Source organism: Molothrus ater, chromosome Z (assembly GCF_012460135.2).
Source record: "Molothrus ater isolate BHLD 08-10-18 breed brown headed cowbird chromosome Z, BPBGC_Mater_1.1, whole genome shotgun sequence".
NCBI lineage: Eukaryota > Metazoa > Chordata > Aves > Passeriformes > Icteridae > Molothrus > Molothrus ater.
In genome coordinates this window covers 34,382,778-34,526,956 of record NC_050511.2, presented here as the reverse complement: position 1 = coordinate 34,526,956, position 144,179 = coordinate 34,382,778, and the positions used below count along the sequence as shown (strand labels likewise).

Genomic DNA, 144,179 nt, shown 5'->3' with positions numbered 1-144,179 from the left:
TCCTGGCAAAAATTTTGACAGGTACACAGAATCAGCAACTGTAACTCAGACTCAAAGGAAAGACTCTATGTTCTGAGTTCTGTGCTCTTCTGACATAGCCTGTTTTTTTGTCCATTACACATGAATTCCTCTCACTCACACCTTCAGATCACTATCAGTTTTGTAATTCTACTGTTGCATTTATGTGTCATTAAAAGAACTGAATTCAATTTAAATTAAAAACCCCCCAAAAGTTAGAGGTAATATCTATAAATATCCTTTATTACATTTATTAATCATATAGAATACTTTTACTTTTACTTAAGACCTCCATAGTATCAAAAAATGGTCTGTATCGGAAGGGGCCTTAAAGATCCTTTATCCTGTTGTGGGCAGGATAAAGAAACTGACCACTCACAAGCCTTACTTTTCTTATCAGTATATCTGCTAAACAGTCGGCATTGTCTGCAAAGCAAAGGTCCTATGAATTTGCTGAGTATGTATGAATTTCAAAGGTCAAGGTAAGAACTGTATTCACTCTAAAAACATGGTATTCTTTTTAATAATGTAACTCTAGTTAGCTATGTTACTTTTCTGTGGAATGAGAAGACCTGTCTGAAAGTAATAACATGATATTCTACTAATTAAGTAATTTCTGCCTTAAAAATTACTTCTAGCTGGTCCATGATAAGCAGTTGCATATTCTGGTCAACTTGCAAAATGAGAAGTTCTTACATTACCTTTTGCTTTCCAAATAGTACCAACTATATTATTCAGTGTAATGTATTTCACAATTATTACCACAGAGCCAAGATTCTCTTTATGTTATTTTCTATAATTTGAAATGTGAGGGTCACTCTTATTCCCTTTTTATCTGTATTCAAAATAATAGTTGTAAGTATGCTCCTTTGTGAACGTCTAAACATCTCCAAATGCAAAAATAATACACATACTGTATGCAGTTGATCTATGGCAATGTATATGGCAAAAGTTTTATGTACTGTTTACTCTAATTTTCTTATAGTTAACTGGAAAATGCCTTATGCTCACTGCAGCCTAAAACTTCTGAGGACTTTGACCCATGTACATGGGAAGCAAACGGTGTTAATGATTTAAGTCAAGTATATTAAGCCCTTACCCCCTACTTTGACAGGGATTACCCTTGGAAACCTGCTTTCTGCCTAGTTTAAATACTACTAGTATAAGGCAGCATAATAGGAATAAATTTCCTTCCATTAACTTCCAAGAGATAAGTGAACAGGAGATTTGTTAATAGCTTAAACTGAGCCCATCTACCAGAATTACTTATTTGACCTGGGACTAGCTTCACACAAGTAGCCTGCACTGAGGCTGTGCACATGACATAACATAATCTGTCATTTAGTAGACTGATCATTCGTACAGTTGGGGATGTATGCACATGACACATGGAATTTGCCTAAATTATCAGCATACATGGTGTAAGAAAGAGGTAGCAGCACAGAAGGTTAACTTCTATAATAACCTGGGTTAGAATACAGCTGTGTTGAAATTTGATGAACAACCTGGGAACTTGGGTTTCCATGGACATAGTCCTGATGGGAAATGAATCTGGATTCTGGCTTCTCACACTTAATTTCATGCTTATTTGCTACAAACTGTAGTTTGGGAGTGGACTAAACAGGCAGTTCTATTGTCCACTTTCAGCCAGTACTTTCCCACACAGAAAGACATTCAATCATTCATTGTTTGGGGTAACTCCAAGTACATTTGATATTGATTCAATATTGTTTTTTGGCTTTGAATTAGTAGCTAGCCTTGGCTCAAAAATGCACACTCTGGTATGTTATTCAGTTTTGCAAGGAGGAACAGAACAGACAATTATTGTAACACAGGAATTATGTGCTATTCACAATTAAAATATGGTTAATGCATTTGGTCTTTGAAAACCTCAACTGATATCTGTATCAGACTTTTAGAAGTCACCTCCTAGGCAGGCATGGCTTCTTTCTCTTCCTTTGTTCCTCAAGAAAAGCAGTGGCAATTTCATTTTTCCACAACTAATATTCCACAAAAGAAATAGGGCATGTTATAAAGTTTTACCTTGAAATTTACCTTGAAATTTATTTTACCTTGAAATTTATTTTCATAAATGAAATAATTGAATAAAAGTAATCCCTTGGAGAACAAAATTTCTTAATACTACTTTGTTTACATTGGGCAAACCAGAAGTGCAAAAGGGACAGTGAGTTCATTGCCTTCAATTCATGCTTACTTTCACTAAAGAAAGAAAGGAGGCATTCACAGCATAGAGGTTTTATGCATTTTTGATGGATAGTCTTTATGTTTGGAGAAGGGTCTTCTGATATTTGAAATGGTCTCTTTTTGTCTGTCTTTATAGGGTGACTGGCAAGCAGTAACAAGTAGTATTCCCCAGGGCTCAGTAGTGGGTCCAGTTCCATTTAATATCTTTGTCAATGATCTGGGTGAGGGGTTGACTGAGTGGCCCCTCAGACAGTTTGCAGATGACACCAAGCTGGGTGGGAGTGATTTCTGCTGAAGGCAGGAAGGCTCTGCAGAGGGATCTGGGCAGACTGGATCGATGGGTCAAGGCCAGTGGTATAAGGCTTGAAAAGGCAAAGTGACAGATCCTGTCCTTGGGTCACCAGCACACCATGCAAGAGTGCTACAGGCTGGGGGCAGAGAGCCTGGAAAGCTGCCCAGCAGAAAAGGACCAGAGGCTGTTGGTTGACAGCAGCTGAACATGACCCAGCTGTGCCCAGGTAACCAAGAAGGCCAATGACATCCTGGCCGATATCAGCAACAGTGTGGCCAGCAGGACTAGCAAAGGGAGCAAAGGATAGATAGCTCCTGTACTCGTGTGAGGTCTCACCCCAAATTCTGTATCCAGTGTTGGGCCTCCCACTCACTACAGGACAGACACTGAGAGGCTGGAGAGCATCCAGAGAAGGTGAAAGGTCTTGTGGAGTGCAAGCCCTGTGAGGAGTGGCTGAGGGAGCTGGGGTTGTTTAATCTGGAGAAAAGACTTGTTGATGTGGCATTTAGGGACACATTTAGTGGCGCACACTAGTGCTGGATTAATGGGTGGACTTGATGATGTAAATGAAACAATTCTGTGATCCTGGGACCTATGAAAAACTGTGGAAATACTAAACACAGGAAGTGAAGACACTTGATACCAAAGACTGGATAACTGGGGATTCTAAGGATGGGACATATTGGTAAAACTGTTCAAGAAAAAGCCAGTAGTTTCATAGGTGTACCTGGAAATCATAGTGACTCTGAAAGTAAAATGGCTTGAGTGCCAGGGCAAATGACTGTCAGCCTACTGCTGCTCTGCACAGATTTGTCCTTTTTTGTTTCTTTGGGTGGCTGTCTGCAGAACTAGTCTGTCAGTAATTTGGGAAATCACCTTTTTCCTTTCAAACTTTTAAATAATATCCTCTTACAAGAGCTGAGGGCTGTGAACTTCTTTTGTGCTATTATTAAAATGATTATGTTACATTCTCAGTCCATGGGCAGGAACTATTTATTCTTACTGTGGCAGTATAAAAAGTCTTGCAATGGGAACTTCAGCCTTATTTAACATGAAAATGATTGTTAATAATTATTTAAGTGTTTATCACACAAATACATTTTTATAGAAATACTAGATCACTAGATTGCTGTATCATGACAGCTCTTCTATTTCCTTGGTAAACTTAAAACTGCTAAACTGAGTTACAGAGTTTAGTTCTGAGTTGCTCTGAGACATGTGTAATCACTGGTTTTACTTCTCCATTATATAGAATAGAATGATTTGAACTGTATGCCTGGAGAATAAATAAAATGGATAGGAACCACAGAAACTATAAAATATCACAAAAGTCTGTATTGTTTTTGGTAGCACACAATAAGTATGAGGATATAAGGTTTTACTAGGATAGTTTGTGTATCATACCAATTACTTTTCCCTGGATGACCATAGTGAAAATGGAAGGAGTTTTAGAAGAACATGAAGTGTAAGATGTTGTTCATCATTACTAGAGTTACAGGGGTTTTTAGGATGCAGTAAAAAGGCATAGCAAAGTAATCATGTATTTACACATACTTGAATAATGGTTGAAATTAAAAAATGAACTTTGCCATGTGATCAGAGAAGCATTCACTTCCAAACCATACTGTCTGAAGAAGTATGACATTATTTGTATCTCCATTTTCAAAACAACAAAGACACACAAAGCCGAACTCTCAATTTACAGCCTAAGTCCCTTCAGTGTGACAAGATGTACTGCAAATGTACTTATGAACAAGTCAAACCCCAGTATTGCTCAGCAAGTCTATTTTTCAATAACTTGATTCTATGAATATGTCCCAAATTCTCACTTTGGGACACATACATGATTCCCACAGATGTAGTAAGGAGATGAGTTACACAAGTCAAATGAAGAACACACCTTAGGAAGAGCCTCTGGATGATTGTGAAGGGTTTTAGCTACTTTAGGAATGAGGATAAAAAAATAATCTGGGTCCTGATTCACCTCTAATTTACCCTTCAGTAAAGTGGAAGTAAATTAGTGGCTAGAAGTGGGGTAGAAAAGAGGAGAATAAGGCTTAGGAATTTCTATTAAATATTAAACAGATACAAAGATTGGCACTCTGTCCATGGTTTTGCACAATAGGATATGAATAATTAATTATTCAATATGTAACTCATACAATAATTATGGGGGCAAAAAAGTAACTCAAAACGCAGTTACAAAAGCTATCTAGTCCTAATGTTTTCAGGGAGCTCAGGTGCACTCTCCTTTGTTGTCAGTGCAGCTGTACTGAGGCCATCTCTGGAAATCCAACATGGGGATCAAGAAGTATCCGCACGGTTCTTCTAGATTCAGTGAAGGACCACTTGGATACTACAATGTAGAGGTATATTTACATACACAGATCTGTTCAGTGGATGTACAGAGAAGCAATTAATCAACACATTTTATTTACAGCGTATAAGAGTGAGTGTGCTTTTTGGTACGAGGCATAAGAACACAACTTTCCTGCCTGTTTAGCAAATTCTGCTTTTTCATTCAACTATTTGCTGTTCTGGTGCTTTTTAAAAATTATTTTTAATACATATACACCAAAAATGACTTTTTAAGCATCAGTTTCCCAAACTTCAGTTTAGGTCATGTTGCAAGGTGGATTTTTTAATTTTGTTTCGGAGACTTAACTGAAGTGAGAGATATACTTTACTGCTTTTCTTTGTGCAGGACATACTGTCTTCTTACTTGGCAATACATTCCAAGTCAATCTCCTCTTTGCATCCTAAGTTACACAGCAATTTCTGTATTGTAATACTTCAAGTTACATGTATGACAGTATGTTGTGCAAATCCTGTAATTTTTCAGGAGACCTACTTTTCTACAGAACAACCAGAAAACCAAATTTAGATAGAGTTCTGAAATAAATTAAGGGGCAAACAGACAAATGCATTGCAGAAGAAGAAATATTCCAGTAAATGAAACAGAAATTATCTTTTTCCTGTAGAACACTATCATTTAGAGCACTTTGCTTCACATAATTTGTCTACTCAAATATTTTAATGAAGATTTACCTTCCAGTTTTAGACAGTTATGATACAGATGCAGGTTTATTTTTTCTGTTCCCCAGAACAATTTCCAATTGGAACATATGACTAGGCAGTGCAGATTGATTATGACAGGAAACACAGTAACAGGATCTGCAAGATATCATGAAAGAATTAACAAATCAAATGAGAGTAAATGACAATTATAAGAAAAAGTTTGTTAATAACGAAGCAAGAGCTTTTAGCTCTTACAGTAATATCTTCCATGAGCTGCAAAAAATACACAAGAGAGAAAAATCCCAGATCTCATAGCTCTGAACTTATTAACAATTAGTTATCACTCACTCCTCAGTGAGGCACAACTTGATTGGAATAATAAAACTGCACTATTCAGGTTAGTTATTTAGAGTGGGAAAAACCCCCACACTGTGGGGAATACTAGTGGTGTGAGAGCACTGGAGACGCTGCAAACCCTACAGCTCATTTTCTGGTCTACTTTGCACTCATTGCATGACCTCCCATTGACTTCTATAGTACTGGATTCCAGCTCTTCAACGTTTCTCTTTATTTCTCTATGAAGTGGATTCTAGCCTAGAAGGCTCCTTTGTGAGCTGTGCAATTGAATATATATACATGGTATGTGACTGTGGGCACAATATTTAGAAATGATCCTAGGTTTGAGGTACAGGGCATGGTTCACTGAGGCTTGACTGTTAAAGACAGAATCATAGAATGATTTGAGTTGGAAGGAACCTTAAAGGACATCTAGTTCCAACTCCCCTGCAATGGACAGGGACAACTCACACTAAACCAGGTTTAGAAGGAACGTTTCCACTAAACCAGAGCTCCATCCAAACTGCTCTTGAGCTCCTCCAGTGATCGGGCATCCACAAGTCCCTGGGCGGTGCCTCACAAACCTCAGGAGAGGTTTTTCCCTAACATCTAATCTAACCTGCTCTTTTGCAATTTGAACCCATTGCTTGGTTCCCTCCAGACATTTGCCACCATGGGAAGGGGACCCCGGAGCGGTCACTGCCTCTGACCCCAGTGCCTTCCAGCCTTCCACTGAAGAGTCTTACTAGGGGTGAAGTGGGAACTGAGAGACCGCCGCCCAAGCAAACGGCAGCAGCCACCGGCTGGTGCCTGTTGCTTGGAGCCCCTGCGTCGGGCGGGTTTCGGCGCGCCCTGTCCTTGGGTCAGGAATCCTTGTCAGAGGGCGAGCCGCCGCTTCCCAGGGCCTGGCGCGGCGCAGGGCGCCCGCCCGGGTCCCGGCGCGGGGTGCGCGCTCCACGGGGCTCCGCGCGGCCCTTGCGGCACGGGCTGACGTCAGCGCCCGCGGCGGGCAGGGCGGGGCGGGGCGGGCGCTCCGCAGCGCGGGGGGCGCGGGGCAGCCGGGGCGCCGAGCGGGCAGCGCTGAGCGGGCAGCCCGGCCGCGCTCCTGCCTGCCCTGCGCCCGGCCGGCGCCATGGAGGAGTTCCTGCAGCGCGCCCAGTCCCGGCTGGTGAGTCACGGCGGGGGCCAGCGGGCGCGGGACTTCGCCCGACTTGCCGGTGACTGCGGCCATCGGCCTCGCCCCCGCAGCCCCGGGTGCGGCGCCCGCGGGTGCGCTCCGAAACTTCTCGGGGCAGTGTTATGGTCCTCCCGGGCGGGCGGCGGGCAGAGGATGGGGCTGGTGACCTTCGCAGCGGCTTGGGGCTGCGGCGTGTTTTGGGGGTGCGTTTTCCTCTCACACCTTGCTGCCCTCTAATTCCTGCTGAATAACGCTGTGCTTTACGAACCCACGAGCCCGTATCTGACAGGCATTGAGGGAGGTGTCAACGTGCCGTTTCGGGATTATTTGCACATTTCTTGGGACTTTCAGATGCATCAAGTTGCATAGTTGAAGGGAGGGGAATAATACGCGAAGTCGCTGAGGAAGTATTATTTCTGTGGTCTAAACGGCACTAGCAGTAGGGGATAAGTTTGGGTGAGCAAGATATTAAATAACTGTGCAATATGCAAAGATTACCAAGGTTCAGCATCATAATTGTGTCTCAGTTGTCATCGGTCATTAATGCCGTAGTAGGAATCACAGGTAAATAGATCCTGTTCTCAAACAGCTTGTTGGTAGGGCTGTGCTGAAACTGCCGAGTATTTATTTTGTTTACAGGGACTGTTAATCTACCCCAGACAGGGTGTGCTCTTTCCCCCCTTATGTGGACTGCAAAAGTAGGATGTTTTTAAGACTGGCATGGTCTTAGGCCAACTCGTTTTCCATTTTGATTTTCTCTGCAAAACTCCGTGTTACTGACTTCTTAACTTTCATGTGTAGCTTGCATGCCCACTAGCTATCCAGCTCTAAGAAATGTTCATTTGTAAGAGTAGGACTGGGTTTATCCTACGGCTGCTTGTTTTATCCTGTGTCTTTGGGTGTTTGGTACTTGTAGGGCCTTCCCAGTTTCATAGATCTGTTAAGAATCTCTAGAGAGGGAGCAATCATAAGCCCAAGATGCTCTTTCTTTGTCAGATGTGGTTCTGTATCTAAAATGACTTGTAAAAGATGATTTGTTATGCTATACATTCTTGGCATGCATTGTTGGAAATCAGTGAATCAACTAATTTTTTTAGAGGAGTGGAGAAAGAGATGAGAAAATGAATCCCTTGGTGGCTTCCTTAATATTTAACTGTGTTGGCAAATATTGATGGTAAGTAAACATGAAGTGTGTAATTCTGGTCACATGCCAATAGAAGTTGTTTTAGAATGTACTTTTAGGAATTTTTAAAATATTTCCCTTATGTTTTCATATAAGTAGTTGTAGTTTTGGTAGCCCTCCTAAAAGATACTGCACAGTGCAGTTACAAATTCTTAATACCTTTTTCACTTTAGAATTTCATGTATTACAAAATTTGAGATGGAGATGGTAGTTTTGACAAACTTTCTGCTCAAGAACATCATAGGTGGTCTTACTTGATAGATGCTAATTGTGCAGCAATAATGCTTCCCATTAGTAAGTGGCAGCAGTAAAAATGATTTCCTTACCTCTAAAAGCAAATATTGCAGTAATCTTTCTGAATATCTTTTGATACTCAAAAGGGACTTGTCTAGAAAACCAGAAGTTGAAAGAGGCCCATGGAGAATAGATAAAATTATTTCTTTTGTTTAGATCAGGGGAGAAGCACAGCAACTGAACACCGCAGGAGCACCTTTAAAATTCCTGTAATGTGTGTTTTCAAAAGAAATGCAGAATCCTCTTTGTGCCTTCTAAGTCGTGGGAGGAAAAGACATGTTTTGGAGGCCTCCTCTACAGGAATAGTATTGTGGCAGGACTTTCTGACTCCATGTATGGGCACGTCAGCTGGTAATGGCTGGGGGTGAAGCATCTGAGCTCCGGTGTGTTCAGTTCAGAACAGATCCATAAATTTTATTGGTTGTTTTCAATTTGGCAGTTTACTGTAGCACAGTGGCCTGAAGAGAGTAACCCAGAGAAATTAAAGATTTGCATTCTGCAACATAAGAGGCTGATGTTGTGTTTTCTTTTCAGCTTGGTCAGGCCTTTTGTGGGGAATTGTTCTCAGCTGGTAGCCAAAGGCTGAGTTGAAGCCAAGCAGTGAGCAGTCTTTGTTTTAACACTGATGTAAGGTAAAACTGTGCAGGGGAATGGGTGAATGACTAAGGAGGAAGGAGCTGCTGTGTGTTGTGCTACTGCAGCCATATCTGTGGAAGATGCTAAAAGGCCCACAGTTGTATCGGAGAGGCCTGGTGATGCCAGTGTCACAGTGCTGGCATTTCACACCACAGGTATTCCTGTTAGATTAAACAGATTACAATGCACAGACTATGTGGTTGTTACGCAGCATGAGTAAAGGAAAATTTTCTCCAGAAAAGCAGTTGCTCCAGACCATGCAGGGGAACCTATTACAGGAAGTGCTTTGTCATTCATTTGGGTCTGGATCCAGCCACAACATTAATCAAGGCTATTTATCGGCACAGAGGAAATTATAGCCTCGGACTGTGCTGCACAAAGGGCATGCTTGTTTTTTGTTTTCTAAGCCTTTGTATTGTGTACCTTCATTGATTGTTGGAGAGGAAAATTCTCTGTGAATTATCTATTAATAATAAAGCCTCAACTAGACTATTCCTTCTTAAAAAAACAATGGATTTTGCTTTCATAGCTTGTAAAACACCCTCAGAAATTTCCAGTACCAGTCTTTGAAGTTGTTGTGTATAATCTATGTACAACCAAGGAGGCAAAAGTTTTGAAGGCAATACATAATGGTGTATAAGAAATGCCATACTGAGATTTTTTCACATTTCTGGTTCAGTTCTGCAGGTTTTTCTCCAGTTTTTGGGTAAGTCTAGTAATAAAGATAATAGGTGAGACTAGATGAGGTCAAAGATCCTTCTAAACCATTCTATCTTGTCTAGAGGGAGGTTATAAACAATAGAATACACAGGCTGATCAGGCACTGAAAGCTTAGATCAAAATGTATAGCTGAACTAACATGTTAGCCACAGTTAGAACCATCTTCCATACATTTGGCTATGTCATGTGCTTGGGTTTTTTTTATGCTTTGGCTTCAACAAAATCCCTGAGACAGTGAGTTTTACAGTTTTATCCTGTGCTTTGTTTGACAGCGACAATATCCCTCTTTGTTTGCTTTAAATTGCCTGACAATTTCAATGTGTCTTCTATGATGCTTCTACCTGAGTGAATATTTTTATTTCACTTTCTCTCTGGCCTTTAATCAAGCAGTACCATATCCTCCCTGTCTTCTTTCAGACATTTTTAAGCTAAAGTTCATACATGAGCATAAGTCTATCACTCTGCTCATCCTTGTGCCCTTTCTCTGAAGATTGTATTTAACTGTTTGAAAGCTGGGGAGCCCAGAACCAGCTGTCAGGTTTAAGTCATAACACCATAAAAGACTGACAGTTGTACAATTGTCTTCTCTTTTTTTTTTTTTTTTTCGTTTTCTTAAGAGTTCTTGCTATCCTACTTAGTCTGTTTTACTGTCAGAAGGCATTTTTCTCATGCTTTCAGAGTATCATGTAACATGAATTCATGATGTTTTTGCTGCTTAGTAATGCCTTTTTTAAAGCTCATCTGACAGTGTACAGCACCTCAGTGCGGTTAAAAATGAAGACAAGTTGTTTTCTCACCTTTTCCCTAGTCTGCACTTCTTGGCTCTCAATTCCATTTACTGTTTTATTCCCTAGTCCCTCAGTGTCATGAGTCCTTTCTGCAATTCTTGTAGCCAGTTACAGAGTTAACTCTCCTAAATCATCTGGTATTGTCTGCAGCTTTTTCCACCTCATTATTTGCCTGCATTTCCTACTAGAAGTAATATTATTTATTATTTATGGATATGAGAAACAGCACATATCTCAGCACATATTCTTTTGGAGAATCTTTTGTGGTTATTCTTCACTGAAAAACTGACCATTTGTTCCTGTCCTTTTTTTCCTGAACTTCGAGTTCTGTAGTGTGACATGAAAGGATGACACCCCTTTTTTCTTGGGTTATTTTGTTTCTTTATTGGCCGGTAGGAAATTTTTCAGTAGTATTTTGGAAGATCCAAATAAAATACTTGCTTGTCCTTCTCTGCATCTTATTGAGTTATTTAAGAGCTTTACTTAACTTAAAACAATTTTGTACAAAAAATGTCATGCTTTGCAAGCATTGTTTTTTCCCCACTGTATTATGTTATTAGTCTCTTGGAATTAGACTCTTTCAGGTACAGGCAAACCATCGAGATGGAGAAGAGTTACTGATCAGTCAGTATAAAATTTTGTATTTATTCAAGAAAACAAAAGTTTTCAAAAGTTTAAGGTTTCAGTGGTGTAGCTTCAGACTGATTATCAGAGCAGTTATCAAGATGTTAAAGTCAATTAAATAGAGAACTAAACATTCAGAAAGTACTTCCTCAGTAATTCCCTGATGTGAAATACTATGTACTGAGGAAGTTACTTAAATTAGGTATTTTTCAAGTAGTCTGACATGCTTCAGACTGTTACAGTGAAGTGGAATGACTGTGAGAAGCTAAATCAAGGGAGTATGTCAAGAAAGAAGCTGTAAAAATTTTAAAAACAAATTTACAGAATTTCCTCTGAGAGATGCTGAAACAAGGACTGCCAGAGAGTGCTTTTTCCCTGCTTTAGGTCTGTGCCTAATGGAGAACCTAATGCTTTGTATGCTGGCTTCAGGGAAGTCAAGAACAGAATGGGCCCCAGAAATGCTTAATGTGCTGATGATACTGAGATAACCACACACTGCAGCAAAGTGCTTCAAACTAGTAATTGAAAGATGGTCCTCCTCCTGCAGAGAATAGCAAATTAGCTGGGGAAATTATCCTTCTAAATGCTATGTCATCTTCAGCAGTTGACAGTATTTGGGAAAAAACCCCAAACCCTCTAAAAATTGAAGTTATTTTATTCCCTTGCTGATACAAGAAAAGAGACCAGAATGCTGTACCTATGTTACACCTGGCAGGGTACACACTGGACAAATGGGGTATTATGACCCCAGACAGGTGTGCCCAAATAAATACTGGACTGTTTTACTGGACATTTTCCAGTCTGAGGAAAAGATAACTGAGGGCCAGGCCCTTGACCAGGGAGATGCCCTTGAGAATAGCAAAAAGGCTTTTAAGGCACTGCTTTGATAGATATGAAAAATGAATGTTGTGTTTGTTTCTGAGGCACAGAAGTTCAAAGAACAGTTAGTGATGATGGCATGACTTGAGTAGATTTATGCGACCACAGTTTAAAAACAAGCTGAGTCACTTACATGCTTATTCATAGTGCCTCTTATTTTCCTATCTGGAGGTCTTTTATCAATGATAGGCAGTGGTTACTTTGAAAATAGTATTTGATTTAGTTGGAATAGTTTTGGCTTTACAGGAGGTGAGAAACACTACAGAAGTGAAGCAGAAGTTATTTTCAGAAACTGCTGAACATCTCCAAACTGAGGAGTAAAAAAGCTTTTAAACATTAAGACAGGGAGGCAAGTCTTACCGTCTCATGTGTCTTCTGTGCATTCATCCAGCAGCACACAAGGGACTTGACTACACTTAGCAAGGCACTTATGCTATGTAAGACTTAAAGAGTATGAGTAATGATATTGACTCGAGTTGGAAAACTCAGATATAGAAGTTGTACATACACCAAAAATGGTTGCAGAATCAGAGTATTATGGCTGATTAACATTTTATTACTTAAATCTGTCAGAAGAAATCATGCAGCAGAAGCTATGGAGTCAGTATTTATTAGTAATAAGGAAAAAAGAGTAAACATTGCACCAGCATTATTCTGAGGTAAATTTTTAAACAAAGCAATGTTATGAGCAGTTACAGTAATATTGAAAGTCTGTTTTTTGTTATCATGCTACAGTTTCAAGTGGATTACTCCCTTCTTTTATGGGTACCACATAATCAGAAATATTTCTTAACTGGTAAAGAATTCAGGGAATCATAAGAAAATTATTTAAAGAATTCATGTCCAAGAAAAAAAAATGAACTAAACATAAAACTTGATTAAATTACTGCTGCACTGAGACATGAGAGCTGGATCTATGAGGTTGCTAGAAGCAATGCAAAGAAAGGAAGGAATCGTTCGTTCACGTACATGGGTATAAATATGTAATTGCAAAACAGTCAGCAGAAGCTTAATAAAGAGTATATTTCCAGAAATTAAGTCTGTTAGCACGGAAGACAGTTTCCCAGAGGAGTGAGAGAAGGCTTCTGCATACAAGCAAACCAAAATAAAATCTGAATTGGAGGAACATATGTAAAACTGCTTTAAAAAGCAACATGTAATTGTAAGGAAAATATATTGGGTAATTTAATAGCCTTTTCCTGTTCCTACTAAAGTCAGACAGACTACAAACGTGGCAGAAATTGAGAATTAAAGATGCTTCCCCCCCATGGATTTTCATGCTTTGGGATGATAGAAACAGCATTTTTAAACAATTACCTACATACCTTGTTTTTCTTCTGTCTCTGGTGCAGTGATAGGTGAAGCATGCCATTTTGGTAATGATTAGGTCAAATTCTGTCCTGGTTAGCTTTTGCAATGTTGAATCATTGCATTTGTAGCTGACAGACTTTATATTTTGTTCTACACCCAAATAAATTCCAAAGGCATTTCAGTGCAGTGTGGTATGGTATTTCCTAGGGTATCACACAACTATTAAAGTGTGGCCATGATTCTGCTGTGCTAGATTACATGCAAATACTTAATTAAAAAATCGGTTCAGTTTCTATCTTAGGGGTCTGTTGGATGTACTAGATTGAGGAGATAAATCCAAAGTAGTTGTATGGTAGTAATAGTTGGTTTTATGTTTCCTAACCTATTAGTTAGCATTTCAGCAAATGGCAGTTTTGCATAGGAGTCAGAAAAAACCAGAGAGTTGCTGATGTTTGGGAACATATTTTTAAGCATAAGGACAACATCACAGAAAAAGGAAATCTGACTACTCTTTCCGTTCCTCTGCTATAGACCGCTTGAAGATAAAACTTAGTGTTTCATTATTGAATAGGAAACGATAGATGAAGCAGAGAAGGATTTGAAAAGGCTTCAAGATGTTGTTGAGGCATTTTCTTGAACGTGTTGGAGCAAGGAGGGTGGGAAGAGGGAGGTCTGTATAGGCAGGGTCAGACTCAGGATAGGAGGGGAAGGCTTTCCACAGCATGACTGTGGAAGCTGGTAGGTTACTTCTGCTGAAACTAAATAATGTTTATGTGATTAAACCATCAGGTCATGATAGTCAGAGTGTTAGCTCTGAGGGTAGGTAGGAAAGGCAGGAAAGGTTAATGAGCTAAACAGGCCTGCAGGACTTTGCAGTAGATAAGTAGTGTCTAAACTGGATATGATGCCAGGATTACAGGCTGGAGTTATAGGTAGGATACTTTCATGAGTTCCTTATATATCTGTGATTTATGCTCCTCTGAGAGAGAGGTATAGTAAAAGGAGAGGAGTAAAACCTCAGCTTTAATCATGCTCGGGTGGACTGTATGATTGTGTTTATGCTGGGAAGGTGTGAATAGGTGTGGGATTTTAGTTTGGAAAGGGCAGGACTGGAGCAGCATGGGAGTCCTATTTGCCAGCCTGGAGTCCTGAGGGAGATCAGCCTTAGGATTTAAATGACTTCATAACATTCCTATTATATTCTTTTTCTTGAAAGAAGAAAAAAACAGTTAGACAGGTCCTTAACAAACAGTTACGATATCACTTGTTCTAACAAGGTCCAAATAGATGGTGGCACAGTAAGGACAGAGGATGGACAGTGAAAAGACAAGGAAGATTTCAGAAAATGATGACATCTGGAGGACGTCAGATAGTTCTCCTTCCTTGTTTACTGAATCATTTGACTGTAACTGAATAATGTGTAATAGGCCTAATAGACCTAATGCACTGGCCCAGTTCCATCTTGCACAGTCATAACCTGCTTCTGTACATTTCCTTCTAGCTGTAATGTATTAATCTTAAGCCTCCTTATAACAAATTCTGTCTAGAGCACAGTTTGACTTTGCAGTGTACCTGTTTTGTACTACTTTATGATTTACCTTTATGATATTTAGTTCTAATTTTGATCTTGCTATATTTTGATTGCAATAATTGTGTTCACGTCTGTTTGTAACTGGCACAGTTTTGGTTTTTGGTTTAGTCTTGTGTGTGGAAGTGACGCCGTGTGCAGCCCCTGATGCTAAGTAACCAAGTTAGCTGCTAAACCAGCCCTTGCCTGTGAGACACCATCCTGCTGTAGCAACCTTTTCCGTAATGGTTAATCTCATTGTGCTACATTGTGCTACACAGCATAAAAAAATGATAATTCTCAATAAATACTTCCTTGCACTTGTACGGTAGTGATTGCAAAATCCTTATCAAAGAGGAGTTGGTAGGGAAGAAGAGAATTCTGAATTGTTTTTTCCGCTACTATCATGCTCTTATAAATCCTGGATATATGTGGAGACTTAGAATCTGGAGGGCTACAGAGACAGGCATATTCTGCTTGGTGAACCTCGTATGCTTATCTGGAGTCAGTGGGATGGGAAAGAGGAAAAATTCCCTTTGATGAGAAGCAGATTTCCTCTGGAATTCTGCTTGGAATATATTTGTCATTTTCTGAAGCAGTGATAAATGGTAAACTTTTGAACACTTGCAGGGACAGTCCTAAATATAGACAGTTGGCAAATAACCAGTTGATTAAGCAGCCTTTCTTTGACTTAGAAAATGTTTCAGCATTCAGTCAAAGTCATTTGCAGGCCTGGCTGTGTTGCAGATGAGTCATATGGAGTACTGTGATGGTTTAACCTGCTGGAAAAGTAAGCTACTGGGTTTGATGATGCCTATATGCAGTCCACATAAGTTTTGTATATGTTTAGTTAGTTTTCTTACAGATAAATCTCTTTGAGACTTTATCCTTAGCAGTCACATTACTTAGAGGAACAAATGGTTTTTTGTGATATCTTGAGTATTGTGTCTGTAAGAGGGTGTTTAGGACTATATGAAATCTTGGAAAGGTTAGTCTGAGGGTTCCTGCATGTCTCTTTTACGTGTTTAATTAAGTAAATAGCCATATAAAGTTAAAAGACCGGATACTGTTTAACCACCCATTTCACTTCCAGTCTCTTTCTAGTTTTGGATTTGGTTCTGTGCTTCTTTGATTTTTTGAATTTAAAAAAAAAATTAACTAACATAAAAATGGCAATAACCCATGCAATTTAAATAATTGTAGCTCAGAAAACAAACAAAATTTTCTATTTTTGCAAAGATGGACTTGACTGTTCTTTCTCTTGATTTAGTTGAAATAGGATGGATGTGCGGTAGTTTTTTGACTAGCAAAAGTACTGTAATTCAAGTTTACCTGAATTACAAACTTTTTTAAAATTCAAAATGAATTAATCAGGCTGTGAGGGGTTTGGAGACTGAATGGTATCACTAGGGCATTCATTGTGATAAAGAGATGATACACTACTTCTCTACCACCCTAAAGGAAATCTGTGCATTTGTGTCTGTGACAAGATGGGATTGTAGAGGCTGATGATAGATAAACTGTCAGCTGCAAACAGTTTTAAAATTTCGTAACTTGCTACTTTTTAACATAAAATTTATTTTTTTGTATGGAAGGAAGAGGTATGGGATGTTTTTGTATGATTCTTTGCTTTCTGCATATTCTGAAAGGCAAACTGCATAAACTTACATAAAGGCAGTTCCATGCTACTGTGAGGATGCCTTCCCTTCCTTGAAAATTTGATGCATACTAGAACTTCAGCACTGACAGTCCTAGGACAAGAATAAAATGGTTTCATTGATTGAAGTGGTGTAGCTATGCACTAAAGCCTTCATTCCAGGCGTAAGTGAGTGGTGTAGACTGGAATTCTAGTCCTTGAATTCCAGAGACATTTGCTTATATCCAGTTTAAATCACATGTGAAAATGAATGAAATTCTAATGTTAGCTATTTGTTAACATCTTGAAGATCATTGTGCAGTTTTTAACTGTCACCTTTTGTGCAGTGGAAGAGGAGTTTCTGAGGCTGGGTCAGAGGTATTTTGCTTGTTCTGTCTTGCCAAGTTTGTAGAATAGTTGTGGTATGGTATGACCCTGTCTCAATGTGAAGGTGTTGAACCTTCATTGGAAAAACCAATTAAAGTAGCCACCAGCTTCCCACCCTTTCCCCATATGTATATATGTTATAATCTCATGGCCTGAAAAGATCATATGTTTACATATTCTAAGTAAAACAAAAGTTACAGTTGATACAGAAAATGAACTGATCTAAAGAAATATTTTTCTTTAAATTTAGGTAAGTGTGAAGACTGAACTCTGCTTGACTAAAAATGCTGGGATCTTGTTTACGTTTATACTGGGTAAAACCGAAGAGAGTGGCCTCGTTATGCAAAAATAGAACACTAAATACAAAAATGCTCTCTTGTAATGTCGACAGCAATAAGCAGGTGAACTTAGGTTCTTGTGTCCTTTTCTCCTCAACTTTGTAGTTTCCAAAGGGGCTGAAGTAATGAGACACTTATATTTTTATTTTATTTTTCCTTTGCCCTATTTTTTTCTTTCTCCTCATTGTCCTTTCCAAGCACTACAATACTCAACAGGCAGAACTATGATACTGCCATGTTGCTATTAAGAGTAGAGGAGTGTACAGTGTGTGTGACATTAGTATAGACTCTCAGTAAATTTCAATGATTTCAGAACTCTGCACTATAAGTACCTTGTGGTTCTTCATCAGTGCTGGTGATAGTGTAGTCTGTCTTTTCCTTCTGTGCCAACAAATGAGCTACAGATGCATTTTGTTGTACATCTTATGTTTTAGGATAAATTAACCTTTTGGGATGTGATTGTTTCTGAACTGCAACTTTAAGTTCTACCTTACAACATGCTGTCTTTTGCTAAAAACCCAGATCATCCTACCTGCTTCTGCATTTTGCTGCACTGAAAAATAAACAAAGATGCTAAACAAGATGTGAAATGACATTCTGCATAGTTCTAGCTCTGTTTGCATGTGTCCTCCATTGTTAACTGAGTGCTTCATTACTTACCTTCTAAACTAGTTAGAATTTGTTTAAGTCTTTGCATATTTCAAATTTTTAGACCCCAAATCAGTGCTACTTGATGGTGTTGTGGCAAAAGCAACCTAGTTACTTGCCCTATTAGGTAGTGATTAGAATTTAGCTGCTTTTCTTCCAACCAGATAATAATTAGTGATACTGAATTAATAGCAGTCTGTAGGAGCAGAATCTGCTCTCTGCTTCCATAAATCAGAAGTGGTTATACATTTATATTTCATATAATTGTTTGAACCACAGTAAAATATCAGAAGCTACAGCTGGAGTAGTAATCTGATGTGTTCTGTCCAATTTAAAAACTCAGAGGATGATTGAATTCCAGGCATTGTAAGGTGTAAGCATCTCTCTGAGATACATGAAAATCTCTGTTACAGATCTATTGCATTGTGAGAATGTGGTGCTCACTTTAAAGCATGGGTTTGGATTTTAATGTTTCCAAAGTGGCTACATAGATTCTTTAGGAAGAGACTGTATATGATAGTCGAAAAAGGTAAGACTGAGAAAGATGGAAAGGGGCTGCAAACACTGAGTGTAGTTGTCCAACCTGGCATCTCAGCCCTAGCGGTTTTCACTTAGTCCACACTATTAAATTACCACTTTCATGTAGGTCACTTGTGCACTCACATTCTCTGTCACTTGGACACACAGAGAGAAGCACAAACCCTAGGGAGTCTGTTTCTAGACATTGTTGATACACAAGAAAATTCCTGAGGCCAGAGAGCAATGTAAACCAAGGGAATTAAATGTCAGTTGAAAATAGGGTGTTTCCAGTCACAGAGAGATGAGTTTTCCCCTTTCTCTCATCTCTGGTGCTCATAGCTTCCCCTGCTGAATGATCTGTGGGAAGAAAAGTTTTTTCTATTGTTTATGAGGAAGACCGTGCTGAGCCATAACATTATTTCTGTTTTTGACTGGGTGGTCTGTCATGCAGCACCTAATATTTTTTCTCCCCTTTCCCTTTCTCCCCTTTTCCTCCTTGAGTTCCAGAATGTTTATACAGAGACTCTGCTGGTTTAATTTTTGGGTACTGGTCATTCTCTTAGTATCGTCCATCACCAGATGGATGAAGGAATTACTTAGAGGTGGTATCTGTCTTTTGTATCCTACTGTTTGCAAAATATTCCAACGTATCCAAAACTGACAGCAGTTTTTTTCTGAGGTGTTATATATTTATTAAAAATTCTTGTAATTGAAATATTTTGTACTGCATTCTCTAAATGTTGTTTCCGTGCTGAAGCATTAAAATTCAGCATTTCATGGTGAAAAGAGAATTCCCTTATGAGGACCCGTCAGGTGTAGGTTTCATTTAAGTATGTTACGAACTTTCCTAGTGGTGTACATTTTTAAATAGCATTTGGAGTTTCATCTTATTGTTAAGTATTGCTTTGTATCACATTGACTTCACAGACTGATTGCCAGCAGAGTAAGAATTGCAGATTTTTTTGCTGATGTTATGTTAAGCATATTACACAGCCCAAATGCTTCACAGCATACCTTTCATAACAAAACAGGTAATTTAAGTCATGCTTTTATTAAAACATGTATATATGTTGATTTTGGTAAACCATACAGGCTGGTTTGAACTAAAAAATAAATAAAATTTAAACTTTATTTTGGTGCTAATTGTGATACTAACTGCCGTAATTGTTAACATCCTAGTTCCTCAAATTAATGGACATCATTACAATGTATTTGTAAGGCTGGCCTTTAAATCATAGGAATGTAAAATTCATGTGGTTTCAGTGAGTGTGGATCTCCTCAGACAGGCATAGTAGTCTATTTTTATAAGTAGGCCTCATTCTCGATATTTACTTCTCATATATTGCTATGTGTAATAGATGACTCAAATCACCAACCCTCTGAGGGTTTCTATAAATTTAAACAGCTTACTAATGTCTTGTATTCTTGTAGTAGAATATCTCAAATCTCCTAAGTCAGAATGGTTTCTTATGATATTACATGCTTTTTTTATTCAGAAGCGGCAATATATATGTTCATGTTTGTATATATGAACTCTGTCTACAGCTAGGGATTAGCTGTTCAAATATGACTGAATGTAATTACATTGCCATTGTACCATATCCTCTTTGGCTGATGCTAAGAAAAATTATTGTTCTACTTAGCTGGTGAAAGAAAGGAAAGAATTACGCTTTGTTTATTTTTAACAGACTTTCCTAATTCCATTAATGGTGAACAGATACCCTTTCAACAGCATTACATGGCCAGCATATGCTTCCCAAATAAGGGAAAGGAAGCTACATGTAGTTACTCCATTTGTTCTTTCAGTGAAAAATACTTACATTACACAAAATACTGTGTAATTGTCCTCTGATATGCTGAGTAGTATGCAGTTAACTAGGTAGAAATAATAAGCTAAAAAAATACAGACTGGGAGTAGAGAGTGACCTTACACCGCAAAGCTGTGAAATCATCACCAGTCTCTAATGTTACCACTGCTCCTGTCCTGACAAGTGTTTATCTGGATGCTTGTCAGTATCTCCAAGGGCAGTGAATCCCTTCAACATCTTGAACTCATTGATACAGAACACAGGATACAGAGAAATTTTAGTTCACACGTTGTAGCATACTTATGACTGGAAATACTGGAATTGTCTTACTGACATAGGATGCATGTCTGTGAGTTGGAGTAAGTTTTGTTGCTAGTTGCTGAGATGAGGTTACAACTTTAAGTCCCCTACCAGTGTCCTCAGAGTTTACCAAGTAGGAAAATCTGAGCCTGGATGCTGTGAGCAGCCATGTGCATAGGTATTCAGCTTGTATATGTCCCTTTTATGGATATAGGGGTTTTGGTTTTGTTTGTGGGTTTTTTGGTTAATTGTTTTGTTTTGGTTCTTGTTTGTGGTGTATGTTTTTGTTCGTTTGGGTTCGGTTTTTGGGGTTTGGTATGTTCGTTTGGGTATTTTGTGTGGGTTTTTTGTTTGTTTTGGGTTTTTGTTTGTTTGTTAGTTGGTTGAAGGATTTTTTACCCCCGCTCCCAAAGACTTAAGACATGGGAAGGATGTTGTACCTTGGATATTTTTACATTTGGAATCAGAGTTTAAGCAATTTTGAGCTCTGTGGTTTATTGGAAGTAAGCCAAGCCTGAGAAGAAGATTGTTCTTTGCTAGCTTACATACCTCTCCTTTGGATCATTTATTCTTAACTACAGTAGGCATAGAAATCCGTGGAGATTTCTTTTCCTAACAGTGTCCTCTTTGATTGAAAACTAAAACCTTGACTGTTGAAGAAAATCTAGCAAGTCCCTCTGTGGGAGAGGACACAGATATCAGTGATTTTCATAGATTACGAATACATGATAGTGTCTTCAGTGCAGAACTAGGAGATATTGAAAGGTGAAAGTTGAGATATTAATGTAATTTACTTTGTTTGTTGTAACCATATATTTTTTAAAATATTTCTTGTCTTCTGAATTAGCTAGGGCAGCAGATTTGCCAGGGATGATGAATTACCCATTTTGGTGTTAAGTAAGAGGATTCAGCAAAAATCATTGAGAACAATGTCTTAATCAGTCATTAATGTCCCCTCATATGTGAATTTGTCAATTTATATCTCCTGTTTCCTTCTGCTTAATAAAATTTTAATTAATACATTGTCAAAATCTTAATGCAAATTAATGAAACTGAGCCAAATCTTAAATTAAAAAACTTTCAATTTGTGTTTGTAGTTCTTATATTCTGTTCATTATCAATTTTTATTAACTGAAATAGTGTGATAGCCTTAAAAAAGTTTTATAGCTTTATAGTACAAACAGGGCTTTAGTTTTCTTTGTAATTATACTTCAAATGTTTTTTTTCTAAGATTTTCCATACTTCTAAAGCAGTAATTGATATGCTTACCATAAAGATAATTTCTAATTCTGTATGCTCTCTAATTCTATAGTTCAGCTCTCTATACCATATCTCCTAGGAGATGAAATTGAACTACTGTGATAGATAAGAGTTCTTGCAATCAATATCCTGTTTACCATTACTACAGTTTTCCTTCCATTCAAGGTGGGGATTTTTTGTAGTTAGTGACAATCTGCCAATAATTCTATATGAGGAAGATTTGTTTATTGTATTGTGGCTCTTGACAGATCTTGGCTGTGCTGGAACATTACTTGATGACTGCAGAATTAACTTAATTCCTTTATTTCCCTCCTTTCTACTGCTTGTTCTTGTGCATTAAATTAAAAACATGGCTCAGTGATGCATATATTCTATGTCAGACAAAGTACTGTGAAATGGAGGTGTGTTTCAGAGGGAAAATAATAATCTTCATAAATACTGTTTGCACTATCATCATATGTATGTCAGTTCAAGGTGTCGTTGGCACAATACAAGAGTAGTAAGACAGGAGTCTTACCCAGAATATGTGACCTCAAGGTTCTTAATTTCTTTTTGTAATCTTTCTAATGAGCACTGTGGTGCCTTGTGAAACTTTATCTACTGCAGTGCTGAACTCTGAAGTGGAAGAAGGAATGGGAAATGCAAGTTTGAGCATATTTCCTCCAATCTTTCCCAACTTGCCTTGGGAATGAAGTAATCATGATTCTACCTCCCGATTGCTTTTTGCCTTAAAGTGATTGTTATTTCTTCTAGTTATTGTACTATTTTTACATTGTCAATTGTGATAGGCAATTACAAGGGTTAGATTCACTGTTTCCCCTGATGCACAAAGTTTTCAGAGAAAAACTTATAAGTCCATGCCTAAACTTATTTTTTCCCTGAAAAATCATATATCCTTGGCAGTATTTTAAATGTTTTTCCTGAAACCCAAACATTCCATTTCAGTTTCCTACCTTTTTCTTCTTGAATATTAAAAGAGGAAGTTTTTTAATGGAATTGGGACTAGTGTTGCATTACTTCAAATAGGAATATTTGTGGTTTTTTTTTTTTTCAGGAGTGTATTTTACCTGCTTTATCTAATTAGAAGGAAAACTAACATCAGCACAGCAAAAACTAATGTTTTAAATTGCTATTGTATATTGCCTTTCAGCATACTTTAATTAAAGTGACATTTGTTTGTCCTATAATATCACCATTCCCTAATCGATGTACTGAGCAAGCATCATGGTGACAAGATAAGTTGCTTTGTTTTGTTCCATATGTCTGTGTTCCAAATTTTCTATAGTTTTAATTGGTTCCCTGCAGAATAACATTTACAAGCATATGGTATGGAAAATGCTGACTGCATTTATCATATATTTTACTGTATTGGTGGCACTATATCACTAAGCCTTTAAATGTGATTATGAGGTTATTTAATGCAGTCAATAGTGTGCTTAAAACACAGCAAAAATCTGCAGTGAGCCAAGTGGTATCAAGGACATATGTTTAAATGTCTTCTTAATGCTTCAGGGATAGATGAGGAAGTCTGTTTCAGAAAAGGTTTTGATAATGTTTATGCTGAAACATACTTTGTCACCTGAGAGCAAGTCTGAAAGCTCTGTGGAGTCTACTTGGCATCACAAGAGGAATGTCTGTAGGACCGTCTGTAGGAACTGTAGAGGCAAAATACCTGGTATGTCTAGGCTTATTGACTTCTGAAGAAATGCAGTGGTATAAGATGGTGAAATGAAATGGAGGATCAGCTCCTTACTCTCGTATGTCTGGCATTGAAGACATCAGTAGCACATTTTTGCATGATTCTGCTCTGGAGAAAGATGGCCAGTGCAAAAGGAAGGGACCATGAGTGACTGAGAAGACCCTATGTGAGGATCTTAGTTCAATAGTATTGACATAGATTATTCCTCCTTGGTTATGTTGAAGGGGAGGTGTGTCATGGTGGAGAACATCTGATCTGGATTCTTTGCTGAAGCAAATTGATCAAGGTGGTTTCAGACTGCTCCAAGAGGTGTTCTGTGGGTCATTGCATTAATGACCTCTTTGGATTTCATGAGTGGACTGGACACTTGGACACAGCCCAAATGGTCACAGAAAGAGGTTCACTCCATATGTGGATATTTATGATGTATGTATTACATCCTTTGCATTTGTGTTCAAGAGGTAACATACAGTCTCTTTCCCTAGCGTGAACCCAGATGAACTCACTAAATAAACTACTTAAAAATTTCTATCGCTGTTGTGTCATCTGTGTAAAAGGGAGCATTAGGCATTAAAGCAACATAACTTTATTAGTGACTAGCCCTACACTGAAATCATATGCATGTTAAAAGTAATACAGGAATGTAATTGTGCATTTTCTCATTTGTGGTATGTCTGTGGCTCTGATGTTAGTGTTGTAGTGAGGACAATTCAGAGATCTAAACAATATAGACCTAACTAATTACTGTATAAAAATTGCATTCTCATAATGAAACATGTTTCTTTTCTCATAACATTGAAAATAAAAAAATAGATCTTTTTAAAGTTGGGTTTTATTTTGAGTGCACTGTCATTTTCTAACAAGCACAGTATTACAGTTTTTATTCTGTGCTCAGAATACAAAAAATCAACCAAACATCAAATCAACCAAATATTTATCCTTCAGAAGGACAACAGGAGTAAAACATATTACAATCACAGAATTACCTCATGGAGAAAGAAGCTGCCAATGATAATAAAGGAGTTTTTGTGGAATGATGTATAGAGCAGGCAGAGCAGAGCAGTACTGGCTGCTGTGGAGGAATAGGTGTCTGGTTTTCAGTGTGGAATAAGAAGAGCAACTGAAATGATGCTGAAGTTAAAAACTGAAACAAAACAAAAGCCAAAACAAAAACTAGCAACTTTTCAGCATCACTCTTTCCAGAGAACGGGTAAAAGACCAAAGACATTTTAGAATTATGGTATGATGAACCTGTTGAACTAAAAAGGCAAAAGTGGAAGTGACTTTGGTCTGATCATCTCTTCCAGCTGTGATTTTCTTGCTCACTAATGATACTTCTACTGAGTTGTTGGCTTACTTCAGGCTATGGTTTCATGTTCAGCCTGGTGCCCATCACTTAAGGATTACGCTTACTTAAGAAAGATGAAGCTTGACTCCAGAGGCTTCTATAAAATGCAGTGTTAAAGTGCTGCCTGACTCTTGGTAAATTCATTCTCAGTTGCAGAGTTGCTTCCTTCATTTTAAAGAAGCAGCTAAACTTAAAACAATCCAAGGTCAGATGTTAAGTTTGTGAGAGGCAGGTAAATTAACTGCATTGTTTGGATTGCTTGACCCTGCCTTCATCAAAACAAACCTTTTTTTCTTGAATACACTTTCTTTGCTCTATATTATTTATTTAGCCTCTACACTGTATGAGGTAGAGGTTTATTGCTACCTGTCACCTCCTGATGCACCACAGAGCTGATATATTTACCCGAGGGGCACTCTGCTCCTCGGGTAAGTGTACTCCTACTTTTAAGTGATTTGTGCCTAATAGCTCAAAGAACTGTTTGGTCCTATAGTAAGCCAAACAATTCCTAAGGGAGATAAATACAATCAAGTCCTGTAAACTAGATTAGGCATCCCAGTCTCACTTCTGCATGCTAAGTGGCAAGTGGGGAGGGAGTGGGAAGAGGAGTCAGGTAGCTTGAGATGGAAATTCAAAGATTTGCTGTGACTGACTGTAAGCACCAAGATGTCCTGGAATAGAATATAACTTGCTCTTTTGCTGAATTTCTGTGTGCTGTATACTCAGTTATTAGGTGAAAGCACTAATCCTGTGTAAGACAGTTAATTTAAACAAATGAATTAATACAGCCTAAATGAAAGGAGACTTTGATTTTTATTTTAGTAATTTCTATCATAGAGAATTCCATTGACAGATGGTTGAAGTACTGCTAAGTCAAGCTTAAGTAATCATTGTGCTGGGAACATTTTCCTTTTTCAGCCATAGGAGACCATCTCCTGTTTTGTCTTTGCAGGAGGAGTAATGTGATATTGTGATTGAGCCTAAGACCATTAAAATAAGACTTTGCTTTATCATTTTGTTTATATTATATCATAAAAACTTAGGTTTCTCTAATTCTCTAAGAAAAAACATATTTAATGACTTTTAAAGCATTTTTTAATCTTGATATAGCAGCGAAGATGGGATCAAAACATAAGATATCAAAGTCACGCTTCCAAATGTGTGTGCAAATGGGCACATATATGTACCCCATGTATGATTCAGTTTGTAAACCATATAATATTGGATATTCCAAATTCATATACTCCATGATCTAGTAGAGGTGCTGTCTCAAATGTTGAACCTGAAGGCAAAATTTTGTAGAAGCGGGAGAGTGTGAACATGTAAAGCTTACAAAACATGGTGAAAAATCAATGCCAAACCAATTGATGCAATAAATCTAATTTTAAAAAGAGCCAACAAGATTTTGATTGATGTTCTGAGTTCTGTAGTTCTTCTTTTTTATATTTTAATACAATTTATGCATTATTTGATTACTCCACCTATTTTTTTTAAGTGAAAACTTGATGTAGAAATCATTGTTCATTTCTGGATTTTTGCAATATGAATGAATGTATGTAATAAGCTTGAGAGGAGGTATTTCAAAAACAAGCGGAGCAGACTTGCCTACAGTTACAGGCTGTAAAATTAACTAAAAATGGAAAAGGAATAAATGTTTGTGGTTCTTCAGAATTCTGTCTTGAATAGCGTTGAGTTTGTCTGCCTGCAGAATTCTTAGAGCCTATTGGTAATGCAGAAATACTGAACTGCATTCTCATCAGTAATAGCTGACCATGCCAGTGATTAGAAATGACTGGAAAAGAGAGTTCCTGTCCTGTGGAAATTCCAGGAACAATCTAAAGATAAGACTTCCTTGCCTGGTTGGCATGTCAGATAGCTACCCTGCCTCTTTTCCATTATTAATTTTGAAGGAACGTCACAGTTCTATGGAACATTGTGAATTTGGGAAGCACTATTTTAAAATAAAAAAATTAATAAAATTCCTCCTTTTATTAAGAGGTTGACTCTTAAATGTAGCTTTTAAAATACTAATTTCAGAAGAGCAGATGTAATCATAAGGCTGTGTTCAACGTGCTGTGGGAAGTGCACTCATCATCAGAGTGCAGGTATGATTGGGTAAATCATGTGTACAAGTGCTATATGTACAACAGCTAAGGTGTGAAGAAGTTGTCCTACTCTTTGTTATGGACTAATCATAGTCTTATTTTACCGTATCACATTCAAAGCAAAATATCAGATAAAGTTTTATGCCTATTCAGCCATCTCTGAGGATGGTGTTAAGTTTTTGATCCTTCCGCCTTTGTTTATCTTACTGGTAAGGCTGTGTCTTTGACAAAAAAACAGATGGTGTGGAATTAGAAAATTCCCCTTATGTTTTATATTTTGTTCTGCTAGTGGTATTGGTGTTTGCTATAATTTTTTTTTATATTTGTAAGTAAAGCAAGACTGTACAATGGATATTCAATAAGTAATGATTAAAACATGTCACACCTGAAATTTTTGTGACTACACTTCTGTTCCTTGGGGAAGAATCCTTATGTACCAGGTATTTAACAGCTAGTACTTTAGATAACTATGTGTCATATACTCTACATGATAAATGGGATACGATAGGGGCAGAGAAACGCAGTAATTTTTTGACTGACCTCAAATATGGGAGAAAACAAGGATTCTTTCTTATATCTCTTTTTAGAATAAGAGAGAATCTATTTTTTTCCAGACCAAAGCTTTCTTGTGAAAAGACTTATGAAGTATTTAACTAACTGGAACTTTGCATGAAATGTTAAATTAACTTTGCTTTGGCTTAAAACCATTTCTTTGACAGTAGAGATGTATAATCATGTTAAAAGCCCTCAGGCTGCTGGAAGCATAATGCTGCCATTTACTATAAGGTAAATGCAAGTTGCACTCCAAAATGGCTACTGAATAAATTGTACCTCTGGTTTGAAGGTACAATTTCAGGTACAGAAATCCTCTTCCATATGATTTGATTACTTTAAATACTGAAAAACAGATTTTTTGCTATCTTGGCCTTTGTCCAGACAGTTAGGATTTTTCCCTGTGCACCTCCAGGAAAGCTGTGTCTGTGAAGCTTGTACTCCCTGACTGGTGCTTCAACCACAAGACTGGAAAAGTTTTCAGTGTTGTATCTGATACTGTATATTGCTGTGTGGATCTGCAGCTTCTTCATTTTTAATTTGCTTGTGTTAAGAGGTATTGTTTCTTCTTCAAAGAATTGCTATGTTTGACAAGTGCTATCCCATTCCACCCAAGGACAGAACTAGTGAAATTTGAGGCAAAAAGCAAATAATGACTCAGAAAGCAAGGCTATGTGTGGCTGTTGAGTCTGTATTTGTGCAGTGTGTATGTGGGGTGGGGGACGGGGGTGTGATTGTGTATGGAGGAAATGGAAAAGGTTTTTTTGGCTACAAAATGCTACATTGAGCATTTTGTAGGCATTCCTGTTTATACTAGGATGAATCTTCAGTGTTTATTACCTTGCAAGATCACTTCAGTTTCTCTATTAACAGAAGGAAAAAAGTAGAGAGAATGTAATTTTTGACTGGAATATTGTAGTTTGATCAATCACTGCAGTTAACATGTCCTGATCAAAATATTTACAAACCCAATTGGCAGTATTGCAGTATGTTTGAATATATCAGCTGTTTGATGCAGATGGGAACCAGTAAATGCTATTTTTACTGCAGTTACGTAAGGATGCAGTTGTCATACTAATGCTTTTATGTATTAATAGACAACAAAACTGGACAGATATGAGAGCTTCTTCATAGTAAATATCTGAGAATCAGATCTCTTTAAGAAGTAGCCTAATGTTTATAAATCTCTTTCCTGAGCACAGTAAATGAATGTTAATCTATGCAGGTCTGATCTAAATTGAGTTATCCTGACTGATGCCATCTGAAAATGACACATAATTTCTTTAATTCATTTTATTCCAGTCATCCAGTGTTTGTGTGCATTTTACAATTTACCTTTAGTTTTGCTAAACAAAAACTCATCATCATGAAGAGAAATCACTGATCTCAAATGTAGTTTGATTTAAGAGTTCTAGCTTCATCATTAACCTCCAAATTTTTTGTAATTCTTAGAGAAATTGGCAGTTCATGTTTCCTCTCAGGTTTAGTTGTGATAACTGCAGGAGGTAATCAGATTTTAGTCCTATCGTGGCTAAGCCTTACTGGGCTTATGGATCTTTGTCTTCTGGATTGTGATCTTCTCTGCCCAGGTTTTTGCATGGAAAGATCTGTGAGAGGAAGCTTTACATACGTGTGCCTGCTTTTCCTGAAGATGGCTGATGAGCATGTAGTAGACTAAGCAAACTAGTTGTATCTGAGATAGTGGAAGAGGTTGGATGGCATACTTGCATTATGCACAATGTATAATGGAGAGTATTTGGAGGTTTATTATTAGTAAATAATAATAAGATGCTAAAAAGCCATTCATTTAGCTGCACATAGGGAAATGAAATATTGGTGAAATCATGTATCTGGGATCTGCAAGAAGGGAAGAAGAGAAACAAATTCATCTCACTGAAGAGAAAAGCAGGAAAGGTGGGGAGAAAGGTATTGCTAGTTGCTGTCACTATCACAGAGGGACCTTGACAGGCTTGAGAGATGGGCCTGGGTGAACCTCATGAACCATAAGGCCGGATGCAAGGTGCTGCACCTGGGCCAGGACAATGCTGAGCACAAACACAAACTGAGTGGAGAGGGACTGAGAGCAGCCCTCAGGAGAAAGACTTGTGGTTGTTTGTGGAGAAAAAGCTTGTTATAACCTGGCAATGTGTGCCTACATGCCAGAAAGCCAGTTGTGTCCTGGGCTGCACCCAAAGCAATGTGGGCAGCAGGGCCAGGGAGGGGATTCTGCCCCTCTGCTCTGCTGAGATCCCACCTGCAGGGCTGCATCAGCTCTGGGGTCCCAGGTCAGGAAGGACATGGAACTGATGGAGGCCACGGGAGATCTGTTAAGTCAATCTCAGGGCTGGAACAGCTCTCCTGGGAAGACAGGCTCAGAGAGCTGGGAATGTTCAGCCTGGAGATGAATGCAGTAGGACCTTAGAACCGCATTCCACTACCTAAAGGGGAAATACAGGAAAGCTGGAGAGGGCTTTCTGACAAGGATGCGTAGTGATAGGACATGGCCTTAAACTGGAAAAGGGCAGGTTTAGATTAGGTATTGTGAAGAAATTCTTTACTGAGAGGATACTAAAAAAAGGATGAGCTCATGAGCTTTATTTTTGTTCTTTGTCATAGCAAATCAAGCAGAAATGCATGCCGCAGAAGAAAATGTTAGAAAAATTATATTGAAAGGAGTTAATGGAGACTGTTTATTGCCAGTGAAGAGTTAGAGCATAAATGAACATATCTGTTCTAGTCATTGTATTCTTCAGTAAGCTGTCTTTCCTGGGAATGGAGGGAATATAGGGAATGGAGACTGTCCCCTGGATTTATTACCCAAATCTATTTTGATGGCTGTGTTCCATTAAAGGAAAGAACCTAAGTTTATTCCATATGTTCAGGTAGACCTAAGATTAGACATAGAAAAAAAAGGTTAGCTTAAGAAGAATTGCACATTTATAATCATTAAGGGTAATGTAATAATTACATGCTTCTGTTGAAAGATTAAAATTTTGATATCCAGAATTCAGTGGATTAAAAATAGCAGAAAGTACATCAGCCTGTACATGCCCACAACAAAAATGTTTACTTTCACATGTTTGTTTCTGAAACGTCTCTTAGCATCAGTCACATATGTTTCACCAATTAAGAAGCACTGAAAGTAAATAAACTGTAATGTTTCCATGCAGCTGGCTTGACAGTAATGATGTGCACAAGAGAAGAACTTAGTCTTATATTTTATGTGTGTGATTGTGAAGAAGGTAGATCCTTCCCTTCAATACTTTCTTTCATACAGTAGGTTTGTCTTCTCTTTTCCTCTTGTTTAGAAGGCTCTTAATTTTACTAAGTGAGAACAATTCAAAACTCATAGTACTTCAACTGTGTTCAGCTTCTGAAGATTCAGGGTGAAAGGTTACTTTGTCTATTTACTGATTCCAGCTAAGTGAAGAAAAAAGGGCAAAATTAAAATTACAACTTGCTGCATATTATTTGCTGTGTATTTTGTTTTGTATATTTTCTACACTCTCTTGGACTGTTTTTCTAAATGGATTTGTGAGATGTTTTGAAATGCTTTTCCATGTGTACATGAAGTTGATGCTTATCTGTTACTTATCTGTGAGAGGGACTTATGTCAGATTCAGACCTCATTGGTTTCTAAACTATGGTGTCTTGTGAAATTTAGTTTTTGGCTTTCTTGGGAGGTCTGAAGCCAAGGAATGTCCTTCCTCTGAACAGGAAGTCCATTCCTTCAGTCAGCAGTGAAAAATGCTGCAACTGAGTACAAGGCCTAATATTTAACTTGCCCTTTTAACTTTTCTCATTTGACTTTTTCTCATCATTTCCACTTATGGCAATTGTCTTCTAATATGTTACAGAACAGGAGCAAACGTGTGGAAAAAGTCCATGTTGTTCTTGCGAGTAAGCCCTGTGATTTGGATTCACTTATTTCTACCCTGGCCTACGCCTACTTTCTAGACAAGGTAATGGAAAAATTGGACTGAGTGGTCTTAATTCACTTTTTCCAGGTTGTTACAGACATCTTATTGTTAAGTCAATTGTAAAAGTATTTTTCCTGGACAATGATTTTGTTATTATCAAAAGTGAGTTTTTAAAAGATAAATAATCAACATTTCTTTCCATACAAAAATGAATGAATGGTTATTAGGTGGTTTATTGAATAACATGAGAAAAATCAGTCCTGTGCTTCATTCCTTATCCTTTTCCTCTCCTGGTTTCCCAGGTACTCTCTAAGAGGCAAACAGTGACCTGTGAAGGGAAAAAAGTGTGAAATACCTCTTTTTTTTTTTTTTTTTCTTTTAACTAAGTGATGGGGAGAAAACCTGAAACAGAAAATCTAGGCTATACCAAATTGTTTACTCTGTTAAAATACCATCCTGATAAAAGACAGGTCCAATTCTCACAAATGCACACGTATGTTACAGGTCAGCCCTCCTGATGTTCTCTGCTTACCTGTGTTGAACATACCAAGAAAAGACTTCAGCTACTTCACTGAGACAAGATTTATTTTGAACGAGCTGAAAATCCCAGAGTCATTCCATATCTTCCGAGATGAAATCAATTTGCATCAGCTGAATGCTGAAGGGAAATTGTCTTTAACGCTTGTAAACAGCAGCATGCTGACAAGGTATTGCGTTTTAAGTAAACTAAGGTGGCTTATGTGAGTTTGAGCTGTTTCAAAAATTACGTTTTTTCTGTATTAACATTGATATAGCTATGTTAACACAGACCCAAAAAAAGGAGCCTAAAATGTATTTTGTCTCTCTTTATGTTGAGTAACTGTAACAAGGTGAACAGTCATCTTTGCATCACTTTTAATGGAACTTCCAATTTTAAAAACCTTATGTTTTCACACCTCTTAGATTAGATATATTAATTTAGTTAAATAGTCTGGAGGTTTCCTGTGGCCAGTAGATAGGAGATCAGAATTTTTTTCCTGCTTCTTAGTTAGCTTTCCTTTGAGAATCTTATATTGATTTGCAGGTGCCCACACACTAGGATGTGCCGTTAAGATGGCTGATGGATTATAGTGGTCTTTACCAACTACAGCCTTTCAAAAGGCTCAGAGTTGATGTCGGGAAGATCATGGTCCGGATACCCATCCTTAAAAGGGATCATTTACAAGGCCATTGTGAATCTTTTATGAAGAGCCTCTTTATAATGGTCTGCCTATCTTCCCCAGAGTGAAGGATGCTGTTTACTTCCAGCTGTCCTTAGAATTTCATTTATGACAAGTAGCATCCTATAGCTCCATGGTACTCTGAGAAGTTTATAGATTAGACTAAAAGTAGGGAAAACCTGAAGAAAAAAATATGTGTGGATGTCATATCTGTTGATGTGTTAAGTGCCGTCAGCTCAGTGCATCATTCACTCCTCAGAGCAAAAATTATCTGTAAGATCTGCTTTTTGTTTATTACTGTCACTACCTCTGTTTCTTCCTTCTGAAGAATTACAATTAGTATTTTACTATTAAAATTAGTTTGGCTTGGTTACTACTATTGTAAACAGAAACATAAAGTATCTTAATGAAAAAAAAAAAAAGAAAAGGTTTTTTGTAAGTTTTCAGAATATTAAATTGGGAAGATCCTAAATCTCCTCCATATAAAGACAGCTGTTTTCAGCACATGTAGAAATACTTTTTTTCAATAGTTTTTAATAGGTGTTGTACTTAGTGATGTATCAAACAGTTAAAGAACTCTGAACACTTAATTTAAGAATCATGGATTTAGGACCTCTGTGACATCCTTTGGTTTTATAGCAGATTTCAGGTAGCTATAACAATGCTGTCGTAGTCCAGAATTTAAAAAAAAATATGTTGCACTTTCTTACTAAGTTGTCTATGTAGCTATAAAGATAAATATATGTATAACTTCTGAATTTGCTTTATAGTGAGGATAAAAGTTTGGAATCAGCTGTTGTCAAAGTCATCAATCCAGATGAGCAATGTGACAAGACCCTGGAGTTACAAGCATGTTCTTCCTCTTTAGTCGTAAAAGAGATTCTTCAGAAGGCACCAGAGTTAATCACTCAGCAACTGGCTTATCTCCTCAGAGGTGAGAGATTACTCTTTATATTAAATACTGAAAGGTTTAATGGAGTGTTTCTGAATTTGCTCATGCAGAAAGAGTGTGATCCATTCTTTGGTTAACAATCCCTTTAAAGACCACAGGAAGCTTCATAAAAGAAGCAGGGAGTAAAGAGTTTGTTAAAGAGTAACATTATATTGGATATTAAAAATGTGCATTTAAAAATAGGCATGAGAGGTCTTTGCTGTATCACTAGACAAGAATATTAAATGAAACTGTCGACATACCAGCTGGGTAGCTGGAAAAGCTGTGCAGTTCGTTGATTCCAGGGGCATTGTGGACAACAATATGGATTGGAATCTAATATTTACAAGTTAAAGCTTCTCCCTCCCAATGGTTGTACTTTTTTTTATGGAATGATATTTTAATGGCATGATGCAAAACTTTTGCTGTTTAAAAACAGTGTTACCAAATCTGCATTGTGTTCTCCTTTTCTTTTGTAGTGTATGCCCAGCAGAGTACAAAATGGGGGTGGGCTTCAACAATCAGACGTATTTTCTTCTCTGTCTTGGAAGTTCATAATTTATATTAATTTTCTTGGTTTATTTGCTGCATAGAACTTTCCAGTTGGAAATAAAACAGGTGTTGAACAGTCAGTGCTTTTAGGTTACTTACTATGTTTTAATAATTTTCAGCAAATTTTATAGGTTTTAAGTTTTAATGATGTGAAACTGCTAAATGTCCTTTTAAGAAATTAATGTGGGCATGTTTAAGGAGGATTATAAAAACTTGTCTACATTTAGACTTCAGAAGCAATGAGAATCTTGGCAAATCATTGTACTCATCACTATGATAACTAATAAACATGTTATAAAAAAATCAAAAAGTTTAATTTTTAAAGTATTCCACAGAATAAGCATTAACAGTAGCACAGCATTTAGCCTGCCCTTACAGTATCTTTCCATGCTAACAAGCTTTAGTTAACTTGCCATGAAGCATTTTTGTAAGCTCCAAATTTCTGTTGAGTAGCTCTCCAGGAATCTAAGTAAATGACCAAGCATAATAATTGGTTTTGGAGGCAGAACAAAAAAAGGGTTTTTAGGGAATATCAGGATACTTGTTTGTTAGTGCAGAGTCAGAGGGAGAGGTCTGAATAATGTTCAAGAACATGTTCGAGTACTGTATGTGGCTGTGTCAGCATGTTTTGTGCCTCTAATATGTATCCAGATAAAAATTAAGTGCTTTTTTTAGTGTTTGCATTAGAGATAGCACTTACAGTTTTGGGAAATATAGTAGCTAATTCTAATTTTTTTAAATCAACGTGTAATTACATTTTGATTATTACATTTGGTAGAGCAAATTTGAGGAACTTAGTGGATAAAAAGTCCCTGCATGCTTCTTTTGCATGGTATGAAGTGACTGGCAAAGCCTAGGGAACAAAACACAGCTGCACTTGAGACTTGGTGCTTTTCTACTTTTCCCAGCAGCTCAGGGACTGGTACAGAGGTTGCAAGAAAAAGGTTCTATTGTGTTTTTCACATTTTGCTATGTTACTTCCCGTGTAAATGTGTATATGGTTAATTTGTCTAAACTTCAGGTGAAGTTCAGAACAGAAGGCCAAATTAAAAGTTAGAGTGCTAAGAATTAGGATTTTATTTTCATAAAACTGCTGTTGTCTGAGTCTCTGAGTTGGGAGGCCTTCTTTAATTTTCTGACTTTCCAGTGAGTATTTTGCTAGGAGACTTTTAAGATAAAATCTCATGTTTTAATAATTATCATGTGGCAACCAAGACAGCTTAATTTGTTGACTGTTTTTGAAACTTCTTTTTTCTTTAAGTCTGTTAGCAGTTTTTAAATTCCAATAAAAAGGCAGATGTTTATGTATATAAATGTCACCTTTGAGCAAACTTTACATGCTTGTCTATGTTTAAAAAAAAACAAGTCAAGATAAAAGACATTTCCTGTGAAACTGAGCATTACTGATTTAGGTATTTTTATATTTAAAGATAATTTTTTTTTAGGTGAATGCTTTTATGGTATCTTTATCTCCTTATCAGACATTATACAAGCTAATTCTACCCTTGGGCTTTTGAGGAGAGCCTGCTTGGACAATCAGTGTTGTACAGCCATATTTGCCTCAAGTTAGAGTTGTGCTGTCTGTGGATTTGTGCCAGAAGCAAACAATTACAGAACCTGCCAGAGTCCTGGGCCTGTATTATTTTATTTCCCAAGAGATGTTTATGAGGGGACTGTTGCCAAACTCAAGATCCATTAAACTGCTGAATCATTACATTCTCTGTTGCAGCCAGCTGGCAAGGATTTTATTCTAAGCACTCGCTGTCAGGTATCTTGGGTCAATGCACTCTCAAAAATGCCTCCTTATGTTTATTTGTATAAGGCCTTGAAGGATGCCACAAGGTGCAAACCACAACATGTAAATATAGACAGATTTCCAGCAAGAGCATCAGCAATTTTTTTAATGTGAATCTTTTGCTAGTGAGGAGCTGCATAGTTCAGGTCTTTTCAAGCCCTGTTGGGGCAGTCTGACTTTCAGTAGAGAAGATTAGTTTGTTATTCTAGCCACCCAGACAAATGTTAAGAAATGCCCTTTTAAGGACTTTGGGAATTAGGCCAGTATTTTTTTTTGTTCTGTCTTGTACATTGATCAGATGGTTCACATGCTCCTGCACTGATCCATCCTTAATATATGTACCCAGAAGAAAGGATCATTTTGGCACTTACTTGGACTGATGCTTCTTTTTAATATATGGAAGCAGGTTTTTTTGGAGGCAGTGCTTTTCCTCTCTTTTCGCCATTGACATTTTATTTTGATTTCATTGCATTTCCTGTTAATTACAGTAAAGATTGCTTAATAGGATATATTTACAATTTTGATTTGCAGGTTTGTCGATTTTTTTTGCGGGGTGGAGGGAGGGGTGGTGTGTGCGGAGTATTGAAGTATACTTTCCATAAGGGACTCTTGGTTTTTCCCTTTTTCCTATCCTTTATTTTTACAGGTTATGGGACAAAACCTTGACAGGAGAAATGCCTATATTTTCATTGTACTGTTTCTCTCAGCAGTAAACTTATAATTCAGGAGATGCTTGTGCTGTTCTTAATGTTTTCCCGAAATGACTTCTGCCTTCATTAGATCATGTTTAATATTAATGCACAGCAATTGCTTTTGGCAAAACTAATGCTTCGCTTCCAAACTGCTTTGCAAAAAAATAATAAAATGCACATTTTTAAGAGCCTTAGCCTATTTTCTAGTGACCTCTTCAGAAAAAAAAATGTAGTGAAGTGTGATGTACACAAGAAATAATATTGAATCTTGTATTGCCTATTATATTTTTTTTCTCTGCCTGTAAGCAGACAGCAGCCACCATTATGCTTTCAGAAACCGTAGGGGAGTTGCTCCAACACTCAGTAAAATCTGCAGGAGATTTCTGAGACTGTGTATTGCTTTTACAGCAGGTATTATAAGATAGCACATGACTAAATGGACTACGACCTCTGGTCAAGCAAAAGTAACTTAAGTGACCACTTTTACTAAACTACCTGGAATCTTAACACTCACAGGAAGGCTGAGGCTCCCTGAGGGAGGTGTGCCATTCTCCCCTGGTGATCAGGAGAGTATTGAAGACTGATCATAGCATTAAAGGACAAGTAAATGTTGATCTTGGGGCTTGCTGACACCCTAGTAATTTGAGAATGATCCTTTTCTGGCTTTCATCCTAGTAGAAAAGTTGTTAGTTGCAAGAAGCTACAATTTTGGTGTGACTAGTGACAAAACCAGAGCCTTTTAGAAACCTTTCTAAGGTGTCTGCCTATTGTGAATGAAGGTTACATCATGTTGACTTCCAAACGGGTGAGCTTGGGTGGATACACAACTCATACCTCTTGTTCTTCTGCATTTTCCTGTATGTTTGTATTGGTTTTACCAAAATATTCATTCCCTGAAGCACACTGAGCTGTAGTAAAAGTTTCATACGTTGTATATCTGAGGAGGTTCTGTGCAGATGGACAGACTGCCTAAGTCATTCTTATACTACAGGGGGGCTTAACAGGATATTCTGCAGCCTTGCTCCACTAGGTGATGAATTTGAGCACATGTTGTAGATACAGCACTATTTCTGGAGTCTCCATTTCCTTTGTGTGTGCATGAGCAATTTCCCTCACTGTGTCTAGAGGTAGAAAAAAAAGCAGAAAATTGCTGTTGCTAAAATACTTTATGCAGCCTGGTCCCTGAGCTGCAATTTACCCAGATTTATCTCTGTGCTGATTTAAAGCGTGTTGTGGGGTGTCTCAATCATTCTGGTCACCACTCTTTCCTAGAAAAGTGGAAAGTTTGGAATGTATCTCAAGAGTATATATGTAGCACAAGCACTATTATCTGCTATGGAGTTGAACAACAAAGGGATAGTTTTACATGAATTGTTGTGGATGCTGCTGGTTGAGAAACTTTTTTCCTGTTAGAGGGACTGAAAACCAGGCCTTGATAATGGGTATAGATATCTGGATACTTTATATATCAGTTATTTACCTGTAGAAGTCTGAAATCTGCTTGTTATGTTGTGTACCTAGATTTAGAAATATCAATCGGGATCAGTATACATGATTTTCATGCAGTCTGTATTTATTTTTTAATACTATCTAACAGTGCAGGAGCATTGTCTTAAGGTGATTGAAAGACTGACATAAAGAGCTCCTGTGAATTAAAGGAATATTGACAGTTACAATATCTGTTATAGAGACACAGAATGGAACTTCATGTATTTGTATTTAACTCCAGAGATTAGTATGGGAAGCAGCTTTTGGCTTGTCAAGCATTATTTATTGTTTAATCCACACAGGATTTGTTTAATAAGGACGTGTTTACCTAGCATGGCACAATTATTTTTTGTTGCAAGTGGTTTGTGAATTTTGAAGAAATGCTACTTGTTATTTTATATGATGTTGTAGGAGAAAAGGAAAATGAATATATGTAGTAGGTGTTTGGATCCTAGCTCATCTGGTGAGATTGAGAGTGGCAGTATCAAGGTTTCTCATTTACACTTTTTTGCTCTGTGCTGAAGCCTACAGACTTTGTTTCTCAGTAACTGTCTTACGCACTTACTGTACTTTGTTGCTCATTGACCCAGCATGATGCAATGAAATCGTACACTTGTTTGAAATTCTTGTGCACAGTAAAGTAGTAGATTATTTCAAGGCTGAACTATAAGATTTTATTATCCTGAATTTACTGTAAGTGATTGGAAGCAAACACTGTCTTTAGATATTTTGATAAATGGAATCTCAGTCTCCAGGGAATGAAAGGGATGACTTAGTTTTGTGTGCAGCACACAGTTGTCTGAAAATACATGACTCACTTCTGTATTGTAGGACAGTTCCAATCACTCTGAAGTTATTTACTGGATGATGTTTCTCTTAAATTTTAAAATTTTGGTTGTCTGAATTGGTGTTTTTTTGGTGTGTTCGTTGACAAGAATTATCCAGAGTTAGTTGCATCACAATGACAAATGACTTTAAGATCATTCAGTTTAAACACCACTGCCATGAATGGGAATACCTTTCTCTAGGTATGCTCTGAGCAGCCTGGTCCAACCCGGCCTGGAACACTTCCAGGGATGGGGCATCCCCATATTCTCTGGGCAGCCTGTTCTGGTGACTCACCATCCTCACAGTATAATATTTCTTCCTTTTGTCCTCCTTATGAACTCCATTGTAGGAGTTCAATAACACATCTGTAGAAGGATGGTTGACAATGTGTATTTATGTTTCAAAACACAGCAGCACTAATGCCTGGAGAGAGGAGGATACAGGCTGGTGTGCCATTGGCTGCTGCTGGCTGTGCCGCACAGCTCTGTTCGTGTACAAGCATGCTGCACACCATGGCTACACTGGCACCAGCCAGTTACCTGTAGCAGAGGCACTGGAGAGGCAGCCAGTTCTGATTTAGGGGTTTCATGTTAGGAAGATGTTTCCATGTGAAACTCTCAGTGAACTCTCAGTGGAAACAACCGCCAAGAAAGAACCTCCAAGAAGCAATACAGTAAAACTTCTTGTTTCTGTTGTACCTCTTTGATATCTACAGGAGACATTGATTTTTTGTCTATCAATGTTTCAGGGAGTATTCTCTTCAAGTGCATGTCTTTGGAAGCTGACAGAATGACAGAGCATAAGGAGAAGTTACTGTCAGTTTTGGAGGAAAGGTTTCCAGATCTTCCCCCACGAGAGGAAATTATCTCTGCTCTCCGGGAGACTCAGTTTAACACCCAAGGTAGTGCAACTTCCTTCCATTTTTCAGACCTGTTATGAATTTATTTGTGTAATTGTATCAGAATACTGTTTTATTGTGTGTGGTGAAAATAGGTGCAGCATGCTATCTTCATTGACAGTTAAATGTTGTATATTAATTTTAAATTAAGCTCCTTACATTCTAAATCATGGAATTGTGATTTCTTTTGAGGAACTACTTTGCTCATAAATAATCTTGTATTGTTTTTACAGATAAAGTTAACAATTTATTTTACATATTGCTTTTACAAGTGTATGTTCATCAAGAATTTGTGTTGATTCACATGGTCATAAAAAATGTGTCAGCCCATGGGAAGAAATTGTATTGCAATTGCCCGTGTTGTGTAGAAGTAGATTTTGTGTTATGACCCAGATTTACTAAGGGCTGTGTACATATGAAGTCAATTTGGCATCAGACTCAGATTAAGGAAGCAGTGGAAAAGTTGCAATTCTTTTCCTTTCTTCTGATTGAAGTACTGAGTAGAAATATTCAGTGATCTAAAGTGGCAATGTTTGAACCCAAAATTTAGTAGCAGGCTTTTGAAGAGATGCTGTGAAAGCTTGAAGAAAATGGTTGCAATAACTCGTAAAATTTTTACTGGCATTGGCTGCCAAGCTCATACCAAAGAGTGAGTATTAAATTCCTAGGGCTGTTTTCTGTTGGATGTATCAGATAAGCACAGGGTCCATGCAGACTCAGGCTCTTTATTTGTTCTCTGTCTGCCCATATGCAGAAAGTAGTCATTGAAATTCAGACCATCAGCCTGAGACAGCTGCCCTGTCTGGTAGATAAGGGCAGAATTTGAGGTGCTGCTTCCTTTGCCTTTTCTTACAGTGAGATTACAGGGTAATTTAGTTCAGGTGTATAAAGTTTCACATGAATTCTCTTAAGTTCCTCTACTCAAGTAATCAGTAGAGATCAGGAATGAACTGTATGCAGTCTGGATTGGAAAGTGGCGGTCAAAGTGGCTTTTATGGAAGTCAGTTCTTAGTTCTGCCAGTTGCCAGGGAAAACAGTTTAGTACTGTTTGTCATTATGTTTTCTGTCATATCAAATGCAAAACTTGGACAAGTATATGTAGTGGGTGTAGTCTGCATGGTCCTGGTTGCCAGTAATTTATGTATGTCACATGAGGCATGGGGAAGGCACTGTCATGCACTCTTCCTTTTTTTTTTTTGGCTTATAACTCCTGTTTTCTGTGTATTACAAGGCACATATTTACTGTATATTCATATACATATATTGCATGTGGCATTTCTTTTAGTAGGATGCTGTTGAGTTTCAGGAGCCCCTTGAAAGATGTAAATTCTACTAAGTATTCTACCTAATATACTCATTATTTGAAGCAATATTAGGACAATGCAGCCAAAATATTTCGCAGTTTCTGGCAGAAATCATGATTTATTGACCTGAATTAATTTAAGGCACAATAGGTTGCAGCCCCCCAGAAAGTTTATAGGTTATATAAAATTTTTTTTTAATGACAGATGTGTAAATGTTCATCTTGTCATTAGATTGACTGCAGTATCTGGACTCTATACAGGAACAGTAATGAAAGGATTAATTTCTTTGACTCAGATTGGTATTTGTTTCCCTCTTGAAAATAATTTGTACAAACATGTGGTGGATGTTAAACTGCTATGCCTTGAAGGTTGGTAGATGTTTTAGTTGTTGCCATGCCCTGAGATAGGTGGCTTGCAGCATTCTTTACATAGACATTTGGCTGTCGTGTCTGTGTTGCAATAATGTGATGTAGTTATGTTCCTCTACATAATATGTATTTTTTTGAGAATCTTTGCAGCATTTTAGGCAAACACATCTAATGAGGGAAACTTAGTCACTTGGATTTTCAATACGTTGGGCTTAAACAAACCAATATGTCTGGTTGCAATTCCTGTTTTACACCATTGTTTCTGATTATAATGTTTCTGTGGTACATATACTTAGTTCATGAATGATTTGAAGGAAATCAGGAAAACCCATTGGTGTTATCAATTCTTGAAGAAGGTCAGAAAGGTTGAATGTCTGTGTTTACAGAATATCTTAAGTTCCTTGCTTTTGAATATTTCATAAACACCATAGTAGTCCACAGGTGCTTTTCAATATATTAATTATTTCAGAAGTAATTTTATATTTGTGATTTCATATTAAGCCATAGAAATAGCTATATATTTATCATCAGCTGGAATTAGGTTCACTTAAAAACTTCAGTGTTCACACAAGAACACAGGAGTTGCAGTAGACTTAATTCTTCATACTTGTTGTTAGTGTGTATCCTCCATTAAATCTCATCCTTTCTTAAAAAAAATCCCTCTAGAAACATTAAGCATTGAAATATTAATGTTATCTTTAATTTTCTCATATGACATCCTGAAATACAGAAAGAAGATTCAGGATTAAGGTCTAAGCTATGTTTTTAATTTATGCTTGTGCATCTGTCAGGTGTAGATAATTGTATATATGGAAATTTGTTTATTTTCTTAAACAGGTGTGAGCATTGAGGAGGTTATGCTCAAGGATCTCAAGGAGATTTCAGATGGAGAAATCAAAGTAGCAATTAGCACTGTGTACATGACACTGGAGGTAAGAGGAACTTAAAATATGTTTAACAGCCTTATTGCACATGGAGATAGTTCTTTTAAACAGAATGTGAACAAGTTATTTTCCCAATATTTTTTCCAGTATGAGCAGAGTTTTCAGTGATTTGGTTAACTTTGAGAGAACTATTAGCTATTTGTTATCTGACTTCCATTATTATGATATTATAATTTTTCCCTCCCTTTAGATTGTACTATGGTGTGTTAAAAACAACGGCATAAACAAATTGGAACCTTTGGGTGAATTGAAGTGTGAGCTTTCTACCTTGATCTGAGGAGAGTTACATGTTGCTGGATATTATTTTAAAACATTATTTTAAGAATAATAATGCTTAGATCACTAAACAATGACATGACATGATTCTGTTACGACATAGTACCGTTATTTTTGATTGAAGTTTGCATACTGGCATATTGATTAGTAATAAAACCTAAGTGATCTGAAAAAAATATCAATAGCAAAATCATCTTTATATGTTATATGTTTGTAATTTTCAGTCTCTTCATTTTCATGAAAGTCACGTATACAGAAGTATTTGAAATGTACAAGAAATTTTCATCTACTTTTGCACTAAATCAAAACTTTTTAAAATATCAAATGCTGCTAAAAAAAAGAAAATCTCTTGAATAGTTCTTGCCTTGTATGTCCTAAGAGATTTCTTATAATATATGTCTGTGATGCATTTTACAAAAAATAAGATGCTTCTGTGGTTGAACAAGTTTTGGTTACAATCCAGCTAATAATTACCCATACATTTCTGCTTGCATACTAAAATATAGAAAGCAAATTAGGTAGCAAAGCTTCAAGAAATGAAGTAGAATCTTTTAGTTTTCAATTAGTTGTTCCAATATTGAGCAATCTTTGCCGCCAAAACAACACTGCTTATGAACCATAATTTGATCCTAAAAATTAGGCTGAGGCTGGGTGGAAAGGGGATGGGGAAAGAGTGTTGTAAGATAAATCCCCAAAAGAGAAAATGGGATTTTATAAAGTTCTTAATAAAATCCTCATCTTTTGTTTTACATCTTTCTCTTTTACTCAGTCAGTTTCAGTTAATGGTGGACAGAGCTAGGAGCTAGCTTTAGCATTACATTTTCTTTCTGTTTATTTTACATTAAATCATGTTGGATAACTATGTAGAATACAGACCTTGTGCTCCACAGGTTTAAGCTCCAGGTAAATCTGATCGGACCTCTTCTTTGCAACTCTGTATGCTCAAATTAACAGTAACTCAGATCTTGTCTTCCTTTTGTCTGGATCTCACAATTCGACTTTGTCAAGAGTAGGTGTTTCTAGTTCTTAAAGTAGGCAAATTTTCAGCCTTTTTTCAGTGAAGTGTAACATTTGATGCTGACTAACCTGGGTAAAGAAGTGTTAAGATCTGGTGGTCAAGCAGTAAATATTTCATAGTTGTTTTTCTTACATAGCTAGAAGGGCAGAGGAGATTCATTTGCCTGTAAGAACAAACGGAACAGATTTTACTGATAGATGATTTTTTGTCTCAGTCTGTGAAGTAATTTTATTACTAGTATTTCTGATGGGATTTCTTTCTGGAAGTCACAGGTACCTTCCTTTGCTTTTTGCTCTATTGTTGTTCTGGGAATAGTTTGTGCCATAGAGGACTAAGTTTTCAGGAGCGTAACTTTTTTCTTCCTAGGTATAATGTTTGTAAAGTTATTGGGATGGAGATGCCTTTTGCATTTGTTACATTACTGCTCTTTTTTGAAATGAAAACACCCTAATTTTTGGTGCTTGGCCAGTAAAAGATGGTTTTTTACTCAGTTTTATTATCAATAGGGCTCACATGTAGTTACTTCATCCAGTGTCAGAAGCACAATATATACAAGAAAATGAATGACAAAACCATCCAGATCTTTCTTTCCAGTTCAGAATTCTGTTGTGAGCTCAGAATACACAGACTTTAATGAATTCACAGTTTTCTCAGCAATGATAGTGGTAGTTTGTTATTCATCCTTAAAGTGCTCCACAGACGTTACCTGATTAAATATTAAGGAAACATGAAGAACAGGCTTGGCAACAGGTGTTGAATCTCTGGTGTGTTTGTGTTTTTGCTTTTTCAGAAGTATCACAAGTCACTTTTTTTCCTTAATAATCAACAAATATGCAAGAGTATCTATTAAAATGCTTTCTGTAGGGCAGCCATTTTGTGTAAATGTGTTTAGGTTTCTCTGAGACTCCATATACTGCTTTGCATTTATTGAAATAATCACCTTTGGATCTGGCCCTCCTGGATTCAGGTGGTATTGAAGCTGTAAGTTGAAATCAGACCTTTCTCAACAGTGGCTAGCTCTCAGAGTGTATGCTGCTTGAATTTTACATATGTAACCAATTTATTTTTGAAGAGAAGGATGAAATAAAAGTGGCACTGCCCAGATCACTGTTATTTTTGCAGCCTTTGCTGGAAAGTCATAATCACGATTACTCATAAGATATTGTAGCAAAATTCAATGCATGTGTTACAGTTAATTTCTGTTACATTTTGTTATACCCTTAGAGTATCTTTTGCTCCTTCTCTGCTGAATTCTCTTGGAAATGAGAAATGTCTTCTCAATGTGGCTTTCTGGGAAAGTAATGTTATTCCTGGGAAATAAATATTTCTGTTGTAAAGCGAACTCTGTTCTCTGCATTTTTAAGTGTAGTGCACTGGGAGAACAATCCAGGTTTCATGAATGTTCAGTTCAGTTGAAATGGCTCATTATAACATAGATTAATAATATGCTTGTTGGACCAAGTCTTTATCTGTTCTTGCAATTATAGAAAATGAATTACCACCTGAGGAAGCAGGTCACTCAGTTGAAAACAAGTTCTCTGATTGTCTGCTACTGACTGTGGCAGACAAGGGGATGTTCTGAAGGTCTGTTGAGGTTCATGCCTCTGGCCATGGCATCCACATACTTCATAAAGACAGTTTCCAGGTAGTAGGGGTTGTATGCCACTTGTAAAAGCTTAGAGAACATGTCAGAGCTGCACTGGAGGCTGCTCTCACCAATGTTGTTACCTCAAGAAAATGACCTGCACATTCATGCTGCTGCGGGAAGCTTGACTGTCCTTAAGTAGCCTCCATAGTCCAAATGAGTTTGGGATAGTACCAATATGAAGTTCTATCTCTTGTAACAACTTCCCCCTTTGTGGCTTTATGCCTCAGAGGAACTTAAAGTAGCAGTTCCAGCCACAGAAATTTAAGAAATGTAGAAGTGTTTGGGTGCACGGTGTATCATCTTCCATGAAAAAATAGTCGCATCGTGGAGATAGATGTTAATTTTAAAGCTATTTTGTAGTATTAGTAAGAAATGCCACTGTTTCATAATTTGGACAGTTTTATTTCTGCATTTTGAAAAGTGATGTTTTTAATACTTCTGTAAAGCAAATCAAGGACGTCTGTCTTAGCTGAAGCATGTCAAACAAGTCCTAGGTAGACCATTACACCCAAATAAGTGAGATTACAACATATGTCTTTGAAGATTTGAACTTCTGTTATCTGTCTATAATGATTATCTATATGTATTGTGTATTTGGGAACTTTTTTCCTCTTGGTATAAATATAAACGTATTTTAAATGGCAGATTGGTCCATGAATTTGTTTTTAATGCAAAAGACAAAACAAGAAGCAAACCCCAAGTAAACATGTTAACATTTAATCTTCCAGTAATGGAATTGGAAACAAAATTCTCAGCAACTTACAATAGCAATGCGGTTCAAAAGTATTTTTCTGATGCCTGTTGTGAGAAGTTAGGGTATGTAAAATAAATGATGTATAGAGCTGTAGGAATGCGACTTTTGCAGACTACCTTATGTCTAAGGAACATTAAACATAGGGTTCTCGTTTAGCAAATAAATAACCATTCATTTCAATGGCTGCATAGTCTGGACTTTTGTGCATATTTTTGTAAAGATGAGAAGAGGCCATTAGGGATTTAATATAAAATAAATCGCCACGGGGTCTTCTTGTAGTCCTAGTCTTTCTGCCACATGGTGTGTCACTAATGTGCATAAATGGGCTTAAATGAATTTGTTATCTGTATTACATTTGCAGTATGTATATATTTATATATTATTTTTTAATTGTGTTTAAAAATAAAACATTAAATACATCATTTCTGAGAGTTGAAAACATACCATTTGTAAATAAATCAACCTTAATTAAGGTCTTAAAATGTCAGTGTGTGATATCTGCCTTAGGAAAATTTATAACATATATAGTACATAAAGCTTAAACATACTTTCACTTGCTTTTTCAGAAATATTAAGAGGCTAAAGTCATAACCTCATATAACTGAGTAATGCAGCCACACGTGCATTAATGTAAATACCACACTCAAACATCAGACTGCCGTCTTCTGGAGGACAATGGCTGTCCAGTTGATGCCTCAGGTCATCCAAAGTACCCCAGTTGTAACGAGTACAATCCAAGGTGTGGAGAGGTTAGGCAAGCTGAATTCTCTATAGTGACTTTTCTCTAAAGATATGAAAGGAGTCTGGTGGGGAGAACCGTTTAAGTGGTAGTTTTGAGTGGTTGCTGTTGCAGCCACCTGGGAAATAAGGCAGGCCAGTCTGAGCAGTGACAACTGTTCCTTAGCTGCCTCCCAAGATAAGAACGAGACCTGGCACTTCATGTGCGTTTATACAAATATGCAGAGGCAGGAGAATAAACACTAGGAACTCGACACCCTTTCTGAAAGTTAGGGTGTCACAGGAGTAACTGAATCATGATGGGACAACTCTCATGACTGGAGGAATATGACGGATGGCTATAGGCTGTTTTGTAAAGAGAGTCAGGGAAGAAGAGGAGGGGGACTGGCACTTTAAGTTAAGGAGAACCTCAGATGTACAGAAATCAGCTACAGTGCCCGTAGAAACCCTATCAAATGCTTCTGGGTCAAGGTTAAAAGGGTCATCTCCAAGCAATATTGTGGAGTTTGGGGTCTGGTTGTGCACTCTGAAGGTTAGCACTAAGGCAGAAGTTTTAGATTTTACAAGAGCAAGCTTCAGCTTGATCAGATCCCAATTGAAAGGGAAGCTTCCATGGAGAATAAAGGTGCTAGCAACTGCTGTGAGTTTTTGGAGATAGCTCTCATGAAAACACAAAGCCAGGTCATCTCCTTCAAAGGGAAGGGAAGTAGGTGGAACATGAGGCCCTCTTGGTTTAACTGTGAGCTTCTGAGTCTGTTCAGGACCAAAAGAGAAACACACTAAGATGGAAAGGGAGTTACAAATCTATTGAGAACCACAAGAACATTGCCAGGGCATGAGATGCCGTTAGAAGAGCAAAGGCTCAGCTTGAGTTGAAAGAGTTGTCAAAAACTACAAGAACGGGGTCTTTGAGTATATAAACAACAAGGAGAAACAGGAGGACACTGCTGGCCCAGTGTTAAATGGGAGAGGTGAATTAGTCACCAAAAGCACTGAGAAGGCAGAAGTTCTCAACACTTCCTTGACCTCTGTTGTCATCAGCTCAGCTGGACCCCAGACACTGGAAGCAAAAATCTGTGTTGATGCAAACAAGACCCATTGTCAGTGAAGAAAAAATTGCTGTGTGGGCTATTACAGGAACTTGGCTCCTGCAAATTGATAGGACCTTACAATATCCACCCAAGAGTATTGGAGAGCTGGGTGGAGTCATTGTGAGGCTGTTCTCCATAATCCTAGAGAAATTGTGGAGATCAGGAGACATCTCAGAAGACTGGAAGAAGGCTAATGTCACCCCCATCTGCAAGAGGTGCTTAAAAGAGAACCCAAGAAGTTATAGGTCTTAGAAAAGTTATGACACAAACCCTTCTGTTAGAATTCATTTCAAGTCAGATGAAGCATATGATTGGGAAATGCCAGCATGGGTTCACCAAGGCCAAATTGTGCTTGACAAACCTGATTGCCTTCCAGGGCAAAGTAACCTGCTTGGTTGATGGGGGAAAGCAGTGGACGTTGTCTGCCTGTGTTTCTCCAAGGCTTTCTCCACAGTCTCCCACAGCTTTCTGGTGAAGTTGTGCAACAAGTCTGCTGGATGACTTCCTGTCCAGCTGTTGTGTAACAGTCTGGACAAGCTGCTCATGCAGTGGGTGGGGAACTGACCCTCAGGCAGCCCCCAGGGTGGGGGTAAATGGCTCCTTTTCCAACTGGGAACTGGCACAAGTGGGGTCCCCCAGGGATTGGTGTTGGGCCCAGTGCTGTTTCGTGTCTTCATATGTGGTCATCCAGAGCACTTAAAATCACTCAGGGATCAAGTGAACACTTTGAAAAGGAGAGCCATGCTGCAGGAAAACCTGGAAGTTTAGCAAGAAGTTTAGCAAGGACAGGTGAAAGGTCTTTCACCTGGGAAAACAAATCCAGGAGGGCAGCACGAGCTGGGAGCACAAGGCTGAGGAGCAATTCTGTGGGAAGGGACCAGGGAGTCCCAGTGAGCAAAAAGCTCAATAAGAGTGAGGAGTTGCTGCTGGAGCAAAGGAGCCCAGTGAGGTCTTGGGCTGCATCAACAGGGGCATCAGCAGCAGAAATTATCCCATTATTGTCAGTGTTTTTCAGGCCACACCTTCAATACTGTTGTCTGATTTGGTTTCTGCTGTACAAAAAAGATATGGACAGGCTGGGGAGGGTGGAGAGGAGGGCCACAAAGATGATCAGAGGGCTGAGAAGCCTGACACATTCGGAAAGAATGCTTAGGTGAGACCTTGACACCTGGTTCTGGTATTTAAAGAGTGGCTACAAAAAAGACAGAGACTCTGTTTTTAGAAGGAATCACATGGAGAAAATGAAGGATAATGTATACAAGTTACTCCTAAAGAGATTCTGATTAGACACAAGAGGAAAATTTTTCACAATTATAACAATCAGTCACTGGAATAATCTCCAGAGAAATGGTGTATTCCTCAACATTAAGCACTTTAAGGTTCATCTGGGCAGGGTGTTGGACCACATTGTCAAGAGTGCTTTTGACAAAAAGGTTTGGACTATGTCATCCTTGTGATTTCTTCTGCCTGTTATTCTGTGATTCAAAAGAGTGCTTCCTAATTAAGTATCTGAAATCAAATGGCAGCAAAAATTACATTTATTACAGGAATTAGTAGGATTGCTTATAGTTTTCATATCAGATTCCTTTTAGAAGATGATGTGGGGGTGATGTGAGCTAATGTTCCTCCAGTCATTGAGATGCTTCTGCATGAAGTCATGTAGGATGTTATTATGGTTTCTTGAGATTTGAGAAAAATGTGAGCTTGTAAAACTGGCTAAGACCATTATATTTATGAATCTTCTCAAATCAGCATGTACTGATTTATTCAACTGTCATTTTTGCAAGGTATATTTGATTATTTTATTCTATAGTACTATCATAACAGATAGTAAGCCAGAAGCATAATTTTTTTTACTTGCAGTATCACTTAAAAAATGTGCTACGTAAACAGTGGAGTCACTGCAAGGTGCACAGTGGTATGTTTTTAGGATTTCATTTTTATTTCACTATGTGAATAAATTGGATAGATGTCATTGGTTATAATTAGTGTGAAATCTGCTCTAATTTGGTCCAAGCTATCATTTACAATTTTGCCTTTAATAGTTTAGTTCAGTCTTGGTTCAAAAGGTAATAAAGGAAGTAAAATAGCTATGAAAATTATCAAAGGAATGAGTATAAACAATTACTAACATTACAGTAAAAATGTGCTTGTGCTCATAAGTACATTGTTCAAAAAGATAAACTGTTTTCTTTTGTATAATTTGTGAAATGTGTTTAAATAAATGAAGGTATTTTCTTTATGAAATACAGTGTAAAATATGCACTATCTTTCAGCTAAGTAAAATGCGATAATCTTCCGTATCATTATTGGCCTGTATTTCTGACTTATACAAAGCTGACTAATTTATCATTTGTATACTCTTCTAGTTCTTGTCAGTAGCAGTCAGCTTAGCTGCTTATGGGGCATAGACATTGACAGCGGGAGGTGCTGTTTTGAGAAACGTTCAGCATAAAGAGTTGTTTCTATGAAATTTAATGCACTTTAAAAAAAAATTCCATGTAAAACCTAGCGTGAACATTTAACATTTTAAAATCTGGCTGTAATGCATAGGAATATAAGAACTGATAATAGTTAGGGATGACAGTAGGAATATTACAGAAATTATATTTTCTGCTATTTAGTTTTTGTTTTTTCTTTGCTATTTTGTGGGAAACAAATCAATTAAAATGTTGAACTGTTGATCTAACATTACAGTGTAACTCTAGCTGTAAATAAAATGACATTTTGAGTTTGCTAGTGTTTGTGTTCCAGTACTACAGAAACCAGCAATTCTGTGGATAAGATGTGGAGAGAGATACAGTGTATTTCTAAACAAATATTCTGCTTGGTGACTGCTTTCTGCTTTTAACTTAAAAATCTTAAAATCTCTCCACTTCTAAAATCATGCAACGTTTATTTAGAATAGTGATATTTTGATGGAGAAATTCCATGAAGTTTGTCTGATGTGTCTTGAAATACTACTTTTGTTCCATTTGGCAAAGCATGTCCTAAAACATCTTCTGAACTGTAAAATAAAGGAATGCCTAATACTGGTAAACATTACAATAGCCTATGTTTTTATCATGCACCACTGAATTTTATACCTTCTACTACATATCAGAAGCCCAGACCTGAAACTATTGGATGTTTTAGGACATAGGAACATTTTTGAATTTTGAATTAGGCAGATCAAGTGCTCTGAAAGATTTTTATGATGCACATGTGTTCTCTGTTTAGATGATGATGGGAAAGATCCTTTTTTTCACTCTGTAACTGGGTACACTCTCAGGACTTGAAGTCAAGTGTTTTGTTTAACCAGCAACGTCATGGTTTATTTAATTCTATGTGCATTTTTGTATTTTTTATTTATGATACAGAGATTTTAAAAATTACAAAATAATTCAGGTTAAAAGCCTTCAGCCCTTATTTGAATTTTCAGATTTTCAAATTAGCTGAGAATACTAATTCTACTAAAGACTAGTCTACTAAAGTCCTTTCTTTCTTGGAGACATATAACATTTTCTCAGAAGGATCACCACTTCTATATTCAGAATTATTCACAGCTTCTATGTATCTCTACCCAAATGTAGTTTTCATCATAAAGCTACCGCAAGAATGGTATTCCCTAAAAAATGTAATTTCTTCTGCAACTCCATAGTGGCATTGTTTGGGTACATTAAATACTTTGTATATTTAAATCAGTTCATATTAAGTCTGACCTGCAGGCTTTTTGAGCCAGAAAAATCAACATTCAGAACTCCTGTGTATGTTGTGAGACTGCAACATCTTACTTTCTTAGAATTTTTTTTTCTATATAGACTTGATAAAGAGTAAAATGAAAAAATTCCTTCAGGAATTTGCATTGCTTTCATGATAAAGACGTTTATTATTTTCTCCATAAGAAATTCTGTGCATGAACATACACTTTTGTCCTGAAATTGCTGCATTTCTGAAATGAAACAATATCTTTAAGCAAAGTTGCTTAATACAGATTGAATTTATTAATTACAAAAAGAAAGAAAAAGTGTAGGAAGGTCTACATTTCTTGTTTTCACGGCTGTTTTTTTTTTCTTAATTACTTTTTCAGTAGAATAAATCTCAGTATTTTGAGTTTTGTAACTTTCTACTTATTTGTGAGAGCATGTAGTTCTCAGTGTGTCCGAATTTCTTATGCCTATTGGGTGTCTGCCTTCCAGAATTCTTACTTCTAAACAGAATACAAACACAGCCCTTAGACTGGTGAGGAAGAACCTATTGAGGCCACCAAGTTTAAGCCAGAGCACAACAGTAGTAGCTGTTTATTTTATCTTCCCCAGTTATGAAAAAAATCACAGTTTTCGCATTAAAGCTATGGGGAATTATACAACCTTTTCACACTTCAGGAGGATGAGTTCTCTCAGTTCAGTGAGAAAGAATTAATATATCTGAATACGGGCCACTTTGTTCTGTGGCTCAGGTCAAACAGGATTATAGAGTTGGTAGTAAAACGAAGCAGAGAACCTGGTAAGTTATCGATTTTCATTTTTGGATGATTTTTCTTCCGCCTTTACATGAACAATTAAAACTCTTGGCAAAAGTCCCTGGATGCTACCTTTACGAACAAAATGGATCAGTTGGTATCTGGTACTGGTTCTGGCACTTTATACAGAAGGATAAATGTCACTGGTAGATATATTGTAACTTGGCTGCATATTATCCTTCCCATCTTGCTGCTCTTGTTGCCTTAGTCACATTCTCAGAGGAATTTTATGAAACTTGATTCTCTCTCCATCCTTTATGGGGGTCGAGGGGAGAAGGGAAGGGAAGACCTAGACTTACAGGAAAAGAAAGGTAAGAGTGAACAAGGTCCACAGGGAATGATTGAACAATGAATCATCTGCATTCCATTCTTCATTATTTTCCCCACAGCAAGATTGCCAGAGAGATCTGGTTAGCAATCTGTGCCTGAATTCCACATGCAGAACTTGATTGTTTTTAGGTTTCATGGATGACAGCCCTCTGTGCATGCTTATTTCCTCGTCAGTGTTTGTCACAGTCTAGTAAGGAAAAAAGTTGAAATAGATTAATTTTGTACCTTAAATGGGAGCTGTTAGGTCAGCTCTACAGTTGGTAGAACACCATGGACTGAGACTAGTTCTAGATTGTTTAATTGGAAGAAGGATTTGAGGATGAGTTTGAATAAATGGCAACTGTACAACCAAGAACCTCTGTAATTGTATTTTAGAACCAAAAATCTTAACTGAACACTGACCTAAGTGTAATTATTTTCATATTTCATTTCATATTGAATCATATTCTTCTGAAAATAATTTGTTTTGGTCTAAAAGGTATGTTACCTTGTCCTTTCCAATATAAACAGTGTTATCTGGGTTGCTTCTGAACATTTTCTATTAAAGAAGACTTTCTAAATAAACAAGCTAGATGTAATTCAGATATAAAAAAGTGATTTTCCTTTCATATCTCTCAGTTGAGTATTTGCCATATGGGTTGCTCAGCATTACACTCTCAGCAGGTCTAATTTATGGTAAACACACAGTGAGTGAACAGAAAAAAAGGCAATGAAAATATTCATATTCTCCCGTCATTCCATTTTTTTTAAACTGAAATCAGCTTATTTAGGTTCAGTCCATATAGCTGTGGTACTTAGTTGAGCATGTGTGTATTTCCCACTCTCCTGGGAGTTTGTGAAGACTGAAGTGCTGCACTTTTCTTGCCATGAGACTGATTTGCTGGAGCTTGTATGGCAATGTGTAAATTATCCCTTCCTCACTCTGGTCTGGCATGCTGCCAGCTGCCCCAGGGCTGTGCTTTCTCCATGAAGGGCAGCTGGTGGAAAACATCACTTTTCTTGCTTTGGTGTGGGGTGCTTTAGCTTTGCCCTGCGCCTCTGCAAGAGGATCACCAGTTAATTGAATGTGTTCATCTTCTGGGCCACTGCTAGGATTTGGTTCAGACACCGAAGGAGGTATAAAATAAAAAATAAATAATGGTATGTTTTTTTCTCAGTCACAGCCACAGAAATACGTAGCATCAATATTTTGAAACCTCCAATCTCCAATGAGCTCCTGGGGCTTTCTCTTAGTAATGTGTACATGCTTTATTTCTCTGTGTGGGTTCTCTTCTTCTCTAGGGACTTCACTGCAATTACTGTCCTTCAAGGACTCTTTAGAGCTTGGTCCACCCTGGGCCCTGTATATAGCAGCAGCCCAAGTTACCACTCTTCAATCAGTGCTTCCAGCCCAAAGAAAGAGTTTTTTTCCCCACAGGTGGGTCTGCATTGCTATATTAAAAAATACCTTGAAAAAATCTGTTTATCATTTCAGAGCAGGCATATCTGAGCAAAAGAAACTCAGTAGCATAAATGGATGCATTTGTCCCAATAATAGAAATGGCTGCCATTATGCACTTCTTAATGTAATTACAAACATTAAAGCTACAAAAGGAAGTGCCTTTAAAAGCAGTGTTTTGCATCCCGCCCTCTGTCTTATTGTTATACATTAGACCTTGGTAATACATATGCTTTCTTTTCTGCCTGGATGCTGCCTGTTCCAGCAAGAGACCTGCACATTCCCATTCCAGATATGGATTCAACTGAGAAGGACTTGGGGGTTCTGGGGGATGGGAGGCTGGACATGACCCAGCCATGGGCACTCACAGCCCAGAAAGCCAAATGTATCCTGGGCTGCATCCAAAGCAGCGTGGGCAGCAGGGCCAGGGAGGGGATTCTGCCCCTCTGCTCTGCTCTGCTCTGGTGAGAGCCCACCTGCAGGGTGGGGGTCCACATCCAGCATCCACACATCCAGCTCTGGGGTCCCAGCACAGGAAGGATATGGAACTGATGGAGCAAGTCCAGAGGAGGGTAACCAGATTGATTAGAGGGATGGTGCACATCTCCTGTGAGGAGAGGCTGAGACAATTGGGTTTGTTCATCCTGGAGAAGAGGATGCTTTGGGTGACCCAATTACAGCCTTCCAGAACCTAAGAGAGATTACAAAAATGATGTAGTGAAACTATTTACAAGAGCATGTAGTGATAAGGCAAGGGGAAATGGCTTCAAGCTAAAAGAGAGTAGATTTAGGTTAGATACTATGAAGAAATTCTTTCCTTTGAAGGTGACGAGGCACTGGAACAAGTTGCTTGTGGAAGTCATGGATGTCCCATCTCTGGAAGTGTTCAAGGCCAGTTTGGATGAGGCTGAGCAACCTGGTGTAGTGAAATATGTTCCTGCCCATGGCAGGTAGCTTGGAACTAGATGATCTTTAAGATCCTTTCCAACCCAGGCCATTCTTGATTCTGTGATAATTCAGAACTGTTCATGATTCTGATCTAGAAAAATGTGCATTGAACATTGAATAATCATGGTACAATTTCCTTTAGGCAACATTTTTCCCATGTCTTCAAGATAAAATAGTTAGTTTACACCATCTGGAGGTATTTAGGTCAAATAAATGCAAAACTCTAAAAAACTATAGCAGCATCCAGTGAAAGAGTTTTGCATTTATTTGTCTAAGCATGGTCACCACAGATTGTTGGTGTGATCCAGGTTGTGTATTTGGCTTGTGTATTAGTGTGTGCAGTTATGTTTGATTTCCCCTTGTTCCATCTTATGGATAGGAGTTAATTGGAATGACAAGTTTTGTTTTACTGTTTGTTTTGGGTATTTTATACTGCTCTAGTGTGCTGACTCTTGTTGGTCTTCTCCACAAACTAATCTATAAATACTGATACCTGAATAAATAGGAAGCATTGGTTGTTTTACGATCTTTTATGAATTCTTCCTTCATGTATATAATGTGTATCATTAGCTTAATTGTTTATAGTGTTTCAGTCAGTTACATAGATCCTCTGAGGTAATGGATTTATTTTTTTTTTTTAGTATAAACAATATTTACTCAGAAGCCAAGCCTCAGCCTCTCTTACTATGGCCTTGGGGTACTAGCAGTGTAACTGTTAAACTCAAAGTAAGGTTTTAAAGATGCCCAGGTGAACAGAACCCTGAAAGTAGTAATTTCACTACTTATGCATTTAAATTTCTACACATACCAGCTGAAGTCTGGAGCCACTGGTATTCAGACTGTTCGGGACTCTGGATTTTATGCCTTAAACTATTTTAGAACAATGTTAATTTAGTTCCTTTTGTCAACTGGAAGTAGGTGGGAGGTTAAAGTTAATTAAGTGATGAGTGATCCTTCATGTACTGTATACTCAGTCATCATGAACTCACATTCTGAGCACATTTAAAGTTACATATAATTTGGCTGTAGTTTTTTAATCCACATTAAAGACTAAGAAAACAAGCATGCTTTCAAATGGCCCTCTGCACTGTCAGTGATTACCTGTGCTTGATGTCACTGTCCTTCACAAAATGTGATAATAATGTTACCTGAAAGCACAAGAACCAAGTTTGACTCCACAGAAGCAGCTGGAAATGAATAACCATGTGCTTAAATCTCCTAGGAACACTGTTTGGCATATACTGCTGAAAGTTCCTCATACTTAGGAGTGACATACTTACGTTGTATCTCAGCTGGTGTGCATGAGGGAATATTCATTTCTCAGTGGTAACATGGAATTTGATTTTATAAAATGTTTTGATATACGTTTAATGGATTGAAACACTTTGAAGAAAACATATATTTCTGGTCTTAATCTACTTCAAAGGGGGTTTATAGTTCTGATGCCAGGCTTTTCTCATGTTTTATGTATAGGTAAATCAGAAGGTTATGTCTTGTCCAAGCTAGCAGGGAGAAGAAGCAGTCCTTTTCTGTGACATCCAGGAACATGATCAGTTGAACACTTATAAATGGATGTTAATTGGGTGGATACTGCAGATGATTTGAAAAGGGATTATCTACAGTTTGGGAAGAAGGTTATGTTAACGGCAGTATATGCTAAAACTTTTTTTTTAATAGATGCAAGTTGCAAGGGAGTGGTATATGAGCCTCAAGATGGACTGAGGGCTCATGCCTGCAACTCTGTTATACCTCAGAATTTTCAAATGCAGTTATTATTTTGTAGTGCTCTTGGCGTAGAATACAAGCAAGGTTCCTGCAGAAGAAGTCAGGGATAAAAGTAACTGACAGAAAGGAGCCTTCATGGATTTGGTGTTTGGTCAGAAAGGACATTCCAAGAGTCAAAGAAGAAATATGGAATTATGGCAGTAGAGGGGAGTGAGTTGCTATAGTACAGAACATAAAGATATAAAACAGTGTAAGTGTGATATAAACCAGCTTGAAGCTTCCACCAGCTTGTGGGCTTCAAGATTATGCCACAGTATTTTTCTTAGAGATGGGGCTGCTGATTTGTGGCACTGCATGTCCATACAAAAGTGTGCCATACATTTATGTCTCTGTGGATATATACGCATATACACCAGATATATCTGAGACATAGTACCTATCTGCATGTAATGTGAAAGTTTTGCTACATGGAAGATGAATTAGGCTCACTGTCTTTCATCATCTTCATTACCCATCTTCATTATTCTAAGGCAGTTTGCTTAATTCTGTCTTTGAGAGTGCATCTGATTTCTGACTCAGATACTGAGAAATAAATTTTTAACTTTCTGTATTTCAGAACTGTTCTGAGAAGGTGTCTTGTCAAAGTTTCTTTTTCCAAAGAAATGGAGAAAGGCCAGAGTCTCTGCTGGTGTAACCGTTACCAACCAGGAGCACAGTGCTTTCTTAAGTTTGACCATATACAAGCTGTAAAACTGATTCAGTTACACTCAGTGGTAAAATCTTTTTCCAGAACAGTTTTTGTGTATGATCTAGCTTGAACTTCGCAATTGACAATGCATGTTTCAGGGATGGAAGAAGTATTTCTGATGAAATTCAACAGAAAGAAAGGAATTTGCAGGTGCAGAGTGAGTTAACATATTCTGGAGATGAGATACAGCCCAATTTTCTGTTGAGGGAAAGTATAAATGTAAGAAATGAGTAGCAATGCTTTTATAACACAGACATAGCTAAGACAGCATCTTGAATGGTACTTACAGTAAAATGCTTTAATTTTTGGGACAATGCAGAATGAAGATCAAGATGTAGAAATAACCGCATAATTCCACAGATTAAAAAAAAAAGTACAGGCAGATACAGAAGATATTTCATATTAGGACTTAGTTAATAGTGTTTCATAATTACAGGCAGTAAAGGTGAAGCTCTTCACAGAACTGTGTGTAATTTAGTTACAGTGGGAAAATGGTGATTTTAACAGAAAAGAACTTATTTTTGGTCAGAAGATGTAAGCAGTTTTTCAGAAGAAAAAATTGTCTTAGCTTCCCATTGTCTGTATACTACTGGTTTTCTTGGTAGTTTTAAAGATCTCCCACTGGTAAAGCTTTAAAAAAGAGAATCTCTTGACCTCATGAAAAAGTTAGTTGTTTGGAATGTTGAATGCAATTATATTGACATATGGTGATAATGTGATAAAGCGTAAGGGTTAAAGGTTGAAGGAACCATGGCTTGGCAATTAGCAATGTAAATGAAACATTCATTATCCAGCATGCTGAGAAGTTGATGAACTGTACAATAAATCTGAGCCCAAGTCACTACTGAGATAACTCATTTCAGACATAACAGTATTTATTAGGATTCTAGACATTGTTTTGCATTCTCTGGTGAAATATCGTGCTCTAGAAAGCATTTTCTCCATTAATTTATGTGAAGTAAATCAATACTAACAGTTCTTCAAATAATATAGAATAAAAAACGTAGGAGCATGAAAGACATGGAAACTCATTCTATCTGAAAAGATGTTTGGTTAGATAGATTGGTATCTCTTCAGTGCATTGGTATTGGTATTTTCCAATCTAAAATGTCTCCAGTGACTTACATTAACTCATTTGAAGCCATTTTTTCTCATCTTCTGAGGTACAGTTGAAATCAGAATCTGACCTAGTAAGTGGACAGGCAGTTATGAGATATTGTAAATTCCACTGATACGTAAAAGAGGGCAATTTTGGTGAGAACACAGGACAAAGGCTTGTTTGAGAGATGAATGTAAAAAATGTTTACTCAGCATTTATAAGTTCCATGAAGATGAGGGTTGAGTTATCAGTTATCAGGATTATTAGTTACCAGTCCTTGTGTCCCTTTTAAAATATAGCTTAGAGCAAATAAAATTAAATAGCTGAATTTATTCATTTGATGAAAGCAGAGGTAGATTACCTCCTACTCACTAGAAAGTTCTATGAATGGCTTAGGAGTAGTTTCTAATAATTAAGTAAATAGTGCATAATTTGATCAGTAAAAATAACTGGCAAGGATTTAGCAGAAATCCAAGACACAGAAATATGTGCTAGCTTACTTGTTGGTGGCAACAGGAAATATATTTGCTTTGTGTTAAAAAATGCAGAAGTTGTCTGTTCCTTTTAAAGGCTCCCAGTTTGTCATGGCCATAGCAAGTAATGCATTATGTTTTTTGCTCCGGCTATGCATCTGTTTGGCATTATCAGAAATTTTGTGTTACATTTTACTTTACATATATTTCTGACTGTGGAATAGACAAATTCTTTGCTATTGAGGCAAAACATTTGACATATAAACTCTGGAGGAGTATCACATAATATGCAATTTTCATGCTAGTTCTTTGGAAGGTTTTTCTTATGGATCATTATGAATCTTGACAGATCACATAATGATTTATGAATTTAGCCCCCAAAAAATAGTGTTCTCTTACTATTCTCGTCTGTGTGTATCTGATCCACGTAAATCTTATTTCCCTCATTAGTGGCAGCAAGAAATGCAGTATTTGTTCAGTAGTACAAGGAAATACCATGCACTGTACAGAAGAAGAAGTTAATATTATGTATTTTGTATGGAAGAGATAGCATTCCTATACGTATATAGTATGATATATTTGGATATTCTTCTGTTCAACAGTGAAAGTACAAGGAACATGCAAGGAAAACTCTAAAAAGTATTGGCTCCCCCTCCCTTCCCTTCATTTATTGTACAGAAAACTATTCAGAGAGTAAGCTGATATGTTACAAATAATGAAGAGCTGAAAATTGCTTTTGAGTAGTCATCTCTCTGATACTTTATATCTTCAATTTCTCTTTAGAATCTCTTAGTTTTATTATTCAACATTTCCTTAGGTCAGCATGGTACATGCATTGGAGAATGCAGGATACCTTTGAGATTGCATGGAAAGCATGTAACAGTGGCAAGAATTAAGAACTCTGAGTTCTTTAAAATTGCAATTTAAACTAAAAAGTCTTGTAACTTCTTGGTATAATTGAGATGGCTGAGTATTAAATAATCAAAAAATCGGTTGCAAAACAGTTTCTGTTGCAGGCACTACTTGGTTTCTGCTGTGGTTGTGTCAGAGCATGGCTGCACCTTAAAACCAGAATTGCGTGAACATAACACTCGGTGAAGCACATCAACCAGGATACTTGTTACAAAGACAACTGCATATACTGTGTTTAGCAGAGCTCTGCCAGAACTGAGAGTGTAGCTACTTATTTATTATAAATTTGTGAGGAAAACACTATGAAGAAAGTATTTAACAACTCAAAAGTTGTATTTATATCTAATTACCTAGCTTTGAATTTCTTTGACTGTTTACATAAATTTCACTTCTGTGGTTACTGCTGTGCTTTTGCATAACAGTGATATCAGTTAGGTAAGTTTGAGGCAATATACTCTAGAATATATTATAGGTTTTCCTTTACCCAGAGCTCTAAAATTAAAAGTTACCACAAATGAGTTAGTGTTCTGTTGCTTATCTTTACTTTTTGACTATTGCATTGTAACATCTCTAATATAAATAAACTTGCTGACCACTGTTTATTATATGACTAAACAAAGTTCTGAATTACAGTGTTTGTAAAGTCTTAATTCCCTGAATATATACTTACTGACAGTACTGGGTCAACTTGAATTGAAATGCCTAAGCAGTAGCGTGTGTCTGTGTTTATGTACAAATATACTATCTTGAAAAATACATGCATATGCACACTTTAGAAATATGAACTATTCAGTATATATAGAGTTTATATACCATATGTATAAAATACACAGTGTGTATGCAGTAAAAAATAAATATACATTGGATTTTTTTTAAACTAATTTCTTTCCACAAGCAGCTCTATCAGCAAACAAAAGTAGAGACCTCAATCCTGAATGTTGCCTTTACTAACTTTTAGGTGTTTTCTTTAATTACACTGCTTTCAGTTTCTCACTTTGGAAAGGTATTAGAATTTTGAAAGAAAGCTTTGTGGAGAGGGCTCGTCTTTCATCTCCCATCACACCCTTATTTAAGCTTTCTTAAGCTTTCTTAATCATATTTTTTGCTGCAGTTGACATTTCGTTTTGACTAAAGGTGGAAAATTCACCAGTCACTGTGGTGTCATGCCAATTATAGGCCAGAAGACTCTATAATCTTTGCTAACTTGCTAATGCAGGGACCACTTGTGATGATATCTCAGAATATGTCTCATTTAGTGCAAAGTACTTGAACAAACCTTCTGGAAAAATCATAGATGAGACAAAGAAAAATTAAGACATTGGGAAGTTTATGGCATACTAAGATGAGGGCACCTGCCTATGCACTGTGCACTTTTCAGATAAGTTAAGACAATGTTCATTTTTATGGCATCCAGTGAAATTAAATAATGCTGTGATCATAGAAGATCAATTCCAAAGAGTTTCTCAGAGTTCCAAAACTACCAGGTAAGTCATATTTCTTCCATATATTTGTGTATTTCTCAATGAAAACCAAAGATATTCAGTGCCTATCATATTCATAGGCATGTGGTCATTGTGTGATGTAGGAGGGTCCATATACAAACAGCGAAAATACCATTTTGAATCGTATTTTTTCCTTAAGTTTTTCTGCAGAGACCTCTCCAAAGTTATCACTGCTTGTTCTCAACAGGTAACTTTCCCATCAAAAAATAGACTCTTTGCAGTATGATGCTCATGAGTTATGAATAATCAGTCAGGCTTTAGGTGATGTGTCTGTGTTTATCACAGAATATGTGGACTTGGAAGGCACCCACATGGATCATTGGGTCCAACTCCTGGCCCTACACAGGACATCCCCTAGAGTCACACCTTGTGCCTGAGAGTATTGTCCAAATGTGTCTTGAACTCTCTCAGGCTGGTGCTCTGACCACTGCCCTGGGAAGCTGTTCCACTGCCTAGCCACCCTCTGGGTGAAGAACCGTTCCTAATATCCAGCGTAAACTTTCCAACTAACACAACTCCAGGCCATTCCCTTGGGTCCTGCTAGTCACCACAGACAAGATGTCAGTGCCTGCCCCTCCTCCTCACTAGGAAGTTGTAGACCACAATGAGGGCTCCCCTCAGTCTCCTGTAGGCAGAACAGACCAAGTGACCTCAGCCACTCCTTATATGGCTTCTCCTCAAGGCCCTTCACCATCCTTGTTACCCTCCTTTGGATGCTCTCCAACAGCTTTATATCCTTTTACATATTGTGGCCCCCAAACCAGCCCCCAGCACTGGAGGTGAGGCTGCCCCAGCTCAGAGCAGAGCAGGACAATCCCCTCCCTTGCCCAGCTGTGATGCTGTGCCTGATGCCCCTCAGGACAGGGTTGGCCCTCCTGGCTGCCCGGGCACTGCTGACCCATGTTCAACTTGCCAGGACCCCCAGGGCCCTTTCCATGGCTCTGCTTACAGCACCTCATTCCCAGTCTGTCCATACATCCAGGGTTGTCCCATCCCAGATGCAGAATCCAGCAATTTATCTTGTTGAACTTTATATGGTTAGTGATTGTCCAGACCCCTGATTTGTCAAGGTTTCTCTTCAGGGTCTCTCTGCCTTTTGAGGGAGTCAGCAGCTCCTCCCAGTTTTTTGTTTTCTGGCAACTGGTGGAGTATACCTTCCAGTCCTGCCTCCAGGTCACTTATGAAGATGTTGAAGAGCAGAGGGCCGAGCATGGGGCCCTGTGGAACCCCAGTAGTGACAGGTCCCCAGTCTGATGTCACCCCATTCACTGTAACCCTTTGTGGCTGACCTGTGGCCCAGTTGCTCACCCATCCCATGATGTGTTTATCCAGCTGTGGGCTGCACATTTTGTCCAGAAGGATTCTGTGAGAGACAGTGTTGGAAGCTTTACTGAAATCCAAGAAGATTACATCAGCTGCCTTCCCTTGATCGACTGGGTGGGTTACCTTGTTATGAAAGGATAACAAGTTTGATAAAGCAGCTTCTCTCATGCAGCCATGCTGGCTGTGACCAAAGACTGTGTTGTCCTTCAGGTGTTTTTTAATACCCCCAGAGTAATCTTCTCCATAACTACCTGTCACTGAAGTGAGACTGACCAGCCTGTATTTTCCAGCATCCTCCTTCTTGGTCTTCTTGAAAATCAGCTTCCAGTCAGCTGGGACTTTATAGTTTTGGGTTCCCAGAACGCATTGATCAGAAATCACTGAGAGAGGCTTTGCAATGACAGCGGCTCTTTGAGAAGTATTGGATGAATCCTATCAGGACTGGATTTGTAGGGGTCCAGCTGGAGCAAGAGGTCCCTCAAAATTTCAGGATCCATTGGGAATTGATTGTTCTTGAGCTCATGATCTTTCAGCTCAGGGTACTGAGACCCCTTTGGTCAGTCATCAGTGTTGAAGACAGAGGCAAAGAATGCATTAAACATCTCTGCCTTCTCCATGTACCTGTTTGTTAGATAACCATCCTTACCCTGTAATGGGACAATGTTATTTTTATGCTGCGTGTTGCCATTAGGTATTTGACAAAACTTCTTTTATTGTCCCCCACAGTTCTGGCCAGCTGGTTTATAAATATGACTTGCAGTCTAATCTCATTGGTGGTTTTCTGTTAAGCTCAACTCTTCTACTGTATTGATTTAGAGGTAGAAAGTACTTTTTTTTTAGTTAATCATATTTAGATTGTGTTTTCTAATTGATTTCCTCATATTGACTTCATGTCCATAGATCTGACCATAACTCTTTTGGCAGATATTTTTTTACTTTTTAAATTCTTCTTCTGCCTGAAAATTCCTGCCAATAACTCTGCTGCGCAGAATGGATGTGAAAAAATCAGAGTAAACCAAATAGTAATGGTAAGTCATGGTATGGTATTGAAATGACTAGGAGGAAAGGATGGTGCATCTCATGTAAAGGACCATAAATGTCAAGGCATTCCAAGAAAAAAAAAAGATTCTTCTTTTAGTAATTTTCCTTGTTGCTTGAGATGTTTAAGTGCATATCAGACTACAGAGCAGGCACAGAGGTAGAATCTGAATCTACAGAGCCTGCTGTAATTGACATTTACTATAAGCTAATTACCCAGAACAGTACTTGTTGTATGGATGAAGACTGATGGTTTGTAGGGTGGCTACCTAACCTGCTCACAAATAGCACCCACTTAACAGCTTATTTATCCATATCCTGTTTACTGCCTAATAACTCCCCTATTCCTGTATGACGGAAATGAGAATCCTGGCTGAAAATTTTAGTTGTAGCCTTCTTTTGTGGAAAATTAGAGCCACCTGCTGTTTAAAGAGGGCAGTGTTTAAGGTGAAGTGTGTGTCTTTCTGTCTTGTCCTATATCTTTAAAAATTTTCAGTTGCTTGTTGTTAGTAGAGTATTTGCTAACACCATGGAAGCAAAATTATTTAAGTCTAGATGTTTCTAGAAAAATCTTACCCATTAGTACATATACTAAAGGCATTTATCCAGATTTCAGTATTAACTGTTACTGAGAAATTTATATTACATAGGCAGCTTGAGAATCATGAAGAGAGCTGGAGAGACAGCCATCTCTAAGTGTGCAACATCAAAAAATCTCATTCAATAAATTTATCAATTTTTCTTCCCTCAGTTCATAATTAGCTCCCATTTCTAGTTATCGTCTGAATAATTTTTTTTAATCCCACTTATTTCACACAGTTCAGCTCTGAATATGACTCAATAGAAAAAGCATGCCAGGGTCCAAATTTCCTATTTCTTCCTGATTTTGTGTCTAGTAGATATCAAAAAATACGTGCTTGTACACTAAAATACCCCGACCAAGCAACCAAAAAATGCCCCCAGAATACCAAACCAAACCAAATCATCAGAAACCTGGGAAAAAATCTTAGTCATGCTTTTATGGGTTTTGTGTCTGATAGGTTTTCCAGATCAGATCAAGCTTTGTAAGCCTGTCAAGATACTTCTCCTCTAATGCTTCTCTGCCACTTCTGCAGACCACATTGAGCCATTGTCTGCTGGCCAGTTGCTCCAGTTATGCCCAGTTATGTGCTATGTTTTAAAATCTTACCAGCTGTAGCTACATGGAACTAAACAAATAATTATATGTCAGGACATAAAATAGGCTGTAATCCAGGCAGCTCTTCCTTAGTTGCAACGAGCTGTTCGGGAGTGGGAAGAAAGAAACAAGTAAAGCACTTTAATTTGCTGCTTAAGTCAAAAGGCACACACTAATTAGTTTAGTTTGTAAAGTTTCCCAGCATTTTCATTGCTGTGGTAGTTGCTCATGTCTTCTACACATATACAATCACACTCAGTGCAAATAAGACAGCATTTGCATGTAGGTTGAACCAAATGATTATAAATGAATTGACGGATATCTCCTGGGATTGGACATAAAGGTCTTGTAAACTGAAAATTTTATAAACAAACAGCTGTTGGGAAAATACCATTATGCTGTAATAGCTGCTATTAAAATCCATTAGCAATCTTGATGGCCTGTTTGAATTTGATGCATCATTTGCTCTGACAGCCTTTCTTACTAAAGAATTTTGTAAAATATATGTAGATTATGAAAGACAGTAGTAATAGACTAGGAGATTAACACTGAATACACGTTTTACTTCTGTGTGCCAATCAAGCTTTGAAGAATGCTGTGTATCCTTGAATTTAAATGTCAGCAGAGAAACAGGAGCACATTAACCTGAACAGATGCAAAGCTTTCTCCATCACTGTGGGAGAAATACACAGCTCTGCAGAGATGAAGTATTTCCAGATTAGAAACCATGTTTCAGGCAACAAAATAAATCTCCAGTGCTTTCTAAGAGTTTGTGTGCTCTCCTAATTGATGCCAAACTGTCATTCTTGTGCTCACAGATCCATACACCGCAGCAGATACCAGCTGCCATAGGGGTAGGTATGGCCTGTAGATCATGCTGCTACTAAAATTAGTCAGACTTCTAATGAGATTTTGAAAAATATGTATGCCAAGAACTATCTGAAAAGTCTTCTCTTTTAAGAACAGTTCAAGTGTCAGTGATACAGCTAAACTGTCCCTTCAGAACCAGGTGTGAGAACACATGGAATGACCTGTCTGTGTCTGTAGACGAGGCAGAGATTGACTTAGCTTGTTCATGGATGCTGCAAGGGCACCATCTGGTGGGTGAAAAAGGAAGATTAAATCAGGTCTAAACGTCTTTTAGTCAAGACTTCTCTGCTCCCTTTACTGGTAATGCTCATACTCAGATTGCATAATACTTCCTATTGTACATACTTGCTTTCCTGTTTCTTCCTCTACCTTGTATTTTTCAATGTTTACTCAATGATCTCTACCTAACAGAGAATTCTCTACGAGTATTATTCTGGTATAAACTCATGACCCAAATTAATGGGCACCCTGTTTTTGTCCCTCTCCTTATATCTGTTCTCAATTTCTTTATCATATCCTCTCTGTCTTCCCTGATACCTGTGAGCAGCTGTTTGCTAAAAGGTCTGGCAAAGAATCCTGTGTCTTGTACTCTTTTCTCTCGTTACTCTCCCTCTTCTTCCTGGTGGATGTATAGTGGTGAAGGTAAACCACACATTGCATGTAAAAATGTTGTTCTCGTGAAGGATACAGCAGGACTATGGTCAGTTCCTTTTGTTTAATGGAGGAACATCAGGGCTTGTGGTTCATGATAAAGAGAGGTTAAGTCCATGCCTTTTATGTTCTTTTAGGTCTGGACCATTGTGTCTTGCAATTTGGATGTTTTAAGTTATGTCTTTTTGAAGGATTATGATACTGGTATGTTCACTTAAGGAGCTGTAGGTCTGTGGTACTGCTGTTTACTCTTAACACAGTTGCAAGGGACTAAAACTATATTAATGTAGTAGATACACTATTAGATGATGCACTCTTCTAGTGTTGTTAGAAGAGCCTTTTCTTTATAACTTAGCATCTACTACATGGTTCTGATAATACATTATTGCTGAGAAGTACCTAATAGTGTGTTAGAAAGATGATTCAGTTGCAATGAATGATTACAGTCATGATGCAGAGAGTAAGCACATGTTTAGTCTTGGCTCAAGATTTAAGTTAATGGAAGAAAGCTGTAATGGTGTGAGCAGAGTCAGTTGTGCTAGCTGGAGTCACTAGTGCACATGGTGTGATTGCCAGTAAGGTGGTAAAGCCCATTTGAGACTTGTATTATGCTGCAGGGGCGGTACTGATGCAGTAGAAGATTATGGAAATTAATTGACCTGGCTGCTGAACATATTGGAAAAAAATGATTTTGCATGCCACTTTTCCTGTAATATTAAATCTTAAAGCACATTTTTGTTTACTGACCCAAACAAAATCCCCCTGTTGTTGTTCATCAGTAAAAAACCTTTTTATTTTTTGACAAACTCCTCGTCATAATTTCTTTTAAACATTGAGTATGTCATGTAAGTATCAAGTAAAACTAGAACAATATGAAATGTATTCCAGTTCTTTTGGGTGATTGTTTAACTGGATTTACACGCCAGTATCACCAAAGCAGTCTTGTGTCTCAGAGTGGTTAACTTCAGGTAGATTTTAGGGTACTGTTTCGCTTTGCATCTCATTTTTCACTTCTGTTTTTGTAGTGAGAGAGCAAAGAATAACTTCTTGAAGGATACAACCTGAAGAAAACATATATGTTGGAGAACTTGGTTCTGTAGTTCCAAAAGCAGCCTTACAGAAAGCTTGTATTTGGTTCTCAGGAAATAGAACCATCTCAGTAGTAAAGCTGTCCTCTTAGTTACTGTAAAGCAGAGACAGGGGTGCCACAGCTAACTTCAGCCTTGGGTAAACAAGTGTGAGTCGCCTGGCAGGCATCGGCAAAAAACTTTGTTTTATCCTGTTCTGCTTCTGTTGGTAATGACTGTTCTCTCTTCTGAAGGAGCTGACTGTTTAACAAACGAGTTGCTAAAGGCATTTTGTTTGCATAACTGTAAGTGTGTATTAGAAGAATCCATAGGAAACTTAAATTAATTGGAAGAAACTGAATTGCTACTCTTATTTGTCTGGGATTTTTTTTGGGTGGAAAAGTTTGGTGTACAGCCTTTGACCATCTCTGTTCAATTTCTAGTTCCTAGTTCAGTCTCACTGCAGATGAGACTAAAGCCAATTGCATTGGGAATACATTGATCCTTGTTTGTTCATGTATTTTGGAGGAAGGTGTTCAGCTTCCCACAGCAGGGAGATAAACTGAATGAAGAGAAAATTAATTCCTTTTTGTCTTCAGTTGTATTCCAGACAGTTGTTCCATATTGACACTATGGGTGATCAACCAAAGTGCCAGTGATTTAGTATACAGTGCAAAAGTGATTTAATCAAAATAATTGAAAATGCATTTCTAAAATAGTAAAATTTTTAGCAGAGAACTTTTGCTTCCAAGAAGGGCCTTTTGCTAAATTTGAGTGCCTATGCATTACTATGAATATCGCCACAGATGTGATTGGGAGAATTCTTACGTGTGGTATATGCCAAATCCTGTGAAGTCAGTGAGAGGATTTCCATTAACTTTTAGTTTGTGAAATTCTGAATAGGCCTTTTTGTTCAGGCTTGCAAATTGAACATCTAAAGGTAGTAATTACTCTTTGAATTTTCCCATATGAAGAGAACCTGTTTTTCAAAATGTGGATCTGTGGTGCAGAAAGGGAGCATTTGTTGTGAACCAAAGGATAAATGTATAAAAAACACTGAAGTGTAATTAAAGAGCATTGTACGTCAGTGTGAAACTGTATTTTGCATCTAGAGAGATCTGGGGTAATAGGAAGGAGAATGAGAAGTTGAAAGTGGGAACAAGAGTGTTCATGACAAGCAATAGCAAAAGTAAAAATTATGTAAGTCAAGAATTTTCAGCACTGGAGGAAGAAAACCTGTAGGAGAAAATAGTATTTTGGAGTCAAGAGCATTAATGAAAGAAGTAAATTTTTTGAGAAAAATTATTTGCAGTCAAAAGACTGTGAGGAATCAAACAGCTGCTTTAGAAAGGCGAAGATGTAGCTAGGTGAAAAAGAAAGCTTCACCGACTACTGAAATTTGATGAAACAATCAAAAAATGGCATATTAACAACTTAGAATGTATTAGAAGTGATATAACTGAATTCTGCACAAATGGCTCTTTAGATGTATTATCAGCTGATTTTTTAACATTTTCTATCAATTATCTTGCAGCATCATTTTCTTGTCTATATATATGGAGTGAAATGGCTTTAATAATTAAATAACTATGGTTTATTCCTGAAGTGACATTGTGAGTTGACAGGGAAAAAATAGGTAAAAAATAAAAGGAAAAGCTAAAATTGCCATGTAACTTTGAATGGCTGTGTTGGTGTATAAGGAATACTGTCTTCCCCAGGAGATTTTGTCATTTTGCGTTTGTTTTTTTATTGATAAACTAATAATTTCACAATCAATACCATTCCCATCCAGAAGCAATTAGTAATGAGAGATAATGTCAATAATGTCATCCCATAAAAATATTTTCACAATTTCTTCTTATTTTGAATGTTTTACCTGAAAGGTTTTGAGTTCCTTTCAAAATATGTCTGCTGTTTCTACAGTAATAATAGTGTTAAAAGTACTGATACTTTGTTATTAAGTGCAAGTCACACTGGATGATTTGTTTAGACTGCTGGAGTGTAAGAGGTCTGCTTGTTTCCTTCTACCTTCTCTGCACAAATGAGCTCTCAGGATGGGCATATTAAGGAATTGTGTTGTTGTCAGAGCTGGTGCAATGGAATTCTCCTAGGCCATATTCCACCAACATCAGGTGGAAATATTTTGTGGCTCTTCTCTTTGGATTACAACAGGAAGTCTGACAGCATTTTTTCTCTCTGTTACCAAAGAGGGGACAGGCCTGAATGACGCTGTATTAGAAAAGAAGGAAAAACCTCAACCTTTCCCCCTCAAAAATAGACCTCAGGAATGATGCAGCTGTATTGTTTTTAAATACAATGTTGGCTGAAGACTGAGAGTTTATTTTTAGCTTGAGTATAAATAATTTTCAAAGATTAGGAGAAAGTTATTTCCTGTTGTGGAACATAGGATATGTGTGATATCTGTAATATAGAAAGTATCAATGAATATATAATTTTTCAGTCTGTCTGCCTGTGATGGCATCCATTTATAATACTTCTAGCTTCTTGCTATTGAAGGTGTTTTTAATGGTACATCTAGTCTTGCTGTCTCAAAACAAAAGAAGTGTTCCTGAAAGTAGGAGAGGAAACACTCCTTCATCCCTCTGTAGTGGCAGTAACTGAAAAGATCTAGCACTTCTTGCCAGACAAAACTTCATGTTAAGAGAAAATCACTATAGTATAGTCTTGTCCATGTTATAAAAAAAGCAAGTCTACATTTTCAGTTTAAGCTGCAAACATTAAAAGTGCACTAAAAATAGCCTGCCATCCTGCCTTGGCATTTTTGTTTTTTATTAAATTTTCATGAAGAATTAACATTTTGATACAACATTTGTTCATGGATTTGCAGTGGTTAAATCAATAGTTAATGAGGTTCGTCGTATAATTTGAGCTTGTAGTTTGTTTATGCTAGACCAACTTTATCCATACTCCAAACAAATTATCTCTTATAATCACCAGCCTGAAGATAAATCTCTAAATGTTTTTCTGATGATAGTGCTGTGGTTGGCAGGTGTTAGAAGTGCCTCCCAGGGACAAAGATTGAAGATGGGCTTGTTCTCACAAATCCTTCAGGCGAGGTTGTTTAGCTTTCTATCCTGTCATCTGCAGACGAGCCTTGTATGGTGCCCTGCTAATGAAATCTAATAGGCAAAGGTCATATATCTTTATGAAGAAAAATGCAAAGCTGGTGAGTGATGAATGTGCTTCATGGGGTTCAATGGACGATGCGTAGCAATAAAATCCATGTGCTTCACATGGCTTGGCATATCTCTGTCTTTTGTGCCTTAACTACTTTTTATAACAATTCTCATTACTAGGGATGCGAATAGATAAATATAAAAACAGTTGAATATGCATGCAAAGTTGTCTGTGTAATTAAAGAAATAGGTGGGGGTAATTAGTTTTCAGTATTCATAGCCTAATGAGGGAGATGGCTCACATAATAGTACACAGCAGTATTGTATTTAAATTTGAAAGCTTTACTGAGTAGCAGTAGAAGCATACTAGCTGGCATGAAGATGTGAAGATTTAGGTAGAGTCTTACATCAGTTATAAATCAAAAATGCTTTTATCAATTGTCAAAACATAATATTAAAAATGTGGGGCAGTACAAACAAAATGTGTTGGTATAAAATTGCAAATGGAACTACTAAATAATGCAAGTTAGTGCCTTTAAGAAATTGCTAATCTGAAGTTAGAAGGAATCAAATAAACCAGATATTGTTGAATCACTGCTGTTTTTTAAGAAGTTACCAGTTCATTTGCTATAGTTACACTGCTGAGCTAAGAGACAGTTCAATAAATCAACTCAGGCTTGATGGATTTTACAAACCATTGCAATGAGCGCGTGAAAGAGGAAAGAAATCTCTTAGTATTCCCTGTTTGACAAAAGGATATGCAAAGAGCCTGAATGGATGAATGGTTGATTAATTTTGCCAGAAATTTTCTTGACAGCCAGAAATGTGTTTTTGCATTATCATGTTTGCATGGGGATTATTTTGTAAGGTATGAATTATTATGTATAACCTTACACCTGAGACTTAGCTGGCTAAAAGAGACAGTTCCTGGTCAGTATATGTATAGTTGTGATGTTTCTTATGCTTTAATTCATCACTCTGTCTATTCAGCCTTTTGCTTGTTACCACTTGCTAATCAGTCAACAGTGAAATCAAATATTGTATGTGACTAAATGAACCTTGTAACTGAAGTGATAGGTTATGTCTTTTTCAGTATTTTTAATTGATTTACAAGCTATGGAAAAATAAGATGCAAGTTCTTAACCTAGAATCAGAAAACAGAATAATATAAAGGAGAATAAAAAAAGTGTATTGCAGGCTATGTCCAAATAGCTTATTGATTAATAAAAAATAATGCTTCTTTTTCTCCTCTAAATTTTTGAGGCAAATAATTATTAGATTGTGTAAACTATGCTGTACTTCAGTGTGGAGATATTTATTTTAATTTTGTACATATTTCGTGCATATTTTCTGTGAGGAATCTTTGCTTATAAGTATAGTGCATAAGCAGTTGCCTTTACTTTTAAGCTTTGTATACTTGTGGTTTAAAAATAAAAGACTTTCCTCTCCATATACTTTAGCCAAAAAAAAAAAAAAATTGTATTTACTTCAACCTTTAAAATTATCTGGAGGGAGTACATTTCAACATATACATTTCTCTATACTTATCTAGTTGGACCAGAAGTCATATTGCTATGATTGCAACTTTTCTACTTGGTCCCTTCACTTATTTTACAGAGGTAGAGTTTTAAAGACAGATTGAAAAGGGGGGTGTCATTTAAGCTGTTAAACTTGAAAATTACTTCTACATATTTTAATTTACTTTGCATTTTTAGCAACTCCAAACTACTTACCCTTTAACTACCAGAAATGCTCAAAACTGGAAGCTTTATCTTTGTCAGTTGTGGTTTTCCTATTACAGAAAACATCCAACTACAATGAGACAAATTACAAGCACTTTGAATTTCTTCCTTTAGAGATGAAAATAAATGAGTACTTTCATCTCTACACCAGACTACATTATGTACTTTGATATTCTCTGATTCCTGTACTGCTGCAAAACTTTTTTTCTTCTAGATATTGAGGTCCCAGCAATCTAATATTATTATTAGATACACAGGAGTGTGCAGACTGTTACCAATGTTTGTTAATGTCTTTAGGCTAATGCACTCAATGTTTGTGTTGTGCAGTAGTGGCAGTGCCTTAACAGGGCTTCATCTCCAGCCCTTCTGAGCTGCCACGTATTTTGAGTACATGTGCATAAACCCCACTGACACCGGGGAGCATTTTTCACTGTTGTGTTTCATACTTAGTTTTACACCTCAGCACTCATGGGGGGCTGCCTTGCTTATGGATAAGAAATTGTGTTCCTTAGGTGAGTGACAGTGATAGACACTGAAGGTAGGTATTCCAACTCTAGGAAGAATGTTATAAGCCAAATGGGCCGTGATGATATCCTTATGTTACATGTATATCAGAATGTATTTTAGGGTACATGAAGATGCTGTACCTCAGCTGCTAAATTCAGAGTTGTCTCAGCTAGTTCTGTAAATGGGGAATAATGAAACTGCAGTTTGGCAGTACACCTGAGCAAAATTTTTCTACCTCAGGTTTTATGAACGAATTGAGACTTCACAGTCTTGCCCAGAAATCATGTGCTGTATTCATGTATTTGTGCTGTGCTAAATACACAAAAACCATGTAAATCTTTGTAAGTTCTACTTAAACACAGGTTAAAATGGACAACCTGAATTTGAATATACAGAATTTGTAGCTATATCAAATGCAGGTAAAACCTGTTTAGCTGCAATCTGAATTCATAAAGAATGGATCATTGCTAAGATACTATAATGAAATGCACCAATGCTGTAGAAAAGACACTCTTTCCATTATGAACCTGTCTAAACATGCTTTAATTGAACAAAGCATACTAACTTTTTTTTATTAAAGAGGAATTCCTATTTTTTCTTTGATTTCTTTTTTTCTTTCTTTTTTTTCATTACTCTGCCTTTAATGAAACAGACTGTAAAAACACAGCCATCATCAGTACTAAGGGATGTGAGTGCTAAATAGGCACTCATTGCATTATTCAATATGAGCTTTCACACTGCTACAGTATTTCCAGTTTGAATTCATTCCAACTTAAGTTTGGAATACCCAAAGGTGAGCGTGTCACTTGGGTAGTCATAGAGCAAGATAACAAGGCTCAAAGATGCCCATTCTCCTACTCTTTAGTTTAGGACCTAATACCTTTTTTGGCTTTGGAAACTGTTGACACAAGGAAAGCAGATTTTGCTGCTATTTTTGTTCTTTCCAGAAGATTGTGCAGAAGAGCTGCTAGTTGGTACATCAAAATACATGATAGAAAAATACAGTCTTTTCTTACAGAGAAGGTAGGGATTTTTAATAGAGCATTTTTACCAGTGGTTTTGATAGAAGAAAAAAAGAGATAAAACAAAAAATATGCTTGTTTGTCTTTCTGGAGTGTGGTAAACATCATGCTGTTTATACTGTTCTTTCAATTTTTACTGACCTTTACCTGAAAACTTCTTATAAAAAATTGAGTATTTTTCTGCACTCTTTTGCCTTTCTTTTAATTTTTTTTTTTAAAAAAGGAGGGGGCTTCTAGTAATTAGCTGGATTTACAACAAATGGCACACAGCCTGTTAGCTCTGCGTGTGTGCTGTATCTTTGGTGTTTACCCTATTATATTGCAATTTAAGTATGTCATAAAGTTTTATCAGTGATCACATAGAAATAAACTGGAATGCAGAAGTACCAACCATGAAATATTAAGAGAATGCAGTAGCACTATGTATGACTTCTGTATTGTGATAATTGCATCAGTTGTGAAAACTGTAATGGGATACGATATTCCTCATTTATATTTTGTGATGGTTTGGTATTTTTAGCAAATGAGTTGTCAGCAGAAAGGCTTCATTAGACTCATCAGGGTATCTGCCCATGAATAACGAATCCCAAACTGTACTGACAGTTTCCTTGAGCCAAAATGATGGAGCACCTCTGACAAAAGCCATATTGTGCTCCCCATGTGAGAAGTGTGAAGAACAAAAGAGACAGTTTGTTCTTAATTTGGTCAGGTTAATATTGACACAGTTAGCTTAGAAGAGTCAGAAGTGTGTGTAATGTACACTTGCAGTGATCACTTGGGTAATTGGCTGTTGATTTCATGAATCAGTGTTGCAAGAGACAGAGAAGTTAAGATTCTCTTCAGATATTTCTTCGATATTTTGCCTCTTTTAAAGGATCATCCATGTTTATAGTTACATTATCTGTTAAACTTAAAAATAAATTCTTGAGAATCAAGAAAGAAAATAGAGTTTCCAAAAAAGAAATTTCCTAACAGTATAGAACTTACATAAAATGGTATTTCTCAACAAAAATACATAATTACTAAATAGTTCATGTTCAAAAATCCTTCAGAAGTCTTTGGATTTCTTCAACGTTCTCATTCTGCTCACCTAACTGATACAAAAATATTTGTAAATTTTAAAATGCACATCATATTGCTGTGTTACAGCGGAAGCTATTTATGTGCATTAGACAAAAGCACCATTTTATTGCGTGTTGTGACACTAAATTACTCCAGTAGTTACACTGCTGTTAACTATGCAAAATATATGTACTACTAGATTCTATTTATTTCAAGTACATATATTTCAAGTATGCTAACAATTCATTTTTTGTATATAAGATACTTAGAGGGCATTATAACAGCATTATGACAACTAATAATATTTACATACACTGTTTATCTGCTGTATGCTATGTAAATATTACCTAATACTTAAGCACATGTTAGTACAAGAAAAGAAGAGTATAAAAATGACCAGTTAACTGACCTTTGTCATTGTTAGTTTATCTCCTGCTATACTAATTCATCAAAAGCATATTTTAAATGCATGTAATTAATTTGGGGTGTACTAGCTTAACTGTTGAAATTATTTGCATTTTTTCATTTCTGAAGGAAATTTTTCATTTTCTGTAATCATTTGTAATAAGTTCTTGTTAATTTAGGTTATAAAATTCATAGGACAGTCCATATATCTATCATGTCTTTCAGTATATGGCCTTTGTAGTTTTTAAGACTTGTTTGCAGCTGTCATTATTTACTTGAATGTTTGAATGCCTGTGAAGAGAGTATCTGAATTTTGTTGCTGGTACTACTTTAAAAGAATAAACTTTAACGTTGTTTAGGTGAGTTATCAGGAATTTTCAGAAGGTTTTGAATCTGCTATAGTTCAGACTTTTTTATTTGAATCGATTTTAATTGTTCCAGCTGCAGTTAGGAATGGGATAATTGAAGTGACTTTTCCATGCTCAAGGACATTTTGGAACTGTTTCTAATCTACCCGGTACTTGTGTCTTCAGAAGATTTTACTGGTTTGGATATTCAAAGCTTTTTCAGAGTAATTCCTCATCATAACTTTCTATTCAGATTTCACATTTTAGTGTCCACCAATAAACTGGCAGCTGACTTGTTTGTGCATTAATCTGTGTGAATTTCACATAAACCTCATTTTAAGGTGCTATGCAAATGTCAAAGGGAAACTTCATCTCTGGTTGCAGAAAGGAATCTACTTCCAAAGCATTTGACAAACTAGATTATTTTTTTTAAGTTTAACTTGGAGGGTGATGCATTTTGTGGACACAGTTGAGTAGATTAATAAATTGTGTTTATATATTTGTAATCAAAATAGTAATTATTAGGTAAGAGACCGATGCAGGGGAATAACATGCCAGTCTGCACATACAGTTGTGCCGTGTTCATGATGAACTGCTGTTTATTCAAGGCCAGTGTAGCTTGGCAGCATCAAAAGAAGTCTTGGCTAGAAGATGACAAAAAATTATTTTAATACAAACAGCAGAAACATAAAGGAGAAAATGAAATTTCTACGTCTTTGTTGAGCAGTAGTTATCAGAAGTGAGAGCTGAAAAAAGATATTTATACTTTGTGCATTATGTTCTCAGCTGAGAAAGGTGATGTATGGTTTATATTTCAAGTCCTACCTAAATGGGCTGATCCAAGTATTAATGAGAATAGGAAACATAAAACTTTACCTCCTGTGTACTTGGTTTGGGGTGTGTGTGAAAGAAGGCAGCTTTTTTGATACAAGGGGTATAAAAATACTTTGCCTCAGTTCTTACTTGTGTGTGTGTGTATTTTTTTTTTTTGAGATTTGCACAATTCAAAGAGCAGGAACAAAGGGATCTGTTGGAGCAGTCTGTGGTAATTGTGTGTTACAATAGGTTAACATCATCATGTATACATATGAAGGACTGCAAAATTAAATTAGCTTGTGAATTTTGCTTCTCAATACTATTGTTTTAATGTTTGTTTTTTTAGATGAAATATTGGCATGACAAATTTCATAAAGTATTTATTTTTCTAACACAAACCTGGGTTTTATTCAAGAAATAGCAATAGACCAGTATCACAGAATCACAGAATTGTTAGGGTTGGAGAGGACTTCTCAAGATCATCCAGTCCAAGCCCCCTGCCAAAGCAGGGTCACCGAGAGCAGGTGACACAGGAACACGTGCAGGGGGGTTTTCAATGTCTTCAGAGAGGGAGACTCCACAGCCTCCCCAGGCAGCTGTTCCAGTGCTCTACCACCCTCAGTGTAAAGAAATTCTTCCTCTTGTTGAGGTGAAACTTCCTGTGTTTCAGTTTATGGACATAGCTCCTTCTCTTGTTTCTGGGCACCACTGAAAAGAGTCTGGCACCATCCTCCTGACACCCACCTTTGAGATATTTCTGTGTATTGGTGGGATCTCCTCTCAGTCTTCTCTTCTCCAGACCAAACAATCCCAGCTCCCAGAGTCTCTCCTCATGAGAGAGGAGCTCCAGACCCCTGATCATCCTTGTGGCTCTCCACTGGACCCTCTCCAGTAGCTCCTTGTCTCCCTTGTGCTGAGGAGACCAGAACTGGACACAGCACTCCAGGAATGGCCTCGCCAGGGCTGAGTAGAGGGGGAGGATCACCTCCCTGACCTGCTGGCCACACTCTTGCCAATGCACCCCAGGATGACACTGGCCCTCCTGGCCACAGGGGCACTGGTGGCTCATGGACAGCTTGTGATGCACCAGGAGTCCCAGGTCCTTTTCCACAGAGCTGCTCTGTGGGAGCTCAGCCCCAGCCTGTGCTGGCACTTGGGGCTGTTCCTCCCCAGGTGCAGGACCTGGCACTTGCCCTTGTTGAGGCTCACCAGGTTTCTCTCTGCCCAACCCTCCAGCTGATCAAGGTCCCATTGAATGGCAGCAGAGCTTTCAGGTGGATCAGCCACTGCCCCCAGTTTAGTGTCACCAGCAAACCTGCTGAGGGTGCATTTGATCCCTTCCTCCAGGCCACTGATAAATAAGGTTGATCCTAGTACTGATCCTTTGGGAATACCACTGACTGCAGACTTCCTGCTGGACTCTGCTGCACTGATCATGACGCTCTGAGCTCTGCCTTCAGCCAGTTCGTGATCCACCTCACTGTCCTTTCCTCTAACCCACATGTCCTGAGCCTACCTGTGAGGATGTTACAGGAAAAAAAAAAAGCCTTTCTGAAGCTGAGGTAGGCAACATCCACTGCTCTCCCCTTGTCGACCCATCCTGCTATGCCATCACAGAGGTCTATCAGATTAGTCCAATCTGGTTTGCTTTCAGTGAATCCATCCTTACTGTTCCTATGTTCCTGATGACCTTGTCTTCTATATGCTTTTTGATGGTCTCCAGAATGATCTGTTCCATCAGCTTTCCAGGAACTGAGGTGAGGCAGGCTGGCTGGCTGGCTGGCTGGTAGTTTCCCAGGTGTCCGTGTTATTTTTGAAGTCAAGAGTGACATTGGCCTTCCTTGAATCATCAGGCAATTTACCCATTCTCCATGATTTTTCAAAGATGATGGAAAGCAGCAAATGGACATCTGCCAGGCTGTCTCATCACCTGTGGATGGATCCCAATGGTTTAAGGTGTTAAGTCTGCCTAGCTGATCTCTAACCCAACCCTCGACAGCCAAGGAGAAGCCTTCCTTTCTCCAGCCTTCCTCTCTTACCACTGAGGTCTGGGACTCTTGAGGGCCGGTCTCAACAGTAAAGACAAGCAAAGAAGACATTCAGTAATTTTACCTTCTCAGTGTCTTCCATCACCAGAACATCCATCTGATTCTGCAGTGGCCCTGCATTTTGCCTAATCTTTCTTTTGCTGCTGATAAAATCATAGAAGCCCTTCTTGCTGTCCTTGATGTCCCTTGCCAGACTCAGTTGCAAGTGGGTCTTGGCCTTCCTCGTTATATCCCTGCAACTCGATGTTCCTAGAGTCCTTCCCTGTGGCCTGTCCCTTCTTCCACGTTGCATATATTTCTTTCTTGAGTTTGAGTTTTACTGGAAGTTCCATGCTCATCCATGCGAGTCCTTTACCCAGTTTCTTTATCATGGGTATACACTAGAGCTTGGAGTACTTTTAATCAATGTTGCAAAAGCAAGTAGCAGGAACAAGTAAGAATTATGTTTCACCAGCAGATTAGGAAGGCAAAACGTGCATTTAGTATTCTAGTGTTCTTCCATTACTGTGCTATGGGACTGGTTCTTGATTTTTATTTTTATTTCACTCGTTGTTTTGACAAGTGAAATGGAATTTTCTTGCTTGTTAGACCTGCTGATGCTTTTTAACATTTACAGCTATTTTTACAACATATTTGGATGAAAAGAACCAGAAAAGTTGCTGACATTTCTTTTAATTTTTTAATGTTTTTCAGGACTGCATATTACACAAGAGTCTCATTGGTGATCTGAAAGCATTCATAGATAAATATGCATTTGATGTACTTGTCATTTTGGCCAACTGCTTGTCAGATGAGAAGCAAACAAAACAACAAATAGCAGTATACTCGGAAAATGTAGAGCTAGGCAATCAAGTAAGTACCTGGAAAAAGAATGAAATGTTTTTCCTGGAAAAAAAGGGTTGAGGTTTTTTTAAGTAGTCTATATCAAGATGTTGATTATTTAAGTGACTTTAAAACATAGCAACAGTTGACCAGCAATTGAGCAGCTATTTGAAATGGCTGCATTATTTATATGGTAAGAGAATGAAAGATTATGGTATTTATTATTGCTTCAGACCAAGCTAATAGAAAAAGGTTATGAGAAATACTGAAAGGGCAAGAATTTTCAATTCAGTTAAAATGGTTTTTCCCCCAGTTTTGACTTGGGTTTGTACACAAATATGTTTTTGGCAATGAGTGATAAGCAAACACCTTGTAAGTGATAATGACCAAAACTCATATATATGTATATGTTATTCCTAAAGAAGTCAAACTCTGAAATCAAAACAAATTATTATTATTGTGTATGTTTGTCCAGAGCTAGGTGCTTCCCATTTTTTAAAACTGTATTTATCCCCAGATGGAAGAGACTATCTCAGCGGCAACCTTCTGAACCATTTTCTCAGTCTTGAAAACTTATGATTTTTGGGAGGCTAAGTGACTCCATGGTTTTCAAGGCCAATATAAATGCATTTATTTATTTTAGTAATATAATTACCCCATTCTAGAAGTACATTCACAAATTAATTACATAAAATTTACTCAAATTTCTCAAGGAAACAACCAAACGTTTTATTTGGATTTTTTAACAAGAAGTGAGCCGAAAAGTCAAGTGGTATAATTTCTGACCAATCTTAAAACAAATATTTTGTCTTGATCCTCTTTTGTAATGCATCATCTATTTGGGGATTGTAATAAGGTTGCTACAGTGAAATGGCCAAGTAATAGGTTAATAGGAAGAGATAGGTATGGCTGTATTACATGATGAAGTAGTCATATGTGCCTTATGTCCATGACTGCAGTGACTTCTGAAATATCCCATTTTTCAACAGATCTGCTGTGAATTAGAAGAATGTCAGAATCCTTGTTTGGAGCTGAATCCTCTAGAATGTGAATGTGACCAAATTCTCATTTATCATCAAGAAAATTCTTCAGTGACCTGTGATCAAATTTTTCTTCTAATTAAGGAAGTTATAAATAGAAGGCAACCAGAAATGGTATCAAACAGTAGAACTTCTTCTACTGAAGCTGTTGCTGGAAGTGCTCCACTTTCACAAGGATCTTCTGGTATTATGGAGTTATATGGTTCTGATGTAGAACCACAGCCCAGTTCTGCCAATTTTATAGAAAATCCTCAAGATCTAAATGGGTCTGTGCAAGCCCACATTGATGTTAATGTAGACCTTGTGAGTCCAGACAGTGGCTTGGCTACCATTAGAAGCAGCCGGTCTTCCAAGGAGAGTTCTGTTTTTCTTAGTGATGACAGCCCTGTTGCAGAAGGGGCTGCTTCACATCACGGTCTTCTGCCTGGCTTTGATTCCTACAGCCCTATTCCTGAAGGAGCAATAGCTGAAGAGCAAAAGTCTCAGTCAGGAAGCAAGAGCGATAACTTTGATCTTTTCAATTTTGATCTAGCACCCATGGTTACAGCTCCATCTGAGTCATCTTCTCGTTCTGTTGATTGTTCCCCAGCAGATGACTATTTTCTCAATAGTGATTCATCAGAAGGGCATCAGCTCACTCTGAAGAAAAAACTTGATGAGACAAACCTCTTAGAAAATGATAAAGTAAAGTATTCAACTGACTTACGTACAACAAAAATTGAGGAAGACAATCGGGCTGAATTTGATGAGAATCCAGGAGAAATGTGTGAGAAAACTTCAAGTTTGATTGATTTTGTTGAAGGTGATTCTTCTTCACCAGAAGCGTTGAAATCTGCTGATTCAAAAATTCCACCAACTCCTATGAACAGTCTTGTAGATACTTCACCATTGGATAATGGGCAGCCTTTAATTTTCTCACAAGATGTCATAAAAAAAATTAATGAAATAGAGGGCATAAATTACTCTCCGTCTCGTGTTAGATATGGCAGCTGGTGGGATGGCTTTGATCTAGATTCCAGAAATGCTGATGCATGGAGTTCAAGTGAACAGGAATCTGTATTTCAGAGTCCTGTCTTATGGAAAGATTCTAAAGAAAGTCCTTTGCTACGAGAACATACTGATAGAAGAGCCTCAGATTCTGTGTTCATCCAAAAACAGCCAAAGCAAATGGAATATATGAAAGCAGGTCTATGGGATAATCAGTTTAAAGAAGATAATTGGAACCATGAGAATCAAGAGAAAAACAGTGAACATTCATGTTTGCAAACTGCTTCTTTAGATGAGACAAAGCAAGAAATGGAGAGCTTTACAGACCTGTGGAAGGTCAGCCAACCAACACCTGTGAGGTCAGATGCATGGTGTAGCGGTGAAGGAAAAGGTAGCCAGCTAGCTGGAGACTCTTACAAAATCTGGACTGAGTTTGATGAAGGAAATGCTGGTAAATCCTCAGAAGATGTATGGAATATGCCCAAACTAGACAGAGAGTTAAAATCAGTGAATATTCCTGAGGAATGGGCTGTATCAAAAACAGGTTTATCAGATTCTTCAGAAATCACAGTGGACAATGAAATTGAAAATCCAGAAGTGTGGGATAAAGGAAGGTATTATTCAATAGAAGACCATGGAAAATCTGAAAATATAACTTTTGTTTTCAACAATATGCAAAATAATTCCAAGCTGAACACAGGGGAAAAAGCTTTGTTTGGTGATCCTAAACATAGACCAAAACAATTTGAAAATATAGATACCTGGAATATGTATGATAAAAACATCAGAAAAGAAGTAACAGAAGTAGTGGTGCCCTGGGAGGATACCTTCTTATATAAAAACTCGGATCTTAGTTCATCAAATATAGCAGAAGATTTAGTTGTTTCTCCACCAGACACCAATTATTCAACATCTGATTCATATATATCACCTACATATGTGGAAGATGAAAGAGAAAATGAGGACAAGGATTTTGATGAAGGAACAGTTACTGGTAAATTCATGAACACAAATTTGGCTGAGTCAAAAGTACTTGAGAAATCAACTAAAGAACCATTATCTCCTAACAATATGCCTTTTTCAAATACTAGAAATACCGATATCTGGAACACTCCCCTAAATAACATCACCCAGTTACAAGAAAGAAATTCTGAAATGTCAGTTCTTTCTGCCTCTGCTAAACCTTGCCTTAATTCAGAACAAACAGCTGATCTATGTTTTTCAACTGAAACATGTAGCAGTGAAAATAACTTTCCTGTATCTGAAAGCAGAAGAGTAATACTGGCATATAATCAAACAGTGAATGACTTATCACTATCACAGAATGAATTAAATACTGGACAGAGAGCAGCTGATGAGGCAGAAGCAGTGGGCAGTGTTCCTGTAGGAGACACAAACACCTCTACGCCAACTTCAGAAAATGAGAATGGTTTGGATCTGAAAATATGTGACTTAGGGAGTGAGATACTTAGTAAGAATGCAGCACAAACCACTGCCAGTATTGATGAAGAACTGGGTATTCAGGATTCAATGCACCAGGTGAACTCGTGGCATTTACAGAGTGAGCAGGGTTGTGAGGAAGGCTGGGATAATGCCACTGTCATCTCTAAGGAAGGAGAGGAATGTAAGAGAACACATGTGACAAGTGGGCAGCAGATGATTGATGACATTTGTAATAAACCAGTGCAAGAGGGCAATGAATCTTCAGGTAAAACAGATTTGGAAGAAAATGAACCAACAACTGAAGTTGCCACCTCCCCAGAAAAACAGAGAAATAGTGTTAGTTTGGAAGTATTAATCACAGAGAATGTGTCATTTTCCAATCAAAGTAATCCAGTTAGCCAGGAAGAGAGAAAAGACATGTTGCAGAACAGTTTAGAATCTTCAAGTATTTCTGAAGGAGGCAGAGATTATGAATTTTTTGATGACCTCTTACCACAAAATTGCGATTATAGTGAAATGTCACAGCTGCTTTCTGAGGAAGCTGGGAAAGAGGCTACAGTGACAGATGATCTAGCAAGTCCCAAGATGGAAAGTACTTCTGAAAGTTCTGATAAGGGTAGTGATAATCCTGAGAATAATTCTGCTAAAATACCTGGAAGCTCAGGTGTCTGGAATGACTCTGGAAAGAATGGTTGTGGCCAAGCCATATCAATTCCTTTGATGGATAGACCACAGGAACCTCTGGGAGAAGGGCAAGAATGCTTACATGAAGTGACTCCTAACCATCCAGACATTTGTAATTCTGATTTACTATCTTTTAAAAATAGCTTAGAACTGATGAGGACCAATGAAAATTCTTTCACAGATGAGTTTAAGAAAAATCCTTCTGGATTTGTTAGTGTTCCTGATATTACACATATGTCTGTGGTGGAAAATTCATTTTCACTTGAAATAGCTTCTGGGAGAAATGAAAACTCTGAAAATGTAGAACCTGCTACTAATCTTTGTGGAGAGCCATTTGCAGTGCTTAATGACAATTTTCCCCAAACTGCTTGGGATTCACAGCCATGTGAAGATTTACACTCTCCTGGAACAAGTCCTGAGGCAAGCGAAATCCTTGAAATAGCAAATACCACAAGCAGTATTTCAAAAGATATACAGATCAAAAGCTATTTGGAAGAAGATAATATGTGGAGTAATTCAATAAATTATTATACACACTCAAGTGGAACAAGTCCTGACTTAAGTGATACCTCTGTGAATGTGTGGGGAGACCTTCCAGTTGCTAATCATCATGAAAGAAGCAGGGATGTGTGGGAGATGAAAAATAATAAAAATCTTGCAGATTCCTTTAAAAAGCAGGAATTTGGGAATGAATACGAAGAAGGATTTGAAACAAGTGGCGAAGAGAACAAAGTTCCGAAAAGCTTAGATTTTTGGAATGCCCATGTAGATGATGATACTGTATCTTCTTTATCAAGTCCTGACATAAATGAGGATTCAGAGAATTCAGAGGCATGTCCAGAAGTGATTAATGAAGATTCAGTGTGTGAAAACAAACAGCACAAAGCAGCTGAAAATGAAGAGGATTATGATCAGTCCAATGCAACAAGTCCTGAAGCTAATGAAGACAGTTTAGGTGCAAAAACTAAGGTGGGAGAGAATGTCCTTGTAAGCACCTTCAGTGAAAATTCTGAAACAATTGAAGCCAAAAAGGTATTGCAGGAGGATAGGTCTGTTGACTTTATTGATCATAAGACTACTCAGCCTACAACAGGCCACTGTGAAACACTTGATGAAGTATCTCAGGTGAGTATTTTCAATGAAAAACCAGATAGTGGGGAAGACTCATATTTGTATCAAGTGAATGAAGATCCTGCATTGACTTCTGCTGCTGGCGATAACGAAGAGCATTCTTTAAAAGCTGTAGATAGGTGGAGTATGTCGCTGGAAGCTGATTCAAGAACTAATCCAAAATCCACAGTAGGAACATCTGATTTTCTAGATAACAGTTCAGATTGGTGGAGTTCACAACGTTGTGAAGAAAAGCAATTGGAAGATCAGTATTCTGGTTCAAGTCACTCTGTAACAAATCAGCTAGGAAATAGTAAAGAGTACTCCTGTGGCTCACCTTCACAAGATGAAGAACTAACAGAAGCACATTCCACAGATACAAATAATGATGAAAATCCATCTGCCCCCCTGTACTCTGATGAAAAAGAAAATGAAAGACTAGTACCATCTATCAATAGTCCTGATGGTCAGATAAATGAAGACACTTCACAGCTCAATCGATTTGATTCTTTCACACTGGATAAAAAAGAAAGGGAGTTGATAGAGCAGTTGTTCTCTACAGATGATGAAAATCAACTGACTCCACAAAACTCTTTTTCAGATGAGGAACAAGCTAAACCAGTTGAAGCAATCACTGTACTGGATCTACCAAAAGACAGTGAGGAAAATGCAAGTCTCACTCCTCAAGGACAGCAGGAAGACACCTGTGAAAGAGTAGAAGTGCACAACTCCATGCCAGGTACTTTCACTGTAGACTTATCTTTTGAAATGGCAGAAAAGTCAAGCCCAGAGTGGAATATATTAGTTCCCCAAACTGCACTTATCCCAGATATTTTACAGGATAACACACAAGGAAGTAATCAGCAGTTTTCAGTGGAACCTGACCTGTGGACTAATGCTGAGGAGATTGTCACTTTGAAATCAGATGGTGAAAATCCTGATATTTTAAGTCACTGTGACCAAGACAATGGTTCAGAGTCATCAAGCAGTCCTGATGTGTGCCAGGAATATGGAGCTAAGCATGCCTCTATCCCATCTTCTCAGGTTGCAGTGGAGCCTGAAGACAAAGACAGTCAGCCAATTCATACAAAATCAAATGTGAATAAAGAGACAGATTTTGACTCAAAGTGTCAGTTAGTAATGCAGAATGAGATGCACTCTGAAAATGGTAGCCCCCAGGACTATGAACCAGTAAAGGCCAGTGAATTCTATCAGCTTATCTCTTCTAATCCTCAGGAGCCTCCTGAATTAGCAATTCCAGAAGAATACAGTCTAGAAAATAAGCTGGTTTTTGACCCTGTTCAGTCAACTGAAATTGCCAGTGAAGTTATAAAAGTGACATCCTCATATGTGAAAGACATGTTCCATGGAAATTTCACTAATGCAAGCCATCAAGGAGCACCAACTGATACAGCTCAAATAGCGACCTCTCAAATGCATTTGCTTCCTATGGATTTCAATCAACCTGACAGGGAAGAACAAAGTTTAAAAGAAATTAGTGCCTTGGGTGAAGTTGTAAAATATTCTGGTATTGATCATACAGCAATAACTGGTGTTGAGCTAGATAGGTCAGAAGAATGTGTAGATGACTCTGACACAGGGATAGAACATAGTATGAGGGACACCTCAGTGACTAATGGCCTGGGAGGCACATGTGGTGGAATGAGCATACTGACACTGCTAGGCAGTGAGGCAGCAGAAGGGAAGTCAGAGGATGAACGGACATTCTTTCCCAAGTCCTTTCTACCTGGTGGTAATGAAGGTGATGAATCTGATTCAAATAATGAACTGTTTGATGACACAGCAAAAGAATATGAAGCCGTAATTGAAAATTATGTTCCTGTGCTTAAGGAAATACCCAGTGACCAATCACCAACGGTGTGTACTCCTCCATCTTCTGCATCTTTTGATGCTGAACCCTCTGGCAGCAGTGAGAATGCAAACGGTGAGCTCTGGTTACAGCAGCCATTTTATGACAGTGTTTCTTTGGAAAAACGATTGCCACTGCCAGCTCCTCTGGAAGGTGCAGAGGGCATCCTAATGACTGAAGATAAGGTGTTTGAGACATCCACAAAGTGTCTTGAGGAAAATCATATGTCAGTACCGTCGCTCTCCATGTCTGAAGTAACTCCCCCAGATTCTGATTTCTTGACAGGAAAATCTGAAAAAGAAACAACCGATCCTGACTCACCACAAGGTGGAGATAGAAGATCATGTGATGGTAAGAAAATCTGCTTTCCAGGGCAAAAACATAGAACAGAGAAAGGAGGAGGAAGTATTTCTATGAAGCCTATGAGGAGGAGGCTTTGAGGGAAGTGAGATGTTTGTGTGTCTCCCTAATGTGCAGAACATTTATTGTGGAAAGAGCTCTAGTGTCATTCTCTCAGATGATGCCTTGAGAGGCTACCTGGAACAGGGGTTAGACAGAGGTAAAGGAATAAAGTAGGTATTTATTAAAAGGCCTTCAAAGGATTCATCTTGGGCAGTACAAGAGCCTGGCCAGGGCTACACCCAAGATGGACCCAAGATGGACCCACGTGTTTTCACAAAACTTTAAAAAGTTTTGGTCCATTTACATTTTGGGGTTAATTGTCCAATTACAGCTTCAGGTTATGAAGTCCTATCCCCTCCTCTCCTCAGTTTGCTGTTGTTGACACTTTTTGGGCCTGAGGCTGTAACTGAGGTGTCCTTGGTTCTCAGGCTGGAAAAGGATTGTTTTGTCTAACTGAGCTGTGAAGGGAACTTGCTGACACTTTATATAGAGTTCAGAGCTGTATACTAAGGCACTACAGAATCTGGAAAATAGGAAAGCTAAAACTTTAGGCATCACAGGCAGATCTAAAGCTTTTGAACACTGAAGTAGTAATATAATTTCTGTTGTTTGTGCAGGGCCTAGCCTATGGGACACTGAATTGTTTGTGCCTTGGGGATGATTGCCGTGTTAATGTGTAACCTTTAACAATAATGATGATGGTGATGATGTTATAAAATTCAAGTACACATTAACAGAGCAAAGCAAAATGAAAAGAGCTTTATCTCACAGTACTGATTAAAGCATACTATGGTGACTAAATCAGTAATATAGAAATTAAAAAGAGTTTCTCTTTGCCTGTTCTTTTAGAAGCTGGCACTAGCTCCCTACTATGTAGAGAAGAGAAGCTGAGAAATTCCCAGAAGAGCCCTGAACTGGAAAGTACAGACAGTAAAGAAGATGTGAGGATGCAGGTGCTCCCAACTTCACTGGAGATGGATTACATCCTTGTTACTGAGGAAGAAAAAACACCTGCAACAAATGATACCCTTGAAAGAAGCAAAATTAATTTTGCATTTCAAGAATCCCATGAAGACTTTTCACCAGGCTCCTTGGATGCCTTTCAGGCAATATCCATTTCAAATGAAAGCAAAGATCATCTTGTTGCTGGGACTGGATGGGACGCTGTTCACTTAGAAGAGAAAAATTCTTCTGCTGTGCCTCAGAAGCTGGATGGTGAAAGGAAATCACAGGAAAGCTCTGGGCAAGACGAGGGTTGGATTATATTGGGACAAAATGAAATAAGTGACATATCACCTGAAGAAATTTCTGCCAAGACAGAGATGCCAAAATCAGGGTCCGGACATCCTGGTGAAGAACTGGCATCTGTTGTAGCGCAGGAATTGATTCTTGACACTTGGACAGAATTTCAGGTAGAAACTCCCCTTCAGAAATCTTTTGAACATGAAAGCTGTTCTCCTTCAGATGGCCTGGCTGCTGAGAATGTGAGTTTGGGCATTGCAGGAACACCAGAGTTGCAGGTAGTTGGTGGTGATAGTATATGGGAAGCACATTCTCAACAGAGGATTGGGAATAATGTAGCAACAGAACAAGAAATGAAGGAGGAAATGGTTCTTCTCAACAGTGACAGAGAATTGAATCAAAAATCAGGGTAAGTAAAAATCAACCTATTTTCTTTCAAAAGTCTTCTGTTCATTTGTTACTTATGTTATTGAGGTGTGTGCTATTATGTATAGATGGCAAGACTTTCAAGTCTGAAATATGCAAAGTATTATTTAACTATCAATGTATTACTTCCTTTCTGTAAACAGATTGTTGGTTCTTTGTCACTTGATACGAGCCAAATTAGGGTTGTTTTGCAATTGATTTGAAGGTTACTTTCTTGCAGGAGTAAATTTGTCTTCCTTCTGTGAAGTCCCACTGATTGTGTTACCTACTTTTAAATGTGAAACAGATATGGCCAGGGCATACAGGCCCAAGCCAGGTACTAATGATGTTGCCAGTATGTGATGAGATTATGGAGGGATCAAAGTGAAGTACTATGTCTGCCCAATGCAAAACTGTTGAGAAGGAAGAAAGGAGGAAATCAAGGCCCAGAGTGAGAAAAATGTGCTGGTTGTAGAAGAAAGAAAAGCATGAAAGAAAGTTGTGATCTTTGTGATTATTTTCAAGCTCTAGTCAGATCAGAGGAGCATTTATGACTGTTGGAATTGAACTGGTGATTGAAGCAGACTGAGTGAGTACATGTGGACCTGGTTTTGGGTAGACATGCAGTCTCTGTGCTGGCAGTATTCCTCCTGCCAAGTGACTCTCTGCTGTGTCATCAGATGGGGTGAGGGGTGGCCCTCCTGACTCCATTTACTGTAGTATATTGGAGAGGGTGCTTCTGTTGTTGACCTCTCTTCCTTTGCAAACAGCAGGCTGCCATCAAGGGACAGAGAAATTTTCAGAAGTGTTAGCAGACTCATCAGACCTTAGAGCCTGAAGTAAACCAAGTATCGAGTGCTTGACCTTGAAACTAGCCAAAGTATGGTGGGTTGGCACAGCATTTCTGTCGCACTCGCTCCTCTAAGCTTCTAAATTCCATTCCAGAATGAATAGTGTAAATTTTGAAATTTCCTATAAAAGAGAAATCTGGGAGAAGCCAAACAAACAAAATTTCCAAGCAGCTGTTTTGTGTCCATGTTGTTGTGTGGAAGCATGGCTGAGAATCTGCAAATCTAGGAAAGGGAGATGTCCTTTGACCTGGAGGTGCTTTGTTTGTTAGCCCTGGAAGCCATTTTCTGGTGTTACCTCTGCAGGGTTTCACTGGGAGTTAATTAAAAACAACTAATTTCAATTAGGAAACATACTTTCTTGACAAACCATGCATTTCTAGTAAAAAATCTTAGAATCATGACATGCCTACCAGTTCTGCTCACAGCCAGTAATGACTGGGACAGGAATCAGGAAGAGCTGTTTAGAGGCACTAGCTAGTTGCAGGCTTGCAAATCTGACATGAAGAAATCGTCTGTTATTTCCTCTGTCTCCCATAAAGCATTTTAAATTAAAACCAGGCAGATGCTGGCCCAGTCTAAGTCATACTGATTAATTACATGCAGGCAGCATCCTGCAAGATTTGACTTGTCGTACTTACATTCCCGTGATGTAGAGAGGAAAAGAAAACTCTAGATATCTAATTTAGAATGATTTGTAAGTAAACCAGCACATTTTCAACTTGAGATAGCTTTGATGTAGTAAGACTCTTTGACACCTCAGGAAGAAAATCTGATTTTTGAACTTAGACTGGTACTAGAAAAAACATTTCTATGCCGTAGATTTATAGGGGTGGGTAAACATCTTAGTGCAATAAATTGTTATATCCATTTTGAGAAGAGCTCTGTGGCTTTTTAGGAACTTTGGCAAATCCTGAAGTACTACTCAACAACAGTTCACATTGGAATTTTGCATGCAGTACATTCATTATTCTTAGAACTTAGTGTATTTGCTTAGGCTAATTCCCACATTGAAATCCAAAACTGGACCATGTTAATGTTCTTGTGTGTTCAATAAAAATTTAAATGCATGATGGAATATGGTGCATCCTGCAAGAAAAAGATAAAATAATTCTTGGTATAGAATATATGTCATCACTATAGCTTCTAGTTTAGCTGTTTGTCTTATCTTACTTAGAAGTTGTTTAATACTAAATGCCTTTTTAGTCAATAGCAGTGGCTATGTCTGTCCTTTCCACTACTAATACTGATGCCCAGAAAAGCAAAGTAAGTAACTTATTGAGCTTCCACATTGATAATTGATTGTGGGTGCATGGAACCAGTAAAATATACTTTGCTTTGGGTTTAAGTTTTCCTGTTAGACTTTTTCTTGGTAAGTTGTAAACTTTAATGGAAATTTCTTCCAGCATTAATTTTATTAAAAGTAATTAATCCTCTTCTGTGAGGATTTTGTATGTAATAGAGATTGCTTTTGCAGTGTGGTTTTCCCCTCAGTTTCCTCTCTGCTTGGTAGTTGATATTCAATAAACTTGTAGTAAGCTTATGTCTTTGGTCAGTTAGGTAAAGACTTCAGGCTTCCGAGGAGAACAGACATACCCATCCCTGTGCATGCCCACAGCATGATTGCAGGGCCCTTGATTCCTTTGAAACCAAAGCAAACACACAAAAAAAATACTATTATGAAACACATACAGGAATCATTATTTCTAGATGATATGCCTGTTTAATGAAAGCTCTTACATAAAGAGATGAAAAACTAGCAACTGACATGGTAGACGTGTGTAATTACGAATGCTTTCTTAATGTATTTAATTGACAGTTTTAAAACCAGAAGTTCCTTCTTAAAACATAGCTCAGTATGCAGCTTTTGACTTTTTTGTCTGAAATTAACTGCCCTTCATGGCCAGTGAAGTTTAAAATAATGTAATGCAGCAGAGCTGCCAGCCTCTGGGAGGTTAGTGAAGGAATACTGGTGTTATCACATAAGAGGAGAAACTAAGACTTTTCTGATTGTTGCAGTACAATTTCTGGAAAGCACCTGATGTTGCTAGTCATCAGGCTATCATCAGGCTCTGAGTCTACCAAAGATTTACATCAAAGTAGGATGAAAAGAAACTCTTTAGTGTGAGGGTGGTGAGGCACTGGAACAGGTTGCCTGGAATAGCTGTGAATGCTCCATCCTTGGAAGTGTGCAGAGCCAGGCTGGATGGGGCACTGAGCAACCTGATGTAGTGGCAAGTATCCCTTCCCCAGTCAAGTGGGTTGGAACCAGGTGACCTTTGAGGTCCCTTCCAACCCAAATCATTCTGTGTTTCTATCATCTTAGAAAAATAAAGAAATTTATCATTTGTATTCAAACTCAAACCCAGCCAATGAACAGCTGAATTAATTTATGAAGGCACTTAGTAACTGTCTTGAAATCCCTTTTATATCCATATGCCCCTGTTTAGGGAAAAAAATAAAAGGTTCCTACTTGTACTGTGCTGAAGTAGGACCTTTGTAGTGGAATAAGGGTCTGTGAAGGATGCAGTTTGCATTGTTTTCTGCTTACATCCAGCAGGTGTCTGCCACTTCTAACAAAATTGCCTGTTACACAGAAGAGATGTTGGAACTCTGATGGCTGAAAACTTCTAGCTTTCTGAATTTAAGGGTGCCAAGTAAAAACCTTGTTTGACCTGAGACCTTGGAAAAGGCGTCAAAAATTGAGTGATAGCACAGAAACAGTGTGTGTGTAGTTTGGATAGTATTATGTGATCTCACTGGGTGAAAAAACTTGGATTTGGGATTTTAGTATATGATGATATATGGGAGCCAAGATGGAGAATTTTGGGTGTGGGTTAGTTGTCTTTTTTGCACCTTCTTCTTCCTTCTTCTTCATGAATCTGGTTGGTTTTCTCTGACTGGGTGAAAGATGTCTGTGTTGTGGGTTTTGGGTGATCATAATTGGGTTAGGAGCATAACTAATATGAACTGTTTATTGGATAATTGGGACTTAAATAGCCTTAAATAGACACCAGTTTAGCTCACTTTGTCGACTTGTAAGAGAGAGCTCACATGTCCTGAGTTTATGATAGATAAGGATAACAAACTTCAGACTCAGACTTCAAAAACAGTATCTCCTCAGATTTATTTGCCCTGACCTTGGAGCAAGAAAGAGCCTGGTATTCCAACACAGAGGGAATTAAGGTTTTGCAACAGAAAGCATTAACAAAAACTAGAATGAGGAAGTGCCTTAAAATCTTGATGTTTGCTAGTCACTGCCCTTCATCCCAGTGTCACACATAACAACTCTCAAAGGTGTTTCAAAGAAGTCTATGGCTAGGGGTGAAGTTCTTCCATCCTCTCCTGTTCTATTTCCACAAGGAAAAGCTTCAGCAGGGAGTGAAGAATAAGGCTGTTTACTAGTATTAAAACACTGGAGAAAAGACATCAGCTTGTCTCAGAAATACACAAACACCAAAAGTAACAAACCCTAGAGCTTCTTTGGACTCCTAAAAAAAGTAAAAAAGATTTGATAGCTCATTAATAAGGTCAGTCTTTCTGGAAAGGAAACAGCTTTTTGTACAGCATGTTAGGTGGGCAGGATTACATACTTTGCTGCTGCTGACTGGAGGTGTGCCAGCAGTAAAATTTATGAAGATGGGAGGTAATTTTGTTCTTGATAGAAGGTATCTTGTCTTACAGAGCTATATGAAGGTTGGTGGTGATGAATTGGTCAGGAGGCAGAGGGAGAACACTGCAGGTGGCTATGCTAGTTTTTACTCAGCATATTCGTCAGAGTATTTTAGTGGCTGTGTATACCAGATCATTCTTGCTTTTAGGTTTGTTGTAGGGTAGTATTATCCTTTTCCTTATTAGAAGGAGTTAGAAAGAGCTGAATAAAATACTATTAAATGATGTATTGACTTGAGGTACAAGAAGCAGTGAGAACAGTAGAAATAAGAACAGAGATATTTGGAAGTTTTGAGGAAGAGCTTAGAAAACTGGTGGCAAAACTGAGCAGAAAACAACTTCCTTTGAAGAACTACCACAATGTATTTAACCTGCTAGAATAAGACTTCAAAAGAAAGCTTCATTTATCTTTCTGATAGCATTTTCTCAAAGTAACAGGAATAATTATTTTCTGCTCACATGTATAATGATGTTTTGGAAAAGATAGTTCTTCCACTGCCTCTCTATGAAATATCCCTCTTTGACCACTACTATACTGCTGGCTATTAAAATTGCCCAGTAGTGGAGCAATCCAGTGTTTTATTAATAGAAAAGCCTGCTTTCATCACACTCCCCTGTGCTTGCCAGTGAATAAAGATATTCAAATATAATTAAAGAAAAATATGTGTTACAAGATTAGTAAGAATTCTGAGACGACTCTGCTGTCTCTGTGACTTAGCCAAATACAAATAAATCTCAAAGCTGTTAATTATTTGAGTCATTATCGATGTGGGTACTGAAATTAAATACTGACAGACTGGTACCCAGGAAAAAATTCAGATTGATTCCAGTGACCAAAGGTTTCACCAAATATTTTCTCAAAATGTCTCTTCTGTCATCCCAAAGCTAGAATAAGGCAGTGAGTTAGACATACCAGGTTTGCCTTATTCTTCTTTGGTCACAGCCAGGGATGCTGTATATAGGATGCTTAAAGACTTGAAAATGTTGTTGCTGTCGGAAAAAATAAAATAATATTTACTTCCCTTTGAATACCTATTTCCTTTTTTTTTTCTTGGAAGCCTGTGGGGCTGCCATCTTTCACTTCTGTCAGGATTGTTTATTAATTGGCCATATCCACTGGAAAGGAGTTCCAGGCACTCTGGGGACCAGGCATGCTGGTTCAGTTATGTTTCCAGCTCCTGCTGAACTACAAAATTATGGACTTGAAATGGGAATTGAACTTTGGTCTCCCACTTGGCAGCACAAAGCACGACATTTGACTTAACACAAAGACCGTGCTTTAAAGGTTAAAACCAAACATGTAAGGAAAGGAGCAACAACTGAGAGGGTTGCTTGTAGGAAGGTCCTGATGATCTCATTTTTGTAAAAAACAGGTTTAATATTTACATGGCAAATATCAAGACCTTTATAAAAATCTGTTAAGAGGAAAAGAATAGCACATCACTGACTGAAAAACAACTTCAAAAGGGAAAAAACCCCACGACTTATTATTGTTTACTAATTGTACTGAAATTTTAATTAAATTGTGAGATTGGCCTGATAGAGCCACTTTCTTAAAGCAAGAAGACCTGGACTTTGTTAGTATGGTTTAGCAGTTAAATGAAAAAATCCCTCAATATTAAAAGCACCATTGTTTTCTGACCTAATTAATTATATATTCCAATCAGTGTGATCAATGACAAGAGACTTCAGCCTGAAGTGTTAACAAGCTTTGAAACCTTAACCCTATTCACACAGACCTGACTTTGGCAGTGAGCCTCAGTGAGGTAAGTGGTCCCAGCAGAGCATCTACTAAGGATGAGTTGTCCATGAGCTGGTTATGGTCTTTGCACAGTGAAGGGCACCATGGGGAAATGTTGTGCCAGCAAGTGACTGGACACTGAAAGACACAGCAGGGGCTGATGACTCTGCTGGGTAACCCCTAGAATTTTGCACGCACCGACTGTGAGGGCATAAAAGCCCAGAGTTTCCTGTGTTTGGAGTCCTTCCTCAGAGGCACCCAGCTCAAGCTGTTCTTTTGTTGTTGCACCATGATTAGGTTATTTTAAGGGTTGAGACTGTGCTATGGGAATCATAGGGTTGCACCAGTAAGGAAACCTGGTCTGACCGTGTGAGTGTGGGGTCCCAGCTCAGGTGCTGTGAGCGTGACTGCCAGAATGGCTCCTGCTTCGTAGACAGGGAAGCTTCCTCAATAGCATCCTAAAATCTCAAAAATATTCTATGGTACTCTGCATGTGTAGAATTAAGACCTTGTTTTCTGCCACATTACTGATTTCACAGCTTCACTGTAATCTTGCTACCAATGACTTCTATTGTACATAAATACTTCATAACTTTATTTCCTGGATACAGGAAGTCTGGGAATTATGGACTTTAGGGTCCATGATTAATGGTTGTGGACTTTTGATTTTAAGTGAAATAAATCTTGGCCAGTTGAAAAAGTGCGAGAAACATCACCATCACTGGAAATTTTACGTACATCTAGGTGACAGAAACATCAAAGATGACGTGTCTACAGCACTGTCCTCTTTGGAAGTGGTGATTGGTGATGATTTTTAAATTTCTTGAAATGCTTTGTATTTATCTGTTTTCCTTTAAAATACCATCTGGGACTGACTTACCAGGACATGTGTTGCAGATAATGACCCCTTTCTCTGTAGGATTACTAATACCATGAAGAACAAGGTGGGAGCCACTGAATTGTAATATGCTGTAGCTGTGCATGGAGCTGTACTGAAAAGAGAAAATGAGGTTAGGCTTTTCTTTGTTTTTGACTGTTTCTGGCTAAGCAGTCTGATGTGAAAGCTTCTCCAGTTCTCATTGTTTTCCAGGAGGATCTGTGCAATATGAAGAAGGAAACCAGATGAAGGTTAGGCTGTCTTAGGGTCTACTGCCTTGCTGTGGAGATTTGTTTTGTATTTGGAAAGGAACCTGGATTTTTTAGGGACCCTACTCACAATAGGCTTTTAGAAAATGAGACTGTGAGACTGCACTGCCTGGGAAGAAGTATCCTTTCTTTCCCTAAGAAGCGCAATCAGGACCACAGGCTGTGGGCATTGTTTCCTGCTGTACATAGTTTGTGTTTTCAGAATCTACCATGCCTTCTCAACTGGTGGTTGTTGGTGTTTTGGTTTTTTTTTGTTTAAATTTGCATGTACTCTATAGCCATCAATGCAAACAGAAATGAGGGCTGAGATAAGTTGGATCCAGAGGAACTTTTGTCATGCAGTCGCAGCATAAGCTTTCCTCAGGCAGTGAAATGAAGCAGCAGGGAGCTTTTTTGCTGCCGCCCGGCTGACTCACTGCATCAAAGTTTGATGATGTTCCGATGAAGCGCCACAGGGAATGTAAAAAAGAATTGTAATTTTCACGGCGGAAGCACAGCTCTGCATTTGTTGAAGTGCGCCTGTAAGCAAAGCCGAGTAGCTGCTGTGTGAAGGCAGGTGATCACCCTTATTTAGCAGTACCACTACCCACGTGACCAGAAAATGGTGGAGGATCTGTATTCCTAGTAAACTGCTAGGGAATGAGGGATGCTGAAGTGCAGCAGTGAAGCATCTTTACTATTTTTGCAGTAGAGAGGCCTTTTCGAGTCTTCAGAAGGTAAGCGTCTCTTGGCTCCAAGCAGCAGATGTGCAGGAGATTTTCTGATTAACAGCTCTTTATTGCAGTTACTTCAGACAGAAAAAGGGTAAATGCTAGTCAGCATGATGCAAAGCACTCCGGACCTCATTACTGAAAACAGGGCAGCTGTATTTTAATTCTGTTGCAGCTCTTTATGAGAGGAGCTTACATCAGTTCAGAAGGATTTCTTTTGTCTGAGCACAGGCATTTATAATTAGGAAACAAAACTTCACTGCACAATCATCTAATGTGCTGGATTATTTTCAGCTTTTTTTGCCTAGCTCTGAGGATACAATGGGCAAAAAGGGATGAAAGGGCATTGCCAGCATATGTCTTGCTTTTAAAAGTGCTTAATTACTGGTAGCTCCACTGTTTGTGAGAGCTCTCATTTTAGGCTACTTGGCATTATAGTTTCGGGGTTTTCTTCCCTATCAACTGAAGCGTATTATTTTTGAATTTTTTGCAATGTCCTCTTAAAATGTTGCAGTGAACAGTATATGTAATTTTTGAAGGTTAACTGATGAAGGATGCAGCAGTAATCTCAGTGGTAAGAGATTCAATTACTGCAAAAGTTGGTTTGTGCAGGCAGTATTTTTTTGTAAATTTAATTATAGGAGCTTGATTCAGCTCATTCAGTTACTTGCTTTTCTGTCTGTGATGAAGGAATGAAAATATTCTTCAGTTCCAAGTATGGTAAGCACATGAATGATAGGGATGATAGTGATATACAGGAGGCATTGAAATATATAGAATGTAAAAGTATTGACTACTTAAAGCAAAATTGAAAGGAAATGTATGCAGGCTTGTTTCTTTCTTCAGCCAGAATTCTTCGAAGGGGGCTGGGGAAGGGAAGGATGGGCAGGCAGAGATGTAATTTCTGGATTTATGTATATTTACTTGGAAAGCAAAGCTGTTTTGAGAAAGGGAGGATGCGCAGCACTATCAGGAGGCATTAAAATAACTGTGGAGGTCAGAGCAGGGAACAATGCACACCAATCCTTACCCTGCCAAACATTTCTTTCTTCAAGGGCTGCCATGTTCATTCTTTCACTCTCAGCAATGCTCCTCACTGATACCTTATGTGGAGTAGGGATGTATAAAGATCTAAAATAGCCTTTTCTTTCCTGACTTTGATTAGTCTGGTTTCTTTATTTGGCTTTGCATAAATCTGGATAGTAGAAAATTTATGTAGTTAGAGACAAATCTAGTTTTTGCATACATTCACTGCTTAAAAACTTGGATCCTGCTATGAGCAGTCTGTTGCAGTTTTGTGGCATCTCTGTATAGAATTCAGCAATAATAGGAGAGCAGTTTTATTTACAGCTTGTAATATATCTGCAGGAAAAGGCAAATAAAAAAATGGCATCTTAAAGCTCCAGTCTTTGGGCAAAAGTTGCAGCTTGCAAACTTAATAAGAGAAAATGTGTAGATGAGAATATGTTTTTGAAAGCACCTGTGAGAATTGATAAGGCTTTTTTTTTTTTTTATCACTGTTGTATCTTCAGTATTGGAGACACTTCCTATCACGTCCCGTAAAAATACCTAGAAAATGACAGTGCTCCTGCAACAACAAATAATACTTAAGCAGGGGTAGGTAGGAGTGACATTCCAGTTGCTTCAGAGACTTCATAGTTTATCTATTTTGTTTTTCCTTTGGACATTGAAGAAAGTGGTTTCACTGTTACAGGATATTAAGAATTAACTGTTTATTAGTTCTTAGTATATCTTGTAGTTTGTGGTCTTATCTACAGCCTTGCACCTGCGAAAAACCTATGACAGCAGCAGATGGGACTTTTTCATTTTAGGCTAACAGGTGAAACCTGACTGTGTCCTACACACTGGCAGCAGACTCTAAAGAGCTGTCTGCTGGGCAGTAGCCCAGCAGAATACACCACTGCCTGCTTGTTGAAAGTAGAGAATATAGCTAACCTTGTCTATGTATTTCACTAGCTGTAATATATAAGTGCCATGTTGAGGATGGAGGAGCCCCATTTTCTCTCCTTCTGAATATTACTTACTCAGTCTGGCATTTCCTGTCACTCTGACTCTTTCACAGCATTTTTGCTATGACTGACATTACTCCTCTTTCCCACACTTGGGCTGGTTTTTATGTTCCTACTGCTTCTTGCGGCACTTCCAACTCAGTGACAGAGTTCTGCTTCTGAAGATAACTGGTGGCTTTCTGCATCTCCCATCTCTCTTTGAGCATGCCTTTTAGGCCTGCCAGCTTCAGGGTCTAACAATCTTTCATGCTCCTAAAACCTCTTGCCAGAGCAAGCTTGCATGTTTTCCAGTTTAACTGCTTCTGTAGAGCTTGTGTGGCCTGATTAGGAGCCTTCCCTCGCTCATGTTTGGGACTTATTTATTTTTCCCAAGCTGATAATTTTGCAGTATGGATAGGAATTCATTTCAGTTACCAATTTACACCCAATAGGATATTTCCATTTAAATTTTCTGGCTAAAATTCCCACTCCATATTCTGCATTGTCAGTTAAATTCTCCTACTGTTAATTGCATCTCCAACAACTGCAGCTTTGAGGGGAAGTAAGTTTGACATTAACACCTTTTCAGAGCCTTTTCTTTAGGTCACCCATAGCCAAGACTGGGAAAATGTAGCTGTTGGTTATTCCTAAGTTTGTAGTAGGTCACCTAGGAATCTAAATCACAATAACATTTAATTGTGAAATCATTGATACAGTAATGTGGAAAAGATGATGGACATTTGGCAGTGCAGTGACACAGATGAGAGAAAAGAAGACAAAGAATTTCACAATATTTAAGGTCTTGAGGAACTAGAAATATTTTCAGGATAGGGAATGAGATGATAAATAGGACCAGAGAAAAGCAGTATGAGGGGAAAAAAAGATACAAGTCATACAATATAAAAAAAAAAGCTTCCAGGTATCTTTTCCTGTCTATCAACATATTGTCCAAAGCTGATCTTGAAATCAGAAGAATATTAGAAAAATGCTAATGCTTTAATGGATGGATGAAAAAAAAAAATCTGTGCATCTTGATGTTAAGTGAATTCTTGTAATTAGCAGCTCTAAAAGTCATCATCACATTTTGCCATGTGATCAAGAGATACTTCAGCTGTTGTAAGATGCTCTGTTAAAGCATTTTGTTCTAGCCTAGTTTAGGATGGCAATAAGTGTCATCAGCACTGTACATGTCATCATCCAGACGTGCAGAGAAACAAGTCCATTAAGCAATGCAAGAAATTGCCAATACTACAGAAAAACCAAGTGGTAAAGAGAAATAGCCACTGAAGTTCAGGTACTAGCTCAGTTTCAGAACTAATGGTTTTCAATAATGGTTAAGAGCAGTGAGAGGCATTTTAGCATGTTTTCATTTGGAAACAAATGTGCTTGATACGGTGTAGATTGTTATAGTTGGAGGGGATTTTCTACATGTCCAGTGGAGAATAGACAAGTCCAGTGGGGTATAAAATTTAAAACTTTCTGAAGATTTTTTGGCTTCTGATCCTGCAACCTCTCCCCTGTTAACTGCTCTCAAATCATTAGCATACTTCCTGAAAGTGCAGATGGCTGCACTGGGTAGAAGGTGCACCCTGCTTTTTCAAGTGCTTCTGATATGCCAGTTAAATCATTTGGAGCTGCAGGTATTCTGATGATAGGTCCTGACAGGACAGTGTGGCAGGAAAATGGTCACTGTGAGCCGCACATTCAGGAAGAGAAACTGGTTTAAAAGTTAGGAACTAAACCTGAGTTTTCTCAAGGAATAATTAATCGCTCAATGAGAGTGGAAGGTAGGAATCATGTCCCTAGCATCGTAAAAATTTTTAAAAATACCATTTAAAAAGAAAATATATTTTCAGGTTGTACTTATGGATCTTTTGAATCAGATTGATTTAATTTCTACTTTCTCTGCTGGCATTACCATGTTGCATTTGTAATGTTTGTTCAAGAGTGGTTGTTGATTAACAGACCATCTAGATATGTGAAATATTATCTGTGGAATACTAACAACGTCTCTTAAGAGATCAGAAACATGCTTTCTAAATGCTAATACTGCTTTGAATGTACACAGCATATTGCTGGACCTTCTGATCTTTCAATATTGATGGAGGAGCACCCATAAACTCCCCAACTTTGTGTTGTTAATTCTGGTGATTTTCCACTGTTTCAGTAAAGATTAAGGAGCGCTGATCTAGGCACCTAACAGAGAACAACCCCTGCTCTTAGGACAAAACTATGTGGTGGTATACAAGTGCAATGCTAAGCAAAGAAATAGGTGTTATGTGATAAGTTACTTCTGCCTTAGAATTTGTCCCTCTCTGCTTTTGCACACAGAATATTGCCTTAAGAGAATATTATTAAAATGGTAATATTAGGAGCCCAGCAGGTTCGGCATTTCCCTGTAAGAGACACAGTTGGAGACAGTGCTGTTATTTGCACACATTCCAAAAGCACCAGCTACAGAATTGTCTTCTGTCCATGTTAATGCCATGAAATTGTTACGTGGTTTTGGAAACTCTGGGATCTGCTACTGGCAGCATCAGTCTGGCTTGCATTTCTAAGTCCCCATTTCGGCAAGACATTTAGGTTTGGAACTTCCAATTTCCCTCTTTTTATGTTAAGATGCATTTTTATTTCATGTGTCTGGAAGTCACTTATAATTGAAGAAGGCTGGAGCCCTGGATCTGTTCTGTAGGCCTTCCTGATCAATGGGCATGAACATAAGGTTGATGAAATAGCCTAGTGAAATCCATTATCCCTGTTACTTGGATTTGTCCCTTCATGGCTCTCTGCATCCTCCATGCCTTTTCCTGTTTCTCTTGTGCTGGGACACAGGGAGGGAGCTGGCAAAGGGTCAGGACAGACAGTGTGTGCCCACCTAGCAGCAGTGAAAGCAGCAGCATATGCTTAAGAATAGCAACTTTTTTTTTTAGCAGTCTCAAGCTGATATGAGGAGCCAGGAGAGCCTACCACTATGACAAGCTTCCTGGAATAAAATGAGGCTTATAGTATAAGTTAAAAAAGAGGAACAAGGGAAAAGATGGGTATATAAACAGACACTAAACAATTAATTTGATTGGAGACTAGGAAATGTTTTAATAAAGAATGGTTAAAAATGTACTCAGTGGCTCTAAGTGAGAATTTTAACATGTTTTCAAATCTTGTGGCTGTATCAGGATTTTTCTACAGAAAGAAAATTGTCTCTTACTGTTATGCCTAGTCTTTTCGCTCAACTCCCATGCTGAAAATGGAGCAAAATGTTAGCACATGAAAACTGAAGTATAAAAACTAAGGAACTTATGATTTTTGCTTATATTTAGCAATGGCTTATTCTGTGGCTTTCAAAATGACATATATTTCTGTAAAATATGATTATGAGCATGTAATCTACTAGGCAGCAAGCAGTATGACAATGATGAGTTAGCATTTGCACAGATGTTTGATTAATAAACCTTTTGGCTCAAACAAACCACCATAGCTTTTTTATTTTCTTTTCCTTTTCATACAGATGTGGGAATAAAAGTCTCATGCTATGCATAAATTATAGTACTCAATCTATAGATTTTTCCTAAACTAATTTGTGATTAAGAGCTAAAAAATAAATAGCAATAGAAACACTGCTAATTTCTAACATATGGTTGCTAAATTCAGGTCTTGAGAGGTTATAAAATTAATCCATTTTTACAAGTCACCTGTACACAGTATAATTATTTTACACAGCTGTGAGGAAAAGTAATTACTTTTTTATAGTCTCAGATATCCTGGAGTGGATTCCTTCCAATACACTCATTTTCTTGGTATATGGATAGAGCTGAAGCATAATCTCTGACTGATACTGACTAAATCTTGCACAGTGTATGTCACTTTGATTTGTTGCATACTCTTCTACGGTTTAGGGATCATTAATTCTGCTAAACCTAAAAAAATCACACTGCAGTCTCTTTTATCTCTGAATAGGTATCTGCATAAATTCTTGTTTATTGTCTGGAAGTTTTGTAGCAGGGGACTAGTTAGAGGAAGTAATTTTGGGTTTAGTGGGTACAGATGCTGATGGGTTCTTTATCTCTTAGTACACAATCCATTTGGATTTTTGGGGACTAATGTTCTTGCTTTCTTTCCCTATTTCTTCCTGTGTATTTCATCAAAGTTTCTTCACACTAAAGCCCAGTATTTTGTCACTTTTTATTTATGAAATTCGTATATTAACACTGTATTTCCTAAAGCATCTCCGATTGGCTGTAGACACAGTTGCTACTGAAGTATGTCCAACATTTCTCTGACTTTGCAGAACATTGCTGTTTGTGTAACCCAAGCATCAAAACTCAAACACATGTAGATTATATTAGGATTTGTTGTTAGTCCAGCAGTGTTAAAGGTCTCAGACATAACACATCTCAGTTATAACAGTTTATGGAATTACATGTACAACTGGAAGATAATGGACAGACTGACTTTCTTACCTGAGCACTCCAAGTAGTAAAAGTAGGAAATAGACATTTGCTGTTCTTTTTAAAAATGCTATTGTAGTGTTGGTCTATAAACCTGTAATACCTTTTCTGAACAGAAATGGCGCAGAAATTACAAGCCACGAGTGTGGAGTCTATGAGAGAATGCAAAAGATGTGCTGTTTGGATATAAATGTGAAACAGCAAAACAGTTTCTTTTTTAAAAATTAAATAATATGTGAAGTGTTTAGTTGTGCTAACAGAATGGGTTTTGCTGTTCTTTTATATCAGGTGAGATGAATGTTGGAGCAGTTTCCTGGTTTTGACTGGCATAGAGTTCATTTTTTCTCAGCTGGTACAGTGCTGTGTTTTGGATTCAGTATGAGAATAATGTTGATTACACACTGATGTTTTAGTTGCTGCTAAGTAATGCTTACCCTTAGTCAAGGACAGTTTTGGTGTCTCATGCCCTGCAAGCAAGCAGTTGCACAGGAAGCCAGGAGGAAGCATAGCTGGAACAGCTGACCCGAGCTGATCACAGAACATCATGCCTTGTGTACAGTCTGGGGAGTTCCCAGCAAAGGGGGAACCAGGACTGATTGTGGCTTGGGGATGGAGTTTGGCATGGCTCGGTGAGTGTTGAGCAAATGTATTGTTCCTCACTGAACCCCCAAGTCTAACTTTGTATTCTCCACTCCATCCCACTGGGGTGGGGAAAAGTGAATGTCTTTGAGATGCTTAGCTACCAGCTCAGCTTAAACCATGAAAGGTAGCTACAGAGATGGGTGATAGCAAAACACCCCTCATAAATCATGTATTTGGTAACGTATTTTGGCTCTGAAGAGGAATGGAGCAATAAGAAAACATTTTGTGTAAACATATCCTTGATGTAAATTGCAGTTTGTGGAGCATTTGAACAATTGCTTTAGGTTCTTCTAAGGCTTTTCATTGCTTCTTAGTAGGAAGGAATTCTTGTTTTGTCTACAAAAAGTTAGACATCTTCCAGGTGGGTGATCAAAATTATGTGAGACCCATCAAGCAGGCCAGAGATGGGTTTACACAAGATACGGCATACTCTGGCAAAATACTTAATGCTAAAGCACTTTCAGACAGAGCTGTGCTGAGACTCAGTAGACAGGCATTACTGGATAAATGCCAAGGGCTTTTTCATACCTTCCAAGGAAAATATTCTCATTTCCACTCCCTCAAGCTCTCCTTTCTATTATCCTGGGCTCAGTAATTGCATAAGGGTGGTGTCACAGGGTGGGGATGGGATGGGTTCAAAGGAGAAGAACTTTGTGCTGCCTGTGTGCTGCAAACGTAACTCAATGAGTTTAAGTTCCCCTACTTGTTTTTATACCTAAAATTTCACTTCCTGCATTACTCTTCAATGCAACTCAATTTTTCTGCAAAATTAGTGAGAAAGTGGTCTATCAGCAGGACTCTTACTTCATTCAAAACCAGGGTATACCTGCATATGTGTGGAATTTGAGAAGATAAAAAAAGCCTAAATGCTTAGCCTCTGAATAACCATCCCACTGCACTTCATCTCCCTTCTTCACATTTTTTAGTATCCAAACCAAGCATGTATTAATATGCACAAAGGTGATTTCATCCATGTCATTTCTTTGATTCATCATGTTTTGAAACTTTATAAAAAAACTTTTGAATCCTGTGAAAATTTAAGAATATAATTATTTCTCTACGTAAGGGTAACAGCACGGAGGAAACAAGATTTACTTATCTAGGAAAAGTGCCTGGCAGTTGGGGGCTCCACTTCAGATGAAACATCTGCAATGATGAGTAAAGAAAATGAGAAAATTTATACATTTTGAAGTCCAGCTGGTGAATAAATTGTGGTGGCAGTCACAACTGGATTAATGTTGATCTCTTTTGCATGTTGTAGGTATTTATTCAAAGCAGTGCATTAAAAGCATATCTTATTTTAGACTAAAGAAATTAACTTCTTGATAATAATAGCTGCAGAGCAACTTGGGAAACTGGTGATAGATCACAGATGACACAAGGGTGAGGCAACACAGCCCATAGGGATTATGACATATTGCTGTGAATATTCAAAGCTGCTCTTTCCAAAATAGCAGAATGCTGCTGTACCTAGAAAAGTCAGGAAGGATAACTTTAATTTTGAGAAATACTGATTTGAGAGGGCATTAAGAATTATTTAAAGCTTATTAATTTATTGATCTGTAAGAATGTCTGAACCAAAAAAAAGAGAAAGTATTTCAGCCTCCTGCCTCTCCTCCTTTCAAATGAATTTGGTATCTGTCTCTGATCTGCCTTTGAGAAATGAGGGGGGTTCAGCTTCTTCTGAACAAGATCATAGACCTGAATATCAGAGCAAATAATCAGTAACTTGATTCCCAGCGCAGCTGATCCTTAAATGACTGGTCTGTGTACAACATAAAAGAAGTCATTTATGATACAAAAAACCTTAATTGACTTTGACCTCTGTTCCAAGATCCTTTTTTTATCAATCCAGTAAATCATACCTGAATAGAATGGGCTTTCTAAAGTAACTTAATTTATTTCTTCAATAGAAGCATTCATTAAAAGGGGATTAAAAAAAATATATCTTTCTTTAATATTTTGTCCGCATCATCTATGTTCCAAGCTGCACCCTTACGGTAAGGCAAGGAATTTTATAAGCCAGAATTTTGAAAGCATATGAAGTAGTCTGTGGGAAAGGAAGAGGAGGTAGTTTTCTATTTTAAAGTTTCTGGAGTCTGACTTCCATTGCTAGGGTTCCTGCTGAGATCTGTTGAGAGCTTCTGCACACGCAGAAGTTACTCTGCAAGGTGCTGAGCTGCTCAGCAGAACATGCTCTCAAAATCCATCAGAAAATGTGAAGCTGTGTCTGTAGAAAACAATCTTCATCCATATGCTCCTCATTCTCTCAGTGACAGCAATTCTGAAGCCGTATGTTGGGGCACAATATCACAGATATTTAATTACCATTTTAAATATGCCTGTATTGCCCATTAATTTATGAGTGAAATATTGACTGTGGCGTATGAAAATGAAGAACTTTCACTGAACCTAAGGGGTGTGTGTGTCTGGCAAGGAATCTTTAATGTCTTTGAGTAAAGCACAAAGGATTTGGAAAAATAAGACTAGCTCCCAAGGCAGACTTTTTCTTCTCCAAAAAGCCGGTTGACTGGTTTTGACAGTACATAAGAACCTGACACAATTAAAAATAACAAACTAAAAAAAACCCAGGAAACCTAATCTCTGATAAAAAGCTTCTGAAAGGCAATAGCATTTTATGTAATTGAAGATAAAATGGAGAACCTTGCGTCTGCAGTGCTTTTGGCAACTGGACTTTTTAAATTCCTGCTTTGACCCAGTTCTTGTAGGACCAGAGAGTCTTACTTTCCAAATTTAATAACCCAATATGAACAGTACAGATTTTTGACATTAAAAACACTGTGTCAACAAAATCAAGTTAGAAGTACTCCAACAAATTCTAACGCTGTTTAACTAATCCAGTAGTAGGGATATTTTTTGAGTATACTGCTTGTAGCTGAATTTTATAAGAAATTCAAACAAGTGTTTCACATGCAGCTTTTAATACCTAGAAATATACTCTTCTTCACAAATATGATAAAAAATTCTGGTTTAACTCAGCTGCAGTGGTCCCACTGAAAGAAGAAAAATACCTCAAAATTTTGTTGTGAAAGTGTAAGAGGCCCTAGAGAAAGCTACAATACCAACTCAAGTACATATGTGTTGGAAAAAAAGTTTAAAAAAGATGCCACAGGGAGAAAAGCAGTCTTGAGGTAATCCTAGAAACATCATGATTTAGGATAAATCTGTTTTGGGCATTGCAAAAATGTTACTCAGCTCTAAATTTGTGAATTAATTACTTGTGGGAAATTGCTTTCTTGCAGATTATAATTGTCACTGTTTCTGTAGGCATAGAGTATATAAAACTCAGTCATGCTCTTTTCATACAGAGGAAAAGATGATCTTCCTTCTTAAACAATTTTTTTGTTTAATACAGAGAAAAGAGTCGCTTTTTAATACAGAAAGCCTGAAATATCACTGTCCTGCTCTACCTTAGTTTTTGCACAGATTTGAATATTTCCTTTCAAATATTTTCCTCCAGTAATTCCCAAAGGTTGTGCAGGTAAGGGATTGCCATTTGGTCTGATAAAGCTGTAAGAAATATCACAAATTAATTGTTTGAATGACAGTACCAAAATTGTATTCTTTCCAACCAAAATATAAACCCTTGAGTACCCATAAGTTATCATCTGACTAATCCTGAGCTGGTTTAATCGAAGAACTCTTCATGGTTTTATTTTTAAAAGGTTAATAAAACCTCACATAAAATCCAAATCTGAATTTAAAATGGGTTAGAAATATTCATGCTCTCCCCACACCCTTTCCACTACAGTTATTTGCCTTAGCCAGCTGTTACTTACAGCGCTTCTTTTTAATTAGGATTTCTCTCTAATTAGTTCATATGAATGAATCAGACTTCATTACACATATTTTACTATGGATTGTATAAAAACCACACACACAAAAAAAGCCAAAGATTCTAATGATTTATTTACATTATCTATGTAAGTTGTGGTGGCAGTCAGTACTTCTGAATACAGATAATTGTACAGAGTAGGGGGGAAAAAGGAACTGGTACCTTACAGGAAATTTGTGCTTTCATTTTAGTGATGAACAGTATACTTTCATCAAATTTCTTCACTAGTCTGTTGTGTATCCTAAGAGAAAGTGTTTCAAGCCTTCTTTAACAGTAATTAAACATATTCCAGAATCGCTATGTTTTGTAAAAATCATTAGGCTGTTCATCTCTGTGTTTATGAAAGACATACTATACAGTATGTGGGGATAAAATCAAAATTAGTAAAATCAGTTTTTCTTGAGAGACAAGGTTTGGTTGAAGGCTGAGCAGCACAAACATGTTTGACCATAGCTGTAAATTGTGTTCTCTATGGTCTCATGGAAAACTGTGTTCCCTATGGTCTCATCAAAAAAAATTGCTGGTCTGTACTGGGAATTTGATTTCGCGGGGTTTGAAGTAAAGATCTTTTTCAATTTAGGCACAGTGAAGCCTTTGGCAGCCCTGAGTATGCACATTTATATATAATTTATATGAAATGACTATAAATCACAGAAACTATACTCCCACTTTGAAACAGTGATTGACCCAAGGGTCTTGTCTGGACACAATCAAATGAGGGTGTGCAAGAATCTGTGTGTCTCTGGACTGTTGTATGGGTCCAGTCTGGCTAGCTCAAACCCTAGCCCACACGGTCTTGCATAGACAAAAATAAAAGACGAGAAGCGCTCTTCTCCACGTAGGGACAGGTGTCCTGTTCATTGGCTTGGGATGGGATGCTTCTGGTGCCCACGACCACCCAGGTGGAGAAGAGGGCATAATACTCCTGCAGTGGACTTTTATACCCCAGGATAGGGGCGGGGAAAGAGGACCACAGCCAATGGGATACCCCTGGGGAGGGGCGAGGGGAGGGGTAACCAGGGAACAGACCACCAGGTGTGTATAACAGGGGGTGCATGAGGGATAAACCATGTGATGGGAGAAGGGAAAATAACAATCTACATGACATACCATACTCAGTACAAATTTCCCATCACCCAGTGCAAAACAACAACTAAATAAACTATTTAGTGCAATACAACAAGTGTAGTCCTCCTCATTGGGAAAGTGAGGGCAGGAAGAAACGGCAAGAGCAGTAAGCCACACCTATTCAGATCTGTTCAGCTGAGTCACTTGAATCATTAAAAACATAACTAGCTGATGCTATTGCAGGGAAAACTACCAGCTTTGATCTCATCACAGTTCTGTTGGTCAAAGTTCAGAGAAGAGTCTGTTGTTCAGCTTTTGTGAGGGGGGGGAAAGAAAGCAGATTTTGGAACAGTAGTGCAGAATAAAATACTAAAAGTATCATGATAAAGAAAATGAAACCCTCTTGAAGTCATGTGTTTGCAGATAGTTTGGTAGCTGCTAAAACCGTCCTGAAAATTTAAAATGTTGTGTCCTGTTTGCAGTTGAACTGTTCTTCCAGCAAGTATTTAGTAAAATATTTAAATAACAAGTAGACATAAAAACGGTTCAAGTCAACTTGCTTTAAACATTTAACTATCTTTGTTGCTATTTTCACCACTTAGTGCCTTTTCCTTGTCTTATGTATGTACGTATGTGTGTATGTAGGTATATATGTATGTTAAACGTCATTTCTTAGTATCTTCCTAAAAATGGGGTCTAGGTAAGATATTTGCAACAATTTAGTCTTTGAAAATCTTTGATGCAGTTTTGATTCTCACTTTTTTACTTTCTGAACTTTTTCAGTGTGACAGATTACCTGTATCACTATTACTGGTTTGGATCAGAATTGCTGTAAGATACATAATACCAAAAAAGGGAAAACCTACTCATTTTTACTATACAGTAACTGTGCATTCAGTCAGGAATATACTGTTTTACAAAGAGTAGCTGCAGCTCCTTGCAGTGATGTCTCCCATTTGCTTGATAACTGAAGACCATCTTAATTTGTGTAAAATGAGAAATATTGCTGTTTGCAACATCAGTTTTGTATTCAGGCTTCTGAACTGGCTATGTTGGAGGAAATTGCAGTTCTATATAAGATCATGAGCTGTACATCTCTTTAAGATCTTCCTTTGTATTTACCTCTCAGATTGGTACAAGAGGATGTGGGAATGGACATCCCCTTAGCTGAGGGTGTACAAAGCCCCAGTTCTGCGGAGATGAGACCTGGTGAGAAAAGCTCTTGCTCATTTTCTTAATTGTACCTTATTCCTGTGGCATTTAATTATGCAGTGAGAATGATATTTCTGTGCTGGTAAAGAATCAGTTCAATGTTAAAAAGAAAAAAGCATTGAGTTTGCTTTATTTAGTCAATTATCTTCTTCACTTGAGAAATGATAATTACAGTGTGACATTTTCTCTTGGGCATTGGTATCACTTGTTTAGTCCTTGTAAAGTTTAATAGTCTGTATTATGTATTCTATAATTGACCTCTGTCTAAGTGAACTAAGCAGAACAACTTGAAATGTGCCATACAAGACAGAGGCAAGGAGCAAAGTTATATCTAGCTCTTGTCTTGTTGAATACTACTTCTATTTAAGACTGATTAAGAGACTCAGAGATTTTTTTTATTTGTTACCATATTGAGTAAGGTATTATATGGTTAAAGCTAGAGATGTAAGTAGTTGTAAATCAGCACTGAATGCATGAGAAAATAAATATTTACAATGGCTTTTAACTCATAGAGATTTTCCCAGAACTCAGCAATGTCTTGATTCATAACTCAAATGATTTATATTTGCCCTTCAAGCTCTTAAATATTGTGGGTCAGAGCATGTTCAAAACCTCATTTTGTCTGATGACTGCAAAAAAGTGTTTCTGGATTTAACATAATTTAAGAGCTCTGAACTACATTTGCTGTTCCTGTAGATTTTTGTTTCATTTCATTAGATATTAATGCTAATATTTGTGTTTTGTGTTAGATAGTCTTAAATGTCATGGTGTTACTAAAATTGATCTGTCCCACTGTGTTTAAAGGTAGTTTTTGAGTACCTGGGAGATTAATTGTATGTGAAGTAGCTACAGTTCTTTTTCTCTTTTTTGTTCTTTTTTTTTTCTTTTATTCAGAACCTCCCAATTCGCTTGATCTTAATGGTTCCCAACCCAGAAGGATAAAGCTCACTGCTCCAAACATCAATCTCTCATTGGACCAGAGTGAAGGGTCTATATTGTCTGATGATAATTTGGATACACCCGATGAAATTGACATTAATGTAGATGACCTTGACACTCCTGATGAAGCTGACTCTTTTGAATACGCTGGACAAGGTAATGGTCTACATTGTAAATGTAGGGTTCATCAATGCTAGGCATTTTTGTTTTTAGGTATTTTTACTGTCTGTTTTTACTGTTTTTTAACTTTTATTCCTCCTTTGTAAATTATTATCCTTCTGTTTATTCAGAGTGCAGAAAGAAATAGTTCAGCTGAATTAATAAAGTAAGAGCTACCTAGAGAGAATGAAATTCAAAGTCCTGTCTTTGTCCAGTACCACAGGACTTGTCTGAAAACAATTGTCTTGTTCTTCCAAGAAGGAGAGGGCAGCTGACTGTTGCTGTAGCTAGCTGTAGCTAACTGCAGCGTCTTGCAGCTCTGGCCAGCTCCAGATTACAGTTACATTGGCCATATTTAGGAATCTAACTTTGTGCAAAATATGTTGGCTGCACCAAAGATCTTGCAGTATATTAGTGAGGCAGACACAATGTGCAGAGAGGTCTTTTGTTAGGAAGAAAGGTCTGCTCTTTATTCCCATGATTGGAAACCTGAGATATGGAAGGTATATGGATGGCATAATAAAGCTCAGGTGATGGAAGAACGGAATTCCTTGTTCCACTAATTTTGATGTCCTTTCTCAGCAGGGCTAGCTGTACAATACAGATGCACCCTGAAGTGTGCAATGGAAATTTCTCTCTTTCTTCACGTATTAATGATTTTCTCTTGGAGAAATATGATGTAGAAGTTTTACTCAGTTTACTTAGTTTCATGCTATTCAAAATAGGGTGTTTCCTGTTCCTTGCTAGTACCTTATAAAACATAAACATGTAAGAATTTTAATTGCTGACGTAAATACAAACAGTTCACAAGCTATTTGAGGGAAAAACAAGTGTGAACATTTTACAGCTGAGAGCAGAAAGAAACTTTAAAAATGGATCAGTTCAAAGTGAATTTTCCCATGCATTTACTTTCCCTAATACCAGTGAGGTTGCTGGAGCATACAAGAGCAGTTGCATTATTTTAAGTGGTATTGCCAAAGAGGCATTATTGTGTACTCACTCATGCATTAGCATCTCTAATGTTACTTCTCATGAGGAGGATGATTTCCTTATGGGTAGATGCAGAATGTGGTGATGAGTTGCTTGATAGTTAGAAGATTTTACACTGAAGGTTAAAACTAACACACACCCAGAGGCTCACATGCTTTGACTGTTGTGACCACCATGTGAGAGAAAAAGTCTCTTGTCTGCAGTAGAACAGATGTTTCCTTTAAACCCTCAGGTAATTAAATGTAACTCCAGTGATTTTGGTAGCAGTATGGATGGCATTTCCTCCCAGTGTTTTTTTTTTCCTGCTTTCTAAATGTGATGATTTGTTTGGTTCTTAGAGTTAGACCAATTTCCCCAAACTCTTAAGTGAAGAGCCCAGGGTCCCTCTGGTTTTGGTGACATTTATACAGTTGTGTAGTTTTAGATAGTTAATAGTAAAAATACCTTCGACTGAGATGAGCCATGAAAAGAATAGAAAAGACCAAAACAAAAACATTTTATCAAAATAAGCCAGCAATAAAAGAAGTTGGCTATGTGTAATGTTAATCTGATAGCTAAGATTATAGTCATAAGAACTGGTGAAGAATGGCTTATTTGCATGGTAAATAGCCTTTATTATCTTTGTACTCCTGTACTCTACTAATAGCTGGTATGCACTCATCATGATGTTACCAGTAATCTCCCACAGTTCAATGTTTCTAACTGCTGCCAAACCCAGAAAAGTAAATACTGAGAAAAACATAGCTGCTGAGACCAGAAAGAACAGTGACTTTTGTCATGATCAGACTGCTGAAGGTACCTTTGAACTACAAAAGACAACTGAGAAAAACAAGACTGTTACCATGGCTCAGGAGTTCACCTCATCACTGAAAAATGTCTCTGTATTATAAGTTAATACTGAGATCCATTTTTTCAAATGAATGGTGAAGAACAATTATCACAACTGCAATATGCATGGAAGATTAGAGCAGAAATACTAAAATACTTGTCTTGAACTAGCACCTGACTTGTTCAGAGATTGGTTGATCATCAATTTCATGGGTTGGGGCTTTTTAGTCACTAATACCATACATTCCAACATTCCCTTCAGAAGCCATGTGAGTTTCTGAAATCAGCTTTTTATGATCATTGATTTAGATGACATAAAAAAAAAAAAAAATTCATTTCTGAAAGCCATACATGAGTATCAGTGAAGGCCTTCTCTCCAATCAGCATATTTATAAAGTAAGAATGGTTATTATTTTATTTATTAGACATTTATTTCCTTTGTGAATTTAACACTGGCGCATCTTCCTCTGCAAAATCAACACTCCAGGCGGTAAAGGAGAGCTATTTCATCAGGAAGAGGCAGTCTAGTACCATTTCTATTAAAAAATAATTCATATATCCAATTTCAACATTGTAAGTTTTATCAGGGTTTTAGTAACTATTATTGTCTTAAGATTTACCAAACAAAAAAAACCCAACAACCAAATAAACCCCAAAAACCAAGCAACAACAAAAAAAGCACAACAAAAAACCCAAGCAAAAAAAAAAAAAATCAAACCCCAAATACAATTTGAACATTGGTCAGCCATGTATATAGCCCAGCCTCTTTTTATTAAAGTTCGTTCTGCCAGCTATACTTCTCTGCCTCAGTCATGTTCTTTGTACTTCACAAGGAATCAGCTGACCAGACAGTCTTTGTAGGCTGTGTTGATAATCCCATCTGTATTCTAAAAGTACCTGAGCTGCATAATAGTGTCCTGTGGAGACCCTGTATAAGGATATAGGATGCAGGAATGGGCAAACTGCCAAAGTTTGCATAACTTGACTGTATGCATGTAATTTTCATATTGCTACCAACAGTACCTTTGCAAAACTGGCAACAAAATTGCATTAAGATACCTGGGTTTGGAGGTAGTGGGGTTATGCATTTAGTAACCTTATTCCCAGTGTCACAGAATACGTGGTATTTCAAAGCTGAATGCTATTGTTAAACATCATGAGCATTGTGCCCTGGGAAACCATGAATATATTCTTCAGTTCCTCAGTATATAATCTGCTGAGCAGCAGCTGTTAAATCAATTTGAAATACTATACTTGAAAAACCCCACTTTTTTGTCAGACTGTCCTTTTTTCCAACCTTAGATCTCCTCAAACTCATTTGGAGTTCTTAGGGAACAAAAGGCTTACATGGTCACACTATATTTGCATGTGTATTTATTTCTTGATTTTCCATCCCTGTTTCCACCATTAATACAATTTTATTTGAGTATGTTTTTAACTCATTGGCTACTTAGACAGTGAGGAAAGAGGTGAAATATTCCTCCTTTCTTTCAGGATTCCATCAGGCAGGAACTAGTTAAAGTAGAGAATTGTTTATAGACTCAGATTTCATTGCACATGAGAGAATCTACCTCAGAGAGGCGCATCTTCTATAATATAGTATATATTATATACAGTATAATTCTGTAAAAATATTTTGTATTAGGGACAGAAAATACAAGACAGGCAGCATTAGAAATTCAGACTTTGTTAGTCCTATTGTAGCAGTAAATATGTGCTCAACCTATCTTTTTTAGAAGCTTTTTTTGCCAGGTTAGAGAAACTTGGTGTTTGTTACAGATCTGGTGAAATTATTGGTAGGATTTATTGGAGAATTCAGTTTTACAAAGTAATAGTTAGTGCATGTATGTATATGTGCCTGTGGCTTCTATGTAGTATATGTGGTATACATGCAGTATACTATCATATTTCTGATTTCATAGATACTTTTTTAATTCTTATGATAAACTAGGATGTTTTGAGGATCATATGCTTCAGTTTGTATTAGTAGTAGTTCAAGAAGAAGCCTTAATCAGAGAGGTACATCTGTAGGTAACCCAACACATAGAAAGGTTTGAGGGCACCTATGAAACATTGTGTTCTTTAGTTCTTGTCAATTAAAATTGCTCCTTTGAGTTTATTCTTAATTCTCATAGATCTTCTTAGTATTTTCAAATAGAATGCCTGCAGCTTTTTATGTATTCTTGTGTATGTCATTATGTATCTCACTCTTTGTTTACTGTTACCTCCCTTACTGACTTGCAATTCAAATTCTGTTCTTATGACTGCAGAGACAGAATAATGTTTTAGAAAGAACAGTATACTTCAAATATGTGTCATTCTGCTCTTATTTATACCAGAACAGTAAAAATGCAGTTATTTTCAGTCATCTATCTCAAATGTACATAACAGCAAAAATATTTAGAGCTTTAACGGGAAGAAGTAATACATACAGTTCCCCTTTTCAGAAGAGCAGACTGCTGCTAAGAATGCTTCCCAGGAGGAGTCTGAATCAATCCCTGAGTACTCTGCTGAAGAGGAGCGAGAGGACAACAGGTTATGGAGAACAGTGGTTATTGGAGAACAAGAACAGAGAATTGATATGAGAGTCATTGAACCATACAAAAAGGTCATTTCACATGGAGGTAGGAGCAGCTGTAAGCATTTTTAAAATTGATGTAAAAAATTTCATGCTTTATTGATCATGAATTATTTTTTGTTCCATTATCATATTGACATGGGGAGAGAAAATTTATTTTTCAGCTTTGGCTGAAGTCAGCCAGGCTTTAAATTCAATGGGGCAATGACTAATAAGAATTTTAAATTTAAAGCTATTTTGGAAGCAGCATACTGACATATTTGTGTCAGGAACAATCTGGTCATTGTAAGGTAAAACTGTCTCAGACAAGGAAAAAAGCTTTTGACTTACAGCAAAATAAAATTTTGAAAACTTTATTTGGTGAGTTTTGACAAAACCTTTTGTGTGAGGAAGTGTAATGCTCTGTGATTTATTGAATGATGTATGTGATTGCACAGATCTAAACAAGTAGAGTGGCAAAAGAAAAATGATGGGGCTTCCATTCATATGGCTACCCACCTTATGCTATTTTTCTGCCATTTATAGTTGTCAGGAGCATAATAACTATCAAATGATATATCAAAGAAAAGGAGGAAAATGGCACCATGTGCTTGCTATATTTTCTCATTTGCTTATCTGCTTCCCATCTTCCTTAGAGAATTCATAATTTCAGTGTTACTAGTACATTTCCATGTAAATTAATTCAAATGGGTAGGTATTACTCTAAGTGCTTTTTCCTTGGTGTCTCAGATTGGATTATCTTTGGATTCTGTATTTTTGGGAGACACTCTTTGCTATCTGTTAAGCAAGGTATTAGGTTAAGATGAGTTGTTTTATTCCTGCAAAAACTGAGACAGGCAGTGTAGCATCTCAGAGGTAAGATTTATGAGTTTATATGAGGATGCTTTTTTCACAGTGTTGTTGGTCTGCAGCATCAGTTAAAGATACTAAAATGTTGAAGTTAAAATGTTTTCGGTGTTGAGCCTATGTCTGGTAAAATTACAGAAATAAATGATGGTTAATTTTTACATTAAAAGCAGCTAAATGCTAGCCTACAGCTATTCATGTACAGAAGGTTTAACCTTAATTAGTAAAGATTTTTAGGGCTCAACTCTTTTTCTACTAGCACACTACCATCAAAGATTTGTGAATGTGACACAATTTAGCAAACACGCCCAGATGGGAATTTTAATTTAGGAAACAAACACAAAATACTTTTGGGCCTTGCTAATGTTGTTTATTTATGTATTTTTGTGTGCTGTAAACTAGTCAATATGCATTTGTGGTAAAAGCTTGTATATTTCCTACTAGATGTTGAAGTTTATGTTTATATCAGCTTTTGTGAAAAATCAGTGTTTAATGAGAGATTAGGTAATTCAGCTCAACTCTCATAGTATGAAATAATATGAATTCAAATTTTACATGTCTGATGATTTGTTAGATCACAAATGTAAGATAAAGAGCATTTAGGGTTTTTTACTTTTGGAAGGCTGTTTTGCTATTAGTCAATAGCATTAGTCATTGTAAAACAAACAGTATAAGATCTAACAATAAATTTCAGCCCGCTGCTGGCTAAACTGGAAATTTTTCTTGATATCTAGGCAAATCAAAGTAAGTTAAGGACTGGATTAAATTCTGCATTTATGAAGTGGCAGATTGAAGACAAGGAAACAAAATCATGTTGTTGCATCTAATGTGGAAAACTTTGGACAACTCAACCAGTTTCTACATTATGGTAGCAAGGCCCATTCCATATGAAGCTCCCTTTGGCAGTACTTCAGTGGAGTGTTTAGAGGGCCAGGAGTCTTTTCTTTAATCTCAAGAATAATAATATTTTCTGACTAAAATTAGTCAATAGGAAGTCAAATCAAGCATTTCTTGATTCAAAGATCTACTGAACATTCCTCCCTACCAAATGACAGATAACAGCAAATGCAGAACCTATGTGGTAGCCACAAAATAGGAAAGGGGAGAGTAGATTTGGTAGCCTAGGTTTGAGATTGTCTTCAATATATCCTGATGGAGAAATTTCTTAGAGATCTTTTTCTTTGCTTTAGTCTAACTGAGATTTTGGGCAAATGGCTTTTATTGGCTTTTAGTGATGAATTAAAATACACTTGTCCCTAGGGTGAACATTCCTTCTCTTCAAGCATGTGTGAGAAAAAGTGGCTAAGATTTATCTGTGGATTTTTCTTCTGTGTGTTGTTAGTTAGCATCTGCACATAATTGTTTTGCTTTCCATGAACTGCAAACTGTGCTATGTAATTTAGTGGATGCCCCTGCCATAATGCGCTCTTACTGCCAAATTCCTGAGCCTGCCAGCTGGACAGATTGCTTTATTATAAAGTCTTTTAAAATTTTATTAAATTTATGGAAGGAAGGAAGGAAGTGTCCTCCCTATTTGTAAACCTGAGGGGGAGAGAAATACTGCTTTTGCCTGTTGTTGTTGAAACCCAGCTGGCAGCCAAGCCCCACACATTCAGTTGCTGACTCCCACATGGTGAATCAGAAGAGTAAGAATGTGTAAAGTCTTGGGTTAAGATAAGGACAACTTAATACACAGAGCAAAATCTGTGCACATAAGCAAAGCCAAACAAGAAATTCATTCACTACTTCTCAAAGACAGGCAGGTGTTCAGCCATCTCCAGGAGAGCAGGTCCTCATCACACAAAACATTTCGGAAGATAAAGGCCATCACTCCAAATGTCCCCTCCTACTTCCTCCTTCTTCCTCTCCTGAGCATGATGCCATATGGTCTGGAATATCCATGTGGTCAGTTAGGGCCAGCTGTCTTGGCAGTGTCCCCTTCCCCTTCCAGGTTCTTGTGGATCCTCAGCCTGCTCTCTGAGTGGTGGGGGGCAGTATAAAAAGCAGAAAAGGCCTTGGTGCTTTGTGAACACTGCACAGCAATAATTAAAACATCTCTATGTTGTCAGCCATCTGATTTCAGTGCTAATCAAAACTACAACCCCATGCTTGCCACTGTGAAGAAAACAAAGTCTCTGCCAGCTGAAACCAGCACAATTCCAAATAATCTAGCTGAATAAGAATACATGCTGAAAACAGGACTTGAATTTCATAAGCACTTAGTTAGGTTTGGATGTTGCTCTCCAGTATCCAGAAAGCACTGTAAAAGTCTTAGAATCTCCTTTTGCAAAGGTTGTTTAAGTGTTAGTATTAGCCTTTAATTTTTTGTCATAAAAACATGTTCCTGAGGGGAATTGAAGTTTCCTTCACAAATACTATCATCTCTCCCTTAGTGTCTCATTTTTCTAGACTCAAAAGGTTTTTGAGTGTTCTCTGAGTATATCTGTCCTCTGTCTCTGCATCACTAGTGCTGTCTACCTACAGCCATTCCTATGGCATCTTTATAAATCCCCTCCTTATTGCATGTATCCTTTAAGCAAAACCTTCAACTGAAATGCAGGAATGTTTTTTATTTATTATTTATGATAAATACAGAAAATCCATGGCAGCTGCAAAGGGTTGTGGAGACAATTAACCAACATTAATCCATCATGAAAAAGAAGCATATTCTTTTGGATAATAAGCAACCGTGCTGGGCCCTGGAATGGTAGTGCTACAGCTTTGAAGATTAACAGCTATCATTAGGCAGTGATGCAGCCCAGAGAATGCCAGTATTGGACAACTGGAGCATTGAAGGTTAAAAAGTAATTTATACAAAACTTGCAGCAAAGGATTTAACTGATCCCCAGGAGCTTTTAAGGGAAAGTGGAGTGCAGTCATAATTATAATGTTCTAAAGCCATTGGAGGTGCACAGGCCAACTGAGATTGGACTGCAAGACTTTGCCAAACTTAATTCAAACTTTTCAGGACAACAAATGCAGGATATTTTCTTCACCCCCTTATTCCTCAGTGTGAGGTGAGCATTCAGTACATGATTGCCATAGAGCTGCAATGAACCAGTAGTAGAAGCCTTAGAAGGTTTTTTTGCTGGTCACTGTAAAAAGTTTACTAGTAGTTGTGGTATGTGCGTTTTTTGAGGATTCAGCTTAGCTGACTGTCCAACTTCTTTATCACTTTATAATAGTTCATATATTTTCAAACCTTCGGTATGAAGCATTCTGGGATGCTTCAGCAGTACACATAGTAGCTTTATTACAGGATTAAAAAAAAATTATCCTGTTAAAAGCTTTTGGAAAAGATAAAAATGCTTTTTCATTTTTTTTTCCACAGGATACTATGGTGATGGTCTGAATGCTATCATTGTGTTTGCGGCATGCTTCTTGCCAGACAGCAGTCGAGCTGATTACAACTATGTCATGGAAAATCTTTTCCTGTGAGTGATATGTGAGCAATGTGACAAAGTCTTTTGAGTTAGTACTCAGAATAATGCAGTGAGAGGTAACCTGTCTTTCCTTAAGAGGTAATTTTGGCCATTAGAAGGGGAGTGACAAGGAAAATAGCAGTTTTAGATAAACTGCCCAGTGGGGTATTATTTTGGTATCCTTTACCTACTCATCTTCCCAATTTAAGGTGTATTTGTCAGGACCAAGTCTGACTGTTAGTATCTCTCTAAAAGCCAAGGAGTGCGATATCTTCACCTTGTTGGGGCTACAGTCTTTACACAGTTTCACTAATGATTTCCAGGTCTTGCTGAGAGCAGTCAGCAGGGGCTTAGACAGTTTTTCACTGTTCATTGTTTATTATTATGATGTATCCCTGAACATGTTTTTAATATACGCTGTCTTTGGTTTAGGAGTTACTGAGCCTTTTTTTGACACTTGCTTTTTAAAAACAGGATAAATGGCAATTGCTGACACAAGCATCTCTAACTATGCTTCCTGACTCCAGCTGCTTCTGATTCAGCTAGAAGTGGCAGGGGCCAGTTGAGCAGGACACAGATTTGGACACATAACCCCAAATCTATCACAGGAAAATTATTCCTAATAGCAATTGTTTTGGCAGCCCAAAATTTTGAAGGCAACTCTCTCCTGAAGTGCCTGCAGCTACTTCCTCTTACAGCTGTAAAAAATCAATCATTCCAATGTTTTCTGTGCTAAAATGCAGTAAGTAATATTTAAAGCCAGCAGGAGACACGGCCTTTGCCATTTGCAGCTTACAAGGCACAGACCCAGGTCCCCTTAATATTCCAGCCTATGAAGATGTACTTGTTGGCAGCCAGTGCCTTAAAAATTGTCTGTATGTGTGAAAATCAAGACTCAGTGTTTTAGTTTGTGGTCAGAACAACTGGTATCATTTGCCTGGTCTAGGCTCTAAGAACTCAATGCGATCTATAGTAACTGATACACACAATGCTCAGTGATTCAGAAGAGAAGAAGGAATTACTTCAGCGGTTTTAACTTGATAAATAAGGAACAAAGCTAACTGTAACCATGACTGACATTCAATAGTTGTTCTTTGTCTTCACCCAAGACCCTTGTTCAGATAGAACTGGTGATAAATTAACTTTGCAGAGAAAGCCTTAAGAGCCTTTTCCACATGGCTTAAGTATATTGCTGAAGTCAATTTTGTAAGTCACTTTTTCTGGAGTAGTAATAAAAATGTGAGTTCATGTTGGCTGTGAACTTGCAGCTTATTTTAAGGCTTGTAGACAGTTGAGTCTCTCCAAGAAAAGAAGAAAAAGGAGAAAGTTCAACTCTTTCTTTCCATTCTAGGTCTGCATGGAAAGAGAGAGAGTACAACAGTTTGCTAAATATACAGTAACTGATATTTTTAAATATTTGGTAATTCTTTACTATTGAATTATATAGGGATCTGGAGAGACCTGCAAACCACTGAATCTCTTTTTCTATACAGCATGTTTCTGGTAGCATGTAAGCTACCTCTAGCTTCTGATTAACAACCATCCTCAACAGCTCCTTTCCCATCTGAATTCCTTTCACATTTCCAGTTATCTTCTTCCTATTTTTTATATTAACTAATTCTGTAAAATTGTCTTTGAAGGGATGAATTTGTGTGAAAATGCTTGAAACAGCTTCTACAGCAGTTTTTGTAGATAATGCAGAACCACATTAAAAAAAAATCTACTTTTTAATTTGTGGTTGCCTGGAAGTCAGATTAAAGCTAGTCCACGGATTAAAATTTTTTAAAATAAACTCAATTTGAAAAACTACACTTTGAAAACAAAACCATCACTTTGCTTTCTGAGTGATTTAGTTGTTCTAGTCAATGAGAAAATTTCTGTCCATCCTTTCAAATAATGAAGAAATTGCCATTATTATAAAATAATAAGAAATTATTAGATAGGTATAATTTGCAAGGGAGCTCTTGCTCCCTTGACATTTTTAGACTGTCATGTTCCATAACTGAAAGTCTTGTCATATTTTAATACATACTTACACACTTGTACTTACAAACTTGTATGTTTCACTGTTAAGTGCCTTTAAAGCACTAGATGTTTTGCCATGTGGGAAGGGCTAATCTTATAACCTGTCAAATAGTAGCTTTGTTGAAGTAGCTATTAAATGAAGCTTTATTACAGAAAAGCAGGGGATTGCATCAGAATGTCCATGCAATACCTTGCTTTTCTATATCACTGTTAGACATAAGCCTTCACTAATGTGAGGCAAAAGTAGGGAGTGCACAAGTGCAAGGTAAGAATGAGCAGTGGAATGCATTGAGGGGGTAGGGATTTGGATGGCATTTACCAAATGCATGGAACTGGTCTAGTTAATGTTGCCTGCTTTATGCCCAGGTAAAATACCACTCTCTGGTGAGAACTAGATTTCCTACAATTCTTCTAAAGACATTGCATCCTAAGGAATTTAAGGGTCAGATTAGATTGTGAGGCATTCCCATACAACTCTGAAAGGGGCCATTATGCTTCGGGATAGAGCTGCCTTTTGTAGTGAGTGCACTGAGGCATTCAGGTTTTTAAGGTGTGGCTTGGTAGTTTTGCATTCTAGTTTTTACATAGGCATACCTTGAGGCTGGATAGTAGAGAGAACAATTTGAACATTCCTGTGATGATCAGCTCCCAAATGGAGTAGGGACATCTAAGTGGATCATCTGCATAGCTAGTCCCCAGCAAGAATTTAACTATCTTCTTATTTGAATGAGTTGAGTAGTGTGCTCTCTAGGTAGAATTCATTTGGTCCCAAGAGCACTGTATGATAACGGGTGTTGGGAGTGTTTTGCTCACAAAATGAAGTGATGGAGTGGAGTACTCTGTTCCATCAGATGTCAGGTTGATGGACAGGTTTTCTTGGGCATGAGTGTCAAAGTATTTGTATTTTGCAGTCACAGACTCGATAGCAGGACTATAAGGATCACATGAAGTTTAAACAAGTATCTTCTGACACCTTTTATTATTGTATTGAGCAAAACTGGTGATTAGAACAGTGAATAGAAGTTTCTCAAGAGTTAATTTCAGAAGTTCCTAGGACTTCACAGGATGCCATGTTCTCCCTTGCAAAATCTCCTGACTTAATTACTTTTTAAGAAAAAGCAAATTCACCAGTGATACTTGAAAACTCACTACAGAACTCTATTATTGTGAGGAAGCCACACATTTTTGAAGGCACAGGTAAGACTGTGGTTTTCTAGCTGTGTGTATCTAAAGGTACCATGGTGATCAGTGCTAAATATTTGGTTTTGTTTAAAGGAAAAGAAAAGCCTATCTTGTCATAAAATGTTCAATCTGCTTTCATTTATTCCCAACTGCCCGATTTAGTTTGGGATCAATCAGATAGTGTACCGTATATGCTCACTGTCATCTGTACTTTTATCAGATATGTAATCAGTACCTTAGAGCTGATGGTAGCTGAAGACTACATGATTGTCTACTTGAATGGAGCAACACCAAGAAGAAGGATGCCTGGATTGGGTTGGATGAAAAAATGTTACCAGATGATTGATCGACGGTAAGTAGTGTTTTCCTGTCTGATCCACAGCCATTATTTTAAATAGTGTCCATTTCTGTAACTCTCCTGTACGCCAGGGTTTACTGTATATGATCTTTCTTTATCTTTTGTGGTTTTTCTGTTTTTCTAAGAAACTCTTGCTTTTGTTACTTAGATTACGGAAGAATTTGAAGTCATTTATAATTGTTCATCCATCATGGTTTATCAGGACAATTCTGGCTGTAACGCGACCTTTTATAAGGTATGTAGCAAATACCTGTGATTTTCTATGCCCTTGAGAATACATAAGCACCCTAAAGCCTTAAACTGTTAATCTTTCACTGAATGGTGCTCATTTTATAGTTCATGTTGGGATTTTGGAAGTTGAATTTGGCTTTCCGAAGGTGAATAGGGGAAAAAAAAGTGATTCATGTGAGTATGAGTATCTAGTTGTGGAAGTCATAGGCATGGTTTTCTAAACCTGTATGTGTATGTTCTGAGAATTCAGTTCCTTAAAATAGTCTTTGTTCAGAATCCAGAAAAAGGCATATAGAAAAGGGAACTGCATGTAATTATAATCACCTTATTCAAAAATCTGGCTACAGAACAAGATTAGGCTATGGTTCTGGGTTTTTAAAATATCGTTACTGCTCATAGCTCATACAAGAGGAACTGCGTGCACCCTGAGGTGTTTGAATGCATTTGGATTCAAGAAATGTTTAATGCTGTCAAAAATAATGGTTTGATTAGTAAAACAATTTAAAAAAAAGTTATCAACTTCAAAGACCTCACACTTACTGCAGAGGATAGGCAAGTATGCGGTCAGGGAGAGCAAACTGGCACGTGTGAAAAAGAGTTGCTTCAGGCAAGAGACGAATCTTCAGCTACAAAAGCCACACAGAGAATGACTTGTGTCATGATAGATCTCGGGCAGTTCTGTTTACAGTCTGCAGGTGAAGACACTGCAGGTGGAGATCTCTGTGGAGAGCACTGTCCCAGGGTGCTCTGTCCTGATAGAGTGACATGGGTTGGGGAAGCACATGAGTTATCCCATTGCTGCCAAAGTGCAGCAGGCAGAATGTCATAACAGAGCTCCTTTTTAGATGTGGTATCTTAAAGACCAAGCTGAAAGTTACTATTCAGAATACCAGAGTAAAAGTGAATTGGAATTATCAACAGTAGTTAGGAGGATTTGCTGAGTTGCATTTGATATGTGAGATATTTTGGTTGCCATCCTCTTTACTCCCATAAATGACAGTTTGGTCTTTTTTAAAAGTCATGTCTGTTTCAATTCATTAGTCATTTATTCAAAGTAGCCATATTAAGCAGCAGTGACGAGAGGTTTTTCATTGTGAAACAGAAGAAAATGTTTACTCTAAATAGTTTGGCAAAGCAGATTAGCAGTGTGGAACAAGAAACACTAGAGACTATCTCAGCCAGGTAGATTGAGTCTTGGTGCAAGAAGAAAGTGAAGGGCAAATAGAAGCTGAAAAGGTGGGCAGGACACCTGGCTAGTGTGACTTTTGTGGAGGATGACATGAGATATTTGGACCCTTACCAAGGACAGAAGAACATTATGAGTTCCCTTCCCTTTCTTCAGGGTTTAAGGAGATAAAAACTTGATTGGATTGAAAGCCAATGACTATAGCTTAATTTGCTAGCCCTCAACTGTTCCCTGAACCCGTGACAGGCACAGTGGGAATTTTAGAGTGAGAAATTAATTAGCCACAAGGCAAGCACAGATTTCAGTGAGATAGCTGAAGGAACCAACATAATTTTAATTGTATACCAGCTGAGATGTGGGGCTAAACAGTAGAAATCAAAATCCTGAAAGACAACAAAATGGTAAGGGGCTGAGTGTGGGATACCCTCAATTCTACCTCAGCTCTATCTTTTTCTTCCTCAAAAACTGGCAAGATAATTCAGTGGAGTGTGGGACCATCTTGACTGACAAAGTATTGTTTGAATATATGGAATTAAAGAACTAGAGGTAGCAGATATAGATCTTAGGTACTCTTTTAGAATCCCTGTTGATATGCACGCCAAAAATTACTTGAGCTGTGTTAGGTAAGAAATTGGATTTCAAAGGGGTTCTTCAAGTGGTGAAACATGCTTGGCATTTGACAGAAATACTTAAATGGGGGAAAGTTACCACTGTTGGCAGCATGTTTTCCCTAAAGTCTGAAAGAAACTGTCTGGGATGCCCATACACTGATTCACACATGAAGGAATTAGAAATCAGGCACTGCAGTGGAATTAGTGGACCCAGAAGAATCCTCAGGAAAGAAAAACTACCCATTGAAAGATTTTTTAATCCCTTCCCACGGTCTTTAGAAGCTTATGATTGGCTTGCAGTTTTCCAGGTTAGTTTAGATAGCAATGCTGATGCTGCAGATTATGATAGCAATTTGGATAAAATGCTAAGAATCTGTATGTTTCCGTGCTTTGACTGGACAGTTGTGGGTGATTCTTGCATCTAAAATGTGACCACTCTGTGTGCCTAGTGATGCTAATTGGGTACAGAGACAAATCACAATGAGTGAGCTTAAACAACTGTTCACAGCACTTTCATGTATTCCTGTTCCCAAAGTGAGTTGTCTCACTTTGCATTATTGGGAAGATACCTCTGTTGAGGAGAGGGACAGTAACCTTCTGCTCAGAGCTATTTCAGAGGCTTCATGTTGTCTGGCTGTACTTGCAGGTCAGCAGTAAACAGAAAGAACGTGTTCTGTTTTTCAAGACCTACACTTAACATATATGGTCCATATGAGCTTGCCACTATTACTGCTGTTTTAAGATGATCTAAATACAACCAGAGCTAAATGTGAAAAATTGCTTTATAAGCCAAAGGAGAAAGATTTCTCATAACCTCACACTTATCAAATAACTTAGGTTAGACAAGCAAATAGCCTTGTGTTTTAAGTGTGTTTTCAGAACAGTTTAGCCTTTTTTCCAAGTGATCATTTTATAAGCACAATAAATGAATCATATAGCACAGCTGAAATAAACACATTATTTCATCATAGAAAGACACTGCAGTAAGAATAGACACAATCAGATCTATGCTCTTCTGAATAAATGATGAAATTCAGTTTTATTGTGTTTGAGAATTAGTGTAAAATAGAAATGCTGAGTCATCACAATCCCTTGATAACTGTGTTTATGATTATATCCATGTCAAGTAATGCTTTCCGTCTCTTTTTACATGTAAGTAGTCTGTAAGGGACTTGAATCTTTTCCAAATTTTTACGCATCTCCTTCCAACTGTAAAACTAATCACATTGTCTAGTATGTAGGAAGTACAATTTACGATGTTGGCTTAATAATGTGATTCAGGTAGGCTCATAATCAGCTGAATGGCGTTAAGATATGATTATTAAAATTATTAGAGAGATGTCTCTGTCTGAGTTAAGGTGCAAACAAGGCCATATGCTGAAACATGGACTTTTATTTAGCAGTAATTGTGAGGGAGAGATAGAAAGAGAGTGGGTGGGAGGAGAGGAGAAAGAGCATGACAAACACAGACAAAGTAGAAAAAATACCATCAGTCAGTGATCCTGTTGGCATCTCCTTGTTCCTCTTCTTCTGGTCTTCTTGGTGATGAGTTTTCCAGTCTTGTCAAAGTTATGGTCACTGTCTTCATTGAGTGGGGGAAGCCCATAAAACACAGAGTCCATTGCATTTATATTCACTCAAGTTCAGGTGGGACTGCCCAAGTACCTTGCCTTCGAAGATGTTAGAGCTGAGTCGTTTATGTTCCACCAGTTATGTCAGGGATGAATACCTTCAGGCTGTGTGAAAGTCCTGGTTCTTCCCCACAGGGAAGTTTTCACACCTGAGCCATTATGTAAGAGAGGACTGGCATGATAAAAGGTGTTATCCCACCTCACAGGACTTGCCTCTTACCAGCCTTATTTCGCTGTGGCAGGTGGATGGTTTGAGTAATTAATCATTAATAGTCCAGTCTCTCAGTCTGTAATTGAAATATGAATATCCAAATGCTTAATTATTTCATACATTTAATACATTTCTTCATTTGGTTTTAGCATGTCATAAAAGATCGGGGGGCAGTCAATTAATACCTTTTTTCCTGTGTTTCAGCTCTAAGTTCAGCAGTAAGATACAGTACGTCAACACGTTGGCAGAGCTTCGAGAGATGATTCCAATGGAATATGTGCATATACCAGACAGTATTGTCAAGTAAGTGATGTACACTAGCATGTACTTGTTCTAATGGAAACTATTTCCACAAACTGATAATAGTGTTAAAGACCATAAGAAAAACAGAAAGCACTTTCCTGTTGTTTTTCAAAATTATTGTCTGTTGTTCCTCAAACATTTCACTGTCAAACTCAGTGGCAGGACACCACTGTGTAACAGAAACACAAAACACAATAACTATTTACTTCTAGGGGAGTGGTAAAATTGTTTGGCCTTTCCTGAGGAATCATCTGTGCTATATTTTTTCATAACTTTTACCTCTATTTAAGTGGAAGTGTTTTCAAGTTTCAGTCATGCAGGGCTTTTAGCAGAAATGTTAATTAAAAGATAGCCTATTCAATAGAAGACCAGTGAAATTCTATAGGTTTACTGGTCCTTGCCTTGTCAGTTCTTGTGGTTAAATTCACAAGTGCTGAAAGATAGTTTCTTAGTTCTTGCTGCTTATGTGAAGAGGTTTTCTAAATGCAGGCATTTCCAGAGGAAAATATCTGTTAAAAAATTGTAGGAAGTTGATTGGCATTGCTCACCTCAACTGACTTTTTTTTCAGACCTGAAAGCAACAAAAAGAAGTGATACACTAAGACTGAAAGCATGACTGAAAAAAATCACGGTTTTCATGTAGTCATTATTAAAAAGATGTTGTGTTCAGGATTTTATTTTTAATTGTTCTCTTTAGCAAATGTCCCAGGTTTTGAATTGCTTATTCTAGAAGGTAGTGTGAAGAGTAGATGTGCAAGTATGATTGTATTTTCATTATGACTGGTCAGTGACAGCTTTTGAAGTTGTCATAGATCTCCTCAACCCAGGCAAGAGTTTTCACACCTGTTTCACAGTAGTTGTAAAGCAATTTCCTTTGTCAAGCTGCTGGTGCAATTCCAGGGAGCAGGTGGGAAGCTCAGGTCTGGCAATAGCAGATGAGAAAACAGTAAATTACAGTTGCAAATTCAGGGGTCATAGAGAATTTCACTGAGGTTCATTTGCTGCTGTAACTTCTTTAGAGGTGGAGTGATGATAAGAATGTGGAGCAGAGGCTGTTGGTCAACTGACAAAGAGTTGTCCCTAATGTTCTAACATCCCTAATAAATTTTCTTCTGGTTCCTGTAAACATTTTAGTTTCTTATGATTCCCTTTGATAGAAACCTTACCTTTTCTAACCTCAGAGAGTTTCTGTCTGTTTCCTTGCTGTGTTTTACTGTTACACTGTGGCAGCACATGCATCTGTGTTGCAGACATTTTTTTCCCTGTAAACTTAAAAGTGTTCAAGAAGTCCATTCACCTCTCAGGCCAAGGGTGAAATGATCACAGCTGTAGTACCAAAGAAACTTTAGTACTTAAAGAGTTTTAAGGTAATGCCTGCTTCATGTCATCAGCAGCCAGATGAAAGATCATGATTTTGCTGAAAAAGACAGACCTCGAAAGATGACAATTGCACCCATTGGTGGCAAGCATTTCAGGATGTTGTAATAAGATTTAGTGGCTGTGTGCATTCAAGGCATCTGTGAGTGGCTATTCTCTTACCACAGGGAGAAGAGCAGTGTTCAGTTCATAGCTTCCCTTTGCTGCAAATTTGGACAGATTTCTATAGAAAAATACAACTCATCTTTTGTCTTCATAATTGCTCCATTGCCAAGAGCAAGCATACCACCTATGGGCAAGAAAAACCCCACCTTTAGAAAGTACATGGTGTTATGCCAGAATTTGGGTTATGTGATTTTCTTGGTAGTTTTCAGTGAAGCACAATACTATATGATTGTTGTATATGAACTTGTACATATTTTCTCTTCCTTCATCCATTCTTATCTTGTAAGGTATGATGAAGATAAGTGTATTAAGAGAAGAATGAGGTAAAACTTGCTTTCTAGCCCATGCTGCTGCTCATAATAGAGTGAATCTGTGTGACAGCCTTTCACCTGCAGGCGACCTCAACAGCTGAATGAGAGAGGACTTGCAAAGACATGGCATCTTACTTTCCCCTTCAAGCTGTTGAGATCAGCCTCCCTTGCAAATAAAACTCACTGAACTGTAAATGTCCTTGCCTTGGCCCAGGCTGCAGCTAGTTTAACATTACCTGATAGAGCAAGTGAATGCTTTCAGCTCTGTCCACTGGGCATGCCTCAGACCCCTGCTGCTTCTCTGTCTCTGCCTCCAAGTGAGCTAAATAAGGACTTAGAAATTTAAGGTGGGTTGAGCACAGGGATAAATAGTATCATACTGAACTGAAGAGCTTTAGGGTTAGCCCTAAATCGTACTGGGTGCCTTACAAAAGCATGTACTGTATTTGTTCTTTGCTCTGCTATTGCTCTGCTTCACTCTTATGCTCTGCTTGCTTCTCTGTTTCTTTATATCAATAACTTTTACTCATGCAGACTGGATGAAGAGCTGAGGGAAGCTTCAGAAACAGCTAAGTAAGATAGCTTTCAGCTGAATCCTGGCATTATATTGTTTCACAGGAGTAGCTTGAATGCTGTAGTACATTGTGTTTGGTACAACAGGCAGCTTGTAGTTTCAATTACTGTGTAAGTTGCCCCATTTGAGAATTGACTTCCCCTCTCACTGCTTTTGTACTGCTGGATCTCAGTAATAAATAAGCATACCCTTGCACTATAAAAATTTTTTTAGCTGTTTTTTGATGATTGTTTCTATAGTCATGGGAATGACTGGAATCACATACTCAATTAAATTGATCATTAAACATTTTCTACTCTTTTCCACTTATCTCAGATGATTTATACAGTTTTTAAGAGGTAGTTCTTTCTATAATTTTTTTTTACAGTTCATTAAATCAGGGCTAGCTATCTCAGTTAAGGTAGGTATGTAGATTCTTCTGTCTTTCCAATGTCAGCTGGATAGGCTGTGGAATTAATACTTGATAATAATATTATATTGTCTGTGGTTACTTAATAAAACAGGGACACGTGGTGATCAGATACTTTAAAATAATAACTTTGTGCTTTGACTTGAATATGATGTGGAAGTATGGTGTACAGTACCAAAGAAATCCTCAAGAAGTGCACAGTCCATGACTCTATGAGCAGAGCTTTAGGAAGTGTACAGTGCACTTTTCCTCATGTGAGTATTGTACACCAAATTTTTGAGGAGAAGTCTGTGTCTGTTGGTTCTAGTATAACATTCTCCCTTGCAATTTTTGTAAGTAAAGATTTTGAATTTTGAAATTTCTTTCCAGTCACCTTCCTTCAGGATTTTCAATTTACAGCTTCTTCTTTGCTGTACTTTTTCCGAAAGTTCCTTCTTTTGCAGTACACATTTTCCTTCAGTTCTTCTGAGGTCACTTTCTAAAACAACTACAGAGAAATACGTGAAACACTGGCCACTGCTTTTTGATTCCAAGAGTTAACACTGCCTCAGAAGCAATAAATTCATGTAAGCCATTATCTGATACCACCTGACTATTTTGTTAAACTAAAAGGCCTAGCCACCCTTGAAATACAACTTCTATCCTTTCTGTTCAGACATTTTCAAATGCATTGTATATGCAATGTTGTCATATAAACATAAGCATATGACAATGAGAACTCTTGAAAAAAGTTGCTTTTTTGTTACTCCATTTAAAATAGTAGAGACAGCAGTGTTGCAAGCAAGTGAAATGGGAATGAAATATTCACATGAGGCATCACTGATTATTGTTACTGTTGGATGTATGAGATCACTGTAGTGCATTTCCCCTCCCTAACTTAAAGAAATAGTTTAAAACTTTGTTACTCAAACTAACGTGTGTTGTGGGCACTAAGATCCCTAGATTCCTAAAAACAACAACATTTGTGTGTTTGTGCTGTCAGAGATACTCACTACAGTTAGTTATTACATCCCCAAATTTGATGTCATATTTTAAAAGAGAAAGAAATCAACACAGAAAAAATGTTTACTCATCTTTTTCCTTGTATCCAGAACTAGCTGCCTCTCAAATGATCCAGAAATGGCTTCAGTGGAGCAGGAGTAAGAATTTATGCCTAATACTGTCATTACATTTTAACATTACTTTACAACCATACTGCTGGGAACTGAGGCTGGGTAGACTCCTTAAAGCATTTTTGAGACCTAAATGCTTTTATGATAATATTCAGGAGCAACATGGTACAAGCAGACAAAGCATTGAAGCTTTGCTATATTTATATTTTATATACTTTATATATGTGTTAAATACTGAAAATTTGTTATATTTGTGTTGCATTAGGAACATGTTTGAGGCGTCCTTAATCATTTCCAGGCAGAGAGAGATATAATTGTTAGCCTGAGAATATTCTGATCCAATTATATTAAAAACAGATAGAAAAAGTGGAGGATGATCACAGTGAAGATGGTTCCATGCATTATCCTAAATTTTAAACTTGCTATTCTCATTCAAAGATTAAAAATCTTATCTTTTACTTTGATTTCTGGGCCATACTCTTAACATGTGCCTTCTCTTTGCTTTTCTGCTTCTCAGCTTCTTTCATAATTATTTTCCTGGTTAAATCTCAAGCATCTTTACATCTTTTCCTTTCAAAGATGGACTTGTTCCCTTGGAAATGGGAATGTGTCAGTCCCCTGGTGTGCTGTAGCTCTGTCTGATTCCATAACTGTAGTATGCAAATGGAAAACCCTGCAGTGCTGCTTTTCCTGTTGATGAGTGGGAGTGTTTGTAGGTGCAGTGTGTCACAGGAGCACTGGCAATTCCTTGCTGGAACAGCGTGTCAGGAGAGCCAGCCCTGCAGCAAGTAGAGTGTGTGTCCTGGCGAGTGTGCACAGGGCAGAGGGATTGAGGCCTCTGCTCTCCCTGCCCATCTGATGGGTCTGTAGAAATACAGAAATCACTGTTGTCTCACACTGTATGGGAAATGCTCTATAGTAAACCTGAATCCTCAAGAAAAGATTCCACCAATAACATGAGTATTAATAAACAGGCAAATAATTAGCAGTGTATGTAGCAAAAAGTTGCCTAAATAAATTGAAGCTTTGGTTTTCACTTAAAAAAAACCAAACAGTGCTTTAGTAAGCTGTCACTCCGTGATAGCTTATACACAGGTTATAACCATAAGCTAAATTCCTGATTCCTGAACTGACATTTCACCTCATCTCTTTTTTTCTCAGACGCTGTTTTATTCTATAATGAGTCAATATGAGAACTGTTTTTCAAAGTAAGAACAAAAGATGACATAAGAACAAAAAATGACATGTGTATGATTTTGACCTTTTGTGGCTTGAACAGCTTTCCTGTTTTTCTCAATAAGCTGGGCAGCAAAAAGCAATATGAGAAGAGAATTTACATTTATGTTAAATAAATACAGTTAAGGCCAAATTAATGTTAATTCATGGCATTTATATTCTCTGCATAAATATTAATCTGTCTTCATAAGTGGCAATAGTTTTCCTGTGATCATATCTCTTATTTCTCATGTCATTTCTTCAGGAAATAGCATCCTATGTAAATCCCTTCACTCTGAGAACAGCTGTTCTACACAGACTTTTTTTCTGTATGCTTTCTGCTGAAGCACCTCTGGAGTCTGCCCAGCACTTAGTTTGCTTCTGTTGTCTCTTTCATTTTGTTCCAAAGGCTTTTGTCTATTATCATGCTCCCTTGTGTTCTGTTTTGTTCAACTCCTTGCACTTCTCCGTGACTTTAAAAGAAATATTGGGAAATAATTCATAGTGGAAGAACCATTGTGTAACAGTTCATAAATATTGAGGAAATTTTAAATTATGTATTCTTTAAGGAAAACTGTATCTTGAGGCAACATCTATGAAGACAACTTCTTACTCTAAAGAATACGTGGAAAGTTTTTGATGTCATGTGCTTTGCACTATGTAGCAAAACTGTACGCTTAGGAACATTTTTAGGAGTACCCATTCCTGCCACACTGTTGTGTCATTCCACCAGTGGATCTTCCCACACATGATACACTTCATTGTATTCAGATTGCTACCGCTGAAAAAGTAATTGTTAATTCCAATAAAACAGTAACATAACTTACTAAATTGTGTTCTTTCATAGATGTACATAAGATGTAAGTTATTTCACACTACTGGATTTAAGTAAATGAGAGATAAGGTTACTAAACACTTTGTGGGAGCTCAGGATTGGGGAAATAACTAGCTCTGTGTTTTCAGAGCACTCATTAATTTTTTGTTCTTTGTCATTTTGTCTTTAATAAACAGGATTGACATGACTATGAAATAAGAAGCATCATTGCCAGGCATTTGAAGAAGAGGGTTCACATGGATTTTCATCACCCAGACAATCACAACCACGCTGTAAAATAAGTGATTTGGTCAATTTTGTTTGTTTTATAAGTTTCCCCTGTCATTTAGCAGTTCAAGAAGACCAAAAGAGCCAATCCTATGGCCATGGAAACCACAGAATTTTGGGTCCTGGTTATTTTTGTTGTTTTCAGAAACAGTTTTCATTAGGAAAGCTGTATCATCTAGCATTGGTTTCTCTGTGAGTGCCATTTCTGTTTAAAAGGATACCATTTTACCAACAGTGTGCCTCATGAATAGGTCAATGAGGATGGGGATTTTTTAATTTTTGTCTTCAGCATATTAATGTTTATGCATAGTTGAACGCAATAGTTGTTGTTACGATAAGTGTTAGTTTGCTTGTGTCACAGAGTAGCAGCAACTTTGCTGTTTAAAAATAACTTTAGAAGTTATGCAGGACTTTCTTGAATTTGGCAGGCTGTGTTTGATCAGGCTTTGGGTAGCCTGTTGTAGTGAAGGGTGTCCCTGCTCAAGGCAAAGGGGCTGCAACTAGATGATTCCTAAGGGCCCTTCCAAAACAAACTATTCATGCTTTTATGAATTTGTGTTTCTTGAGATCTAAAAAGTCTTTCCATCTTCATTAAATTACTTTTTTGTTTGATCAGAGAAAAGTGTGACATACTAAAAAATAATAATTAGTCTCGTTATACTTCCCAGAGGATGAATGAGTAACTGAAATTAACTTTATTTTAGTAATTCTGTTTAGTATATTTATTTTAGGCATAATTTCCTCAAAGCAGCTAATCCTGTAAATTACTTTCATATAATCTAAAATCCTTGGAGCATTAATTTATTGCTGCTTTCTAAGTCTGTATATTCCAGAACACTTTTTTAAAAGTTATGAGTCTTCAAGTGACATCCTTTCTCCAATTGTAAAGGCTATTAATTCTCTGAATATGAATCAAATATTATTTCCTACTGGGATCTGAAAGCTGGGAGCCATACTCATTTGTTAGGAAGATTTGTTAAAATCTGGCTCCAAGTGTTTCTATTATATAAAAATAGGTCTTGTAATGGTCTTTATTGTCTGTGTCACAGAACACACCAGTAAAAAAAAGTGGAAAAACCCTAAGCATCTTTTGTTTGCTGGGGTCCTATTTATTTGCACAAACGATACTACAGTAAGTCCTACTCCTTACTGGGAAATAGCTTCAGTTTCTCAGATCATGCTTTTACAGAAGTGTGCAAGTTAATTATCTAGTGATTTCTGTTTCTTGGCTTTAAAAATATGAGAGTCAAGAAAATGACAAATGTTTGTCCTTACTCTAATGAATACACATAGACACTTTCCAAACCTGCTGACTTGCCTGCCTTTTGGGAAGTCCTAATGGAAGTCTTATTATTACGTACTCTCTGAAATACTATTCTTTTTTTCACAAGATTCTTGTATGTCCTAGAATTACATCTGTGGATTCTTTACTTTGTAAAGAAATCCTTAGACTTAACAATTCAAGATAAGTTGCACCTTATTAGTATGGTCTAACTCTAGTCCTGCCTTCGGTTCAGAATTACTGATGAAAGAGAAAACAAGCAAAGTAATTCTTGGGGCATAAAGTTTAAGCAGAGTCAGTGGAGCTTCATTTTTTCAGCAGGATCTAAACTGAAAGTCCTGTTCTGTCCTTCACTTAAAAGTTTGATTGGTTTTTTTGGGGGGGTTTGCACATTTCCAACTCTGTCAGTTTCTGTCTTGTATTTGCAAGGTAGTCTGCAAGCAGTGAAGCAAGTGTCTGTTATGGTGAGCATAATTGTTCAGCCATTATAATGAAGACTGACAAAATTGTCAGAAGGACAGAAGAGTGCTTTCTTATTGGCCAACGTGAAAACCAAAATATGTGCCCTCTGCTTTGTGCTGGTGTCTCTGTCCTACTTGCTAGTATGCTGTATGACATCTTTCTGTAAATTTTCACAAAGGAAGGGCCTAATCCTGCTGACCATTGTTGCTGCTCTGTAACCTTATCCTAAACTAGAGTCTGGCAGTGTCCACCTTTTCTCAGATATTTGAATCCTGGCTTGTGTCTGCCTTACAAAAGTGCTGTCACTTAGTATATTGGGGATAATGTTTTATGTACAGATTAATGTTTGTATCGACTTCCAGATTAATTAAGCTTCATTAAGATCTAAACTATTAAAGCATTTAGTAGCATGAAGTTGCAAAGTTGCATCTTTTGTAGACCTGTAGTTCAAGCCTCTTAAGCCACATGACCTGTGTTACACAATAGATAAGAAAAGTTTCCACTAGAAGAGAAGTTCGCCGCAAAGCAGAGGTTCAGCACAAATCTTCATTCACTCTTTGAGACCTATGTGGGGTATAAGAGATTTGTGATTCTAATGGTGGACATCAGATCAGCTCAGGGTTGAGTTTAATTCTACTTGCTTTGTATGAAATTACTAAGCAGCAAAGTTACAAATTAATATTATTATTATGGGCAGAATAATGGTGGCAGCCTGAGATGAAAGGAATTTGTTTAAGTGATATGGCACGTTAAAACAAAATGGGGCATTGATGTGATAGCTAAAAAATGATTGCAGGATCAAAGAATGGTTATCTTTGCTTATTAATATATTTTGAAAAGTTTTCTAATGTTACGATAAAGCAATTCTATGTTATACTAACAATAACATATCAATATTACTAAATCAGTAGTTTGTTGAAAGAGAAATATAGTATGTATTGCACAGATACAAGCTTTTATATATGGATTTTTTCTATTGTGTATCAGAGTGCTCAGATGAAATATAAATTAGTAGTTGCAAATTTTTTTTGCTAAAATACCTATGCTGACTTAAATTATAGATTAAGCAATACAAGGATATCTAATAGCATTGTATGGATATATATGCCTATGAATCAGAAATAAAGAATTGCAACCCACTACTGGACATATTTCCTTTCACCTCCACATTGTAGAGATTTTTATTCCCTGGGTGCATGAAAACACTTGATTGGTTTAGAGCACTTCTTTTTGTAGTATAGAAATATTTTGTTATATTTTGCATTCCCTGTCTGTCCTTCCAAAAACTGAAACAGAGTCAATTTTGTGTCTCATGGGATTATTCCCCATCTCCATGTATTAAAATCCTGGCTTTGTTGATACTAGCAGTATTGTTCCTGAAAGAAAGCAGAAGGAACTCTTTAAATTTCTTTCTAATTTGTGTCTGTGCTATTATGTAAAATCAAATCCACAGACAGTCCATCTTATATGTCAGAAGGTCAAAAGCTATGGGGCAGAAGGAGATTGACTGTGAAACCACCCTGAGTGGGTTAACAACCTGATTGACTTCGCTGAAGGAAGGGGTCAGAGCTGCTGGTGGACGTGGAGTCCTCTCACCTCCCTGGTACATTGTGCCCACATGCCACTCTACATCTGTGTCAAATGGGCCAATCTGTACTGCAACTAAGTAAACCTGGCTGATTTTGGAGCTATCCTGATCATTGTCCAGTAGGCTCCAAATACAAGATTAAAGGGCATGAAGAAGCTGTGGCTTCTTAATTGCCACCCACCTGAAAGCAGCTCTGTGAGTGCTCCTAGACCTTTTCAGAGTCAAAGAAGTTTGATTAAACAAACCTTTCATACTTTTTGAAAATAGTTTTTTTGACTTCTGATAGGTTTGGAGATTTATCAGATGTTTACAAATTACTAGTTTAAGTGTAAGAAGTGACCCTCAGTTTCCTACTAATGGGAATACCTGACAGGTCAGATTTTGTTGGCTGTGCAGCCAAATTTATTTATTTCTAGGAACAAAAGGGGTGTCCCTGTATTGCCTGGCACAGATGAAGCCAATTGAGCATGCATCAGGAGATCAGCAGTTTAACTTGGTCATTCGCTGTCCCTTTCCTCCAGTCATGCAACCCTTCTGGCACGCTGTTTCCATTACAAAATGCAGCTGCCATGGAGTCAGTTATCTCCTGTGCTCAGGAGAAGACCAGAGAATGGCACTGTGAAGTCAGAATGTCAGCTGTTCCTGTTTGCAGGAACTGTCACGATTTACAGTTCTGCAGTCCTTGCTTGACAAAAGACCAACCACTACAAAATACAAACTGTTCTCAAACTGCAAAAATTACTTTGCAAAGGTACTGAAGTCTCTTCAAAAATTATGTGCTTGGTTCTTACACTTATTTTTCCTAGAAACATTCACGCATTTCAGAAGAAGTGGTCACTTACTGCTCACACATTGTGAATTCTGTCAGCAGTCTTAGTGACTCTGGTTTGTCCATTCAGTCCAAGCAGTAGAATTGACTAGGCTGTGCTCTGCCCTGCTAAATTTGAGAATCTGAAAGGAACTACAGCCTAAGCTTGACACATTTTTTTATTCCTTGTTGTTTTCCTGCATTTGAGATAACCCTCTTAAATCTAGCTTTGTGGAAATAAGGCAGAACTTCTCTCAAGACTTTTGGTAGATGATAGTACATTTAAAAGTGCAGACTGCTGTAGGCTTTTTGATGTGTGTGTGCCAGTTGATCCTGCAGTAATTATTATTTTTAAAGACAAACACACATGACTGATTTTACAAGTACATTTGCAATCTCCTTATTTTTTTTCCATTTTGTAAAATCCAGTGTCTTGGTCTTTTATACAAAATAGGAATCAAAAGGCAAATCTGGGGTTTTTTTTTTGTTTGTTTGTTTGGGTTTTTTTAATTAAATTAATACTATTGTTATTAGACAAAAATCAATTTTGTGTCCTAGTATGTGCATATATGTTAGCATTATTAGCAAGGTCCTTGTTGGTTTCAAAGGATGAAGGTTTTGGTCTTGAAACCAGAATTATGTTAGGTATGAAAATGCCTCTGTACTCTGTCACCACTATAGTACATCATATTTGGATTGTAAAGACAGAAGAAATGTCATTTCAAGCCAATATCATGTATTATGAACAAGTAGTTTGAATGCAGCACAGCACTGTTTCCGAATGATTTTTAAATGCTTTGAGGGTCATATCAGTCTACCACGTGCCTGTCCTGACACTGCAGTAGTGACCTATGAACAGTCTTGGGAGTAAATGCTGACTCCAAAGAATGAGGTTCCTGTTACATTTGAGTTGACCAGCTGTGGCCTCTGTGCAGGGCTACTGCAGAAAAAAAAAGTGCAGTGTTTCTCATACAGTATCTAGTCTATCAGAAAAACAGATAGACTCTAAGCATTTCAAGCCACAGTTCCTTATTCCTTTATTTCACTTCTCGGTATTTATTTATTTATTCTTTTGTTTCACTTCTCAGCATTGTCTGTTTAGATGTTTTTAAGTCCAAACTCACTGCTAAAATATAAGCAGTTAAAATTCAAATATGCCATGTTGAAATTTTATCTTCTTATCTCTATTATGTATTTCAGTAGGCAGCAAGCAAAGCAGCCTTTAGCAATGATAGGAAAATAATCCACATAGTACTTCCCATGCTGCTCCCTGGGGCCTGGTATGCAAAGTAGACTTTCTCCATGAGAGAGTGGCTCCCAAAATGAAGTGCTAGCTTTCCAGTACAGACGTGTGTTAAGCCATTAGGACCATAAAACTTCATCTCTGCCTTCATCCCTTTGAAGTCTGAGTAACATTGTCTTAAACAGTCAGCCAAAAGAACACACAGAATATTAATGTGAAATTTGGCCTTTATGATGTAAAAAGTAAGAATAAGGAACACAGCTAAAATTATCAGTCAGAGAAAGAAAAACTAGGGGAAAGAAGGACAGGTCAGGGAAATGACTGGGGGAGGGTAGGGTTACAGACAGCCTTCTGCTTGAGGCTCCAGTCTCCTTCCAAATTCTGATTCTCCTTGGGGAGAGCTTCTGAAGCATAGCAGGCCTGTTTGCCTGGAGCTGTTGCTTAAAAGAAGCACAAGTAAGCTCTGTTCCAAATGTTATTTCCCCCCCGCCTTATTTAAAGAAATGATGGAATACCTGGTGATAAGTGGCTTAATCTGGTGTTCACTCAGTTTAGAATAAAACTCGCTCAGCCAGTGTGTAGACAGCACAGGGGAGAAAGCTGAAGAAATGGGAAATGCTGCACAAATTTAGAAAATCAAATTTTGCACATTTCTTAGCGACTTGTGCAGAATAAGCATGAGTCAGAAGACGTCAGAAGTGTGAATTAGGAAACAAATTAAATATAGAAAGGAAAGAGCAAGATGCAATAGGGGGGCATATGGAACATGGTGTTTCATAGTGGAAAATAGCTGCAGGAGAGAAATGACAGAATAGAAGATGAACTATGCCAAAGAGGAAAAGTGGAGACCAGAAATGCAATGTAAAATAATAAAAAAAGAAAGCTTATTGCCTCAGGAGAGAATTCTTGTATTACTTGACGGATCAATAGCAGTGCTCAGACAAGAAGCTGCCATCTCCTGAGGTGTACTCTCACAGTGGTATATGATGGCATAGATTTATACAGCAATAAAAGACCTCAGGTTATCTGCTGGCTCACTTCCTACTGCATTACCACTGGAACAGGAAAGAAAATCAGTATGGTGAAAGAAGTGTATTGAACACTGCAGGTTTTAGGATCAAGCAGCAAAATTAGTGAGACCTTGATCCACTAAAGTTGGTCTGATACTCTTTAAGTAGAAGAGTTGGCTTTGGTGGAGTTCCATCACTGATATGATCATACTTACTGACCAGATGAACCCAGTCCATCAATAAGGTTACACTATCCAGGTGGTCACTGTACTCCAGGAGGAAAGATTCATAGGTACTGGCTGCTGCTGTTTTCTCTGGAATCAATTTTCTTTTAAATTTCCTTTAAAATAGAATTTTGTTTAGTTTTCAGTAATTGGAGATTTGGAATCTCTCTTCTGTCTGGTAGGCTGTGACACCCAGTAACTGTGAGAAGTGTCTCTCGTTGACAGCTCCCGTTAGATGGAGAGAAAAGCTGTGAACACACCCCTTCCTTCTTTTTCTCCCCAGCTCTGTACCCTGAGCACGTTGCCTTATGGTCAGGTTGTGATATCCCTTTGATCAGCTGGGTTCAGTGGTGTCCCCTCCCCACTCTTTGTGCACTCCCAGTTGCTGGTGCTGTGGGTGGAGGAGCAGAAGGCGGCTGTGTAAGCCTGCTTAGCAGTGACTAAAAAATAATTACTGAGAGGTTGGTGTGGCTTTGGAACAGATTGCCCAGGGAAGTTGTGGATGCCCCACCTCTGGTTAAAGCCAGGTTGGATGGGGGTTGGAGCACCCTGCTCTAGTGGAAGGTGTGCCTGTCCATGGCAGGTAGGTTGGAACTAGATGATCTTTAAATTCCCTTCCAACTCAGGCCATTCTATGGTTCTGTGATTTGTTTGCTATCAACGTCATTTTGGCCACAAATCCAAAACAGAACCAGACAAACTGCTATGAAGGAAGTGAACTTGTATCCCAGCCAAAACCAGTACCCCAGCTCAGAACCAAGCTACTGTTAATAAACATAATTTTGGCCTGCTAAATCTGAATTCAGGCATGTTTAGCTTAAAATGCTGTGCCTTAAACAGAGCAGTGATCAGATAGACACTGGCCTAGATGCTGTTGGTGTTCTGAGCTTTCAGTTCATGGTAGGCTTGTCAGACAGGTTCAGTACCTGCTGTGGAGCACTTTCTCAATTGCCAGAGTATGAAGGGAGTAAAAATGCATAAGGCTAGTGATGTGAACCCACAGAAACATTGTTGTCACCAATTTTGTTGACTTGCCCAGTCTAGCAGGTCCTAGGGGGCGGGTGGTGGGGGGAAAAGCACTTTGCTGTGCCAAATCAGACAGGGACAAAGGGGTAAAGTCCTCTCAAAATTACTCAGCTGAGGATGCCTAGATGATTTCAGCTGCTGCACTTTTTGCAAAGCTGGTTCTTTATTTTCCTCTCATGTGAGCAGGAACAGCCTAGGAAAAAGGTGGGCTCTTTTTTTGTGAATGCTGAATAGAACCCAGAAGAGACACTCTTTTCATTCCTAATAGCTTTCTCTGGATTTTTTCGTCTCTGGTTTGCTTAGTCTGGTAAGTTGTTGTAATTATTATCATCACTATCATGATTGTTACTGCTACTTACTACTACTTCTACTATACTAGTAAAAATAGTAATAACAACAATAACAACTACTAATAAAAATTGTTCATATTAGGTGTTTTTACTTGCCTGTTGCCATTCACCATCCCTTCTTCCATTTATAAGCTTCCTAACTTTATGCCAATTTCAAATGAATAATTACTATTGATGAATGGCTTAGTTTTTCCATGTTTCTGATTCACACAGCACTTTTTTAAAGTGCCTTCTCTTGAAGTAGGAATGTGGTACAGTGGGAATCTTGAGGAAGCACAAGAAGGTTTCTCAGAATCTTTAGTGACCTGAAGCTCAAAGATTGTGAAACAGAATGGTGACAACTCACCTAGGTAGACAGGTGTGATATGATGCGTTACAGTAGACACATATTAATAAATATATGTGCATATTATAGGTGCCTTAATTTATGAGCAAAGCCAGAGCTGAGAAAGATTATACTGCATTCCAGCTTTTCTGTTGCATTCAAGCTTTGAAAAATCTGCATCTGTTGTTAGCTGCCTAATGGTGTGCTGGATGTTAGGTTAGCTGTCCCAGGGATACAGCCATTTTTATGCCCAACAGAATAAATCTGTGAATTTCTTCAGGTACTCCGCAAAAATGCAGAGTCTGTGGTCCTTTTAGTTTTAACTTTATTTCAGTGATAACACCATCTGGTAACACAATATCTGACTGCTATTTGCCTTTTTTTTTTTCATTCTTAGTGTGAATTGTAGGAAGATTTTGTAAATTCAAGGGGAGGAAAAACCTTTGGGGGGTCTGCCCGTTTTGGTTTCTTTTCACTTGCATACATCCAGATCTGAAGTCCATGAGGTGCCCATATGGCTCCAGCACCTCCTCTTTTCCCATGGGAGAAGCAGCATGGAGGCCACAAGTGCTCAGAGCTTCCCCCGTGGTAGGTGTCCTCCTACCATGGAGGCCATAAGGAACCTGCCCATATACTGGCACCTGGTTTAACCAGCTTGATTGGTCATTCCACTCATTCTTGTGGTGTGCATGGAGGAGCACATGTATAACAGCCTTTCAGAGTTATTGGTGAAGACTAATAGAGATGTGCAAGAGATACACACCTAGGCAGCACAGAATCTGAAGAATATGAAAGCTAATACTTAAGGCAGCAGTTGTGAGAGAAAATCTTATGTTGTCCTGCTTTCACCTAGGATTTTGTTTTTGTAAATTACTGAGCTTGCTAGGTGCCTGGACATTGTCTTGATTAAAGAAACACAAATAAGGAAGTCAACACAAGTATCCCTGACAACTCCTGCTAGAAAAGAAAGAGGAGAAGAGAGCAAACAAGTCTAATTGCGTCATAAAAAAGAGGCAAACCTAAAAACATTTTAATGTGTTTAGAAAACTCCAGATTATTTAAACATCAATATTGATATGAATAGTGATATTAATAACTTGGAAATTCTGTGGGTCTCCAGTGAGGTTTTTTTTAATATTTAGTAAGCTCTATCCAAGAAGCTGAACAAACTTTGCACATTTTTTTTGAACATGCAGGTGTTATAGGGTGCTTGTTCAGTGCCTCGGCTTGGGAAACACAAGTTTTTGAAAGTAGTGGTCATCAACTGCTGCAGTAATCAGCAGACAGATTCATCAGAGAGACGTCTCTGTCAGCTGTTCCAAGATCACTCAAGAGTTAGAAACTGGGTGCTGATGGGAAATCAAAAATAAAAATTAGTCATTTGGAGATCCAGTTTGAGAAGATGAGATTTTTCTGAGTATATTAACAAGAAAAGTGAAAACCTGACTGGGTCTGTTTTTTGATAGCTTCTTCCTGTAGAGCCAGATCACGGTTTAAAAGTAAATACATGTTTAAAGGAATGTGTTTTTCCCTGTTCTTAAGAATTCTCACTCAAGACCATGCAGTGGCTCAGAAAGACAGAAGCCTAATTTACTCTGCTCATAGCTTATGGCAGCAAATGCCTTTCCCTCGCCAGGATTGGGCAATTTCTGCTTCCCAAGATGGCCTGCAGAGAGGCTGTTGTTTAGAGAGGGCATTTTATCTGAGCAGCTCTTTGCCAGGTTCACTCCTGCCTGGCCGTACACTGTCCTCCTGCTGCTGT

General features: G+C 37.7%; 1 protein-coding gene across 3 annotated transcripts; it reads left to right on the top strand.

Annotated features, from left to right (window-relative positions):
• The first annotated feature begins 32,249 nt into the window (after positions 1-32,249).
• Positions 32,250-136,982, top strand: PRUNE2 (prune homolog 2 with BCH domain). 3 transcript variants are annotated; one of them, XM_036403231.2, is made up of 19 exons: positions 32,250-32,275; positions 33,538-33,701; positions 39,802-39,954; positions 42,461-42,555; positions 79,674-79,832; positions 80,792-87,287; positions 88,188-88,750; positions 88,859-88,989; positions 110,252-110,331; positions 111,229-111,429; positions 115,698-115,874; positions 120,006-120,108; positions 123,524-123,655; positions 123,810-123,896; positions 127,736-127,834; positions 129,664-129,699; positions 130,222-130,260; positions 131,762-131,809; positions 134,009-136,982. In XM_036403231.2, exons 1-19 carry the CDS (start codon positions 32,265-32,267, stop codon positions 134,028-134,030), a joined length of 8,796 nt encoding a protein of 2,931 aa, XP_036259124.1. In that variant the 5' UTR covers positions 32,250-32,264; the 3' UTR covers positions 134,031-136,982. The 3 variants fall into 3 exon arrangements, with proteins under 3 accessions (XP_036259124.1, XP_036259125.1, XP_036259126.1); XM_036403232.2 differs by lacking the exons at positions 32,250-32,275; positions 130,222-130,260 and having other exon boundaries at positions 33,595-33,701; positions 88,188-88,989; XM_036403233.2 differs by lacking the exons at positions 32,250-32,275; positions 33,538-33,701; positions 39,802-39,954; ... (3 more) ...; positions 88,188-88,750; positions 88,859-88,989 and adding an exon at positions 96,959-97,108.
• The last annotated feature ends 7,197 nt before the right edge of the window (positions 136,983-144,179 follow it).

What these genes read in the sequence shown, in the direction of transcription:
- PRUNE2 (XM_036403231.2), top strand. An exon ending in GTCATGGAAAATCTTTTCCT is followed by an intron (nt 120,109 to 123,523) that starts GTGAGTGATATG and finishes TACTTTTATCAG; the next exon opens with ATATGTAATCAGTACCTTAG. An exon ending in TACCAGATGATTGATCGACG is followed by an intron (nt 123,656 to 123,809) that starts GTAAGTAGTGTT and finishes TTTGTTACTTAG; the next exon opens with ATTACGGAAGAATTTGAAGT.